This window comes from Equus caballus, chromosome 1, assembly GCF_041296265.1.
Source record: "Equus caballus isolate H_3958 breed thoroughbred chromosome 1, TB-T2T, whole genome shotgun sequence".
Classification (NCBI taxonomy): domain Eukaryota; kingdom Metazoa; phylum Chordata; class Mammalia; order Perissodactyla; family Equidae; genus Equus; species Equus caballus.
This window is the reverse complement of record NC_091684.1, coordinates 169642610-169786788: the sequence shown is the minus strand read 5'-3', so window position 1 is coordinate 169786788 and position 144179 is coordinate 169642610. Positions and strand designations below refer to the sequence as shown.

The window sequence follows — 144179 nt, the reverse complement described above, 5'->3', positions numbered from 1 at the left end:
GTGAAATATTTTTCTACATTGATAAGGACCTGGTATAATGTGATCACTGGACTCTGCTGCCAAATGGAAGAAGTTCTTGGTAGATGCCATCATTTGAACATATTCAGACTCTTTATGGAAGTGTTTTCAAACTTTAAAAATTACCTACGAAACCCTGCTTTTCAAATGAACATTTGGACAAAAATGTCAAAGCAAAATTGACAAGAGGCTGGAATAAGCTTCTTCTCTCCCTGTGTATTCCCTGTCATTATTTTGCCTGGTGATTTTTGGATACATGTACTCAGATTGAAAAATAGAGGAAAAACAGCCATGGAAGTCTAATTCACGTGAACTTCTTTGCATGTACTCTCAGACTTCAGTGAAATCCACCAAGCAATCTGATAGTCTTCCAGTTTACATGCTTCTGTTATGATGATCAATTTGTAAAGGTCACAGGACTTTTTTGTTGTGAATTATTTTTAGTCCTATTGGTCATACCTGTGAGGTAAATAGGTACAACTTACGCTGGAGTTAAAAGGACAAACATCCAAATGAGATTGAATTTGTGACTTGGATCATGGGTTAACATAATATTTCTGTAAGGTTGCTAGTATAATTTAAGTGACATTTTTATCTTTTTTAAAAAAATTTACCCTGGGCTAACACCTGTTACCAGCCTTCCTCTTTATTTTTCCTCCCCAGAGCCCTAGTACATGGTTGTATAACCTAGTTGTAAGTTTTTCTGGTTCTTCTATGTGAGCTGCTGCCACAGCACAGCAACTGACAGACAGATAATGTGGTTCCGTGACCAGGAAGTGACCTCAGGTGGCCGAAGTGGTGAGTGCTGAACTTTAACCACTAGGCCATCAGGGCTGGCTCCATTTTATCTTTTTTTCTGATTTTTTTGTTAAATAAATGAATAAACAAATAAATCCCAACATCTAGCAGGTGCTAAAATATCATGGCTGCACTTTTACTTTTTACTTTGATAATTTACACTGCTGATATAAGGAGAAGATGTATACCGATTTACATTTAACTCTCTTTCTAAAATTTACTTTTTTATTAAAGAAAGCATCTAGGCCAGGAGGCTCCAGGTTTTTTCCCCAGTAGCCTTTTCATGACTACTAATTGCAAGCCTGTTGTTAATTTGCCTAACTTTATTTTTTTGTCTTGTAACTCTGCTGGAACTCTGAAACCATCAATAAAACCTAGATTTCCCCCTTTTTTATCACTCACCGCCCCCCAAAGGAAATTTAAAGGAGAAAGTATATTTTAGACTGAGACTAGAAATAGCACTTAAATTCAGAATTTTTTACTTAATTATGTATCTATCTCTAATAATTTTTCTCTTGTCAGAGTATAAGTATATTGGTTGGCCTTCAGTGAAGAAAACAGAAACTACTGGTTGCATTAAACAGGTTTAACACAGTGCATTAGATGCTTACAAAATCACTGGAAGAGCAGGAGGAGTAGGAGGAGGCTGCTACTGGAGTTGTTGGGTTCCAGAATAGACTCCAGTAGTGAGATCTTAAGGTTAAAGAACCTCCATGATACTGACACTGCCTCGCTACCTTCAACACCCTTGTAGCTGGTGCATAGTCACTGGAGTACAGATCTGGCTGCCACAATCACTTCTCCCTCACATCTCATCCTCTTGCTCATTAGCAGTGATTACATCAGTACATGCCCTCTGCCACTCCCCCGTCTTCTAAAGCTCATGTTGGTGCACCTAATTGGTGGAACCTAATTTGCATAGGGAACCTTGACTAAAAAGAAGCAATTGTTAGATTTCAAGGTTTTTTTCTGCAATGGAAAACATCCTAAAGGAGGGTGGATTGGAGGCCGAATTGATCAATAATATCCATCATATTACTATTCATTTTTAATAGCCATAACCCTTTTATTGTAGAGTAAAACTAAGATAAAAAAATACGCAAAATGTATAGCTTAATGAAATATCATAAAGCAAACAACATTACAACCATATCTCAGGTTACGAAATAGAACTTTGCGAGTCATCTTTGAAGCCCTTGCATTTGTCCATCTCAATTACAACTCTCTTCCAAAATTAACTACTACCCTGACTTTATAGTAAGAAATTCTTTGCACTTTTTTACAATTTTATGTATGCATGTATACCCAAGTATACATCCTGAGACACTCAAATTTCATCTTGTCCACTTTATTCCCTTTTCTTTTAACCTACAAGTCTCCCTCTCACCATCCCTTCCATTTCTGTACAATTTATGTTTTGAGGAACTTGAGCTGTTTATCCTGCAGGATCTCCCACAGTTTGGAATATGCTGATTGCATGCATACAATATAATTCAACATGTACATCTTTCCTCTATATTTTCTGCAAATAAGTGATCCAGAGACTTGATCATATTTGGTTTAATACTTTTTGCAGGATAGGCTATAGATGGTGTTATGTTCTTTCATCTAGAGGAATTTGATAACTTGCTGTCTTTCTTTTTGGAGTGATAGTAACTATTGTTCAATATCACAGCCTGTAGTCAATGTCTTTAGTCGTTTTTGTTGTCTGAAACTTGTTTCCTCAGGAAGTCTTCTTGAGGACCACATTCCCTGAATTCTGGCATGTTGACAACAGTCTTTCTGGTTCTTTAAACCTGAAAGTCAGTTTTGCTGGAAATTCTTTGGCTATCTTTTTATTTCTTTGAGTATCTTAAATTTAAGTTATGGCTCTTTTCGTAAGCACTCTATCTGAAGCTTCAAAATCCTGTACTTTTCTTTCTTTCTTTTACTTTTGAGGATATTAGGCCTGAGCTAGCATCTGTGCCCATCTGCCCCTATTTTATATGTGGGACACCTGCCACAGCATGGCTTGATAAGCAGTGCATAGGTCCACACTTGGGATCCAAACCAGCACAGACCTGAACCCGTGAACCCCAGACCACAGAAGCAGAGTGCACGAACTTAATGTCTATGCCACAGGCCAGCTCCTGTACTTATCTTTATTCTGCCTAGAGCATTACAAATTAGGAGTTTGGGACTGATCTTTCAATTTTGGAAGGGAGACATGAAGACACTGTCCTGGTATTTATAATAGTCGTCTCTCAACCAGTTAAATAGGATTCCATTAAATCTGAGAGATTTCTGAGACATTTACATTTCCAAATTTTCTTTAAAATTCTTAAATCTACCTAAATTAAAATGTCCCTCAGGAGTAACATGTAATTATTTCGATTATCATCAATATACCTATTTAAGTTTTTAAAATTGTTTCAAGAAAGGTATAGCTCTTGTAACTGTACTGCTTTCTTATCAAATAGAGTCCTTATTTGGATTCTGGGGTCCTATTGGTGCATGATCCCCAGCTCTCATTTCACACAGAGTTTCACACATGGAGAAAAAGGAGTCTGTACCGAAACAATCAAAACAGTTATGGTACAAAGAGATTACCTAACTTTTTCTTACTTTAAAGGAACAGAAAGGAAATATGCTAATATATTGTGAACTAGCTCAAATAAGGCAGATAGAGGCTAGCTTTTCTGTGTGTCTGTATTGCCTGAATCTCATTAGTAAAGCACACACCCAAGAAGAAAGGGAGAAAAACCCAATTACAGAGACTCAGGGCTTTCCCTGAACCAGATCATTGGCCCATTGTCTGTCATCTAGGGGATGGCTGTTTCTGACTAATGAGATAAGGAAATGTGCTTACATCACACACTTTGCCTTTTGGGCTATTGGTTCATTTCCTAGTTTATTTGCAGTGAAAATATTTCACAATGAGATAAACTTTCAAACATTGAATCAGGTTAATGTTCTAACCTGATCGATCCTCTTTCCTAACCATACCTGCTTTAAGAGAAAAAAGATTACCTTCTTCCTTTTCTAGTCAACACTTTCAGTTCACACAGCAATACCTCCACCTTTTCTATAAATTTATTCCCGCTAACACCTGCCAACAACCCCAATACAATGATGGTAACATAAACATTAATAAAAGTGCCTACTTTTTCCCTTTTTCTTAATTTCTGATGACTATGTAGATTCTCCCAGCCCAAGTAGCTATTTAACACACTTTCTCAATTACTTACAGATTTGCTAGGATTCATCTGAGGAACACTGCTGTTTCCAGGAACTCATGTAACATTTACAAAAACATGATTAATCTTTAGGCCATAAAGTCTCCATAAATGCTAAATAATTACACAATGCATTATCTAATTACAATGCAATACAAATATGAAATGATAAATAGTCCTTCCTTACCCAAGTCCCCTCCAAAAAAAATTGAACCCTGAACCTTTTTAAATAAGAAAAAAAGCTTTATAAGTAAGCGATGAGTTAAAAAAAAAAGAAAATTTGTAATGGCAATGACAAAAGCATGTGGAACTGAGTAATACAAAGAGACTACATATCAAAACTTAAGAACATTTCTAGTCATAACATGTTGAAATACAAGAAAGAAACAGTAAGCTTGATGTTCTATATAAGAAATTAGAGAAAAACTGAAAGATAAAGGGGTAGAAGGATAAAAATTATAAGTATAGGAGCAGAAAATAATGAAATTTTCTCCAGCTCTCTCCATGATTCTACATTAAGGTTAATACTCAAACTCAATGAGGATACTAGCTTTTTGGATTTGAAGATTAAAGTTTTTCATCAATTTTGGAAAATTTTCATGTATTATATCATCACATGTTTTTCTGTCCCTTTCTTTGTAGCTTCTCTTTCTGGGCCTCCCCTTACATTTGGCATGTTGGTATACTTTGATTATGTCCCACAGGTCTGAAGCTCTGTTCCTTTTTCTTCATTCCTTTTTTTTTTCTCCTGTTCTTCAGATTGGATAATTTCTATTCATCTATCTTCAACTTTGCTGATTCTTTCTTCAGCCCCTTCTAATTTGCTATTGAATTCCTCTAGTGAATTTCTCATTTTACTTACTATATTTTTCAACTCTAAGATTTCCGTTGTTTCTTATTTATAATTTCCGTCTCTTCACTGTTGTTCTCTATTTGGTGAACCATTGTCATTATGATTCCCTTTAATTTTTAAACATGGTTTTCTTTAGTTCTTTCAAAATATTTTAGTGTCAGCTTTGAAAGCTTTGTTTGTTTCTTCCTATTTTTTCTTGTATGTCTGAGTCACACTTTCTTTTCTTTTCATTTTTTTGTATGTCTCTTTTTTGTGTGTTTGAAAGTGGACATTTAGATAATATATTGTAGCAACTTTTGACTCTTATCCCCTCCCTCCAAGGAATTATTATTGTTGTTATTACATCATTTTTGTTATTTTTATTTGTTTAGCAACTTACCTGGACTAGTTCTGTATAGTCTGTTTTCCTGAAGTATATTGCTACTGATATCTCTGATCAGGTTTGTTGTTGTTAATTCTTGTTTTTATTTTTAATCCTGATGTAATAAAGGTCACTTCTTGATCAGAGTTTGTGGTTCATCATCTTGAGCCAGTAAGTCTTTCATCTTTTGTTAATGGCAGACAGTTTACAAGTCATCCTGGATTTACTTCCTGCCAAGTCTCCTCATGTCACCTCTGCCTGTGTGCTAGAGCTCGCATTCATCTAGGGGCAAGTAGATACTTATGGCCCTCTCTGGCCTTTCTGGAGCATGCATGCAGTCTTGTGCACATGAATAGTGGTTCTAATCTCTAGGGATATGTGATAGCTTATCAAGGCCCCATGTAACTCTTTGATTTATCAGATTTCACTCTTAAATTTCTGGCCAGTCTGCCAGTTTCTTGCTTGTACTTTCCAATATATCAACATAGACTACCTACAATATTGGACTTTCCTGATATTTTATCAGCAAGATCATTACTATTTTAGGCAACATTCCTGAGCACTGGATTTTCTGTTTTCAGCTCCAAGTTAAGCCAACAACCTTGGACAATAAAGCTGGTCATTTCCACAATGTGCCCCAGTCTCGTAGAATTATATGCTGAAGGAGATGGTGGGGGTTGTGATAATGTAAGAAGTCTAAGGCTAAAATATCACAGATTTCTAGTGTTCTTATCTAATGTTCAGAGTCTTTCACAAATAAATGCTTCTCAGTTTCTTGCCTGATTTGATTCACTATCCACAAGTCTGAAATAGTTGTTTCTGACAATTTTGTTCAGTTTTATTGCTACTTTTGGGGAATTTGTTGAGCTCTTTATTCATCCATTTGATAAGTAGGAATTGCCTTTCTGTAATTGATTTTGTATATTCCACCTGGAGAAAAGCTTCTAAAATACAAAGCTGATCATGTTACTCCCTTTAATAATGCAACTGCTTTTTATTGTTCTTAGAGAAATTTAGAACTATGTAATATTTCTTATTTAGATAAATCATATATACTCTAGATTTCGGCAATATTACATATCTTTTAGTTCTTCAATTTTACACCTTCACCAAAAGTTTACCTCTTGACATACAGACACTGGCTGTTTTTTCTGCTTAAAAACATCCCCATCTAGAAACATAAGGATCCATAACCTGGCCAACTCTGACTCATCCTTTATGTACCAACTGAAACCTTCCACAAATTTTTTTAGATAAGATTAACAGCTTCCATAATGTACTCATACCACTCTCTACTTCTCCTATGGTAAAACAGGCACAAGTTTACTTTGATTACTTGTCAGGTGATCTACTTTCTGGCTTAAAATATAAAATCTGTGAAGTCAGTTATATTATCATATACCGCAATGTATTCCCAACTCCTAGTTTAGTAACTGGGAAAAATTAGTATTCAATGACCATTTGATGAAGGAATACAGTAATATGTTGCTATGAAATTATTTCAAGGTAACCAGCCATTCGATTAGAGAAGCATGTGATAGGATAAAACAATAAGCTATATAATATGGAGAAAGTATATAGTTAAAGACAGAAGTCATTTTTTAACTTCTTAATGTTTGGATATTTAAAAAAAATACAAAAGATGAGAAAATGTCCATATGCTCCCCTCTTTGCAGTTATTGCCCAACTTCAACACTTATCAACATATGCCTAATCATGGGCATTTTTCCCTATTCTTCTAAGTAAAATTGCCAAGTACAACTTGTATATATTGTATATATATTGTATATATAATTTTCAATTGTATATATAATTTTCTAGACACTGCTAAATGCACTTCTATAATGGTTGCTGCATTTTCATTCCTGCTTGCTGTATGTGAGAGGGACTCATGGTCTTGCAAAGAGAGTATGTTGTTAATTTTTTGATTTTTTACCAATATGATAAATGAGAGATGATATTTCAGTGAAGTTCTACTTTTAAAACAGGAGTTCTTGAAAAAAAACCAAATAATCTAGTGCAGTTATCACTGAAATCAAAATATAGTTCTTAGAGAGGCAAAAAAAAGAAAAAGGAAAGAAGAAAGGACCAGCATTGATTAAAATTAAAGAGAGACTATACAAGTAATCTTTGGAGATTAGAAAAATGGCCCTAAATTTATATATTGAGGAGATTAAACAATTAAAGAATGTTATGTAAAATCAGATAGCAAAAGATTCATCCAGATGAATTTGTTAATTCCCTAAGAAAGCATAAGTTGCCAAATTTACTTAAGGAGAGGAAGAAAACTGAAGTTTGCCAATAACTATGGAATACATTGAAAAAGATGTTAAAGATGTAACCCTTAGAAGACACAAGATGTATTCAAGTTTATGTACAAAGTTTTTCAGACCTTCAAAGAACAGATATTAGAGTAGAAAAATACTTTTATGAATACTCCAACTCATTTTACTAGTCTATCATTGTCTCAATACCAAAATTGTATGTGGATAACACAACTTCAAAATACTTGCAAAATACTCGTAAGCCAACTTCACTTGTAAACCTATATGCAAAAATATTACATAAAAAATTAGCACATGGCCCAGTTTATGATATTCTCATATATCACATCATAATTAAGTAGGATTTACGCTAAGAATGCAAATATATTCACATTGGATGCTCTATTAGTGATATTTAACAGTAAAGATTAAAAGAGGAATTCATTATACATTCCCATTGTGGGGGAATCAGATGTTCTCTGCTAAGGTGGGAAATACCACTAAAGATTCAATTCAATTGTTCTTGAAGTATTTCAGAAATCAGTACACGTCAAAATTTCCCTAAATCTATTAGAAACATAGCACAAGTAAGCAATAGTAGTTGAGACACAGAGAAGAAACTCTGGAAGTTGAGAGGAAGTTGAGAGGAAGTTGAAAGTGGTTTGGATCTCTGGACTTCAGCTATTTTCCCTATTCAACAAGCCAGCAAACATCTAATGACAAAGAATCACTGTGGGACACATTTATCTTCCCATAGTCCCAGTTCCATCCTCAGTCCTGAATGAAATGGAAAAATGATCAAAGGGAAACAGGTGAAATAGAGAGCTGAGAAGAGGAGGCAATTGGCCTAAGTCAATATTTATTATAGTTACGATATCTCAGCTCAAAAACATGTACACATCAGATGCAGCTCTCTTAAAGGAACATTTAATTTGGGAGAAGCCAAAACTTGTTTCAACTTTTTTCAGCTCTGTAAATAATTGAATCAGTTATGTTTATTTTATGTCAACCACTTGATCCATTTGCTTTGGATTTTTTTCTCTGGAAAATGTTAAGGGACCTTTAGAGAAAGAAACTTGGAGCAATGGCTCATGATGTTTTAACTTACAGTTTTGTTGAGATTCCTTTGCCTCAACCACAAAATATTTGCATATGTTAGTCTGGTGCATAAAATTTGACTTTGGGTATGACATAAAATGGTTTAAGAATCAATTTCTATAATATTTGGGCTGAAATTTTTTGGTTCTAAAGTTTTTCTTCTGAAATAGTGAGTAGAGGAGACTCTACAAAAGCACACAGACATCATTTCATATTTATTGCCGTTCTTCCCAGCCCAGTCCACATCTAGACAAAAACAGCATTCGTTAGACTCATAGCATCATTTCTAAGTAACTGGAGGAAACCAAAAAAGGTTTTCCAAGTGGACAAATTAGTGAAAGAAGGAAAATGATTATATTAAATTATTTCAATTGTTTGGCATTTTTGGATATTCTAATTGAAAAATTATTGATGAGTAATTTACAAACATTGTGCACTGTGCCATTGTTATTTAGAGGGAACTATAGAGATTATTTCAGGCTCTATACTTTCAGAGATCTTATGTTATTTGTGTACAGGCTTCAGTGACTCAGCTTATTGGTGAGTAAAGTATTTATAATTTAGTGCTCAGAAAGAGTCACATACATAAAAATTTCAATCTAACTTATTTTCATCAGGAAAAGTTTGAAAATCCATCTTCTTTTGTACACACCTTTCAGCGTGCATCTTATGAAGTTTTCTTCTGTTCTGTTTGTTTGTTTCTTTTACCTTTAATTTACCTTATAATAACTTTGGGACAGAAGGACACATCCATATGTTTTCCCTTAAGATTCCTATTAGGTTTATAGGGTGCAGAGTTTACAGAATTACTCAACATTAAATAACCAAAGGCAGAGATTTAGATTCAGATTAGGTCTGGTTCCTAGTTCTACACCCTAAGCATTGTGTGGGGTTTCTTTTTAGGAATAATAGGACTGAGTGGTCCAAGAAGTCTGTTTGTACTGAAAGATTATTTGTTCCTTTACATTTATGAAATTTCACTCAGTAATATGCAATAGTTTTTGTGGTATTCAAAGCTCTCTATTTCAAATCAGTGAATTGTTTTTGTTTTTGCTTTTTTTAAGTTTAAATAAATTGAATTAAAATAAATAAGTAAAATGGATTCTTAAATAAACAGCTCTGGGTCTAGCTCTAGAGATTTTTAGTGTCTCCATTTTTGTATTTATTTTTACATTATTTGCCAGCAGCAAAATAGTAAGACTATTCTGATGAATGCTAAGATAAACGCATCAAATTGAGTTTTATTTTAGAGCTTGGATGTGTTCATTAATGTTCTGCAAATTATCAGAATTATATAAGAAATAGAATCAGTCTGAAAATGCTCTTGCTCCCTCTTTTCTTTCTTTCTCTCTTTCATCCTTCAGTGAAGTCATGGTTTCAAGATGACAGAATGTGGATTGTACTTAAAATGTTTTTTCATTTTTTGATGTTCAAAAATTCTAATTAATTACATATGACTGAATTACCTCTGTGGGTTTGTTTTTCTATAAATGACAGAATGACAATATAATAGTTTATAATCAGTAATTATTCTGCCTTCTAAAACTTTACTGTGCTCATTCATTCATGCATATAGTTATTTATGTGATCATTCTTTAATATGTTTACTAATTTGGCAAATATTTTTGTACCTTTTATAAACAAACTTAACTGTGATGAGGACAAAAGGCTTGATTCCCTCTCTCACGGAGTTTACAATCAAATTCAATCACTTGAAAGATTGTAATTCTAATTTTCTTATCTTAAATAGCAGCTAAATGAAGAGTAAAACAAATTTTTAGTAAATTAAGCTAATATTTATTTTGAATCAGTTGGGATTTGGTTGTCCCTTGGCTAATAAATAAGAATGTCTTAGATTGCCCTCTGATCAATGGAAACTCTGGGAATTTTATCTTTCTCTCAATAGTAAGGCTAGGCTTATTTTAAGAGATTAAAACTAGGTATAATATATTTCCAATTATAAACAACTTGCAAAAGAGATTAGCTTATTTATAAGATTCTTTAGCCTGGTATTAGGAAAAGACATCAGCTATATGAGATAAAAATGTTATGGAGTTATTTAAGAAGCATGCAGAAAATCCTCATCCCTTATCTTCTTTCGACCTTTTAGTGATAGTTGTAATTTTCATGAGAAATTTCATTTTCTTTAGCATAAAGCTTTGATTTACATAGAAATGCAAACTTTCACAACCGCTCCCACACAACACTGGCACCCTCCTTTGCCCAATAAAGGTGGCACTTGAAGATGAGACCGCTCAAACTTTCACTCCTAAGTACTCATTAATATACCTTTTCCACAGCCATCAATGTTTAAAAAGTTTTCTTTAAATATTGAATTTATTAATTGATAGCACTTTTTGCTACATTTTTGAAATAATGAATATACCTGTACAAAATTTTTTTAAGCAAAAGTACAAAGGCAGAAACCATTTGAGAAAAATTATAGGTCTTAATTAATTTAAACATTTTTAGCAATTTTATTGAAAATATAAACAAAATTAAAAGAAAAAGAGCAAAGTAAATTTTTGTGGTATATTCACAACAAAGATATCTTAATCTGAAAAGTGTCTTCATATGTATACATTAAAAAGATGAAGAACTCAATAGAAAAATGAGCAAAAGACATGGACAGGCAATTGTGAAGTAAAAAAATACAAATGACTAATTCATGAATAAGTAGTCAACTTCACTAATAAACATTAAATGTGTTAAAAATCAATAAGATTCATTTTCATGTAGCAAATGAGTAAAAATAAAAACTATAATAAACAGTCTTATGAAGAAAGGGAGAGGTAAAGAATGGACATTCTCATGTATCATTTTAGTGAGATAAGTTTTGGTGTTATTAATTAAACATTTCTGACATACCCCAAATAAATAATTATGTCTAACCATAAAGTTTTAACTAAACAAAAGCAAGGTTATTGTATGTTAATAATAGTGAAAATTGAGAACATTCATATAATAAAATACCACAAATACATAAAAAAGCTGGTATAAAATTACTATAGTGACATAGGAAATATTTTTTATATGTTGTTGAGTGGTAGGTTATAAAATAATATGCGCTGTGTTTAAAGTGATATATATTTTTTATTGTTATTATGTTTGTGTTATCATTAAAGATAATTTTTATTTCATCTCATTACTTATTTGGTTTTTCTAAATTAGAAAATAGAAACATCAATTAAAAAGAGCTTTACCGGGCTGGCTCAGTGGTGCAGCAGTTAAGTTCACACATTCCACTTCAGCAGCCCGAGGTTCTTTGGTCCGGATCCCAGGTGCAGACCTACGCACTGCTTGTCAGGCCATCCCAAATACAAAGTAGAGGAAGATGGGCACGGATGTTAGCTCAGGGCCAGTCTTTCTCAGCAAAAAGAGGAGGATTGGCAGCAGATGTTAGCTCAGGGCTAATCTTCCTCAAAAAAAAAGAAAAAGAGCTTTACTGTTTTTCTCATTAAAAAGATTATGTACACTCATTGCAGAGCAAAAAACCCAGTGAATACAGAACTGTGTAATAAATAAATTTATTGCATTCTCTTACCCACCGATAACCACTGTTAACACTTTGGGGTAGGTCTTCATAAGCTTTTCTATGTATATAACAATAATAGGAGATTCTCATACAGGTGATTTTAGCAAATGAGTTGTGGACCCTTCTAGTACTTTTCCTTAATTCTAGATAAAGTAACAGAGATTTGGACAGTTAAGAATATTACTTCGTCTGACTACAGGTTTCACTAGGTGTCTGCAGAAAGGAACATGATTACCTCGGGTTCTTAAGACGGAAGAGTTAAAAGGGGAGAGAGCCACTGAACTGGTGAACAAAGGAAAATAGAGACAGAAGAACTATAGTTGATTATTTTGTCCAAGGTGGGAAAACACCTTTCTGCCCTACAAAGACTTTTTGGCTTCTCTTCCTGAAATGGAGTGCTACATGCTATGAGTTAGCTGCCTACATTCCCCAAGACAGGCTTTTTTGGAAATTTCTCTTTAGGAAAAGAGCCATTCATTTTTTTTTTTCATTTTGTTTTGTTTTTATTTTTTTTCATTTTGGTTTTTTTATTGAGGTCACATTGCTTTATAACATTATATAAATTTCAGGTGACTTCAGTATATTTCAGCTTCTGTATACACTGCATCGTGTTCATCACTAAAAGTCTAGTTTCCGTCATCGTCATGTGCACCTTTACCCCTTTTACTCTATCCCCATCCCTGCCCCTCTGGTAACTACAAATCTTTCTGCATATTATATGTGTTTGTTTTCTTGTTTCATTGTCTATAGATGCATGGAATCATATGGTATTTGCCTTTCTCTGTTTGACTTATTTCACTTAGTGTAATACCCACTACGTCCACCCATGTTGTTGTGAATGGCACAATTTCATCTTTTTGTGACTGAATAGTATTCCACTGTGTATATATACCACATCTTTATCCATTCACCCATTGATGGACACAGATTGCTTCTAAGTCTTGGCTATTGTGAATATTGCTATGGTGAACATAGGGATGAGCATATCTTTATGATATAATGTTTTTATTTCTTTGGATAAATACCCAGAAATGGAATAGCTGGATCATATGATATCTCTATTTTTAGTTTTTTGAGAAATCTCCATACTGTTTTCCATAGTGGCTGCACCAGTTTGCATTCCCACCAGCAGTGTATGAGTCTTCCCTTTTCTACACATCCTCTCCAACATTTATTTCTTTCCATGAGAGCCATTCTGACGAGTGTGAGGTGATATCTCATTGTATTTTTAATTTGCATTTCCCTAATAACTAGTGATGTTGAACATCTTTTCATGTGCCTATTGGCCATCTGTATATCTTATTTGGAAAAATGTCTATTTGTATCCTCTGCTCATTTTTTGATCAGGGTATTTGATTTTTCTTTTGAGGCATATGAGTTCTTCATATATTTTAGATATTAACCCCTTATTGAATACATGATTTGCAAATATTTTCTTCCAGTTGATACCTATTTTTCTTAATCAGTAGAATCCAAAGTAGGGCATACACACCCAAGCAGATAAGCTGCTTGAGTGTGAGAAAAATATTTAGAGTTCTCTTTCCATTTATGAGATATGATTCTTTCTTAAATTTCAATTTTACTTTGTATTGCATGTAACATATTAGTGTAGTGACATATGTGCATAATTTACAGGTAAAATCTTTCTGTTGTTAGAAGAGTACAATGAAAAATATTTGGACATCACCTTTCTAAAGGTATGGTTCCTTATGTGGTTGCAGTTAGGCATTCTTTATTACACATCCTGTTTACTTTCTTCATAATTATCTTTAATAAATGAATTTTCATACTAAATTCAAACTTTACAATTTTTCAAAATAGAACTGTCTATTTCTCAGAGAAAATAATCAGAGACTCTTAAGAAGCAGGGTTTTTTTTTTAGAGTTCTCAGCAAAATACACAGGGGTAATTAGCCTGTAAAATAAAGACAATTCTCTTTTAGCTGACATAAAACTGAAAATTGTATTTTTTGTATATTTGGATCAACAAATCTTGGACACTACCTATGAGTAATGCACTACGAAAAAAATCATAGAATGACTATGATTTCTTCCTTCAGAATCTTAAAATGTGTTTACATACATTGATAGGGAAGATAGATTGATAATATTAGCAAATATGGTATCCTTTTTTGTACTTGATAATTAATGAAAAGCACAAAAATTAAATTTATTAAATTCAGACAAATTCAGAGTCACTGGTGAAGAAAAGCCATTACGCATTTATAAAGAGTCTAAATTAGGAACTGTCAAATTAGAAAGATGAAAATGTGATAGTAATTGTTAACTCAAATATTACAGATGCCATTAAAGCACATGAAATAGCCATTCTCTTAAGTAGGATAAGTATATATTTTGATATTTTAAATACTATGTTAATTTACACATGCAAATATTTTCATCGTAGGTGGAAAAAAGGCATAGTACCTAACATCCATTGAATATCTATTATGGGCCAGGTACTGTTCCAAACATTTCACCTATTATAACTCTTTTAATCCTTACAAAAATCCTGTGGGCCACATACTATTATTTCCCCCAATTCACGGATGTAAAAATGAAAGCACAGAGAGTCTAATTAACTTGCTCAAGGTCATATCACTAAGAATTACGAGAGATAGCATTTGAAACCTGTCAGTATGACTCTAGAGCTCAAATTTCCTATTTATCAGGAAATTTAAAGTTGTGGGAATGATGCAGAAACTTGTATTTTTGGAATCTAGCTATCATGCTGGGATGCAGAGATGAAAGTCAAGGTTATAGAGTCATTGCAAAATAAATGACTGCGTGCAATGTGTATTTTGTATGCTAATGAGGATCTAATGTACATAAGTATGTTGAGTGGAATTTGATACTAGGCTTGGCTTTGCTCATTTACTCTCACAATCCTATGATGTTATTTCCACATCACTTTACAGGAACATTGCTGATCTCATTTCAGAAATTTGAAATCATGGACCAAGGAAATAATTCAAGAGTGACTGAATTTGTATTGCGCAATCTCTCAAGTTCTCACACTACCACTTTACTAGTTTGCATTTTTTACATTTTTCTATTTATCCGTTGTCCTGGGGAACCTCCTCATTGTGCTTATGGTCATCTCTGAGCTTGCTCTACATACACCCATGTACTCCTCCTCAGTAACCTCTCCTGCATTGATGTGTGTCTATCCACCTTTGCCACACCCAAAATGATTGTTGACTTCCTTAGGGACAATAAAATCATCTCTTTTGAGGGCCGCATGGCCCAGATATTCTTTCTGCATGTCTTTGCTGGTGAGGAAATGATGCTCCTTGTGGCTCTGGCATATGATAGATATGTAGCCATATGTAGACCTTTGCATTATACAACGATCATGAGTGTGAGCAAGTGCACAAGCCTCGTGGTGGGCTCCTGGCTCATTGGAGTTGTGCATTCAGTAATTCAGTTGGTCTTCACAGTAAGCCTTCCATTCTGTGGTCCCAATAAAATTGAAAGTTTTTTCTGTGACCCTCCCCTGGTTATCAAACTTGCCTGCATGGATACCGTTACTTTTGAGGTACTGATGCTTTCAAAGTGGTCTATTGGCCATGAGCTCCTTTGTGCTCTTGCTGACCTCCTACATGGTCATCTGGGTCACTGTGCAACAGCATTCCTCAGGGAGTATGGCCAAACCAAGGGCCACATTGACTGCCCACATCACTGTGGTGACCCTCTTCTTTGGGCCCTGCATCTTCATTTATGCCTGGACTTTTAGTGACCTCCTAGTGGATAATGTTCTTTCAATATTTTATACTCTTTTCACACCTCGCTTAAACCCCTTGATCTATACCTTAAGAAATAAGGAGGTAATATCAGCAATGCAAAAACTAAGGAGTCGACAAGTGAGTTCCTGACAGTCTCCCAGATCTCCCTTATGATAAATAACAGCCCTTCCTTTTTATAGTATTTGCTTTTATAACAGCAAGCAACCCAACTTAGATAACAGGAGAATTGTCCTCTTTGTCATTTGCTTGTGAAATAATTCTTATTTGATTCAGACTAAAGTTATTTATAGTAATACAAATCTTTTCTTTTCCTATAAAATATGTCTATCAAATTCATACTTATTCCAATCAACTTCATAAATGTACAAAATACAAAAGTAATGTGAGATATTTAAATATTTTAAATTTTAGAATAGTGATTAATTTGCAGTTATTTTCCAGTCATCATCTTATCTGGTATCACAAACTAGAGGTGGATATTGTCATAAATTTTACCATTTTATTACCAGTTTTAGTTAACAGAATAAGTCTTCTGATTATAGACCTCATTCTCTCTGTCTCTCACACTCTCTAAATATATACAAACACACACTTATATTCCTTGCTATTCAAATTATTTCTCTCTGAACTAAGGAACTAAGTAAATTGAGATTTTTTTAGATTATAGGGATGATATTTCTTCCAAGTTAAACTCTTGCTACAAACTATACAAAAGTAGGGACCAAGAAGCAAGTAGATTATGTTGCTGAACTCATTATCTGAACTCAGAAACCACATAGATTAATATATTTACATTAACCATACAGCAAATGCTAAAACTTGAGCCCACAATTAAGGTTTCTTTATATCTGTGTATTAAATTAAAGTTCAGAATTGACACTCAAAGTTAGTGGTTCAATGACTACATACAAAAGTGGATATCTCTCCATTATATATGTAGATGGTTTTCACCAACAGTACTAAACATGTGTTTTTTCCCTATGTATTTATTATCTTGCCAACCGCCAGGTCATGCTCTCTAATCTACACCAACCAATAAAAACATAATTCAGAGCACATTTTTTCAAAGCTTTCTAAAAGTATAAAATTATTGTTTTGACTTTCAGAAGAAGAAGGATACATTTTCACACTTAAGTTTAATATTTAATTCTTACTCATAGTCTAACTCCTCTTTCACCAATTAGAAAACTGAGAGCCATGTCGTAGAACTTAGTGAGTTGAGCACATTCATAATCAGGAAGTAGAAGAAATAATACAACTAACTTCAACTTCTGACTTCTAGTGTTGGAAAGAAAAACCACTCATCGAAAGCAAGTTATGTTTTTGAAATAGTGTGGAAGAAATGGTAGTATGGAATAGAAATTTAATATCAATTATGTTTCCAACAATTTTTGAGTCAATTTTTCTTTCATTACCATTTTGCAAGACTCTGTTGATTCTTTTCTAAAATATAGAATTAAAAGAAAACTATTACAGGACTGTGTTATATGATGATGGTGATGATAAAGCCAAACAGATATTCAATAATCATACTGTAACATAAATTGTATCATTATATATTATCTCATTTGATCCCTGCAAAATATCTGTGGACTAGAAAAATAAGATTATACCTCTATTGCTGAAAATACTGAAATTTACGTAATCTAAAACCTTTTGTATAAAACTACTTATGAATTCTGGATATGTTCTCTGAAATAAACAAATGACCTCATGGTGTCTGAAGTAGTGGAACTCTTGGGAGAGGAAAGTCTATGGGAAGTGATTGCAAGTCATGAATGAAAATGATGGGAAGAGCTTGGTCATTGGGGAATCTGTGAAAAAGTATGAGGCAGGGTTGGATCTCTTGGATCTGGGACTCTAAGTAAAGACATGGACTAGAAGAGGGTACTGAAGAGCATAAGAAAGAGGCCAAAATATCCTCACTGGCCTAGCATATGAATAGAAAAATTGCTTCATCTTGGAAATTAAAATCATGGGATTGCCCACATGTGGGTTTGGAGTTTGACTTTATACTCTCTGCATGGTCAGAAGAGTTTTAACCTGAAAAAATCAAAATAAGCTATCAGGAACCCAAGCTATTGAAATTTGGAAAAGCAAGAACAGAACCTGTCTGAAGGGTCACATCCTTAATCTGGCTACACAGGATTTAGACACGTGAAGTTCTGTTGAACCTGAGTTCATAATCAAACTCGTGAAACACATGAGGAGCTTATCCAAAATGAATGAAAGTCAGCAGACAAAATAAACAGTAGGCTAACTTCCCTCTCCCCTCTTGAATCAGCAATAAATCTATTGGAAATGTATTGTAGATCAAATATGTTCCAAATAACTAAATATACTAAGCAAATAAAAATGGATAAAATATTACTATCGTAAAAGAAAAGCAAGTGACTTCTGCTCCTGAGAAGAGTAGACTAATTTTCTGTATTCTTCCTGCCACATATAATTACAACCATTGTACATTATATGTATATAGAAAAAAACATTATAACACTCTGAGAGTTGGAGAGAAGAAGGTAGACTGGATGGGGACCCAAGGAATGACACAACATGACTGACTGAAGAAGCCAACAACTCAGAAACAGTAATGAGAGCAGACAAGAAAAAGCCCCAACAAAGACCTGTTCTTTCTAGCCAAAGGAACAGGAAAAGGGAAGTCTGGCAAGACAGAAAACTTTTAGAAAATGTCTCTACTTCAACCAAACACCACAAAAAAATTCTTTGGTCCCACCTCACTAATACCAACAAAGGCCAAGTGGATAGCTGAGACATCTATCTCCAGACAAGTTGTAACAAGTACCCCACTGCCCCGACACTCCTGAGTTAGTGTCAGAGAAGGTCAAGTAGGGAGCCAGAGCTTCCATGTTTGTGAGACCATAATCAGCACCTCCTCCCATGGTGTAAGTGGGTAGCAGTAACAAGGTTCTCCTACCCCATCCAGTCAGGGAAATATCAACAGAGGCCTAGTGAGCAGCCAGACCTCTCACTCCCACCCAACAGTACTAAAAGCCTCCTTACCTATTGTTGGGTGTTGACAGAAGCAGAGCTGGGAAACTGGACTTCTACTTCTGCCTGGCAGTGACAAGGCAGTGTTTCCTCTGTCTTCATTTGTCAGAACAATGTGAAAAAAAAGCCAGCTAAATACAAAGTTTAAATAAGATTCAGTCTTAAAATAGGATGCCTCAGGCTGGCCTGGTAGCGTAGTGGTTAACTTTACGCACTCTGTTTTGGCAGCCCTGGGTTTACAATTTCAGATCTGGGACGTGAACCTACACACCACTCATCAAGCCATGTTGTGGCAGCATCCCACATACCAAATAGAGGAAGATTGGCACAGATGTTAGTTCAGTGACAATCTTTCTCACCAAAAAAAAAAAAAAAAAAAGGATGCTTCTGATAAACCATTGCTTATAGTTTGTAAATCGAGTAACTATGTGTTTATGAGGCACAGCTCCCTAAGCATGGGGTATAAAATAGAGCTATTTCATAAAATAAATACCCTACTGCTGTGTCAGGTAATTTTGCAAAACTTCATTTGGTGACCTCATTTGTTATCCTAGGCCAAAGAGAGGCTGTGAGATGTGGAAGGAAAGACCTAAGAATCTGTTTGTGACGTTCTAGGCCTCTCCCTGCTTTGTCTGTGCCTCTCGATGGCCCATGTTTTTGAAAGTATTGGTAAAGAATGATACTGGGTAAGTTCTTGGATTCATGGTAGTTAGACTTGACAACACAGTCTTTTGTGTTAGCTCAGCTGCGAGGGGAGGGATGGTGTTAAAGAGCCCTAAGGCCTTGTATTTTTTTGGCGGGGGGATAAAGATATTGATTAATTTTGCCTTATGTTATGTATGCATTTTAAAACTGTGAGGGCAGCCACATTTTAAAATAAAAATAGAATATATGATTTCCAAACTAGCAAAGAAAATAAAAGTGAGACAAAACTCAGTCCATTTAATAGAAGACGAGAATGAGGAAGAAAAGAAACATAGTAAAAGCAAAGCATAAGATAGTAAAAATAAATACAAGTAAGAGAGAGAGAAAGAGACAGTGAGGAGGGGAGAATTGAAGAGTGAGATTTAATTCACCAGGTTTTATTTTTGAAGATAAACTTTTATTTTTTAATCATACTAAATCATCTGGTAATAGAAAGTTGAAAAAAAAGAGAGAGAAAAATATACCAGAAAATCACTAACAAAAGACAGCTGATGTAGGCACATCAGGCTTACTAATATCAACCAAAGGTATTTTAGTGCAGAATATATTATTAGGAAAAAATTTAATGAGAATATATTGCTAAAGGAAATGTGCTCCAGGATTATATTACCCTCCCAAACTTGTATAAACTCAATGACATAGCCTCAAAATGTATAAAGTGAATTACAAGGAAAAAGTGGGAAATCCCCCAATCATCATCAGAGATTTAAAAAATAATGTCAAGCAGCAAAATTTGCTAAATCTATGGAACAATTGAAACACAATAAAGTGGATCTAATGAACATGTGGAGAAAGATGTTGCATAATCAATTTAGACACGTTACAATTTATTTCCTGTAGATGGGTATACTCCTGACTGAACAGAGTTGACCTGCATTCTGAGAACAAGGAAGACCATTATTAACAGTTTATGACACTGTTAAAAACAGGTATTCCACAGAAGAAATTTAAGTGTGTAATAACTTATGAGAGGAGTTACAAGAGTATACCTTTGAGCATGTGCTTAGTTGGTAGAAGTCAGTGTATTTTATGTCATCAAGTGTTGACAAGCGTGTAGAACAACTGGAGCTTTTATACACAGTTGGTAGAAGTGCGTAGCCATCTGAGTTCAGTTGTAAGACAGACCCCACAAAACAGGTTTAAAAGTTTAGTATAAAGACATATTAACTAAAATAAAAGAGTAACTAAGATATAAGGAAACTCTATATGATGCCCTATGGCAGAGGGAGAATACCCAAGGAAGGACGATCTTGAAATGGATTCAAATTCACTAGAGGAGTTCGGTTCACCTCACAGGTGAATGATTTGGCCAGGCTGGAACTGGTCTTAAATTGCTGGACAAGCAATAGGCCACCCTTTGTGTTGGCCAGGGAGCAGGTGATCAGCAACTGATGGAGTAAGTGTGCAAAGGGAGTTTAGGTGCTGGCATGGGCAGAAATGCTTCAGAATGTAGGGTCCCTGGTTTCTGTGGGGAGAGGACTGTGGAAAGTTATCACCACCTGTGATTACAAGGTCTCATGTTGGACCATGTTTTGGGTCCATGTCTGGGGCAGGTTCCATTGGATGTCCTCACATCCACACTGCTGACCCCAGCCCACGCCTGAACCACTAGGAGAGTCTCTCCCTCCCGCTGTGTGCCTCTAGTGAAAACTTAACGTTGTGTTCCCCTTAAAGGAGATATCCTTAAAGGAATTTCATTGTTCATTGCTGAACACAATGAAGGCTGCACTTAAAGCTGAGAAGCAATAAATTGATAACCGAAACTAAGTGCAAACTTGTTAAACCATTTTGTGGAATAATTTAGAAATATCTAGTAGTGTTGAAGATTTGTGTTCCTTATGACTAAGCAATTACTCTCCTAGGAATACATTCTGGAGAACTTTTAGTACTTACTTTATTGTTGTTTAATTTTTGTTTTTATAGCAGTAACATTGGATTATAACGATATATAACTTTCATATGCATATCATAATATATTTCAAATCCTGTGTAGATTACATCATGTTCACCACCCAAAGGCTAATTATAATCCATCACCACACATGTGTGCCTAATCACCCCTTTTGCCCTCTTCCCTCCCCCCTTCCCCTCTGGCAACCACCAATCCAATCTCTCTTGCTGTGTGTTTGTTTGTCGTTGTTTTTGTCTTCTACTTATGAGTGAGGTCATATGGTATTTGACTTCCTCTGACTTATCTCATTTAGCATAATCCCCTCAAGGTCCATCACATTGTCACAAATGTCTGAATTTCATCATTTCTTATGGCTGAGCAGTATTCCATTGTGCATATATCTCACATCTTCTTTATCCATTCATCCCTTGATGGGCTCCTAGGTTGCTTCCAAGTCTTGGCTATTGTGAATAAGGCTGCGAAGAACATAGCGGTGCATGTATCTTTATGCATTTGAGTTTTCTACTTCTTTGGATAAATACCCAGCAGTGGAATAGCTGGATCATATGGTAGATCTATTCTTAATTTTCTGAGGAAACTCCATACTGTTTTCCATAGTGGCTGCACAAGTTTACATTCCCACCAGCAGTGTACAAGGGTTCCCTTCTCCCCACATCCTCTCCAACACTTGTTGTTTCCTGTCTTGTTAATTATAGCCATTCTGACCAGAGTGAGGTGACATCTCATTGTAGTTTTGATTTGCATTTCCTTGATAATTAATGACGTTGAACATGTTTTTATGTACCTGTTGGCCATCCATGTATCTTCTTTGGAGAACTTATTTTTTAATTGGGTTGTTGGTTTTTTTGTTGTTGAGACATATGAGTTCTTTGTATATTTTGGATATTAGCCTCTTATCTGATATATGGTTTGCAAATATATTCTCTTGATTGTTAGGTTGTCTTTTCATTTTGTTGTTGATTTCCTTTGCTATGCAGAAGCTTTTTAGTTTGATGTAGTCTCATTTGTTTATTTTTTCTTTTGTTTCCTTTGCCCAGTCAGACATGGTACTTAAAAATATGCTGTTGAGACAGATGTCAAAGAGCATGCTGCCTATGTTTTCTTGTAGAAGTTTCATGGTTTCAGGTCTTACATTCAAGTCTTTAATCCATTTTGAGTTAATTTTTGTCTAGCACATATTTATTCACACAGATGTTCATTTTAACATTGTTTATAATAGCAAGAATAGGAAACAACCTGTGTGTCTATTTATGAAAAATGGACAAATAAGCAATACATTCATACAATGAAAGAACTACAGCATTAAAATGAAAGAACTAACACTATGTATGTCACTATCTATAACTGTCCCAAATTATTGAGTGGAAAATAACAACTTGCAAAAGGATTAAATAAACTTGCAAATTCAGACTGTATACTTCTCTGTGGATATATCCCTATATAGTAATGCTATTTAAAAAAATCATGGGAATGTTAAATACCAAACTCAGATTATTGAGTTAAATCTGAAAAACTGGTTTGTGCTGTTATATAAGATGCTTCAACTAACAATTGTAGGAGAGGAAAAAATCTTTTTTACCTTTACCCATCTTAGGCCTGTTGGCTGGTTTCCTGTGAATTAAACTAACCAGACAGATTAACAAGAGAAAAACAAACAGAAGTTTATGATGATGTGCATCACTCATACACAAGGGAGCCTCCAGAGATGAGTAACTCAAAGGAGTGATTAGAATTTGGGCTTATATTGAATCTTAGCAAAAGAACAATACATTTTTAGAGAAGTGACAAGACAAAGGAAAATGACGGAGTTTCCAGGACTGCAAGCTGTGTGAAGGTAGGTATAGGGGAGACCTAACAGAAGATAAAGGTTAGTTAGAAAAGTTGGTTATATGGATTCGTTGGTGCCATCTCTGGCCTGATAAGGATCTAGAGTTGTCTCAGGTAATTAGCTTCTGTCCTTTGTGGTAGAGAGGGAATGGGTGAGGTGACACCTTTACAAAAATTTGTGTCTTCTTTTAGACAGATTGAGGGAGAGTAGACAGCTCTTCTTGGATCCACGCCTCAATTGCCTTCAGTTCAAAATGATCCTTATGCCAAAGTGGCTTATTTGGGGGTGGCATATTCTGCTACCCTTCACAATGTTTTATTCTTAATAAAAATAAAAATTAAAAATAAAAAAATTACAAATTTGGCAAAGTTGAATATTGTATACAAAGATATTGATTTAACAGTTTTTGTTTTCAGTGTACTTGATGTATTAAAAATTATTTTACACAAGGGTAAACTGAGGCTCAGAGATTTAAGTGATTTATCCAATAATGTATTAGTTATTGATGGAACTGAGAACAAGAATCCATGTCCTCTAAGTTCCTCCAAATCACCAGGTGCTCAAGTAGCAAGGACACAGCATGTCCTTCCATTCCCAAGTGAAAGCATTTCGCATTTAAGTCAGAGAATGTACTTTTCCACACATTTTCCCTGGAGTAGCAGGTTCAGTTGTGTAGAACTCACAGAAGATACTTTACTTCATCTACTGCCCAAGAGCTGAATAACCCTCCCTCTTTCTCCTATGGTCCCATGGTCCTCAGTGTAATTGTCAACAATATGGGATGTTATTTACTTTTTTCCAATGGGATTATGTAGTGAAAGGTATTAATAATCCCCATTGGAAGATGAACTTTGGCTATCTATTACTAAATCTCCAAAGCTTCAATTGGTCACTTAGATAAAACAATGCTACTACTCCAATTTGACAAAAGAAAAGGGCATCTATAAATATCACTATTTGGAAGAGAATAACCCCACAATAGAAATTTGAAGAATTCAGTTTATGTCTCTGATATGCATTATATCAGGTAGGTTATATCTGAAAAAGATGTACATTAAAAATATATTGTATCCAGTTATGTATTCAATTACTATCTTGTGCCTTAAAGAGAATCCACAAACGGGGAAAATGTATTAGAAGTAAATGAAAGTGAGTCAAGATGAGGATGTTCATGTGTTTTAGCATGATTGGGAGAATTTGTGAGAAATTGTGTAAGAAGATGAAGTATTGTTGGGGAGATTATGACAAACTAATTGTACTTAGAAAAATCTATGTGACACTCTTACATATCCTCTAAAGAAATTAAATAAACATGCAAATCAAGGATATATATTTCTTTGTGGATGCATGCCTATGTAGTAAATATATAAAGAAAATCCTAGGAATGTTTAATACAAAACTCAGGTTATAAGTTTGTAGTTGTATATCTTTGCATTAATGATTTATTTTACTTACTCTGTTTTTAAAGCGGATCAGACAGGATTTATTTAATTCTATAGAAGTACAGAGTGTAAATTTCTTTTTTAAGACTCTCATTATTTATATCACTTTTTTAAAACTTAGCAAACACAATATAATTTATTTCCAATATAACATAAAAACAATTTTTTCTATGCTCAATTCAAAAGGGTTATTTTATTCACTTTCCATTTGCTGGTTTGATTATTGGTACCAGTTTTAATGACTTAAGTATGAGCTTGTACTACCAATGAGAAGAAATATTCTATTCCATGTAGAAATGAAGTTTATGTAGTGGTTTATGGTTTGCAGAGCTCAAGGCCATTCGCTGGTAAGCCCTCTGCACAAGAAGATTAGAAGGCAGAAATATTGAGTAAATGACAGATATAAGGTGAAATGTATCTAATTTGCACTAAAGCACATTTGTGGAGAATCTATTGCATGCACATCTCCATACCAAATCCCAGGAATGATACATGAGAAACACAAGAATTCAAGGAGCTCTCAATGTGGTAAGGAAATAATATGCGCACAAAAACTCTTGCCTTCGAGAGCATATAATACTTGTGTAAGCAAAGAGCTACAGCAACATTCGGAAAAAGAGAAATTTCAACTTAAGCCTCTGAGAAGGCTTTTGGAGGAGATGGCAATTGCCATGGAATAGATCATCTGTGAAGAGCGTGAGAAAATGACTAGGAAGTGTTTACCAGCTTAATAAATTTTGAATAGTCTGGTTTGGGCCAGAGAATAGTGTATGGTATAGGTAAAACCAGAACATATATTCTTGGCTGTCATGCTGAGGACTTTAAATTTAATACCTAATTTTTACTTCAAGGAGTGATGGGGTGTTACAAGTGGGAGAGTGAGGTCCAGGAAAAAGTAAGGTTTACAACCTGGAAGAATAATAGTGACAGTTATATAATAAAGTTTAAAGGAAAAAAGAGCAGAATTGAGGAGAAAAATTGTGAACTGAGGTCTGGAACGGCTATGCAATATTCACATCCATAAAACTGTCAGAAACATGACAGTTTCTGGAATACTGGAGTGTGGTGAGAAATGGTGTTGGAAAATTAGAGATGATCAGACATAGGTGATAATAATGCCAGAGAGGTGAATGGCATGCCAAAGGAAGAGGGAGAACAAGGAGGAGAGAAGAAGAGAGACTAATAAGGGTGTAGAGTAGGAGATAAAAAAAAAAAAAGTACAATATGTGCAGAAGGAGATGAAACAAATTTGCAAATCTAGAGGCTAGGTCCTAAGTGGAAATCTACTTGTGAGGGGCAGTGTATGGATGAAGAGAGACAATATTAAAAAATCCGAGAGGAAAACCAGGAATTGTTTCACTTAAGAGTATGACAAAATTAGCTATCAGAAGCAGATCTTCGAGGAAATTTGCTAAAAAACTTTCCCTGACCGTGGGAGCAAAAGGCATATTCGAGTGTGTTAAGGTCCGAATAGGTGGAAGAAAAAAGAAAAGGGGAAACATATAGGTATCCTTCAGGAAGTTTCCTGTAAGAGAAAGGAGAATTTAAGAAAAAAGCACAACTAAAGAGGGTAGAAAAAATTTGGAGAGTTTCGTTTATTTGTTTTATCTGTCTTATTTTTCTGATGAGTGAGAGTGAGTACTTTGTCAATAGATGAAACGGTAACATGAAAGAGGGAGAGACTGAAAATGCCAGCTAAAGAGGGCTTTACTCAGTGTTTCTCAACCTTAGGTGATTCTGCCCCCGACTCCACTGGACATTTGGCAATGTCTAGAAACATTTCAGTTGTCCCAATTGGGACACAATTGGAAAGTGCTACTGGCTTCTAGTGGGTAAGGCCAGGGATGCTACTAAACATCTTACAGTACCCAGGACAGTCCTCCCGAACAAAGAATTATCCAATGCCAAGGTTCAATAGTGCCAAGGTTGAGAAACCTTGGCTTAACTGAATCACCCATCTTTCCCAGTAGGTGGAAAGAATAGAATCAAGGACATATATTGAGGAGCTTTCCAATTGTAGCATCATGCAAATGGTATGGGTTTCAGATCATTCACATGTAAAACTGTATAATGTAGTGTTTGAGAGAGAGCTCTGGAAGCAAAGGTCTGGGTACAATTCTAGCATATTGACTTTCTATTGACTTGCTAGTTATGTAACTCTAAGAAAGTTACTTAGCATCTCTGTGACTCTGATTTCTTCTTGTAAAATGGAATTTATAAGTATGTTTACCATGTAATATTATGGGAAGTTTCAATTAGTATACATAAAGTGTTTAGAACAGTGCCTGGCACTTTGCTGGTGCTTAGTAAATGTTAAATATGATTTTTATTATCTGATTTCAAATCCCCACTAAGATTTTACAACTGTTACTAGCTGTCTGACTGTCTGGAGATTAATAAACTGTCTGATCCTTGGTTTTCTCCTCTGCAGCTCAGAAATAATAATGCCTCCCCCAGAGATCTGTTGTAAAGATCATTTGACACAACATATACACAAACATCTAACATGATAGGTACTATCTAGCAAGATCCCATCAAATCAAAGCTTTCTTTTCTATTCTTTTCCAGATTTTAAAATTATTATTCATCATTCACTAGAAATCTACCTCATCTTTTTAGTTTATACACATTACTTTCATATACTAAACATTTCATTAGTTAGAATTCATCATTTTACATAACAATCCATAAACTTGATTAAGAACAACTTTATTTTAGAAATGAGGAAACAGAAAGAAGGTAAGTCACACGTGGGATAGGGCAATAAACAAAAAAATAAAAATTAAAAATATTTAAATCAATAATTTACAATATATTTAAGAATCTTCTCAATTATTTCTCTTAGAAATTATTATAAACATTGTTACTAATGTATTTGTTTAATTTTTATGGATCATCTTAATTTTTTGCTCTGACTTTAGAGTTCTCAATAATGTATATCCAAAATGTATATCAGTCAAATGCTTCTCTGAACATTCTTTCGATAAGAGTACTAAATGATTCTCCACTTGAGAACTTACCTGTGTGGACGGCAATTGCATCCATCTAAATGAGAGGTTTGAAAACAGGATTAATCAAAGGGTACAAATTTTCAGATATGCAGGGTGAATAAGTTCTGGAGATCTAATGTATAGCAGGGTGACTACAGTTAATAATAATGTATTATACACTTGGAATTTGCTAAGAGAGTAGATCTTAATTATTTTCACCCTCCGCAAAAAGGTAACTATGTGAGGTGATGTATGTTTTAATTAGCTTGATTGTGGTAATCATTTCACAATGTATACGTGTATGAAAACATCAATTTGTACATCTTAAATATTTACAACTTTTATTTGTCAATTACAACTCATTAAAGCTGCAGAAAAAAATGATGGGCTAGAGTTGTATTCTAGGCACATAGAAATACTTTGGCTTCTTGAATGAAATAAATCTGCACTGGAAGAGGTTTGTGTTCTTATATGGAGCTAGGATTCCATTGCAATCTTAGATTCTATGACTGTGACCAACAGTTAATTGTCAGAACTAATAACTTTTCTAAAACAGAACTTCTTCGAAGTTTTCGGAAATTAGATTTATATAACAGGGGTGTATCTTTATAGGAAAAAAAATTGAGATTGTAAATTTGAACTAAATATTAGGGTTATTCTGATTCCAAGCAAAATATATTTTTAGGAGCATGGGGCATTTATAGTTTAATCATTTTTTATCTCTGTGCCAACAAAAATAAATTTCTAAAATAACTACTATTTTATTAATTATAAAGACATATTAATAAGGTCATGGAGAACACTAAACACAAGAAATATAATTTAGCCTAAATCTAATATTGTTAGACAAATAAAATGGAGAACTTAGGTACTGCTCTCAAATAATCAAAGAAGATGAGTTTGAGATAATTAAGATAAAGTTATAATATGAATTTTAAGGAATTATACAGAAGAATAATTGACAACCTAGTTTGCAACTATAGATCTAAATAATGTATATTCAACAGTATCTCCTTAGTAAGATTGCCTAAATTGTGTATGATTCCTGCAATAGCAGTAAGGTAAATTTTTGTTTCTATGGGGATATTTAACACATTAAGAACACCTATTGTATTACAATTACTTTGATAGAAGAATGCCACCAGTTATCATATTGAAGCTGTAAAACTTTCTGTAAAGTAGGTATTTTTAACACCTCTCATCTTTTTTAGATGTGGAATTAAAGCTCAGAAAAAATAATTAGCCTGAAGTCAGAGAATCAGTATGCCTTTACATCACACAGTAAGCATCAAGCCGTGACCTCTCCTGTAGAGTAAAAGACAATGTTATATTTAAAGATTCATCAAAATTAAGACTGATAAAATGACCACAAGACCAACAGATCTAAATTATTTTTGCCAATCTAGGAGGCCTCTGGAGGTGGCTTTAAGTCACCCCTCTAGTCTTGTGATCACAAGTCAGCTCATGGGTGAGCTATTTACTACTGTGTAACAGGTTATTAAGACTATCCACAAACTCAAGAGGTTATAATGAGAATGATCGAATTTATTAGACATTCTCATAAGCTCTTTCCTACTTTCCAGATATACTCTCATGATAACTTCAAAATTTTTATACTCAGAAAATACATATCACATCTGAGATCTCAGAATCCTTCATGTTAAAATTATTCTTAGTTGGTTATTCTGATGCCTCCCTATTTCCCTTCCTTTAGGATTGTTTCAGAGCAAATCTTCAGCCTGCATCCATGGGTAAGGCCAATTCTTCAGTGGTGTCTGAATTTGTGTTGCTGGGACTCTCTAGTTCTCAGGAACTCCAGCTTTTCTTCTTTGTTTTCTTCTCTACGTTGTATGTGGTCATTGTGCTGGGAAACCTTCTCATTATTATCACCGTCACTTCTGATAACAGCCTGCGCTCCCCAATGTACTTCCTCCTGGGAAACCTTTCCTTTGTGGACATCTGTCAGGCTTCCTTTGCTACCCCCAAGATGATTGCAGATTTTCTGAGTGAACACAAGACTATCTCCTTCAGTGGCTGCATAGCCCAGATTTTCTTCATTCACCTTTCCACTGGAGGGGAGATGGTGCTACTTGTCTCCATGGCCTATGACAGATATGTAGCCATATGCAAACCCCTACACTATGTAGTCATCATGAACCAAAGGACGTGCACTGTCCTGGTAATGATCTCCTGGACTGTGGGCTTGATACACACAGTAAGTCAGTTATCGTTTACTGTGAACCTGCCTTTTTGTGGCCCCAATATAGTAGACAGCTTTTTTTGTGACCTTCCTCGAGTGACCAAACTTGCTTGCCTGGACTCTTACACCATTGAGATACTAATTGTAGTCAATAGTGGGATTCTTTCCCTAAGCACGTTCTCTCTTTTGGTCAGCTCTTACATCATTATTTTTGTCACTGTCTGGTTTAAGTCTTCTGCTACAATGGCCAAGGCATTTTCTACACTGGCAGCCCATATTACCGTAGTGATATTATTCTTTGGACCTTGCATCTTCATCTATGTGTGGCCTTTTACCATCTACCCTGTGGATAAAGTTCTTGCCATATTTTACACCATTTTCACCCCCATTCTAAACCCTATTATTTACACACTAAGGAACAGAGATATGAAGGCTGCCATGATGAAAATTGTGACCCACTACCTGAGGCCCAAGAAAATTTCTGAAACGCCACTAGCAGTGAGGAGTTCTTTTTATTAAGACGTAATTCCTTCAAATTCCTCAAATCAATACTCTATAAATAATTTCAATGTGTTCTTGTGGCATATTAAACTGTGATAAAAATAATGAAGAAGCTGATATAGAGAGTATTTAATGAATATTAAATCTTTTTCCAAATAACAAAGTCTTTTTCCAGATATCACCTAAGCAAAAACTAAATATCAAAAAATATAAAAATCATATGATTACTGGTTCTGGAAATAAAATGTGGATAGTATTGATGCATCCACTGCTGCTAAAGCAATAGCTAAGGCAGGTAAACATGAATATGATGGAAAAACAGGACGGGCACCTGATTCTTTGTTGGGCATAAATTTAGACATTTTATCTTATGAGTTTCCTAATTTTTCAAGCAGGAGATTTCATGGCTGAAAAATCTGTATAGGTGAATATTATTTAAGAATCTGAAACTGAATTTTCCCAACCAGGGGATAGCCACTCCACTAACTTAAGATAAGTGTATAGACCTAAGTGGAGATTCTTATGTTATGGGATCCCTCCCTCAACATCAATTACACCTATGCCATATTATTTTCCAAAATCTAACAGTGCTTTAAAGTGTGAAATGATATGTAATTAAGAGCTTGCATTTCAAATTTTTCATTTAATGGCCTTTCTTTGATCAGTTAAGATAATTCCAGTTTCCTCTGAAATTATGAGTCATAAAAGAGAGAGGGAAATCTTTAAAACTGAATTATTTCAACACCAACTTTTTAGTCTGTGCTCCAAGTAGCTGTGCAACACTCTGCATTTGAACCAAACGTGAAGTTCTTAGTTATGATGAATCAACGTTAAAGGCATGTCCAGTTGGCAACCAGGACCCCGCAGCTGGAACTCTACTCTGGACTCCGGGGACCATTAGGGGATGTATTCATGTTAATTAAAGTTTTTAAGTTTGCTTTCCCAAATCCCTCAATTATTAAAAGGCAAATACATAAACATTGGTCTCTCCTTTATGACAAGAATGGAAACACCGGTTTTGCACTTTGTTGTTTGTCTTCTTATTTTCCCAAGTCCAGGAAATCTTTTCTGAATCCATCCCTAGTAGAACCATCAAAACCATATGTTAAAGAACATATTTTAGAAACCTTGGGAATTTCCTCTTTTTCCACCCCAGACCACCCAAATTTTGCTTCTCTCCATAGCATTCTAGTTCTTCTCAGACCTGGTCTGTTTTGCTCTTTTCTACTCTCTCAAAATATACCTTCCAGTAAGGTTAGCAGAACAGTAATTTACATCTTAGCATAAATTTAAATTCATTAGTTAGCTCTCCCAGAAACGTGTACATGTTCATTTCTTTCTAATTTTAGAAAACAATTCCATCAATAGAGAGAGGAGACTTGGCAGATGAGATCTAGAACAGGGCAGGAATAAGAGACCTTACCAATGTCCCCTGACTTTATACCATGCAGACTGCTCGTATTCCATTCATGGAATGAGACCTGGTCATACAATTGTTCTTTTTATTGAATAAGGGTCTGTACTGTATGATTTTCTTCTAATTAGCCTAGAGTACCAAAGCATTAGGGAAGTACGATTCATTAAAAAGCTTGTGAATGTCTCCCTTTTTTCAGTGCTGGGTTAATTAATTGCTCTAATTTGAGATTGAGCCTTCTGTCTAGGCATTTTATAAAAAGGTTACATCAAAACTAGCAAACAATGAAAATCAATGTGCTAAAAAATTCAGAAATTATGTAATCTGGTAACTGTACTCATTATGAGCTACTTAGGGACTCCTAACATTCAAACAAACAAAAAAATAAAGCCAAGAGTTCATAGACTTTAACAAAGTTTGTTCTCCCATGAAATATTTCAAATTCCTCTAGTTCTAATAAAAACAAAGAAAGACATTCATAATACTAATACCAACGCATTTTCTTTTTTTTCATGGTGAGGAAGATTAGCCCTGTTTCCAATCTTCCTCTTTTTGCTTGAGAAAGAATGTCCTTGAGCTAACATCTGTGCCAGTCTTCCTCTATTTTGTATGTGGGATGCTGCCTCAGCATGGCTTGATGAACGGTGTCTAGGTCTGCACCTGGGATCCAAACCCGTGAACCTCAGGCTGCCAAAGTGGAGCGTGTGAACTTAACAACTACACCACCAGGGGAGCCAAAACACCGATGCATTTTTAAATTAATTTCTCTCTAAGGGAAACTATTCAAGGCGAATAACATTGTATTTCAGTTAGAGCTGAAACATGATGCAAGGTAGAATCCCATGCTATAATTTGTCTAAAATAAAAAATATATATACAATTTGGTAATAAACATTTTTTATACGCACACTGCAAAGTGATAGGATAATACGAAAATTCCTCTTTTCTTCTCTCTGTTTCACAGATTTCTACAGGTTTTTCCTGCATCACTGAGAAACTGACAGAAAAATTAATTGTATAAAAATGGTGAAATAAGTGAACATTTTAGTAAATGTGAAATAACTTTAGTTAATTGAAAACTATATAAAGGAAAGTATCTTGAACTGCTTGTCAAAAAACTTAGTAAGTGGATGAAGAGTACTTCAGACAAGGAACAAAAACAATGCATAACTCAGAGGCTATTTAGAGGAGCTGATGTCATGTAACAGACTCTGGAGAGAAGATGACATGGCCAGTGGAAAGCGTACCTCAAGACACTAGCTTAGGATAAAAAGTGAAGAAGCCTTACTTCCACTAAGTTTAAACAACTGGCAATAATATGATTCAAGTTAGTCACAGGATGAAGAGGAAAGCATCAGGGGTACAATTTCCGGGAATGCAGAGTAGCAGAGACATGCAGGAGAAACAGAGTAGGTGATTGCAAAGGCACTTCAAGATTGTCTTTAGAGGATCAAAAGGAGGCAGTGGTAGAATCTCAGAGAAGAGTCAAGATCCAGTATTTCACCAAGGGTGTTTCGCTGTTTTTACAAAATTTATGTTTCGTCACTATTTTCTTTGGAGAATGTCTTTGCCACATAATATGCTGTATTGTCAATATCTTGAAATTCTGATATATTTTATCTTGGGATCAAATACATGAAAGATACCACAAAGGAACTGAAGTGCCAACAAATAGTTTAAGAAAACCTCTCAACTCTATCTTGTGATAGAATTTTCACAATTAAAAAAATTACTTCAGTCATTCCCTAACCTCCTGAAACATTTAGAATTTGCCCATTTCTATGTTAACTCTCCTGCTCTCTGTCACAATATAGTCTGTGAGGAATTTAACGTTAACGATAATTGATAGTCTATTATGCTAGTCCACTACATTGAAAGCATACAGGGATTGGACCTGTGAGCTGAAAATGACATAAAAGAGGGTAACTGATATCCCTGTAAACTTTTGAGGGATCTGCAAAATCATTCAGGTTTTAAAGGGTATAATACTCTGGGATGTGCTACATAATCCCCTCATAACATAAAACACATGTGACTTTGTTTCGTACTTCTTACTGCTAAGAAAGACACACAGTGCTTGCAGACTCTTCCAATTTTGGAGGCAGCATAAAGCTGTCTCGTAAACACTGCTTTGGCTCAATTTTAGGTTGACTCACAGAATTTCCAGTTTTTAGTGAGTCATTGTACAAATTCCAGTCTTCAGTGTAAGCTGCCCTGACACTCAGTCTATTGGAATCAGGAAAATGAATGAAACCAAGATATCAATGATAAATAAGGACATTGTGTAGATATTTCTGGCAAAGTCAATTAGCTAAGTAGCAATGCTAACTCCTAGGATTTTGGAAAAAAAGCTCTTCATTCTGCAGCAGAGAACCACCTGCTGATTGAAAAGCAAATCCTAGGATGTTATGGGGCTTTATCAGAGACTGAGTTCCTGACCATGGGTTACCAAGTAACAATGTGACTAGCACTGCTCACCATGAACTAAGTATTATTTAACAAGTCATGATTTCTAGATTGCACAGCAACAAGCCATCATATATTGGAATTGGTACATTTGGGAGCAAGCTGAAGCAGATTTAAAGGCACAGGAAATGAGCTCAAACGGGTTGACCAGAACCCCATATTACTTACTTCTGTTGCATCAATACCTTTATTTCAGTTCAATTTTGTGGCCTCATAGAAGGGTTTCTATGGAAAGCTCGATTCTAGGTCTTGGTGCAAGCCAAAAAAATGGACTATTGCTGCATTACAGCCCATTCAGATGACCCTAATGGCCACTGGTGAGGGAAAATTATATTATTGAGAAGAACCATAAACATTTCACTTAGTTATAAAATTTGGATGGAGACTTGATCATAAGTAAAAATAAATATGAATTCCTGGATAGTGAAAAAAGGCTTTGTTGGTGTGTTAGGGGTCTTGAAAGATCAAAATTGGAAAATCAGAGAAAAGTAGTCTGGTAGAGAAGAATAAGGATGGACATACGTAAGTGGGCACAAAGTATGTAGACTTTTGTATCTCACATCATTGCCCATCTGATAACAAAAGCATGGACTCCTTTTTATCAAGGTTAGTCTCATAACTGCTGTTACAGCTCCTTGATGCTTGATCAGCAGAAGGGACTGATGCTGAGAACTTGATACGGCGCCATTCCCCAGAGAGGCCACATCCATTCAATGGCAAGTCAGTTACATCTCACCCCCTCCTCCATGCAGTGGGTAGATATTTGTCTCTATTGGAATTGGCTCCTACTCCGGATATGGGTTTTCCTTCCTGACCTGCAGTCCCTCTTCCAAGACACTATCCTAGGGCTTACGGAGTATTTGATTTACGGATATAGGATTCCACAAAGATTGCCTCTGGAATTACAGATAAACATATTTAGTGAAAAAAGGATAATTTATTGGATTTACAGTGAAAAGGTGTCACAACAGGAACACCATCATGAGATCCACTTTTCTGAGAAGCTTCCAGTCACAAAGAACAATGAAATGGCCTCTTAAAGGCTCAGATAAGAGACTAGCATTGGGATTACATGCAACCTGGTTGAGATGGAGAACTCCAAGATGTAAAATACGCATTGAACCAAGAGTTAATTTGTAATTCTGTGTTACAAATACTCATATCCAGGAAAGAAAGAATAGAAGATTAACACCTCTCTGCGTAATTCCCATTGACCTACTTTTGGATTTTGTGCTTCCTGCTCCAGCAGTTCTAGGCTGTACCATGATCCTGCATTTATTTTGCTAGTGGTGTATAGAGCTTTTTGATTCTATCCCTTGACATCTACTTCAGTTTTAGAAAACTCTCTGCCAGTATCTCTTCAACTATTGCTTTAGCTTTCTTCTGTGTTTTTCTGTGACTTCAATTATACATTTACTAATCCTTTTCAATGTCTGAATATGCATGACTTTTCTTTACCATCTTTGCTAATTTAACTGGCAATAAAAACCTTGTTTTTCAATTTTATCTTTTTTGTTTATTTTTTATTTCTTTAAATAATAATGAAAAGTTTTTTTTGACCGAGCATTTTATGTCTTCTCTTTTGAGCTAAGAATATCGTGGGTTTTTTACTTTAAATATATTCAGCAAAATATGAAATTATGTTTCTAATTAGACTCTCATTGACAATGAATAAAAGTACATTTCCCTCCAAATTCCCTCTAATTATTTTGAAGCTTTTCCAATCCGTAAGGGAAAAAGGTCTCATTTTTGTTGCAGAGTTGTTATAGAGTATTTCTGCTCTTTTGAACTGCTTGTGTGTACCTTTGCTTATTTTTTTACTTGGTTACTGATATTTATTTTCATTTCTAACAGTATTTTGATTTATAAGGAATTAGTCTATTGTTGATCAGATTTGTTGCATATATTTTTTAGTTTGCCGTTTTTATTTAATGTTTATTGTGCTTTTTCTTTGATATACCAAAGCTAAAAAGGATTATGCTATAAAGCAACAAATCCTTTTTCCAATATGGCTTAAATGTCATGCTTAGAAAAGACTTGCAAACTCGAAGATTATAAAAAATATTTCCCCCATTTTTTTCTAGTTCTCTTATATAATTTTAATTTAATCAAAATTAATTGACTTTTTAAATTTTGAAATAGAAAGAAACTTTATGTTTTATCTTTTTGTTGTTTTTATTGTGGATGGAACCATTTCATTATATTTTCTTTGTAATTTTATGAAGTTTTTATCATTAAAATGTATTGTTTCTAATTTTCTGAAAATTACTTTTAACACCAAATATTCAAGATATAAAAGCATAGAGAATAAAATTTTAAAATAATTTTCCTAACTGTATCATTATGTATATAGTAAATATTTATATTTGGCCCTTTAGACTTTTAAAAATATTTGCAATATTATTGATTCTGTTTAAGTGTCTTTTATACAGCTCTTGATCCCTTTCCTTATATTTCCTTCTCACAGTTTAGAATTTGTATTACTCCTATGGATATTTTTAAACTTTCCTTTCATAAATATGTCCATATTTTGTTGGTATGTAAAAACGTGCACATATTAATTTCACCAAGGTTACTCTTTTCAACATTATGTTATTAAATTTTATACATATTCATCTACAAAAATAATTTAATAATTTTAATCATTGAATGTATTCTGTTGTACCAAAATACTATATTTCTTAACTCTCAGCTTTATAGATACTTAGGTGTTATCCAGTATCTGTCTCTTTCAGTCAATACTGTAATATGTGCCATTGTACATACATCCTTAAATATGTGAACATTTTACACACACACACACACACACACACACACACAGTTAACATGTGACAGGTAATCATGTTTTCAATTTCCTTCTTTCAAGGTGACCATTTGAAACTTACATCTACATCACAACTTTTGTAAATCTAGAAAACTTACAGAAAATATAGTTTAAAATACTGTTGATATATTTTCAGGGAGAAATAGATTTGTCGTGGAGAAGAAGTAAGAACACCTTCAAATATCTGAAGAACCATCATGCTGAAGTTGCAATAGATTTTTTCTATAAAACTACAGGTGGTAGAACCATTTGAACACTCTAATCATAGATTAAACTGTCTTGGGCAGTAGTGGGCAACTTGTGATGGGAGGAAACCAATTACATCATTTGTGAGTTTGTGTGACTGTTCTTTTGGAAGAAATTTAGGGGTTGAAAAATCACTTTGTTGACTGGAAATCAGTGAAAATCAAATAATCTTTTGTTTTCCTACATATCAACCAGTTGGGAAAAAAAAACTTTTTTCTTTTCTTTTCCATTCCTGGAAATATTACTTTGTAAAACATAATTATTTCTACTGAGGGTGACATCAGATCTCTAAAGGGTGATTTCTCACTTCCCCAGTGAAATCAGTGTCCTGGAATGAGGATGAAAGGCTTTATATTGCCTCACCTGAGGATATAGTAATATGGTTGAGGGCAAGAGGAGCAGAGCCCTCACTACCTCAAGGCAAGACCTGAGGGGCTCACTTTTGCACAACTTAATGCAGGGAACAAGTCAAAAATGCATCAATTCAAGAGTATATTGCAAATTTTTTGGCATGAAGACTCATAGCAGAGGGTAGGAAGCTTAGAAACAAGCTGTGAGGCACCAAATTTGGAGAAAATAAGGAAGAACTCAAAGACTGGCAGATATTATTAAAAGTGTAAGTATTATACATGCATTTGAACATATTGTTTGGACTATACAAATACTTAGTAAACTGTCTTGTAGATGCAAAATCAGCAACTAGAAGATAGCAAAAGGGACGTTACTGTTACCTCAGTCAAATTGGAAACTCCATCTGGAAGAGGCAAATTCCTGCTCTCCACTCTTCTTTAGACTTGACTCTCCCACTGCATTGGTTTAAGGCAGCCCTGATAATATTAGGATCAGTATCTGATGAACAAAAGGAAGTCCACTCTAACCGTTATTTGTCCCTTCTCTGACCCTTTTTATGCTTTCCATTCAGAGAATATTTAGCCATTTGTTAAACAAATATTTACTGACTCTCAAAATTTGCCTGGAATGAAGCAGTAGCTACACAAAATGGAGTAATGGTCAATAAGGGTATCTTTTATTCTTTTTGCTGCTGAGCTTAAAGGTAATCAACTATTATAAGACAAAATTATGAAAAGAAAAATTAAGCATGTTTATGGCTTTGGAGTTTTATTGACCTTTTAGAGACGGATATTACTGTAAGATCAACTTTTCTGTATCAAACTTAGTCTTACTCTGGGATTGGACAATTCCCTTAAAAAGTATTTTGTGATCTGAAAATATTTCTATCTCTGAAGTACATTCGAGATGAAAAACTGAGTGATTCATTAATGAAGAAGCTTCTGAATGCTCTGTGCATAGTCCAAGGAATTCTGAGTGACTTTTATAAACTCCACGTTTCCATAATGTAATTGCCTCTGCACTTAGAACTTTAGAGATGAAAATAGCCTTGGACATAATCTAGTTCTGTCTTCTAAGGTCAGTCCCACAGCTAGTTAACGGCAAATGTTATTTATCTGTATTGAGGACTACCTATCTTAATTATTAAGAAGAAAATGAGGGGCTGGCCCCGTGGCCGAGTGGTTAAGTTCGCGCGCTCCACTGCAGGCGGCCCAGTGTTTCATCGGTTTGAATCCTGGGCGCGGACATGGCACTGCTCGTCAGACCACGCTGAGGCAGCATCCCACATGCCACAACTAGAGGAACCCACAACAAAGAATACACAACTACGTACCGGGGGGCTTTGGGGAGAAAAAGGAAAAAAAAATAAATAAATAAAATCTTTAAAAAAAAAAAAAAAAAGAAGAAAATGAGATATAATGTTGAACCTTGTGTGTTCTACTTAAGTTAAGAAAGCATAAAAAATCTGTGTGGAGAGGATTTTTTTGGTTGTGTCCTATATTTTGAAAAGTGAAGACTGACTAAACTTATTTATTAGATATTGGAAAAATGGAATTTATAGGAAATTTGGATTTGTTTTCAAACATAAGATGATCTTTAAAAATTGTGTTAATACCACTAACTTTATTTAACATGTTAACCATTGTGCTTTTCCCCTCTCCGCCTCCTCCTCCTTTCTCTCTCTCTCTCTCTCTCCTTCTCTCTTTAATGCTATCCTACTAAATTACCATAATGTTTGACAAACTTACACAATGGAGTGAATGCTATAAGAAGTCTCTCGTGGCATCAAATTTTATCTTTTTAAAATTAATAGGTCTAGCTCTTTAGCATCTTTTTTAGTCTGAGAAGTCAGAATCTCTTTCTTTTTCAATGTTTGTTTGCCTGCTTCTCTCCCCTGCCCATGTGAATACATGATCAGACAGACATGCCAGCATTGACCCAAATCTTCCACATGGAGATGAGAATCCCATGATGGAAGTTCCTACTGAGGTCAGTTCAGACCTCACTGATCTGTTTATATTCTTGAGTAACTTAAGTTTCTGCTTTCTTCATAAATCTAGATATCATAACTCAAATGCAAAGATGGAAGCCCTTGAAAGGGTATGATTTAGTGCTTCAACAACTGGGTTAAAATTACATAATGAAAGCCTGTAACAATTTAAACATTTTTTAATTGGTTAATTTATGGTTACCTCTACAATTTTACATTACAGTTTTAAATATTTATTATATTAGTTATATCTACCACTGAAGACTACAAGGCACAGAACTTTAATTAGTATAATTATAAATAAATACTTATTGAGTATTGTTGACTACACAGGACCGCAGCCAAAAATGTTTCTTGAACTGCTGGAGGTTATGTGGGATTTTCCTCTGGGATGAAGTGGCCACATAGTGCCCAATGTGTAAAGCAAAAAGTCAAAAAACATTCAAGAGGGGATTTATACCCTACTTAACTTTTCCTTTTTGAAAATATATTGTGTGTCCAAAATGCCCCACATATTGTCATATAGAAAATTTCTGAAAGGATGGTTTCTGAAAGGTGTTACAGATTATGATAAGTCCAGGTATGTCAGGTGTATTTAGGAAAAGAAAAAAAGGCAGAATCAGAAGAGACTGAAAACACAGTGGTAGCTCATTCATAATTGGTCTTTATGTGACAGAAAGGGAATTCTGATTAACTGTTATTAAAAGGATGAAAGAAACATTCATTCTTGATTTTTATAGACACTTTCACAGTTCTACCATTGCCTCCTCTTTCCATATTATAGCAAATTGCTTCTATCAAGCTTCTTAAACACTGTCAAGCACTTTATGATTCTCAGTTCAAGAACATTGATCTAGTCCGCTTAGTCTTGCATTTAAGGCTAATGGCATCCACAATTTGCTCCTAATCTACCGTTCCCAACTTCATTTTCATTGTTCCTTAGCACGCCCTCCTCCAGTCAGGCCACTCAACTAACAGCTTCCTGAATATGTCTTTCATATTTTCACCTTTGTATCTGTATTCCTGTTATTCTCCCTCTCTGAAATAGTCTTTTCCTTCAGTTTTGGCTAGCAAATTCCAAGCTTTTAAAAAATTTTAGTTTAAATAACACTTGCTTAGTATAATTATAAATAAATACTTATTGAGTAATGTTGGCTACACAGGACCGCAGCCAAAAATGTTTCTTGAAACTGTTTGTTTCTGACTTTATAATTTATTTTTAACATGTGTGTCCTATGTTCCTAATTATGACAGGATTCATATCTAATTCTCTTATTTCATACTTCTCCCACTTTTTGCAGCAGTCATGGGAGTTAAATATTAGTCAATTGGTTATTTATGTAGTTTCATTAGATTAAATGGACTTTTAATTGAAAGCTTATCGTATTTCTTTTGTAAATATACTAGATATGGTGCCAATCCTTGTGATATTGTCCTGATTTTCTTTTACTTAGGTGGCAGTAGGTTGGATACATGGCTCACACAAATGAATCGGTGGTATCTGAGTTTGTGCTTCTGGGACTCTCTAATTCTAGGGAACTTCAGCTTTTCTTTTTTGCCCTCTTCTCTATAGTGTATGTGACATCAGTGTTGGGCAACATTATGATTATTGTGATCATTTCCTCCGATTCCCATTTGAACTCTCCCATGTACTTCCTGCTCAGCAACCTTTCTTTCATTGATATCTGCCAATCTAACTTTGCCACGCCCAAGATGCTTGTGGACTTCTTTATTGAGCACAAGACTATCTCTTTTGATGGTTGCATGGCCCAGATATTCCTTCTTCATAGTTTTGTTGGGAGTGAGATGATATTGCTCGTAGCTATGGCATATGACAGGTTTATAGCCATCTGTAAGCCCCTGCATTACAGCACAATTATGAATCGGAGACTGTGCATAATTTTTGTGTTGATTTCCTGGGCTGTGGGTATTCTTCATTCTGTGAGTCACTTGGCTTTTACAGTGGACCTGCCTTTCTGTGGCCCCAATGAGGTAGACAGCTTCTTTTGTGACCTTCCCCTGGTGATAGAGCTGGCTTGCATGGATACTTATGAAATGGAAATCATGACCCTAACTAACAGTGGCTTGATATCATTGAGCTGTTTTCTGGCTTTAATTATTTCCTACGCCATCATTTTGATCACTGTGCGACGCCGGTCTTCCAGTGGGTCGGTTAAGGCACTTTCTACATTAACTGCCCACATCACGGTGGTGATTCTTTTCTTTGGGCCTTGCATTTATTTCTATATATGGCCTTTTAGCAGACTTTCTGTGGATAAGTTCCTTTCTGTGTTCTACACTGTTTGTACACCCCTGTTGAACCCCATCATCTACTCTCTGAGGAATGAAGATGTTAAATCAGCCATGCAAAAGTTGAGAAACCGTCATGTGAACTCCTGGAAAATCTAGGGATCACCTTGAGGGAACATAATCCTGAATGGGAATGAAGAGTCTTCACTGGATCATAGCATCATGCCAATTATTTTTGGTAATGATATGGTTTATTGAGTTATCGAACTGGATTTTTGTCCTAAGTGCAAGGGAATTGCATAAAATTAGTTCCTGGTTTAGTATTGAAATATAATGTTAACTAATTTTTCATTGTTTACAATTCTAAAATACAAGTTCTTTTGAAAATATTTAGTACTCCTCAAATATTTTATAAAGAATTTAGAGATTCTTATCTTTTCCTTGTGTATTGCATATTTTGATTATTCACAATTTGGTTGTTATATATTTGATTATTTATGATTTTTCTCTGTCTACTTCTATGTTACAATAGTTTTTTATGTTTTCTTTTAGATTATTTGATGTGCAATCACAAATTACAAAACTTTTTCTAGATATTTAGTGCTATCAGCAGCATAAATATCAATATTCCAGGTCTACTTATTTTTAAGTAAGATGAATTGGTTATAATGAATTCTACCTTATCCATAGAAAATTGCAAATGTCTCTGAAATTGTTTGCAAATATGGCAGGTGATAAATATTTAAATTCAGAGAAAATTTAATTCCGTGTGTACCTAAAGCATACAAATGCACAATGTAACAAAAATTATGTGCAGCTGAGGACCAAATCTGAGACCAATGCCTTCATACTTTTTGGAAAACAGAAGAGGCAAAGTAAAATTCAAGTAATCTAACAATAAAATTAAAAAATCTATTAACTACTGTTTCATTTGCTAGCCAAAATGAGAAAAAGAATTGTTTAACAGAAAACAGAAAGCCTGCAACTGTCATCACTTTGGATTCAGCATTTTAATTATACTGTAAGACATAAGTTCGTGGCTATTTGCATAGATATTAATTCTGCATGCTAAGTCTTAATGTAAGTTAAGTTTTGGATATAGACACATAGTCTTTTTGCAGCATGATACTACTCAACTAAGGTTTCTTGAAACTTCAAACTTTTAGTCAATTTCATTTGTACAATGTCAAATGTGATAATGATCTTTTAAACTTGACTATGTATTATATATTTTCATATGTTGCCAAAAATATTTTAAATATACCACAAACATTAATGCAGTCATGATATTGTTGGTAGTATTTTTTCCTTTTAACTCTGCCTTGCTGGTGAAAATAGAGAGGTGTTGAAAGTACCCTTGAAAACCCAAGTCATTTTGGTGCCTTAATCCTCAGTAGTTTCACACTGAGAGATAGGCGGGGTAAAAGGAGGAAGGGGGAAATGGAGGGAGAGGTAGGGAAAGTAGCGGAAGGAGGAGGAGGCAAATTAGAATTTAAAAGTGACTGTTTGATTTGGTCAATTCTTTATAGTGCCAGTGATACATTTTTCCACTTTTTAATTCATACTTCACCGTTGTGTCTATTTGGGTTTTTAGTGACCAGGCATGGCCATAACCTATCACATTAAGTTTGACAAAAAAATCCAAAAGTCACAAAATTAAAAAAAAAGGTGAAAAATCTGACTACATAATTTTCCACAGAGTTCTTGTTTTTTTTTTTTTTATAAGCCAATCACAAATAAAGACGAAAGAAAAATTAGATGAAAATTAGTATTATCTGTAGGGGTAATATCTTACATTTGTAAAGAGCTCTTACAAGTCAATAAGTATATGCCAAACAAGTTGGTAGAAAAATTAGCAAAGTATATGAACAGGCAGTTTATTATTAATGTAATGCAAGTCACCCTTGAATATATGAATAAATGCTAAAACGATCATATAAGAAAGCACAAGTATAAGTGAATTTCCTTTGCTCACCTACATGATTGACAAGGATCTAAAAGTTTGATAGTAAATGTGTTTATCAAATAAGACTTTGAGAAAACAGAAAACCTCAAACATTGTTATTAAATCTCTAATTTGGTAGACTATAAGGAGGCGAATTTTCAATATCTATTAAAATTTTAAACTTTGAATTGATGATTGTGCTTCCAGTATTTTATCTTACAGAGAAACCCTCACACATGTAAAACAACATATGTACATAATATTTATTGCAAGCATTGATTTGAAGAACAAAATATTGACCAAAAATCTAAATATAGGAAGTGTCCATCAATATAGACTCCTGAAATATTTATAATATATATTTTATATAACATAATATATTATATGTTATATATAATATATAATATAATAACTATTATTACATACATAACAAAGAATGCTATACAGCTATAAAAAAACAACTAGGGATCATTTGATGCTTTGATAAATTTACAAGGAAGAGAAGCATCCCAGATGAAGGGAGGGCTAGAGAGCACTTTATCATGGAAGGATTGTTAGAATCTAATCCAGACTCCTCACCAAGGCCAGACCCCTTCTCTAGTGAATTCTACCAAACATTCAAAGAAGATTTAATACCTATCCTTATCAAACACTTCCAAAAAACTGAAGAAGTTGGGATGCTTTCTGCCTCATTTTATGAGGCCAAAATTGCCCTTATAGAAAAACCAGGACAACACAAAAAATGAAAAACACAGACCAATGTTGCTGATGAAAATAGATGTAAAATTCCTCAACAAAATGTTAGCAAATTAAATACAGCTATACATTAATAGGATCATATACCACAAGCAAGTGGGATTTATTCCAAAGATGCAGGCATGATTCAACATCCACAAATTAATCAATGTGATAAACCACATTAACAAAATGAAGACTAAAAGTCACATGATCACCTCAATAGATGTAGGGAAAGCATTTTACATGATCCAACATCCAGCTATGATAAAAACTCTGAATAAAACTGGTATAGAAGGAAAGTATCTCAACATAATAAAGGCCATATATGACAAACCCACAGCCAACATTATACTCAACGGTGAAAAACTGAAAGTCATTCCTCTAAGAACAGGAACAAGACAAGGCCCACTCCCATCACTCTTATTCAACATACTACTGGAAGTTTTAGCCAGAGAAATTAACCAAGAAAAAGAAGTAAAAGCCATCCAAATTGGAAAAGAAGAAGTAAAATTGTTACAATTTGTGGATGACATGATTCTATATGTAGAAAAACCTAAGAAATCCACCAAAAACTATTACAAATAATTAATGAATACAGTAAAGTTGCAGGATACAAAATCAGCATAAAAAAATCAGGTGCATTTCTATACACTAATAATGAACTAGCAGAAAGAGAAATCAAAAGTACAATCTCATTTACAAGTGCAACAAGCAGCATAAAATACGTAGGAATGAAGGGGCTGGCCCAGTGGCATAGTGGTTAAGTTCGCACATTCCACTTTGGCGGCCCAGGGTTCACTGGTTCAGATCCTGGGTGCTGACCTATGCACTGCTTGTCAAGCCATGCTGTGGTAGGCATCCCACATTAAAGTAGAGGAAAATGGGCAAAGATGTTAGCTCAGGGCCAGTCATCCTCAGCAAAAAAGAGGAGGATTGGTGGCAGATGTTAGCTCAGCGCTAATCTTCCTCAAAGAAAAAAAATATGTAGGAATAAATTTAACCAAGGAGGTGAAAGACCTGTACACTGAAAACTATAAGACATTATTGAAGTAAATTGAAAAAGACATAAAGAAATAGAAAGATAGTTCATGCTCCTGGGTTAGAAGAATAAGCATAGTTAAAATGTCCATATTAGCCAAAGCAAACTACATATTCAATGCAATCCCAATCAGAATCCCAAGGAAACTCTTCACAGAAATAAAACAAAGAATCCAAAAATTTATATGGATCAAGTAAAGATCCTGAATACCCAAAGCAATTCTGAGAAAAAAAAACAAAGCTGGAGGTATCACACTCCCTGAATTCAAAGGATACTACAAAGCTATAGGAATCAAAACAGCATGGTACTGGCACAAGAAATAGACATGCAGATTCATGGAACAGAAATGAAAGCCTGAAAGTAAAAATACATGTCTGTGGACAGCTAATCTACAACAAAGGAGACAAGAATGTACAATGGAGGAAGGAAAGTATTTTCAATACATAGTGTTGGGAAACCTGGACAGCCATATGCATAAGAATGAAAGTAGACCATTATCTTATACCATACACAGAATTAAATAAAAATGGATTGAAGACTTAAATGTAAGATCTGAAATCATAAAACTCCTTGAAGAAAACATAGGCAGTATGCTCTTGACATAGGTCTTAGAAATATGTGTTTGAATACCATGTCTCATCAGGCAAGGAAAACAAAAAACAAACAAATGTGACTGCATCAAACTAAAAAGATTCTTCACGGCAAAGGAAACCATCCACAAAATGAAAAGACAACGTAACAACTGGGATAAAATATTTGCAAATCATATATCTGACAAGGAGTTAATTTCCAAAATATGTAAAGAACTCATACAACTCAACAACAAAAAGCCAAACAACCCAATCAAAGAATGGGAAGGGGATATGAATAGACATTTTCTAAAGAAGGTATACAGACAACCAACAGGAACGTGAAAAAGTGTTCAAAATCACTAATTATTAGGGGAATGCAAATCAAAACTACAATGAGAGAGAGGTGATGTCAGCTACATGGCAGAGTGAGAAGTTTTCTTTGTCTCTCCCCCTTCAAACTAGAACTAAATGGACATTGACTGATCAATGGAGGATACTCCACAGCACCTCAGGACACCTGAGAGACTCGTGCTGCTATACATCAGAATGTGAATGAACTACCACCGGGGAGGAAGTGAAGGTAGGTGAGAACTCTCCAGCACCCATGCAGCCCAGTAGCCATGAGTGACTCTCTCCTGGCTGAAGCTCTCATAGTACCACTGTGGCCCCAAGGGTGGGCAAGTGCCTCGGTGTGACTATGGAAATAGCTGTGAGCCCCCCATGATTGCTCTTTGGACAGTGGGAAAATCCACAGTCCTTCTGCAGCCCCAGGACATGACTTGCGCTCAGACCTGGTAGGAAGGCCCCATCCGCCAAGCACAAAGGCTGGTGCGACTTGAGAGCTGATGTGGCACAGCTGGCTGAGCAAATTGCCAGCTGCTTTAAATGCCCATAGCTCTGCTGCAGCCCTGATGGGGAAAGTGAGATCCAGTGGGACCATGGGAGTGGGTGGGGACAACCTTGAGCCCTAGCTTGATCAGTCCTAGGTCCAGTGGGAAACTCTACAGTCCCACCATGGCCTCAGGGAGAGAATTGGGCTCCATCCCATTGGGGAGGCCATGTCCACCAAGCTCAAAGGCTGGTGCAACCTAGGAACAGATGGTGGTGTATCTCCAGGCCGGGTGAACGTGCCCCTGGCTACCGCAAATGTCCACCATAGCAAAGCAGCCCCAAAGGGGCAATACAACTGGTGGGACTGTGGAAACAAGTGACAGCAGCCCTGAGCCCTTGGGTGATCTCTCTCTTCACTAGTGGGAGAGCCCACAACCCCACCACAGTCCCAGGGAGTGGCACAGGCTCAGACTCATTGGAGAGACCACAATCAACAAGCACAACATCTGGTACAACCTAGTACCAGATGGCAGCAGAGCTGTGAGTCTGGGCAAACAAGCTCCTGGCTGCCTCAAAAGCCCATAACACTGCTAAGACACCTAATCATGTCTTGGTGGGTCTGTGGGAGCAGGCAGCAGCAACCCAGAGCCCCTATGTGATTGTTCCCACAATTGATGGGAGTCCCAACAGGACAACTGTGATCCCAAGGAGTGGCCCAGGCTCAGTCAGGAAGAGCCAATGGCAGGGATTCTGGTGGGCACAGATTACACAGCTCCTTCTCCCTCCCACCAGTGGCAGCAAGTAGAAGTGGTAACTAAATTCTATCTCTACACACACACACACACAATGGAATACTACTCAGCCATAAAAAATGACAAAATCGTCCCATTCACAACAACATGGATGGACCTTGTGGGTATTATATTAAGCTAAATAAGCCAGGTAGAGAAAGACAAACACTGTTTGATTCCCCTCATATGTGGAAGATAAATAAACACAGGGACAAAGAGAAGTATTTAGTTGTTATCAGGGGGAAAAGGGTAGGGGGTGGACACAAAGGGTGAAGGGGCACACCTATAAGATGACTGACTAATAATAATGTACCACTGAAATTTCACAATGTTGTTAACTATCATAACCTCAATAAAAAAACTACTTAATAGAAAAAAAAATACAATGAGATATCACCTCACACCCATCAGAACGACTATCATTAAGAAGACAAGAAATATGATGTAGAGAAAAGGGGACCCTTATACCCTGCTGGTGTAAATGGCAGCTGATACGGCCACTTTGGTAAAGAGTATAGAGATTTCTCAAAAAATTAAAAACAGAAATACCATACTTCTCAGTATTTCTCCAAGAACATAAAAACACTAATTTGAAAAGATACATGCATCCCTATGTTCACTGCAGCATTGTTCACAATAGCCAAGACTTGAAAGCAGTCTAAGTGCCCATCAACAGATTAATGGATAAAGAAGATATGGTACATATATGCAATGGAAAACTACTCAGCCGTAAAAAAGACAAAATCATGCCATTTGTGACAATAGGTACAGACCTGGAGGGTATTGTGCTAAGGAAAATAAGTCAGACAGAGAAAGACAAATACCATATAATAGCTTCATATGTGAGGATGAACAAACAAACACAGAAATAAGAAGAATAGATTGGTGGTTACCGGAGGAGAAACAGGTAGGGGTTGGGCGAAAGGGAAAAACGGGCACATATACACGGTGAACAGATGGAAACTAGAGTTTTGGTAGTGAACACAATGTAGTCTGTAAAGAATCTGAAATATAATAATGTGCACCTGAAATTTACACATGTTATAAACCAGTATGACCTCAATAAAATAATCTTATAAAAAGGCAACTCTAAAATAAAAATGTTCTGTAAAGGAAGTTAGCTCCTATTTTGCCATGAGGTTCTAGACGTATGGCTAGAGCTGGCTTATTCCAGCCCTTAGGAGCCAAATATTAAATTATTAGGGAGTTTGTAAGGTGGTTGCTAGACTGTTGGTGGCTTAAAACCAACCACAGTAGGAGCATTTACACCACAGACACTGGGAAAAACTGTAAGTCAAGCTTTCTCTGTGCCTCCCTACCCCTACCCAGAATCAGTTCTTTAATATTTGCAGCACACTATTGCTTCTTATTCCCAGCAAACTAGCATGGGCTCATTCACATGGCGGCCTCAGGATTTCAATAGTGGCAAGAAAGGGTATCTCCAATGTGAAACATTTTTGTGCTGTTATCCAGTTGGACAAAACAAGACACATGGCTAAGTCCAGAGGCAGTGTAGAATATGACTCAGCAATAAAAAAGAACCAACTATTGATTTATGCAGTAACTTGAGATGAATCTCATAATTATGTTGGGTAAAAAAAGACAATGTAAAGTAAAAACATATTGTATAGTCCAATTTATATAACATTCTCAAATAGACAAAGCTTTATAACATTTCTTAAAAGTAGAAAATAACCCCTTCGTGGTCACTTATACAATCAACTATTGACTGAATCAATACTATCATTTGAGTACATACCATTTGCTAGATTCTGTACCAATTACTGGGGATACAATAATGATGCTGAGAGACTCAATCATTGCACCGATGGAGCCTACAGTCTTGGGATGGAGAGGAGGAAAGAAGAAACAAGCACCAATATGTAAACAAACAAATAAATAAAAAATTTAAAACGTAATAAGTCTTATGGAGCAAATAATGTCATGAGATGAAAAAAATAAAAATTAGGAGTACAGGGAAAGGGTAAGTTGCCCAGAAAAAGCTTCTCTGTGTAATGACCTTGCATCTGATATCTGAGAAATGAGAAGGGTATGGCATGTGAAGAGCCAAAGTAAAAAATATTTGATAGAATAAAGAGAAGGAAAAACTCCCTGAAGTGGAAAGCAGTGGAGTGTTCCAGGAAAAGAAAGCGGGAGTTCAGTCCCTGAGAAAACAGTAAGAAGAGATGAAGTTGAAGGTTAGTGGGTAAAATGTAACCTGACAAGGACTCAGCAAGGTGACTGGATTTTACTTCTAGAGCAATGGAACATGTTCACCATTTTAAAGTTGTTTGATTCACAGTGATTTTATTTTACTTTTAAAGATCACTCTGGAGGAATAGATTGGAAAAATTCAATGGTTCAAGGAGAGACCTTTGAAACACTTAAGAAGAAAGATAATGAACACTTAGGAGAGTTAAATGGATATAACTTGATAAATTGGGAATATTTGGAGGAAAACAAAGCAGGATTTGGAAAGGGAGTGGGGAAAAGGAAGGAGCTAAGTTTCTGGCTGAAAATGCTGGGTCAATGGAAAAGCCATTAGCTGGAGTGAGGCAGAGTAAAGTAAACACCGGTTTGGAAACAGAAGAATTGAAATGTCTGTGAAATGTTAAAGAGAAGATGTCTATCTCTCTTTTGTCTATTAGAAGAGAATGCAGAGAAGCCTGGTCTCTTTGATTAGGCTCCCCAAACGTTCTGGGTGCTCTCTCTGTGTCTCAGCATTAACTGCTTTCTCTCTGTCACCTGCTCTTCTCCGTAGACCTTACTCCTTCTGCTACTCTGAGATGTCTTTTCACAACAGCCAAAAGAAAGCTATGTGTATATCTAAGCGGTGTTACCCACTTAACTCCAGCTAAGCTTTTTTTCTGATTCTAATTTATGGTCAGGTACCAAGCATGACAATTAGAATACTGGATTTTTTAGTAGCATATTATGTGGTATGGAGTTTGAAAAGCTTAATAATAAATATTTTCATGAAAAGGAAGAAGGATTAGAGAAAGCAAAATTATAATTCTCTTAGGCCTGCTGCCAGATTTACATTTCTTCTGATATGATTTCCTTCAGGCTTTGAGCATCTGGGCATATGCTTATGGGCATAGTCACTTTAAGTAATGGAAAGGAAGGCACATGTATGGAAACAAATCGTTAAATAAGAGTAAATGTAGCTGCAAGCTTCTGCATCTACATTCACCCCTTGTCATGTATGCCTCACTTGCAATTAAAGGAAAATGATTTAAAAGTTCTTACCATCTTGTTTTTGGGAAAAGCAACCAAAATTGCGTTAATAACTCCCACAGCAAGATTATCTCACCTCACAAAGGAAGTTCTTTAATTGGCTGTTGCAATCCACAGGATTGGTTATCTGAGATTTTTGGGCTTGTGGTTTGGTATTTAAATATTTGTTTTACGAGCTCCTGTGACTCACTCTTTTAAAAATAAAAACAAACAATGGATTTTAGGGGTTTCTCTTCTTCAGCCTGTTATTGCTCCCCTGGAATTTCTCTCAAAAGTGGTATGCAGAATATAATCACATTATGCAAAAAATTAAATATAGATGTTATCATTCAGAGAGTTAAAGGGATTCTGGGCTAAAAGTATTACTAGAATTAAGGTGACTTGGGTTCTCGGGCATGAGAACTTGGATTTCATACGTGAGATTCTAAAGTCTGACAAAATATCACGCCGTGTCTGATTATTGTCACTGCTAACACAGCTGATAGAGTGAGAAACCCAAGTAAAGGTGAGCGTATTGATGTATAGTTTTGAAAAAACAGAGATGATGGTAGAGAATAGAATGGGGCAAAATTGTCACTTTAATGACTAGATAGACTTCCACAGATACAGGTTCACAGTGATCGGGTCTTTAATTAAGCGGTATATGGTGGTTAAGTACATGTTTTTTGAATATGCAAAACCCTGTTGAATAACAGTGTGTCCTGTGACACTGACTTTACTACTAAGATTTGACTTCTTCTACTACTAATAATAGTATTCCTTTGCAGCACTGTTGTAAGCATAAATGAGTTAATGGATGGAGTGTTCAGCACAGTGCTTTGTATGAAGCTGACTAACAAAACACCAACTGTTATGATTGGCAGAAACTCTTTCTTCCCAGCATTTTACATAGAATGCTATAATTTAATTTTTTTTCTTATTGAAGACCTTTTCTAGCTTCTCTTCTTTTACACTCTCTTGCATCAGAGTTACATATATATTTATGTAATCAGTAGTCACATATCAACACAAGGCAGATAAATCAAGTCATTCATGACAAAAACCTTTTATCCAGTTTAATTATGTACACAGAGGCGAGAAACCAATTTACTCATATAAATATAGTTATCTTTATTGACAAGATATCTTCTTTCTCTTTCATGTTTTTGATTGATACTTTTCATGTCTCACATCTCCGTTACCATCACAAAAACCTTTAAACTATTATGTTTCTGAATCTGATCTGAGTAATCTAGAGTTTGACTTAAAGGAGAGGCTTCTGCAATTTGACCTCTTGCCTTGTAAAGTTTACTTCTCTCTTTAATCTTGACTGGAATGCTTTTAGTTGACCCACCTGGCTCAGAAAAATCAATTTCTGAATCCAGAAAGTATTATATATGAATTTCCCTTTTCTGTTTAAGTGGAAGGCTGGTTTCACATTCAGTTTATCTCTATTTTAGGTAGAGACCAACAGTTGCTTGCTTTTCAAAGTCTGTGACCAAGGAAAGATTATGCCTGGGATACCCTGATGTCCAAGACAGGGCACTGCTTAAGTCTATATTCTAAATCTGAAGTAGATTTCATAATGAAATATCAAAGAATGTTCTCTTCTCTTTCATAGTGATAACCATTGGGAACATAAATCTAGCTCTGGTTTACCATACTTTCTTCCCTTAACAGGTTAGAGATAAAGAACTCCAAAGACCGGAAATAGCTACAGGTGAAAACACAGAGAACTGAAAGAATCCTGTCTGACTTCTTTTTGGTATCTGCTTTACTTTTTGTCATATTTCCATTTCCTTGTTTCAATAAATTATAGAAAAAATATTTCAAACATATTTTATTTTAATCTTATTTTTGGTGTTTTAAAGTTTCACAGATTGCTAATTTGGTAAGAAGCAGATATTTTCCCATTCAGATTGGCTTTATCTGAATGGAAGTAAAACTTTACTATGTGATTTTTAATTATAATGATATGCTAACACAACTGATATTTATTTATAATTTTATAGTTTACACAGCTGTTTCAAATGTATGCTATATCAAACAAGGAATCAAAAGTTCAGAGAGTCAAGGTGAGTTGCATGAGGACACGAATTCTCCTTTTTTGTGTGTGTGTGAGGAAAATTGGCCTTAAGCTGACATCCATTGCCAATCTTCCTGCTTTTGCTTGAAGAAGATTGTCGCTGAGCTAGCATCTGTGTGTTGGGATAACATCTGTGACAGTCTTTTTCTATTCTATGTGGGATGCTGCCACAGCATGGCTCGATGAGCATCGGTAGGTTCACATCCAGGATCTGAGCCTCTGAACCCCCGACCCCTGAAGCAGAGCATGCCAAGTTAACCACTACACCACTGGGCCAGCCCAGAATTCTACCTGTTTTAATCATTGTATTCCCAGGTCTACAGAATGCTGGGCACATAATCATAGTAGATGCTCAATAATTTGGAATAAATGAACAAATGTTATCCCAAAGAGTAAGTAGTAAAGCCAGGAGTGAAACCCAGATCTGTTCTCAAATTATGTGTTCTTTATATTATGGCGTCTTCTGGAAATTTTCGCTCTTTGCCTTTCTGTGAAGACTGGCTGGTGACACAGCTGTGACTGAGGAATATGATTACCTCTTAATATGGAAAAAATACTTTTAACATGGTTTTAGAGAAATTCTGCCTGTGCTTGTAGAATAAAACTAAGTCAATTCAATAAAACTAATTTTAGACAAAGTGGAATGTTTTAAGATTAGAAACTTTAATATATTTATCATTGTGTAAACTCTTGTCAAGCCTTACACATGCATATCTACAGTATGGGAAGATGATGTTTTAAGAAGCATAAAATTCTGTGGAATAATACAAAAAAAGTAATCGGCAATTTTTATGTTTTTTAAATGGTCTCAATAAGGGAGAATCTTGCCACAAATAAATAGTATATCTCAACTCTCACAAATGTGACTACAGACACACACGGAGCTCTTCCCAGCTTCTGAGATCTGCCCATGACGTTCATTTTAAAGGATTCTTCCTGGAAATCACAGATCATTTCAGTTTTATTTTAAATGATAAAATTAGCACCATGCATTTATATGAAAATATATAAAATTGCTTTTCAAATTCTATATATACAGATATATAGGGAAATACATAATTTAGAAATAAGTTTATATCCACATTTCATTCTAGAAAATAAAAAAGCTAGTTTTTAATATGTACCCTTATTTTAAGACTGAATTTATAGTTCTCTAAAACTGTTGAAGTATTTAAGCCTGTGAAGTAGAATACTGTTCAGAAAAGCCAACTGTGCATGTGTTAATTTCATAATAAGGTTAAAAGCTAACATTCCATTCATTTAATTATAATAAACCTGCTAAAACTGTACTGATATTTCCCAAGATAATGCTTATCTCACCTAAATAAGTTATTTTACGTACTTTCTATTCCCTTTATTTGAAGAAGATTTCCTCAAGGCTTGCTCTTAATTTCCCTCAGTCTTTGCTGAAATGTCTCCTGTCTAGTGTGGCCTTTTCTGACCATCTGGTTAGTCTGTATCCTTTTGCTCTGCTTTATTTCCTCCATAGCACTTATAACTAGCTGGCATAATATATATGTTTACTTATATATTTTTAATTTCCTCTGCCAGCCCCTCCACCCTCTTAGGATGTAAGCTACACAAAGGTGGGATTTTTTTCCTTTTTTTTTTTTTCAATCATTGCTTTGTCTCCAGAGCCCATAAAAGTTCATGGTGTAGAGTAAACAATCTATCTTATTTGTTGAATGAATCAATTACATCAAATATTCAAGAGCTCTATTCAATGGGCTTTTGAAAAACACTTCTGTTATTGTGATATTAGCCTCATTAGAGAAAGAAGAGGTTAAGAAATCATCATCAAAAATAAGTAGTGCAAATATAAATTTAATTTAGAAATATATCATGCTAATTGAAATTGTGTTCAGTCCCTATTTTTGAAGAACAGGTAGCTGGTCATATTAAATAACATCTAAGTCAACTGCTGTAAATGGCAAACCATACTGGGAAGAGTAAAGAGAGGAAGAGAATCATTTTTGACTAAAAAGAATGTATGCTTCTGAGTTTTTAGGAAGACACTTCTTCATTGCCACATCATGTAACTCCCTGCTATACAACTTGATTGTTTTAATATAGAAAAGTGAATGCAATCTGTTGTTCACACTAGTTTAACTTGTTGAAAATTAAATTCTCTCTTTTTATTACTGCAGATAACTACATGGCCACATCTCACTCATTTCTCTGATGTCTTTTACCAACGTGACTGGGCTGATTTCCATCTCTTTACACTTGTCCTAAATTTCTTCTCCCTTCAAGATTCTGTAAAAGGCACCAGGCTCATTTTCTGCTATCTGTAATTCGAATGTGTAAGTACAGTATATATGACTTTCAAAGTACTATTGAGATCTTGCACACTTCTTTTTTTTTTTTTGAGGAAGATTACCCCTGAGCTAACTACCGCCAGTCCTCCTCTTTTTGCTGAGGAAGCCTGGCCCTGAGCTAACATCCGTGCCCCTCTTCCTCCACTTTATATGTGGGACGCCTACCACAGCATGGCGTGCCAAGTGGTGCCATGTCTGCACCAGGGATCCAAACTGGTGAACCCCCGGGCTGCTGAGAAGCGGAATGTGTGAACTTAACCGCTGCACTACTGGGCCAGCCCAAGATCTTGCACACTTCTACACAAACATGATAGACTACAATGGCAAACACTCAACTTCTTGCTTCTTTCCGTATTGACATCTGTTAGTTAGATAAATCTAGCTTTCTATCGATCTATTATCGACCATGCCAAGCCAAATGCAAAAGTAAAGAACAATTTATATAATTATGTAAGTAATCGCAAGGAAAATATCAGTTCCTAATAATAATGTAAATAATCAGTGTCTTGTAGCCTTGTCACATTATTTTTATAGTTATCAGAACTCAAGCATTTATTTCATTATCAAAATGGTAAAGGACTTTTCCTTATCTATTTTCATTATTTTTCTCCCCTCTAGATAATTTTAGCAGCCCAGATTCAGTTAATGGATGGAGCAATACGTCAGTCGTTACTGACTTCATTTTATTGGGTCTCTCTAGCTCTCGAGAACTCCAACTCTCCCTTTTCTTTATCTTCTCTGTGTTTTATGGAGCTGCAATGTTGGGAAACATCTTTATCATCCTTGTAGTAATTACAGACTCTTGCTTGCATTCTCCAATGTACTTTCTTCTTAGCAATCTCTCCTTCTTTGATATGTGTCAGGCTACGTTTGCCACTCCCAAGATGATTGCAGACTTCCTCAGTGAACACAAGACCATCACCTTTCAGGGATGCATGTCACAAATCTTTTTCTTGCATGTTTTTGGGGGTAGTGAGATGGTGCTTCTTGTTGCCATGGCCTATGATAGATACATTGCTGTATGCAAACCTCTGCACTACATGACCATCATGAGCCGAAGAGTGTGTACTGTTCTGGTGGTGGCCTCCTGGACCATTGGCATCCTGCACTCACCCAGTCACCTGGCATTCACAGTCAATCTTCCTTTCTGTGGACCCAACAAGGTAGACAACTTTTTCTGTGACCTTCCCCTTGTGATCAAACTTGCATGTTTAGACACATATGTTTTAGAGATCCTGGTGCTCGTCAACAGTGGTCTGCTCTCACTCATCTGTTTCCTCTTTTTGCTTATTTCTTACACCATCATCCTTGTTACTGTCCATCACCAAGCTTCTGGTGGGACGTCCAAGGCACTTTCCACCCTGTCTGCCCATATCACTGTTGTGGTTCTCTTCTTTGGTCCATTAATCTTCATCTATATTTGGCCCTTTGAAAGCTTCCCAATTGATAAATTTATCTCTGTGTGTTTTACTGTCTTCACTCCTTTCCTCAATCCCATGATTTACACACTGAGGAATAAAGATGTAAAGGAAGCCATGAAGAAACTAAGGAATCGACATGTGGGTTCCAAGCAAGTCTTTCAGACAATGTGACGAAGTAGCACAAATCCTTACTGCTTGTTCTTTGAAATTCAGATGTATGATTGGTACTAGTGTGTTTCTATCACAATTTCTTTCACTATTAGAACACCTGAATCTGGTGATCTAAAGTTGATAAATGCAATGTAGATTCTCAGATTATGATACCAGTTCCAATATGCTGTGTCTCACTTCACCTTCCCTGAAATAGAAATTACATACATTAAAATTCCTAAGTAGTGTTTTTCCCTTATATAGGCATTGTTAAAAAAAAAGTATCTTGGGGGCTGGCCCTATGGCCTAGTAGTTAAGTTTGGCACACTCCACTTCAGTGGCCTGACTTCAGTTCCGGGGAGTATACCTACACTACTCATCAGTAGTCATGCTGTGGTGGCAACCTACATACAAAATAGAGGAAGATTGGCAGAGATGTTAGCTCAGGATGGATCTTCCTCAGCAAAAAAAAAAAAAAAAAAAGTATCTTGTAGCATTTTAAAATCAGCTCCATATTGAAGCAGATTGGCTAACACGTCTGTCTTGACTGGGGTAGCATAGAGAACAATTTAGCATTCTCTGAGTTAAAAAGAGAATCTGCTTTGACATGACAGGCTGAATGAAGACTATGTTGATGAGTTATAGTTCATAATTATTTCAACTAATAGCTTATTTCCTATAAATAGGCTGTAAAAATTCCACCTTCATAAATAAGGCATTAATGTTTACAAAATCTACTTTTATTACATTTATATTTTACCCTAAATTTTGAATACCTAGAATTGTGTAGTATAAATTATAGCACTGAATTTTGTTGAATTGGCTTTGAAACAAACAACACATCAATAAATATCACCAAGTCCATAGTTCAAATTATGAGAGTATTCTTCTACCCTCTGGGAGAAATATCATAGCGCTTACATATAGACTGTCTTTACACTTCTGATAATAAACCTACCATCAGTTGAAAATGACGCAGAATATCTGAATAGTCAGATATTTTGTTTAATTTCATTTGAGCGTTTAAATTTCAAAGTGGTCACAGAAAGCACAGATATTTGTAATTGGAAAATATACTCCATACTTATTTTTCTCAAACTTTAAGTGAAATTTCAGAAGCATTCTACCAAATCATGGAACAAATAGGAGAAGGAAAGTGAACAGAATTGATTCAGTCCCTTATCAGTCACAGATCTGTCACTGTCATCACTGCATCTCTGAATTCATGCCAGGAGGAGTATATTCTGTTTGTTCTAGCTTTCAATTCAAACTTGTGGTCTTTAAACTGAAGACATAATTGTGTTTTTGTTTTTATTACTTCTAATAGACCACAAGTCCTTAAGGCAATTATTGTTCTATCTCTGACCATATTTGTCAATGTAACAAAAATTTAACTTGTAGGCACGTGCAGTAAGTGCTTACCACCATAGTAAGTACTTGCTAAGTACCATAACGATGATATAATATCCCAAGCATTGATTTCCAGGAAAGTTCAATTGTTGTTTCATACAAATGAGACATTTGGAGAGATGGATTAGCAAGCCAGTGGAAACTTAAATTATCTATATTTTTGTGTGTGTGAGGAAGATTTGCCCTGAGCTAACAACCAGTGCAAATCTTCCTTTTTTTTCTTTTCTTTTTTTTGGCTTGAGGAAGATTAGCCTTGAGCTAATATCTGATAATTCAGCTATCAATTGAAGATAAGTCACTTCCAAAATCAATGAATCAAACAAATCATTCTTGAGTGGCCAAATTGTTGTTGCTGGGACTCCCTAATTCCCAGGAACTCTAATCTTTCTTATTTGTCATATTTTCACTACTTTACCTAGCAATACTGCTGGGCAACTTTCTCATCATCCTCACTGTGACTTCAGATTCCCGCCTTCACGCCCCCATGTACTTTCTGCTCACAAAACTCTCTTTTATGGATATGTGTGTTGCCCCTTTTGCTACTCCAAAGATGATTGCAGACTTTCTGGTTGGGTGCAAGGCAATTTCTTTTGATGCCTTCCTGGCCTATATCTTCTTTGTTCACCTTTTCACTGTCAGTGAAATGGTGTCCCTTGTGTTCCATGTCTTATGACCGTTATGTTGCTATATGCAAACAGCTCCACTATATGACAATCATGAGCTGCCGTGTATGTATTGTTCTCATCCTCATTTCCTGGTTAGTAGGCTACGTTCACACTACTAGCCAGTTGGCATTTACTGTTAGCTTGCCTTTATGTGGTCTGAATTAGGTAGACAGTTTTTTCTGTGATATCCCTCTAGTGACCAAGTTGGCCTAAATAGACATTTACCTTTTCAGCCTACAAATAGTTGCAGACAGTGGCTTTCTTTCTATGAGTTCCTTCCTCCTCTTGGTTCTCTCCTATACCATTATACTTATCACAGTTAGGAATCGCTCATCTGCTAGCATGGCAAAGGCCCGCTCCACATTGACATCACACACCGCTCACATCACAGTGGTCACACTATTCTTTGGACCATGCATCCTCATCTATGTGTGGCCCTTCAGCAGTTATTCAATTGACAAAGTCCTTGCTGTGTTCTACACCATCTTTACTCACATTTTAAACCCAGTTGTCTATACCCTAAGGAACAAAGAAGTGAAGGCAGCCATGTCAAAACTGAAGTGTCAATCTCTGAAGCCTGGCCACATTTCTGCAGTCGTAAGAAATATACTTTTTCTGGAAACAAGCTAAACTTACAGTATTGTTAACACTGAAGCTTTGTTTCTAGATATTTATCTATGGAATCTCTGTGATGTTAAAGCGAATCATTTTAACCAGTGGGAAGGATTGAGTAACATGAATTAAGGGTTAATGGTGATAATGAAAAGCATAATGAATTTTAGCAATTTTAATCTTCTCTTCCTTCCATTGTGTTTTAGTTGTCCTTTTGGCTTCCTTTCCTCCTTAATTCTTAAAATTTAAACTTATTTTAGGATAAAGGGTTATTGGCTTTGAAGCCAGTAGCACAATGTGATTTACTTATAAAATGTAAATACATTAGACCTTCTGTGGGTGGAAAAATGTATTGTTCACACTCCAACCAATAGAATGCTTTTTACTGTATGTGTAAAAGACAATACATTTTCTTAAAAAAAATTTTAAATTGGAAGAATAGTCAGGTGTACTTACTGTTTGGCCCAGTTTTATGTTCACTTCCCTTCTATCACAAGAGAATACTGTGAATTTTATTCTGACTAGTTGTTTGGTGACTCCCAGGATTGCTAGTTTTCCTGAACCAAGTCCATTCTTCAGTGCAAACTTCCCTGCCACTAGGGTTTTATGAACAAGGAAATCCAATTAAATGGAGGTATTCATGAGAAGTAAGTTACATTACGTGGATTCTCTAGCAAGGCCAAATAGATGAGTGCAATGCTAACTCTTAGGGTTCTGAAGGAAAATTCTGCATTCTCCAGCAGAGCATTCCTGACTGCCTGAAAAGCAGTTCCTAGGATGCTATTGGGCCCCCTTATTCAGAACTGAGTTCCTGATCATGGGTTAACAAATGACTATGTTACTAAGACTTCCCATAATTTAACAAATCACAATTTTTATCAATCAGCGCACCAAAGCATCATAAGTTGTAACTGGTGCATCTGAGATTAGGCTGAAGCAGGTCTAAAGGCACCAGAAATCTGTATGAGCAATTATTCCTGGCTCCCACATCATCTACTTCTGCCACATACACAATTTTCCTACAGCTCAAGTTTAGGGGCTCCTACTAGGTTTGCTGTGACCAGTTGACAGAAGAAGAAAGTTCAGTTTTGGCTCGCAGATTGTACCTTACTACATTTTGATGTATGGCAACAAATGGGCTACTGCTACATTATAGACCCATTCAAGGTGACCAAATATAACACTGGTGAGGAGAGATCCTTTTAGTGGGAATAGCCTTGAACATTTACTTGATTATCAACTTTGGATGGGGAATTGGCCTTAGGTAAAAATAAACATGAATTCCTGGATGGTGGAAAATGGTTTGATTGGCTTATTAGGGGCCATAGCAGAACAACATTGGAAAAACAGAGAAAGGAGGTATCAAGGAAAAAAAATGAGAACAGACCTAGGTGAATGAGCACAAAATTTATGGATCTTAGTTCTTACATCAATGCCCACCGAGCACCATCCTCCACAGAGAAGGCAATCAAGATCTGGGGAAAGGCCAGCCAATTTTTGCTCTGTATCAATGCCATGCTTATGTAATGGACACATGCATGAAACAGTTACGGAACTGGAATTTAGACTATGCATGTGCCCAAGCATTGGACTCCCTTTCATTAGGTTTTTCTCACTACTGCCACAACTACTTTTAAAACTTTACCTGTGAGCAGAAGAGATTGATGTTGAAAACTTGCCATTCAGGGGTAAGTAATTACATCAGATAAATTCCGTCACAGAAGTGGCAGTGATTTGTCTTTATTGAATTGACTTCTACTCTAGATATGAGTTTTCTTTCTCTGCTTGCAATCTTTCTGCCAGGGTCACTATCCTAGGACTTAGAAAGTGTACAGTTTATGGATATAGGATTCCACAAAGATTGCCTCTGGCATGGAAGACATTTTACAGTGAAAAGATTGTGGCAGTAGGCACAGGACCATGAGATCCAATTTTACTGAATGATTCCAGCCTCAAAGAACAATTGAATGCCTAACTAAAGGCTCACAAAAGAGGCTAGCATTGTGATTACACATTGCCTGGAGATAATGAACTCCAAGATGTTTCGTATTTATTGTACAGTTAATACGTTTTGGTGTGTTATCAGTATCTAAAATATGCATTCTAGGAAATAAACAGTAGACTTAAGATTGTCCTTCCTTTCCATCCTTCTTGGTGATCTGCTTGTGATGTTTTTGCTTCCTGTCACTGCAATTACAGGCTTTCCTTGATTCAAGATCCATTGCTGGAGGAATAACATTTTCATTAGGAAATACAATATGATTTCCGCTGAACAAAGTCTTTGACCACCACCTGGTCACACTGGAATCTTCATGCTGATTGACTAGAAACCAAAAAAAAGAGTCACTTTATTGGCAAGACTGAAGACATGATTAATATGAACAGCTAAAGTTGATGCTATATAACACAGTCTGCAAAGAATATAACCAAAATTTAAGGATTCACTGGGGTGTCTCTTGGTGCTTCTCTGTCCAGTGAAACAGTAAACAATCAGTTTCAAGAAGCTTACTGACCGTGCCTCAATGACAAAGATTTAAATCATCCGATCAGGCATTTAACCAGGACCAGCTGAAGTAACGATCAAGGGTGAAAGTAATCTAGCATGGACAGTAAAGGAAGGAAGGGATGGATTTAAATTACGTAACTCATTACAGTTACAGTATTGTACCCTAATTTATTCCAGCAACCCACCTGTGGTCTTTTTTTTTCTTAATGTATTATCGATCATCTCCTTGAAGAGTCAATGACAGAGTGAATTTATTGTGAGGCACAAGCAGATCTTAGCAATGCAAGAAGTAGCAAAGAGTTTTCACATGCAGAATCACAACCTTTTGCTCCACATGATTCCAACACAGTGGAGAGTTTTACTCATATAACTAGTGTTCCACATCAAGTATATCATGCAGAATAGCTCTGCTTTGCTATGTCTGGGATAACTCTAAAGCTAGGGACGTATGCTCACCTGCATAGGCATAGCCAGAACTGGGAGGCAGTTAACACACTGGAGGCAACCCTCAACCTGTGGGATCGGGAGTCAGTGGGTAAATATCTAGGCTACTATGAGGCACATTGAATGTGGTTCATCTGAGGCTTCTAGAAACATTGAAGCTCAGTTCCTCTAATGGTAACTAGTTCATTAATAAACTTCTTATAGGTTTTCTTCATTCATGTTTTACTTTTACAGCTCCCTCACTCCTCCTTAGAGGGATGACATCCCAAATATATTACCTTTGCCCAAGACTATGTCGTAGGTGATTCTGCTTTTGGAGAAACACAATCTAAGGTGTGTATTTTCTAATATAAGCCTGAATATTAATTTGTTTTTGCTATTTCTCACAATTTTGATGGGTGGTATTTTTATTATTTATATTAAAATGTTTCCTAATTTCCACTTGTAAGTTTTTTTTCCTTTGGCCTTTAACGTGTACTTCTTATTTTTCCTTATGTATAAGCATTTTCCAGTTATATTACTTTTTTACTTTTAGTGTAAATGTATTGTGGTCACAGAACAACGTTCTTTGATTATTTTTTTATTTTCTGGAACGACAAAATGCTCTAGGCTCATCTTGTATTTCCTGCCCCAGTTCGAGAATCAGACATTTCTCCAAGGAGCAGCTCTGGCTCCTTTTACTGAAGAATGGTATTTAGAAACCAAGATCTGGGCACTGTATGTGCTCCTGGCTACTGGGATGTCTTTGCTTCTATACCCTCTAAGCAGACAGAACTAGGTAACATATGTATGTATACTAATCCATGTATACACACTTATCTATCATTGTTTCTGTATCAACCTGTATGTATATTAAGATAAACATTAATTCGTGTTAATGTCTCTGACTCTAATTTAGTACCACAAGTTTCACTCTAGCCTTCCTTCCTTTCTTGTTTATCTGTAATTTACCTAATTGACTCCCACTATTTGCTACCATTAATTAATTTTTTCCAGCTTTATTTATTATTATTTTTTTAAAGATTTTATTTTTTCCTTTTTCTCCCTAAAGCCCCCCAGTACATAGTTGTATATTCTTAGTTGTGGATCCTTCTAGTTGTGGCATGTGGGACGCTGCCTCAGCATGGCTTGATGAGCGGTGCCATGTCTGCGCCCAGGATCTGAATCAATGAAACACTGGGCAGCCTGCAGCAGAGTGCCTGAACTTAACCACTCAGCCACGGGGCTGGCCCCTCCAGCTTTATTGAGGTATAATTTACAAATAAAAATTGTATATATCTACAGTGTACAACATAATGTTTTGCTGTACATATTCATTGTGAAATGATTATCACAATCAAGCTAATCAACATTTCCATCATCTCACATAGTTATCTTCTTTTTTTAATGGTTAAAACAATTAAGATGTATTCTCTCAGAAAATTTCAGGTGTACAGTATAACATTATTAACCATAGTCACACTGCTGTACATTAAATATTTAGAATTTATAAATATCAGTTGGGTTCATTAATTAGCAGATAAAATAATGAATGTGATAGAGTTGTCAAAGAATGAATTAATGAAAAGTCCCCATTAGGAGCTAGATGACTAAGTTTTCATAGAACCTACATGCCTCTCTGCTGTGACACACACCAGTAATGCTTGGCAGATTGAAATCAATTGAAAAGAGCTGTAACCATTAGGATAATGACCACTGAGAAGTGGAATCTCAGGTGAAACAGAAGAGTACAAAGGGATAAAAGGTTTCTAGGCATCGGATATACCGAACAGGTGGCCAAGCTACCGTCAATAACAGTCCAGAAAGAAAAGCACATAAGATCAAAAAAATAAAAATAAAAAAAAGAGGCCAACAATTGGGAAAGTTGAGAATGAAGATGTGTAGTCATAAAATAAACTCTGAGTCTTCTCTGATATTCTTCTACAGCTTTATTTTCATTCTTTGAGGGTTACACGTGCACTTTCCCCTACTCAGACCCTCAACTGTCCATACACAAGGACTCTCCTGCACGGGCCTGATTTCTGTTCTATCCTCTGTCTCTACTGCTAGCACAACTTGCCATATAGAAGGCTGACATCACAGGGAGTTATGGAAAACTTAATTTTTGCATTCCTAGAACATAGAAACCTTGGTTTGCTGATTTGCTCACTATAGATTTTATTTCTGTCCCTACCACCAACCTGTTTTGCCAAGGGAACTAATAGAACAGCATCATCAAAGATTCAGATAGATGTAGTTCCCCCAAAATCAGCTGTATCCTATGGAGGATCATTATAGATACACAAATAGCTGTATAAAACAGTCAGAGTGGCAGCTAATTACAGCCCCAGGGGGTAGTGACCAAGTGATGCTGCGGAGATGTGGGATTGCCAAATAAATCACTTGACCTGGGGAATTATCACCTGTGGTTGTTTTAGTCTTCAGTCTTTCCAGTGTAGCCAAGCTGAGAAGCTGTTAATAAGGAGAAATGAGAGACATTTTGTTTTCTTATGACAAAGAGGCCTTTTGCCATTTTTTAGAGCTACATTAAATCTTTACTTTATGATGATTAAAGGTGAATTCCAGAGCAATATTAAAAAATTTTCCTTTAAAATTTTTAGTCATTTAATCATTTCTATACTGATTACCACAATAATATTCAATTTAAACATAGAATATATTAAAAACTGTGAAGAATAATACATGGAGATAAAACCACACAACATTCCATGAAAAAAGTAGAGAGACTGTATAAGGAAATGTATTTAAATTGACTTTAAAAATATAACACTTTTATACATATTCTATTGAATCCTTGCAACCACACTGTGAAGTAGGTAGTGTTATTGCCACATAATCTCAGACAAATTATTTTTCAACTAAAATTACACAGATATTAAAATGTTGGACTGTATATGAATTTAGAACTTTCTGAAAATTTTCTTCTCTTTCTCCTACAGTTAACTTGCTTAAATTACAGAAAAATCAATATTACCCAACATTTTTTTTTTTGAGGAAGATTATCACTGAGCTAACTACTGCCAGTCCTCCTCCTTTTGCTGAGGAAGCCTGGCCCTGAGCTAACATCTGTGCCCATCTCCATGTACTTTATATGTGGCATGTCTACCATAGTAAGGCTTGACAAGCTGTGCCATGTCTGCACCCGGGATCCGAACCAGCGAATCCTGGGGCGCCAAAGCAGAACGTGCGCACTTAAGCACTGCGCCACCGGCCGGACCCTTCCTCTCTCTTCTTTATACCAGGAGAGGAAATATAAATGTGATTTCCATCCTTCAAAAGAGCAGGAAATACATCTACAATTCCAAACCACAACACATGAAGAAAAAGTTACGTGCAATAAACATTGAAACAGGACAAGAGTGAACACCAAGATAAAATAAACGCCTCTAAAGATCTCAAGCTAGTCAGGAAGCACAGCAGTCTCAAAAAGAGGTGGAGAAGCTAAGAGTAAAACCGGTGATCTTGACCTGGAGCAGGAATATTAGAGTCTGTGAACCTCACTCCACAGAGTGACAGGGGAAAGGTGCTTAGAAAGAGTTTGGTATAACGGCTTTGGAATAATTAGGGCATGTGTGTGGTGTAATGGAAGAAAAAATCAAGGCAAGAAGAGGGGGAAAGCAGCCAGACAACTGACAATTCCCATTATATAGTGAGAGGAAAAGGATAAATCACAAGACGCATGACAAAACTTAACAAATATGACTGTGCTCTGAGCCAGTGGTTAGCGGAGAAGCCCAGGAGAGAGTCACCCCAACAAGAGAGATGCTTTAGAGACAACATTCCAAAACCCAGCTGCCTTCTATCATACCTCACTGTCACCTCTAGCTCCTCCTCCGTGATATCCTTTCAAATACCTAGTATATTCAAAGATTAATAATATTATATATTCAAATAATTTTTGCTATTAATAAAGCAGGTGATGACCTACACGAAAATACTTCAAGAAGAATGAAAAGAGAAAAGGAAATAACATATATAGCTACACATAACAGCAAGCAATGCCATGAAATAGTGAAAAGTATGAGCAAATTTGCTACAAATTTTTAAATATATACCTTCTTTCTAAAATGACACTTAGAAGAAATGAGTGAAAGGAATAAATAATAAGAAAAAATAAAGTGATGAAAAGTAAATTGGAGAAATTCAAGAGGTAAATTAAAAAAAGCATGATAGAAGTGAAGATTACTAAAATCAGGAAAAAAGCGGGGACTTAAATATCCTGAACAAAATGAAATAGCAAACGAAAGAGTTTAAAAAATTTGGAGAAAAAATATAGACTAAAATAAGATCCAACAAATGAAAAATTAGTGTTCCTTAAGAAGATTTCACAATATTTGTAAGGAGAATAATTCAAGATAAAATAAAAGAAAACTTTTCTAAAATGAAAGAAGAATTGAACCCACAGACTAAAGGGCTTATCGTGACCTAGGGGGGTAAAAACGTTATAGCATAGGCCACATCAGGGCAGATCCAACTGAAGTTACCAGACTCTGCATGCACAAAATAAACAGTCTATCCTCCCCAAAATAAATAAGCTTAGGAAATATAGTTCCCATGAGGGCTTACTGAAACAAACTATTAGAAAATAAACTATACTAGTCAAAAAGTGAATAGAGAGAACATAGTAATAGTGAATTACGAGGCTTAGTATTAAATAATTCTGGGGATTGTGGTTAAAGAGCAGAATACAAATGTTAGAAACCGTGACAGTATAAAAAAAACCAATTATCTTAGTTAAAAAAAGGAAAAGGAAAAGAAATAGTTCCACTGAAAAATTCTTGTTTCCTCATCTTTCAAGGTGGGAGAGAATCGACAGATCATTTTAAGAGTGATTAACTAAGTAGTATTTTAAAGTACAAGGGTAATCATTAGAAGAACTAGGAATAGTAAAATCAAATAAAATTCAGTGATGAAAGGGGGAAAGGGAAGTGAGGGAAAGGGTTAAAGGGAAGTATACTAATTTCTTTCTATTTCATATCGTTGAGTCAACGGATACTGTCTTTGATGGTAACACAAATTTAAAGAATTAACTACATTGTATACAATGAATAACTAAAATCAACTATAAATCTTCAAAAGTGTTAAAAGAAAATATACATACACAAAAGTAAAACATCATAAGAGAGAAATCTTAATACAATAAAGGGATTAAAGCAGATGCATAAACTAATTAATTCATTCAGTCTACTAATATTTATTGAGCACCCCTCCCTATGCCAGGATTGTGCTGAATTCATGCCAGCGATGTATAGTTCCTGCATCCTGGAGTTTTACAGACAAGTGGGAGAAGGCAGATATTAATTAAACAATCATACAAACAAATGTAAAATTGCAACACTCTGCAATAAAGTGAAAATTATTATAATAGAAGAATATGATGTAAGCAGGGAAATCAGGGGAAGTTTCCCTGAAGAAGTGACACAGGATCTAAGATCTAAAGGATAGATAGAAGTTAATTAAGAGTGGAGGACAAAGGAGTGCCTGCAAAGGGAACAATTGTGCTCTCCCTTGAGACTGGAGGGGCATGGGCATTGAGCCTTAGACCACATTGTGAGAAAATGAGGGGAATATTATACAAGATAAGGCTGAAATAAGTAGTGGGAGACTGTTTCTGAGAATGAAAAGTCAAGGAAGATTTTTAAGCAGAAAGATGATTTGACCAGATGACATTTATGAATATCAGTCTGGCTACAGTGTACGGAGCGGATTTGAAGGAGTTCAGACTGGATGCAAGTGAGCCAGTTAGAAAGCAACATACTTGTTAAGGTAAGAAATTTGGATGCCAAACTAGGTATGAGAGTTTAGGAAGTAAATAGATTTGCAATATATTTAGGAGAGACAATCAACAGTACTCGATGATGGATTTAAGGATTGAATTACTGTTCCAGTCACTCCATCTAATGTTTCAAATCTAAGAATTAGTCAGCTCCAGTAAGACCTTCAATGCAATGATCCTACCATATTTTTCCTGTCCCTCCCTCCCGATGTCCTTCCTCTCTTCCTTCCTTTCCTAGCTTAAATTCCATGGTTAATTACCCTGCCCCTTTTAATTTGTTGTACCCATTTAGACAAACAACAAACCAGGTAAAACACAACAGTGACTGCTATGTTTCTACTATTTCCTTCTTTCTGAAAAAAATTCTCTATCATTGTTACCCTATACATATCTTGACATTGTTTGTAATGTGTGGGGACAGGGAGCTAATAACTTATCTTAAAATCAAGAAGAATCATACTCAAACAACAGTGTCTAAGGAACCATACCTGGAAACATCATCCAAACTTAATTTAAACAGCAAGATCTTGGATTTTGAGCTGATACTATAAGGAGATGAGATTTGGGGAATTTGGAGAATAGGTGAATGTATTTTGTACAAGGGAAGAGCTTAAATTGGAGCCAGGGAGCAGATTGTGGCAGCTTTTCTATAACAGGAGTGCTGTTACATTCTCCATTGTATGTCCTTGGCTCCTTTGTCAAAGTTTAGCAGTCCATAAATGTGTGGTTTTATCTCTGGGCTCTCAATTCTATTTCATTCATCTGTTTCATTGTGTGTCTGTTTTTCTGCCAGTACCATGCTGTTTTGAGCACTATGGCTTTGCAGTATATTTTGAATTCAGAGAGTGTGATACCTCCAGCTTTTTTTCTTTTTTCTCAGGCTACTCAGGGTCTTCTATTGTTCCATCTAAATTTTAAGATTCTTTTTTCTATTTCTGTGAAGAATATCATTGGGATTCTGATGGGGATTGCACTGGATTTGTAGATTACTTCAGGTAATAGGGACATTTAACTGTGTTTATTCTTCCAATCCAGGAGCACAGAATATCTTTCCATTTCTTCATGTCTTTTTCAATTTCTTTCAATGTCTTATAGTTTTCAGTGTGTAGATCTTTCACCTCCTCGGTGAAATTTATTCCTAGATATTTTATTCTTTTTGTTGTGATTGTATGTCAGATTTTTTTCTTGGTTTCTTTTTCTGTCACTTCATTGTTAGTGTATAGAAATGCAAATGATTTGGGTATGTTGATTTTGTATCCTGAACCTTTACTGTATTTGGTAATTATTTCTAATAGTTTTTTGGTAGATTCTTTAGGATTTTTATGTATAGAATTATGTCATCCAAGAATAGTGACAGTTTTACTTCTCCCTTTCCAATTTGGGTGCCTTTTATTTCTTTTTCTTGACTAATTGCTCAGGCTAAAACTTCTGCTACTATGTTGAATAAGAGTGGTGAGAGTGGGCATCCTTGTCTTGTTCCTGTTTACAGAGGAATGGCTTTCAGTTTTTCGCCATTGAGTATGACGTGGGTTTCTCATATATATGGCCTTTATTATGTTGACGTACTTTCATTCTATATGCATTTTTATTAAGAATTTTTATCATAAATAGATATTGGATCTTGTCAAATGCTTCCTTTGCACCTATTGAGATGGCCATATCATTTTCATTCTTTATTTTGTTAACATAGTATATCGCATTGATTGGTTTGCAGACATTGAACCATCCCTGCATCCTTGAAATCATTCCCACTCGATCGTGGTATACCATCCTTTTAATGTATTGTTGTATTTGATTTGTTAATATTTTGTTGAGGATTTTTGCATCTATGTTCATCAGTAATATTTGCCTGTAATTTTCCCTTTTTGTATTGTCCTTATCTGGTTTCAGTATCAGGGTAATGTTGGCCTCATAAAATAAGTTAAGAAGGCTCTTGTGCTGTTTAATTTTTCAGAATAGTTTGAGAAGGATAGATATTAATTTTTCTTTGAATGTTTGGTAGAATTCACCAGAGAATCTGTCTGGTCCTAGACTTTTGTTTTTTGGGAGCGTTTTTGTTCCTGTTTCAATCTCTTTACTTATGATTGGTCTATTCACATTCTCTATTTCTTGTTGATTCAGTTTTGGAAAGTTGAATGATTCTGAGAATTTATCTAATTTTTCTAGGTTATCCAATGTGTTGATGTATAGTTTTTCATAATATTCTCTTATAATCCTTTATATTTCTGTGATATCTGTTGTTATTTATCCTTTCATTTTTGATTTTATTTATTTGAGCTTTCTCTTTTTGTTTCTTAGTGAGTCTGGCTAAAGGTTTGTCAATTTTGTTTACTTTTTCAAAGAATCAGCTCCTAATTTCATTAATTCTTTCTATTATTTTTTTGTCTCTATTTCCTTTATTTCTGCTCTGATTTTTATTATTTGCTTTTTGCCATTGGTCTTAGCAGTATCTTTTTGAATACAATGTCTCCTAAGGCAAGAGAAACAAAAGAAAAAATAAATGGGACTGTGTCCAACTAAAAAGCTTCTGCATGGTAAAAAAAAACCATCAATGAAATGAAAAGACATCCACTCACTGGGAGAAAATATTTGAAAATCAAAGGGGTTTTATCCCAAATATAAAAAAAGAACTCATACAACTCAACAACAAAAAAACAAATAGCCCAATCAAAAGATGGGCAGGATATGTGAATAGACATTTGTCCAAAGAAGATACACAGAAGGCCAATAGGCTCATGAAAAGTTGTTCAACATCACTACTTATTAGAGAAATGAAAATGAAAACTACAATGAGATGTCACCCTACACCTGTCAGAAATGCTATTATTAAAAAGACAAGAAATAGCAACTGTTGGAGAGGATATGGAGAAAAGGAAACTCTCATATGCTGCTGTGGGAATGTAAATTGGTGCAGCCACTACGGAAAACAGTATGGAGATTTCTCAAAAAATTAAAAATAGAAATACCATATGATACAGCCAGCCATTCCACTGCTGAGTATTTATCCAAGGAACATAAAAACACTAATTCAAAAAGGTGTATGCACCACTATTTTCATCACAGCATTGTTCATGATAGCCAAGAATTGGAAGCAACCCAAGTGCCCATCAACTGATGAATGGATAAAGAAGATGTGAGATAGATAGATAGATATACATACATACACATACACATATCTATGTATATGTACACACCATGGAATACTACACAGCCGTAAAATAAAATCATCCCATTTGCAATAACATGGATGGACCTTGAGAGTGTTATGCTAAATGAAATAAGTTAGACAGAGAAAAACAAGTACCATATGATTTCACTCATATGTGCATGATAAACAAACAAACAAACACATAATTAAGGAGAACAGATTGGTAGTTACCAGCCGGAAAGTGGGTAGGGGAGGGCAAAAAGAATAAAGGGCCGTATATGTATGATGACAGATGGAAATTAGAGTTTTGGTAGTGAGCATGATGCAGTCTATACTGAAATATAATAATGTATATCTGGAACTTACACAATGTTATAAACCAATATGATCTCAATTAAATAATTTTTTAAAAAAAGAAAGAAACTGCCAATTGGTTTTGCAAAGTGGCTGTACTATTTTGCATTACCATTGATAATGTATGACAGTTCTAGATGCTCTCAATCTCAAGAGCCCTTGAAATTACCTGGTTTTCTTTTTTTCTTATTTATTCATTTATTGCATTAATAACTAACAGTGCTAAGAATCTTTCCATGTGTTTGTTATCCATATATCTTTTTTGTTAAAGTATCTGTTCAAATCTTTTGCTAATGTAAATTCAGTCCTTTTTCTTATTTTTGAGAGTTCTTTATGGGTTCAAAATACAAGTCATTTCTCAAATATATGATGGACAAATATTTTTCTCCCATTATGTGGCTTGCCACTTCATTATCAGAGGAGAAATTTTTAATTTTGCTGAAGTGCCATTTATGAAATTTTTATGTGTAATGTTTTTGGTGTCATATCTTAGAAATCTTTACTAACCTAAGATCACAAAATGTTCTCCAATATTTTATTCTGGAATCCTCATAGTTTTAGATTTTACGTTTAGTTCAATGAACCATTTTAAGTTAATTTTTGTGTAAGACGTGAGATATAGGTTGAGGTTCAATTATTGCATATAAATGTTTGTTTCAGCACAATTTGTGAAAAGACATTGAATTGTGTTTGCACATATTTGTATGGGTCTATTTCTTGATTCTTTTTTATGTTACATTGATCTATGTGTACATCTTGAAATTCAACTTTGTTCTTATTTTTAAAATTGTTTTTGGCTATTCTAGCTCTTTTGCATTTCCGTACAAATTTTAGAATAAGTTTGTTGATATCTTTAAAATTTTGATGGTATTTCTAATGTGATTTTGTTGAATCTATGGATCAATTTGGCAAGAATTGACATTTTAACAATACTGAGTGCTCCAATGTATGATTTATTTATATCTTTGATTTATTGCATCATGTTTTGTAATTACTACTATACATATTCTGTTATATTTTTACTTAGGTTTCATGTTTATAAATGCTATCATAAATGGGATCTTTAAAAATTTATTTTTGGTCTCCAACTGTTCATTTCCAGTATACAGAAATAAAGTCGAATTTTGTCTATTGACTTGAAGCCTGTGACCTTGCTGAACTCACTTATTAGTTTTTGGACCTTTTCTTAGAGATTCCTTAGTATTTTCTATACAGAAAGTCATGTCTTTGGCATATGGAGACAGTTTTATTTTTTCCTTTGGAAACTGTATTTCTCTTCTTTCTCTTGCCGTTTTGCACTGGATGGGGCTTTTAGTGTGATGGTAAATAGGAGTGGTAAGGATGCACATCTTTGTCTTCTTCCAATCTTAGAATGAAAGCATTGTCTTTCACCGTTGAGTATGATGTTAGCTGTAGGTTTTTGTTGATGCTTTAATCAGATTAAGGAAATTCCCTTCCAGTCCTTTTTTGCTGAGGTTTTTTTTTTTTTTTTTTTTTTTTATCATGAATCATGTTTGATTTTGTCAAATGTTTTTTCTGCATCTATTAAGACAATCATATGATTACTTCTTTAGTCTTTCAAGTGAGATATAAGCGTTGAGCTAGCCTCTTATTCCTAGGATAAATCCACTTAGTTATGATATATCTATCCTTTATATACATGTCTGATTTTGATTTTCTATTTTATTAAGCATTTTTGTATCCATGTTTATCGTAGATATTAGTCTGTAGTTTCTTTTCTTGTAAGATCTTTGTACAGTTTTGATATCAGAGTAATGATGAACTCATATATTGAGTTGGAACGTGTTCCTTTCTTTACTATTTTCCAAAAAATATTGTGAAAAATTGATATTATTTCTTCTCTAAATGTTTGATAGAATATGCCAGTTAAATCATCTGGACCTAGAGTTTTCTTTGTTGGAAGGTTTCTTAACGAAGAATTCACTTTTCTTAACTAAAATAAGATCATTCAAGTTATTTATTTCTTCTTGAGTCAGGCCAGGTGTTTTCTGTCTTTCAAGAATTAGAGCATTTCATTTTAATTGTTAAAGTTGTGGGTATAAGTTACTTGTAGTATCTCATTATTATCTTCTTGATATGCACAAAGTATATAGTGAGGTCACATCTTTCATTTCTGATAATGATTATTTAGTCTTCTGTTTTTTCTCTTTGTTAGTCTGGTCAGAAGTTTTTCAATTTATTGATATTTTCCAAAAGTCTTCTTTTGGTTTCCATGTTATTACTTTATAGATTATTCTATTTTCAAGTTTTTTTCTATTACTATTATTATTGTTTCCTTTTCTCTGTTTATCTGTATTTAATTTGCTCATTTTTCTTAATTTCTTAAGGTAGAATATTGGTTTAATAACTTCCTTATTTTCTAATATTAGCATTTAATGGTGTAAACTTTTCTCTAAGCATTGCTCTAGTTGCATTCCATTAATTTTGATATTTTATTTTCTTTTTCATTCAGTTAGAATATTCTCTAATTTCCCTTATGATTTCCTTTTCCGACCCATGTATTATTTTAAGTGTGTTGTTCAATTTCCAAATATTTAGAGATTTTCCAGATGCCATTTTATTTATTTTTAACATGTAAAAATAAATTGTTAATTATGTTATTGTTAGAGAATTATTTTGTATGATTTCAATTATTTTAACTTTGGTAAGGTTTGCCTTGTGGTCCAGAATATGATATTTCTTTGTGAATATTCTGGTGCACTTGAAAAAAGTGTATATTCTGCTGTTGTTTGGTAGATGGTGCTACAAATGATGATTGGATCAAATTGTTTGATACGGTTATATAGGTCTTCTGTGTCCTGATTTTTCTGTATACCTTTATCAATTACTGAGAATTCTCTAAGTCTCCAAGAATAACTGTGGATTTATCTACTTCTCTTTTCAATTCTATCAGTTTTTATCTCATCTATTTTGCAACTCTGTAATTAAGGGCATGTATATTTATGATTTTTATGCCTTCTTGGTGAGTTGATCATTTTATAGTTATTTAATGTCTATATTAATCCCTAGTAACTTTCTTTGTTCTGAAGTCTAATTTGTTAGTTATTAATTTAACTATTCCCATTTTCTTTTGATTACTATTTACATGGCGTATTTCCTATCCTTTTACTTTTAACATATACGTGTCTTTATATTTAAAGTGGGTTTCTCGTAGATATATTTATTTTTTCGTAATCTGATAATGCTTGTCTTTAATTAGTATATAGGCCTCTATATTTAATGAAATTATTAATATGATCATTTCGATCTACTGTTTTATCATTTATTTTCTGTTTGTCCCCTCTTTTTCTGTTCTTCTCTTTAGTGTTTCTGTCTCTTTTTGGATTATTTCAATATTTTTTATCATTTGACTTAAATTTTTATACTGACTTTTTGGCTATATCTCTTTGTTGGTGTGGGTGGTGTAGCTGTTTAGTGGTTCTCTAGAGATTACAATACACATATCTAACCTTTCATAGTCTACTTAATCTTGATATTTTACCAGTTCAAGCAAAATGTAAAGGACCTACCATCATTCTCAAGACCCTTCCTCTTTTATATTATGGCTGTCACATGAGTTACATCTACAAATTCTGTGATGTGAGTATCCCACATCTGAAAATCTCACGATTCAATGTTATAATGTTCACCTTTAACATTCATACATATTTTAGAGTCCTTAAGAGGAGAAAAATAATCTCTATTTACCAGGAGAGGTACAATTCCTGTTCTTCCTGAAGTTCCATTGCTTTCTGACCTTTATGTTTTTTTCTGAGTAAACTGCCAATATTTATATCATTACCTTCTATGTAATGTCTTTTTTTCCAGACTGCTTTTAGAATTTTTATTTGTCTGTAGTTTTATAAAGTTTTATTACAGTGATTCTGGGCATGGTTTTCTTTGAGTATATCCTGCTTGATTTTGCTGAGCTTTTTGAGTCAGTAAATTTATGTCTTTCAATTCGTTTGGAAAGTTTGCAACCATTATTTCTTCAAGCATTTTTTTTCAATACTAATCTCTGTCTCTTCTCTTTCTAGGACTCCATGGAAGGAATATTAGATCTTTTCATATTATATTTGGGTCTCTGAGAATCTGTTCATTTCTTTTAAAATATTTTTAATCTCTGTTCTTGAAAGTGGATTTTTGTGTGTGTGTGTGTGTGTGAGGAAGATTAGCCCTCAGCTAACATCCATTGCCAATCTTCCTCTTTTTACTTGAGGAAGATTGTTTCTGAGCTAACATTTGTTTCAATCTTCCTCTATTTTGTATGTGGGATGCCACCACAGCATGGCTTGATGAGTAGTTTATAGGTCTGTACCCAGTCTGAACCTGTGAACCCCAGGCTGCCGAAGTGGAATGCACACATTTAATCATTATGCCACTGGGCCAGTGCTTTGAGAATGGATATGTTTAATCTATGTTCTTCAGAATGGACCATTTCTATTGATTATCTTCAAGTTCACTGTCTCTTTCTTTCATCATCTCTATCTGCTATTGATCTCATCCTATAAATTTTCATTTCAAATATTATATTTTAAAGTCCTAAAATTTCCATATTATTCTTATTTATAGTTTCTATATTTATGCTGAGAATGTTTATATTTCTCTTTGTTTAAGACTTCTTTACCTTTCCTCATAAATCGTAGTAATAATAGTTGATTGAAAGTACTTGTCTGAAAATTCAGCATCTCAATAATCTTGTGCTTGGTGTCTGTTGATTATCATTTCCCTTGGGAATTGATCATATTTTCCTGATTCTTGTATGTCAAATAATTTTAGATTTTATCTCAGATATTTTGAATATTATGTTGTGAGACTCTGGTTGAAATCCTCTGGAGAATTTTTTATTGAACCTTCTGCTGGTGGTCATTCCAATGTCAGTTCTGCTTTCAAAGTTTTTGCTATGCTGCTTTCAGCCTGCCACACTCATGTCACACTCATGGGTTAGCCTGATATTTTGGTAAAAAATTATACCATAGATAAGTTCACAAAGATCTTGTTATGCTGCTTTTGGTCTTTCTCATGCATGCGCAGCTCAAGAACCAGCCTTGGATGTCTGCAGGTGCATACACTGATTTAGGTGATCTCTTTCTCCAGATGTCTCATCTCAAAGAATTTTCACACACTCTTTGATTTGTGAGACTCTTTTTGATCACCATCTGACCAGAAACATGGAATTTGTCTTGAAGTTTTAACTGGCTGAATTCTGCTGAGCCGCAGCTCCATAACTAGGTTCTGTCTTTAGGATTATATGGCAAGAAAAAAGAGGCAGAAAAAAATTATGAGAATTTCCTTCACATTTTTCATACCAGAGGGGCCTTCTCTTAGTTCCTTTGTCCAAAAGGATGGGGTATCTCGCAGAGTTTTAGCTTCCTGCTCCACTGCCATAGCTCTGAAACAAAGGCTGCTCTAGGATAGGTCAAAGAGAGAAAAGAGAGGACAAAAAATATTTTCCCCACCCTCTCCAGCTTGCAGAGACGACCTTTCCTGGTTCCCTGGCCAGATGGCTTGGTTTTCTCTTAGAGTTTTTTCTGCCCGTATCATGGCAACAATAGCCCTGCATTGTTCTTTTGGGGTCTGTTCTCAGGTAAAAGCAATGAGAGAAAAGGTTTAAAAAAAAAAAAAAAAACTCACCCACTTGTGGGTTGCTTCTTCAAGTTTTGATTCTTCTCTGCAATATTTCAGCTTTTCCTTACTTTTGTTTTTCTTGCCTCTGGCTGTTTTTGTTTTTTTTTTTTTTTGTATTTTTTCTGGATTGTTTAGATGTAATTAATGGGAAAAATAGGCTATCCTGAGTTTATGATATTTGGCCAGCACTGGAAATCTCACACTAGATTTTTACAAAGTGCTACAAAATCTTCTATAAGTTATGTTATATTTATTAGATTCATATCTCTCTCCAATTATTACTCTTCTAGGCCATACACTGTGAGGTGTTTCCATGTTTTCCTAGAAACAATTCCAGATAAACCGTAAGCACAACTCTATACATATGATAAACAAAAAAATAATTTTAAGGGGCAGAAGAATGAATGAATAAATTACTGGTTCATGAACATGCATATGCATGTGAATGAAAGGAAACCACTGGGTGTCATTAGTTTAACCTTTTCAAAATTCTCCCCATAAGGGTTATTATTACCAATAGAAAAAATATTGAGTGACCATGATGAAATTATCTAAGAGAAAGAATAGTGAGAAAAAGGTCAGGAAGTCTGAACACAATGAAGCATGAGAGATTAGTACTTCTCTGGTCTGAAGTCAGACTGTTTTTAACTATTGGAAGAAAAATCCAAACAGAAAACTTCTCTGCTGACTATGTTCTCCAAATCATAAAAAGAAAATTGATGGCTTTAAAATAAGCCTGAAGAACTTGGACGAGCTATCAATGTTTTGCAACTCTTTAAAGGAATAAGAAAAAGAGCCATTATAGGTAAAAGTGGAGATTATCAACGGCAAAGTGAACAATTAGCACCTTGGTTACCTTAAGAGGTAGATTGTAAGAAAATACATGGATAAATTAAAGAAAATAATAAGCTGATAATCTTGAGAGAAAAAAAGCAATGAAACCAGCTATAAAGGAATAACTATAATTAGCACATATATATATATGCCACATCATATGAATCAACATAAGTTTTGAATTAAGATTTTGTCCAAATCTTCATTGTTCTTAGGGAAGATGAGCATCCTTTAGGAGTGTGGTAACACCAAATCAATTGCTGATGCACTAAAGAAGCCAGTTCTAAAATTCTGGATACAGGTTACATAATGATCAGGATAAAGACCTCATAACATTATTTATGAAATCTTTCTAAAAATCATTAATGGTCTGAAAAAATCTCTTCATTGCTGCCTTCATCTCTTTATTCCTGAATGTGTAGATAACTGGATTCAGAAAAGGAGTGAGAACGGTATCGGAAAGAGCAAGAAATTTGTCCATTTGAGAACTTGGATGTGGCCATGTAGAGATAAACATGGTTAGACCAAAAAAAAATAATACTACAGTGATGTGAACTGTTAAAGTGGAGAGGGCCTTGGGTGAACCACCTGAGGAATGCCTCCAAAGAGAAAACAGGATAAAGATGTAGGAGATGAGGAGTGTTAAGAAAGAGCTAATACAAAGGAACCCACTGTTGAGAGTGACCATGAACTGCAATCTGTAGGTATCTGTACAGGCCAGTCTAAGGAGCTGAGGAAGTTTACAGTAAAAGCTGTCCAATACATTAGGACCACAGAAGGATAAATTAACAATAAATGCTAGTTGGAAAAGTGAATGATTAATGCCAAGGGCCCTGTCTGCAGCCGGGAACAAAAGGCACATTCGTGAGCTCATAATGGTCATGTAGTGGAGAGGCTTACATATGCAACATATCTGTCAAAGGCTATGGCTATGAGCAGCACCATCTCCACACCACCAATGACATGGATGAAGAATATCTGAGTGATTCAACCTCCAAAGGAGATGACTTTGCACTTTCTGAAAAGGTCATAAATCATCTGCGGGGAAGAAGTAGAGCAGGCACCCACGTCAGTGAAGGAGAGACTGGCCAGTAGGAAGTATGTAGGGGAATGTAAATGAGGATCAGTGGTCACAGAAAACTCAATGAGGATGTTTTCCGTCATGCTTGCCACATAGAGCACAGAGAAGAACACCAAGAGGCGAAGCTGGATCTCCCATGAGTGGGTGAGTCCCAGAAACACAAACTCAGAAACAACAGAGTGATTCCCTCCATCCATTGATCCAACCAACTGAGCTGTGGCTGAAATTATGAGAACTAAGAAAATGAAAAAGAAATTGAGATTATTAAGGCTGGCCCCATGGCCAAGTGGTTAAGTTCACATGCTCCACTTCTGGGGCCCAGGGTTTCGCTGGTTCGGATCCTGGGTGCAGACCTAGCACCTCTCATCAGACTATGCTGAGACGGCGTCCCACATAGCACAACCAGAAGGATGTAAACTAGAATATGAAACTATGTACTAGGGGGCTTTGAGGAGGAGAAGAAGAAGAAAAGATTGGCAACAGATGTTAGCTTAGGGTCAATCCAAAAAAAAAAAAAAAACTATGATTATTAGGGATAATAGTAGTATTAATTATTTATGTTGCACTGTTGACATTACAAATGGGAACTACCTGGTTATTCAATTCTTCACTCTTGCGAAATGATGATGATGATGATGACGATGGTGGTGATGTAGGCACAACTTAAGAGATCAAATCATGATTGGAACTATCAGCAAAGGCCCTAAGATCCTAAAATTAATAGGATAAATAGACAAGAAGAAAACCTTCACAGATACCAGCAGCAAGAAACAGAATATACAGCAAGATAGAACACTTACTCGCAAACGGAGAGAGACTGTAAGTGGAAATACATTTATTTAATTACCCTTAAAGGGAAACTAGACAGGTAAACATATTATATGTTACCCTAATTTCTCATGTCAACACATTTCATCTCCCTTTTAGGGTCATGTTCATATTCTTCTCTCCATACAATTTATACTCAGAGAGAAGGGTTATGGGAAAACTTTGATGGCTCACCATCTAAGAGTGAGAGTTTTTGGAAACATGAGATTGAACTGAATTAAGAAGAAACAAACTGTAGAATAGTATGCAGAGTGACATTAAGATAAATAAAAATGAGGACTATGAAACATCAGAACCAGGCAAGAGTAGTAAAAGAGGGAGAATATGGGCTTTATCAAGGATAGAATTTCATTCTTTTTCATCATGTCAGATCAAATTCACTGCTCTTCTAAATCTTCCCATTTTTTATTGAGGTAAAAAATGCACAATGTGAAATTTATCATATTAACCCTTTTTAAGAGTGCAGTTCAGTAGTGCTATTAAGTATATTCAGATTGTTGTGAAACAGAATTCCAGAACTTTTTCATCTTGCAGATCTGAAACTCTATAGCCATTAAACAACTTCTTTCCCCCCTCCCCCCAGCCCCTGGTAACCACTATTATACCTTTTGTTTCTATTAGGTTGACTACTTTAGATACTTCATATAAGTGGAATCATATAGTCTTTTGTGATTGGCTTATTTCACTTACCATAATATCCTCAAAGTTCATACACTGAATATTCCTAGTTTTTAAGAGTTTTATCAAAATTTTACAGAAATATCTACTGACTACATTATTCAATAAAGTTCCCGCTGGAGCCTTCACTTGGCCTGCAAGACTTTTATCCAGGCCTAATATATGTACAAATATTTGGGATTTCATCTCACTTTCTGCTAAAGCATATGCTATATCACCACAAAGGATGTGGCATACACCTGCAAATAGCTTCTCCTTGTCTGAACATATTAAGGTGCTTATGGCCAGCACTTGGAAACATTGAAATACTAAGTTTTTCTTCATCAGTGCCTCAGCCTCACTCACATACTCCCTTTTTCTGCTCAGTGGTATCTCCATTCTTTTAAAGTACTCAGTGCTTTCCTTTATTATAATCTGCTCTGAATTGGATATCATCATGCTTATGGTGTCTGAAATCCATTCAGGTATGTTGTGTTTTCAAGATTTTTAAATTTTAAATGTAAGAGATATCATGTCACCTCGCTGCTCAGAATCCATGAATGGTCCTTCCTTCCTCAGAGTAAAAGCCAAATTCTTTACAGTGGTCTACAGGATCCTACATGATCTGGCATCCCTTTACCTCCTTGAATATTCTCCTACAGTTCTCCCACTTTTTTACAGTAACAAAGTCGCACTGGCCTTCTTGCTGTTTCTGGAGTACACCACTGGCTATATCCTCTGCCTTCTCCCCTGATTTCTGCATTGCTGACTCACTCACCTATATCAAACCTTTGCTCAATGACACTTTGCCAATGGTGCCTACTTTGACTACCCTAATTAGAAGTGCAACCTATTCCCCCAACTCTGGAGTTTCAGATTCATCTTAACTTACTCTATTACATTGTTATTGCACTCATTTCTTTTTAACGTACTTTAAAACTTGCTTGTTTATTTTGCTTATAATTTATTATCTGGATAGCTCTACCAGAATATAAGCTCTACAATGGTAGAAATTATTTCTTTTTTATATTTTGTTTACTGGTGTATCCCAAAAGCCTACACAATGCCTAACACATATTAGGCACTTGATATTTGCTGCATGAATAAAAAATTGAGAGAGAGGGAAAAGGGTGAGGAGGAATTGATGAGAGAGAATCACTCTTGGGTATCTTGTTTTCATGACTGGATAGATGATATTGGACAGGACAGAGTTTTCAGTGATGATCGTGAGGACTGTTTTGAACCTATTCAGTCAAAGGATGTACAAGGCAGCCAAGAGGAGGTGTCAGAACATCTATTACGTATGATTCTGGATCTCAGAAGAGACAAAATCCATATTTTATGTAACCATGTAGTATAAACATGTTAAAAATCAGAAGGGAAATGATTGTTCACTAAATGGTGCAGAGAAAATTAATAAGCAAATTTGAAAAATTTAGACCCTCTCCTATTTTTTACAGCAAAAATAATTTTCAGGGAGATAAACTGTTTTAGAAATACACGTTCATGAATATTCATTAGGTATTGCAATGGAAAAAGGCCTCGTAAGAATAAAACTATGAAGTCACAATTAAACAGCTTCATGGACTTGGAGTCACAAAACCACAGCTTTAGTATTGCAGAATATGATAGCTAAAATTAAAAGGAAAAATTGGGGGCAACATTTGAATACAAATATGTTGATAAAGGAGTTAGTGTCAATGAGCATATATGTGGGACTGGTAAGTTCATATGACAAAACTGATATTCTACTTATGGGGTTGGGGAGTAAGAACTCTTCAGCAAAAGAAATTTATTTCTATTTCAAATAAGAAAAAACATATGTGACAAAGTTTTTGCCTGCCTTGAATCATTTTTCCCCTTGCACTGATGGCTGTACACTACCTCCCCTATTTGGGAAATGCTCCTCCTCAAATTCATTTAGTTTTTTGGAGCTGTCAACAGGTAACCTTGGTCCCTGCCCATTGGCATGGGTATGTGATCCAGACCAGGCCTATGAGAAACCTGTCATGGAGCTAAAGCAATGCCAGTTAGGATCCTTTCATTGTGTTAAAAAAGATGCTGGGAAAGAAAATCTTTCTATTTTCTATGAGATTGCTCTGCTGGAGTGATTTAAACTTGGAGTTATTTGAAGCATCTCTCCTCTCCCCATACCGTACATAAAGAAATCCATGTGCAAAAAAAGAAAATCAGACTACTGTAACCAGAGTTAAAATATAAAGAGGGAGGAGAAAAAGAAAAGGAGAAAAAAATCAAGAGAAAAGGAGTGAATGAGAGAGTAAAATCTAAAAATGTGAAATTGAGTGCATTACTGGAGTCCATGAGCTGGCTCCACTATTGGACATCTCAATAACCTGGATCAATAGGTTCTTTTTAAATATATACATATTAATTTTTAATTGTAGTAAAAAAACACATAGGAATATTTACCACTTTAACCATTTTTAACTGTACAGTTCAGTAGTGTTAATTATATTCATATCACTATATAACAGATCTCTAGATCTTTTTCTCTTGAAAAACTGAAAATTTATTTTTGTTTTATTTATTTTAAGCTCGTTTTGATTGGATTCCTAAGACACATAATTCAAAGAGTTCATATTAATAACATTTGAAGAGGTAAAATCCTACAAAAATTGAAGAAATTTAAAACAAGATTCTATCTTTTTTTTCCTTTTAAAGTGACAAGCATTTTTAATAAGTGATCATATTTGGTGCTTTGGGACAGGTACTGTATTGGAATGCTTCTCAGCAGGTACAAAACTTTGGGGAGTAAGTACAATACAAATAAAGGGTTTAAATTGTTATTACACCCTATTAATCCCAAATATACCAATCTATAAGGGAAGTAATCTGAAAGGTAGAAAGAGGTATATGCAAGAATTTTCAAGGAGGAGTAAAAAATTGAGGACAATCTAATAGTCATTGAAGACAATTAGACAATCTAGTCTATTTTTGGGTAGAAGAATAGGCAACCATAGGCAGAAACACAATTTCTCAGCTAAGATTTTTAAAAGAACCATGATGTTTTAGTGTGGGACACCTAAATATTAGTAAGGTGCTTGGAAACTCCTGATATTGAAATAATAGAAACTTAACGTTACTGCAAGTCAGTAAGGAAACTTCATACTACTTTTGCCATTTACGAAATCCTTCTGTAAATAATAAGTTGATTACATACTTCTTCATTGCCACTTTCATTTCTTTGTTCCTGAATGTATAGATGACTGAATTCAAAAAGGGAGTGAGAACTGCATCGAAAACAGCAAGGAATTTGTCTAGGTGTGATGTGGAGTGAGGCCAGATATAAACAAAGATGCAAGGACCAAAGAACAAAATCACCACCATGACATGAGTTGACAAAGTGGAGCGGGCCTTGGATGAGGCACCTGAAGACTGTTTTCGAATACTGATCAGGATAAAAATGTAGGAGATAAGCAATATGAAGAATGATCCCAGAGATATAAAGCCACTGTTGGCTGTGACCATGAACTCTAAACTGTAGGTATCTGCACAGGCAAGTTTGATGAACCTAGGAAAGTCACAGTAAAAGCTGTCTAACATATTAGGGCCACAGAATGGCAATTTTATAACAAAAACCAGTTGAATCACAGAATGCATCAAGCCAATTATCCATGCAGCAACCAGAAACAAAATACACATTTTCTGGTTCATAATAGTCAAATAGTGAAGAGGCTTACATATGGCAACATATCTGTCAAAGGCCATGGCTGTGAGCAGCACCATTTCCACACCACCAATGACGTGAAGGAAGAAGATCTGAGTAATGCAACCACCAAAGGAGATGACCTTACGCTTCCTGAAAAGGTCATAAATCATCTTGGGAGTGATGACAGAAGAAACTCCCAGGTCAATGAAGGAGAGATTGGCCAATAGGAAGTACATAGGGGAGTGTAAGTGAGGGTCAGAGGTCACAGTGAGCATAATGAGGGAGTTTCCCATCATGCTTGCCACATAAAATGTGGAGGAGAACACGAAGAGGAGAAGTTGGATCTCCCAGGAATTGGTGAGTCCCAGGAACACAAACTCCGACACCACAGAGTGATTCGCTCCATCCATTGATTTATCAGCTGGAATGTTTCCAGATAAAAAAAATAAAAAATAAACTAAAATAGGAATGTTAATAATGTTCTATATCATAAATATTAATTATTCAAGGTCATTCACACTATGAAGATTATATATCCTCTCAGTTCATTCTCAGAGCCATATAATCACTGAGTAAGCATTTTGCCTGTGGTATCTAAAGCAGTTGAATCACTTCCACATGCAATATTCCTATCACCATGGCCTCCAGGATTATTCATCTATAAATAAGAGAACGGAACAAATATGAAAACATCATAGATGTGAATGGCAAGCATTGGCAGCGGCAGGGAACATGGCACAGTGCAACACAAAGAAAAAAGAAAGAAGAGGTGGAGATGGCATTTGCCAGAACTCACTGATTCTATTTTTAAATTATTCATAGAACGATTCTTCAGCCAATGAAGCTGTCTCATTTCTTAACCTGACTTCACCTCAGGCACGTAACATACCTTTTGTAATTATTTCACACCATTACCTATAATGACATTAGCAATTCACACAAATCTTACAGAGTAGCTGTGACCATTAAAGAACCTGGCAAAGGGCATAGAAGTGACTCATTAGTATGATAGGGCCAAAGCAAGTGTAGAACAGATATCAATGGCATGGTGTATTTTCATGGTCCTCCAGAATTATGAGAGTACCTAGAAGAAAGGTTAGCAGCCAGGACATGGCCAAAATGTGCAAGGGATGGGGATGGGAGGCTATAGGGAATCAAAAAAATTAAGGAAGCCAATTTGATTTATCTGTCCAGATTCTTCACAAACTCTGACATTTCTGAGCCCTGCTTATAGCTATTGGAGTCCCAATCATTTAGAGTTTGCTGGGGATGAAGAAATGCACATTAATGTCATAGTTGTTCCTCATCTCCCCTAGCTTTTTAATCCCTCTTATCTCATCTTTCTAGTTCAAACCTCCCAAGTGTCCAAGATCCAATGCCAAGTCTGACTGAATCTGGGCTACCACATGAGTTTATCTACTTCTTACTCATTTTTGCAGGGAATAGACTATTACCACATGGCAGATATACTTTTTTGCCTGTGGATTAAATAATTCTGTGTCTCAAAGCCTTCTGCTCTCATAATACTTAGATATGCTACCAAAGTTGGAGTTGAGAAAAGAGAACAATTGGAGCAGAAACAGTATCGGGCTTGTAAAATAAAGGTATATGAATGCACAAAAAGACTCAAACCTGGAATTGAAAGAGCAAGAGACACACAGCAATAGAAAAAAATGAATCCCAAAGCTTTGCCTTTTATTATGTGTGTTTATAAACGCACACATACACACGTCTCAGTTGTACAGGATGAGTGAAATTGGTCATAAAACTACTATCCCACAAATCTTATTAGTGATTATCTAGTCCAAGTTAATCATTTACAAATGCGAAAATAGGAGTTCAATGAGGGACAAACAACTAGTCATAGACAGATAATCTAGGTTTTCTAGCCAACATATGGCTTCAGATGTTACATACTAGAAAAATAATAAAGTGAGAAGAGAGAAGCCAAACTCTAAATCTACTCGGTCCAAAACAGTAGCCACTAGTTACACGTGGTTGTTAAACGAAATTAAAAATCTGTTTTCTCATTGGTATTAGCCACATTTTGAGTGGTCAATAGCAATATTATCTAGTAGTTACCGATTAGAGAGTGCAATACAGAAGATTTCCAATCACTAGTAATCCTTGCAATGCAAACCAAAATCCCATTTCCACCATTTTACATTAATTTCTCCCCTCTCTTATTCCTAGAAGTCAGAAAACTTAAATTTGAACTGAAAAATAATAATTTCCCACATAAAAATAAGCCACAATATATTGCACCATAGGAGAAGATCTATGGCCCAAAAGGCCACATAAGAGTCCCCTGGGAACTTCAGAGATGACTTTATGAAAGAGAAAGCACTTGATGTGAGTTTTTGAAAACTTGGTAGGAGTTTAATAAGTGAAGAGGAGAGGGGAAGGTATTCTGAGAAGGTGTTTATTTAGAGCAAAGCCTTTGCTCCTCATCATAATTCTTCAATTGTTTTAATTTTATAGATTCTCTCTCCTCAAATATATTGTAAGTTTAAGGAGGGTAAGAACTATTTCTTCTTGCTCTTGTGTTTCCTAAAATACAAAATGAAATAAGTAGCAAAGATTTCTTGATCGTTTAGTTAATAACACTTCTCTGATATAACCATTTCGTCAGGTCCATAATTTTCCACAGTTCATGTTTTTCTAGTCTGCCATCTTTTTCCATTATGTCCAGCATGCATAGGAAATTTCCAAATTTAAAACTGAACATTAGCATATTTCCCAGTCACTCCCAAGAGAATGCCTGATATTCTTGCTATAAATTTCCAACTGGGAAGTAGGAAAATGTCACCTCAAGGCTTATCATGATCCATAGTTTAACTTCATAAAGATTTAGAAAACAAGAAGCATGTAAAAAGGAGAAGAGAAAGAGGAAAGAGAGAGAGAGACAGAAAAAGAGAGAGAGAGGAGCAATAGATTCAATAGCGGCCACCATAGCAATGAACCTTAGACAGTTTTTATCTTCCAGGCTTCATGGTACAATTTGTACCCATCTTCCATGCTGTTCTTAAAGGCAGTGAAGACAATAAAGATATTTTTTCACCAGGTTTTAAAAGCTTCTGAAATAATGATAGAATTTTAGAACTGGAAAAAACACATTATTTGTGTGGTACATATTTACTAAGTTCTTTCACATATTTGATCTTTATAGTTACCTGTTAGATAAATATGTCCAACAGTGGAATTATTTTCATTTATGGATGAGTAATCTCAAGTTCAGAAAGGTTAATAAGTTACCCAAATACATACAAATACTGAGTTTGGAACCAAAAATCAGGACTTCGGATTTCAAATACAGTGCTGTTTTGACTCTATCATGCAAATATGGTTATTTGTTCATGATCTAAAACAATTATTTCTAATAAAAACTTTCAAAAAAGAATTCCAAAAAATGTACATCTTCAACTTACACTGTTATATATCAATTGTATCTCAAAACTGTAAAAGTAAAAAAAATTTAAAAAATTCTATTTTACTCAGAAGAATAGTCCACATAAACATTTAACACCTACAGAATTTAACTTACCCAAGATTTCATAGCTACTAGTGGCAGAGACAAGACTTAAATCCTCATATTTTTACTACAAGTTAAGGGGACCGGGAAAGGAAGTTGCTGATTAGAATGGAAAAAAACCAAAATACACCAAGGTTTTTATGCCAGTAGAAGATTCAGCAAAATCAGGGGGCTATTTATTCATAAAAAGCTGTAATAATTGACAGGTAGGAAAGATCACAAAACAAAAATTTGTAAGTGATCCCAAATTTGAAGTCATGAGAAATATTTACTTAAAGGATAACATATAAAAAACAAAGGAAGGTTAATAGAGGAACCATACATGGCCAAAGAAAGCAAATACATAGTATTTGTCATCATCCTTATTATATTACTATTACTAATATTTTTACATATTATCTGCCTTTAAAAAGCCCTGTTTTTGTGCAAATAACAAGAAACAAGGGAGCAAGGAATATCAAAGAAGTAAGTAATAGCTGCCACTTTCATATGCTACAGAATGATCAAACAGGAAAAAACTAAGAAAGGCATGGATTTAGGACTGAGATTTCATTGGTACCATTAAAGCGAGCAGGTGAAATCAAACAGTAGACAGAGAATCAAGGTCTTAGGGAGGCAAGCAATGGTGACAAAATGCAGAAAGCAAAATTACAAATGACAATTTCAGCGATATAAAGAAAGACGTTTTGGGGAAAAAGTGGGAAAAGAAGGAAATATAATATGTGTAGAAAATTTGTAGAATGGCAGAAATCTATACACAGTTTCCAATCAACTGTGAGAATCTTGGAGAAGATGGGCATTGTGAACTTGGACGAAACCTAGCTGAAATATCTTTGCAACAGCCATTCAGGAATGCCCAGGAACTTAATGCTCAGAACTTTAGAGTAGTATATTTGTTTGGCATAGTAAGCAGAATGAAGTATTGAAAGAGACAGAGATCCATAAGGGCTAACCGTCACATTGAAATTGTCTGACCAAATTACGTACTGGCTAATACAACGAGTGAAACCAAAGATGAGTTGATGTATGGAGAAAATAGAATACGGATGAGAGATCTTAAAAGCAGGGGCAGTAATTGTAAACTTATGGTAACTATCGTTCTCCCATATATTAATTCTCAAATCTGGATTCCCATTAAAAATCAACTTCACTTTCTTTCATGTGCTTTTCTCTATACAATTGCCCCTTCCTTCCTTCCTGCACAATTTCTGCTCCACATTGTCACGTTCTTCCTCTATAGAAGCATGGGAACGTGAGAAGGAAATTCTTCTTGTAGTAGAGGATAGTCCACCAACCCCTCTACCCCTCTTTACCGTCACCACCTACCTAATCTAGCAAAAGATCAAGATGGCAGCATGGTCGGACAGTCAGAGAAGTTCCACAAGCTAAATTTTCTCCTGTGCATAAGCTTTGTCCACATCCTCCCATCACCCTCTCTGGGAAAAGAATCTGTGTAAAACACTGCCCTTTTGAGAGAGGTTACTAATTAGCTATAATAAAAGGTGGTGACCAAGTAATGCAGTAGAGTTCTGGGATTCTCAGACTGAGATCATCAGGCCAAGGGAATTGTCTCATAGGATTATAAGGAGGGAGAAAATAAGTATATAATTTTCTTATAAAAAGTAAAGATTTATTATTTTATTTCTTAGGTACTTTTAATCTTTATTTTATGATATGATCCAGGGGATATTTAATGGACAAAATGTATTTTCTAATTTTTAAATGGAGAAAAGTCCAAAACCTACCTGAAAAAACAGTTGTAGAACTTAGAAATCTTGACACACTTTGTCAACTAAGTCTGTGTATTCAAAGATACGAACGACAATTAAGATTAGCAAGCATGAGTAAATATGAAAGACATAGAAGAATGAAGAAGGATGTGAACACCTGGAGTAGAAACAGATTAGGAGAAGAGAGACAGGGTGGAAACAGAGATGGAGATGGAGAGATGTGTGCACAAACCCTTTGCTTCCTGGAGAAACAATAGGAAATCAACCAAAAGAATTGTCAGAGTATAGCAAATTTGAAAAATATAATTCACCAAAAAACTATTAATACAAGGACACACAATTAAGAAGCACAATAAGATAATTTAATTCCAAATAAGTCCCCAAATACAATTTTCCTGGATTTTAAATATATTAAAGGTAAAACATTAAAATAAAATACATTTTAAATAATAGAGTATAATTTAATAATTGCTGACATATACCTTCTTCTACTCTAGTAATTCAAATATAGTAGAATCAGTAGAAAGCCAAAAGTTGAATGAATTGACAGTTCATAAAGGAAGAAGATTAAAAGGTCAATAAGTATGTAAAAAGTGCAAAATTGAGGCAAATGTTTGGGGTATATTCTTTCAACATTATAGGAAGGCAAAGCCTACTCAAGGAGAGTATATTTAATTCACCTCAGTGTTAAATATTGATTAAAGAATATACTGAAGTTTTCTTGTTTTGCTCATAGATTTTTTCCCAGAATAGACATACATAATTTCTATTCAGTGAAACAGATAACCCAGCTATTGATGGCCTGTTGAACATTAACCAGTTTAATATCTAATTCACCAATTATGCTAAAATTTCTTTGGAAAAAGTACCTATAAATACCCCACATTTTTCAAGCTTTATTGAGATATCATTGCCATAAAATACTGTGTAAGTTTAAAGTGTTCTCATGATGATTTGATATATATATATACATTGTGAATTGATTATTACATTAGGTTAGTTAACATCTCCATAACCTCAGTAATTACCATTTTGTGTGTGTGGTGATAACCTTTAAGATCTACTCTCTTAATAACTTTCACATATATAATACAGAACTATTAACATTGTCACCATGCTATACCTTAGGTCCCCAGAACTTATTTTTTTTATAGACATAACGTTGATTTATAACATTACATAAATTTCAGGAGTACGTTATTATATTTTGACTTCTGTAAAGACTACATCATGTTCACCACCAAGTCTAGTTACCATCTGTCACCACATAAATGTGCCCTTTTACCCTTTTTGCCCTCCCCTCAGCCCTCTTCCTCTCTGGTAACCACTCATCTGTTCTCTGTATCTATGTGTCTGTTTATTTGTTTATCTTCCACATATGAGTGAAATCATATGATATTTTTCTTTCTCCATCTGACTTATTTTGCTTAGTATAATAAGTTTCATCCATGCTGTCACAAATGGCACAATTTTGTCTTTTTTTATGACTGAGTAGTATTCCATTGCATACCTTCTTTAACATTCACCCAACAATGGGCACTTAGATAATTTCCAAGTCTTGGCTATTGTAAATAATGCTGCAATGAACATAGGGATGCATATATCTTTTCAAATTAGTTTTTTTGTGTTCTTTGGATAAGTACCCAGAAGTGGAATTGCTGGATCATATGGTACCTCTATTTTTAATTTTTTGAGTACTCTCCATACTGTTTTCCAGAGTGGCTACACCAATTTATATTCTAACCAACAGTGTATGAGGATTCCCTTTTCTTCACATCCTCTCCAAGAACTTACTCATCTTATAGCTGGAAGTTTGTACTCTTTGACCAACATCTCCTAATTTATCCCACCCCCAGCCCCTGGCATGCATCTTTTTACTCGTTGTTTCTGAGTTTGGCCTTCTTAGGTTCCACATATAAGGAAAAATGTATGGTATTTGTCTTCTCTGTCTGGCTTATTTTGCTTAGCATAATGCCCTCAAGGTCCATCCACATCGTTGCCATTGTAGGATTTCCTTCTATTTTATGGTTGAAAAGTATTCCATTGTATATATACATATATATATACATACACAATGGAATGCTTTATATATGTGGTTTTTTTTATTTTTCAAAAATGAAGATTAAATAATGTCACATTCTATTCCTTTGTTCCAAAGATGCTCTTTCCACCTTTATCTCCCTTTACCTAGGTAATTTTATTCATGTTTCAAATTTCAACTCAAGCCACATCCAGGTTCTCCCATGAGTCCTCTTGTACTATGAAGACTGGGACAGAGTTTCCCACTCCCTTGCTATAGGATGGTATTAGAGCTTTATGTACCTTTCCTTTATAATATCTATTGAATTTTTAATTTAATCTTTGTTTATCTGGCTACTTTAATTATGATTTAGGGTTCATACTAGATTGTAACCTCTACAAGAGTATGCAGGTCCAGTTTAGCTCACCACTGTATTCTCGATGAATAGCACATATCCTTGCACATAGCACGTGCTCAGCAAATGCATGTTGAATAAATGAATACATAAAAGTAATAAAGGAGTTTCCCAATTTGCATTTACAATATTTTCTGTTTTGTCTTAAGTATCGAGTACTGGTGAGAATATTTAGAAATCAGGATCCATGCACTTAGGGCGAGAAGCAAATTGCTTCAAACACATTTCCTAACAATCTGGCATTATCTAGAGAATTTGAAGATGGTCATGCTCTTTGACCCAGAAATTCCATTTCTTGATATATATCAGAGAAAAAAATCTCACATATGTGTAAATGGAAATACAGTATAGCAATGTTAATTACAGTAGCAGCATTAATAAAACCCAAACTAAAAAAAAGTAACAAAATCAGTAACAACAAAACTACAACAAAAGTAACTGAAGAAAGTCTGAAGAGTCAATGAAGAAATCGATTAATAAATTGTAGTATAGTCACAAGATGAAAATAAAGTAGTTAAAATAACTGAATACAGACTGAATGTATAAACATAGCTATATTTCAAAAAATAGTTGAGGAAAGTCAACTATATAACAGATATTTTTATATTCATTTGTAATATTGCAATACATATCTACATAAATTAGCCATATAAAGTGTTATTTTGTCTGTTTTTTGTTCTTTATATAATGATTTGATAAATCATATTTTACTACAGTAGCAATTTTGTGGCTAATAGAACTTAATCCACACATTCAGTATTAATTAAAAAATAATAATCAATGCTCTTTAGGAGATAACTTCATAGAGATACTATTTAGCTGGCAGAATCTCAGTAGAAATGAACATAAATCAGCCATTGTCTACCTCTTACCCCGACTGTGTGAGAGAAACATTCATTTACAATAATTTCTCTCAATTCTGACTTTTTCCTATCGATGTGGGTTGATTTGAAATATTACTAAGGCTTTCATATTCAGGAACTTGTCCCCTCTGACATGTTTTGTTTTTAAGATTTTATTTTTTTCCTTTTTCTCCCCAAAGCCCCCAGGTACATAGTTGTATATTCTTCGTTGTGGGTCCTTCTAGTTGTGGCATGTGGGATGCCAGCTCAGCGTGACTCGATGAGCGGTGCCATGTCTACGCCCAGGATTCGAACCAACAAAACACTGGGCCTCTGCAGCAGAGCATGCGAACTTAACCACTCGGCCATGGGGCCGGCCCTCCTCTGACATTTTTTTAAAATTATTTTATTGAGGTCATATTGCTTTACAACATTGTGTAATTTCAGGGGTACATTTTTAGTTTTTATCTGTCATCATACATATGTGCCCTTTTACCCCTTTCACCCACCCCCTCATCCCCTTCCCCTCTGGTAACCTCTAATCTGTTCTCCTTATCCATGTGTTTATCTTCCACATATTTCTCTTTCTGGCCTATTTCGCTTAAAATAATACCCTCGAGGTCCTGTAACATTTTAAATAGGTCATGACTAGACCCTTGCTACTTGAAGTGTAATCTATGGACCAGCAGCAGCAGTGTCACCTGGGAACTTCTCAGAAATGCAGAATCTCGTGTCCTACTGTATACCTACTAATGCAGAATCTGCATTTTTAAAAAGGGTCACAGGTGATTGAAATGCATATTAAAGTTTGAGAAATATTAGTTTAGACATCTGTTAATTCCAGGACAAGATGAAAAATCAAAAATTAACTAGATTTTGAGTTGGAATTGTAGAGTAACATGTATTTTTCAACTTTTACACCTTTACTCTTGCTCATAAATGGCTCCAACTGATCCTAAGAAACCTTGTTTCCAGGCTGTAACAGAAGTTTTCAAACTCAATTAATGGGGAATCACAAGAACGTAAAATTCATATCTACTCTGGTGTAAGATAAGGTTGGCTAATGAAGGTGATGGAAGATCTGGAAATCTGAGTTACTAGATTTTTTATACCTAAAAGAAAACATCTGTATGATTATTAATGTTATTTCTCTGCAGAAACATGAAAGAAAACAGTTTCAGCAGAGCAGAGGAAGTGGGAAATCATATCACATGGGGTTGGGGGTGCATGAGAAATGAAGTGGAAGTTGATTGTAGACTTATTTTTCATGTCATCTAGCTATGGAGGAAAAATGTGGACACCTAAAGGTGAGTCAATTCCAGGGAGATAATTTCCCTTCTCAGTCCCTCTCTCAGTCCTTGGGTCCTTCCCTGTCTCTTCTGTTTGGATAAGGAGACTTTGGAAAGGTAAAGGTTTAAGGTTCATGATTCTGGAGAAAGATAAAGTAACTATTAGAATGTCCAAAGATATATGAGAGAATGGTCTCAAGGGAATAGTGGAGAGACTGCCTATGAAAAGGAAGACAAATACATAATTTGCTAAGATGGAAGTAGTGTAAGTGTGGCAGTAGGAACATTCATGTGTTCTGATCGTGAGAGGCATAATTGAGAAAAATCACAGTTAATATTTGTCTTAGTTTAGGTTCCCAAATCAGAACTTCAGATAAAGACTCAGGGGTGTGGTTTATTTGGGGTTACCTAGGAAGGAGGAGCAGAGAGCAGTGAGAGTGAGACTTGGAAACAGGAAGAGCTAATGCGAGATTATTTAAGGTCTCTGATGTAGGCAACTGGGGCATCAGGGACTTGATTCTGACAGCATGTCTAAGAAGCTGGGCATTTATCCACTGGCCACTCTGCCCACTAGGTTGATGATCATTTCTGGAGTACTACTGTCCTTATAGTTGCATTTCCTCTTTAGCTGACTGGACCCCACAGGCTTTGGAGAAGGCTCCAGGTCAGAAAGTGAAAATACATGTGGAACTCTTGAGGTTAACACTATCACTATGAGTCCAAGCTTTCAATTGACCAGGCAGCTGTAACTGAAAATAAAGTTGGGCTGAATAGATGTAATTCAAAACACCAAAAGCTTTTGCTATAGTCCCCAACTCAAGCTATTCAGATCCATTTGTTTCCTGTATTATGTCCATTCTATTTCTGTGTCTTCAAGGTACTGGTAGCCTGAAATCTACAAAAATGACTTCATGCAGAATGGCTAATGAATAACCATCACGGATATTCATCTTCTCCCTCCTTTACCACCCATTGTAGATGTCCTTCATCGTTGATGAAGAATTCAGATGCTCTAAGTTGCTTGCCTGCTGCAATCACTGAGATCTTTATCTCTAAGGATTCTGAGCCCTTGGTTGTTTTGCCCTTGTCAGGCTGTATATGTTGTGTTTTCTTGTTCAAAGATATCACTGGGCATGAAAGCACCAAAAGAAGCTCCAGTGAATGCTTTCAATTCCAAACATACTCCCCTCATCTATTATGTAGTAGCAACTATGGACAATTCTAATTGATTCCACTGACCACTATAATGAATCCCTTCTTTGTCTGTTGGTACACCAATAAGAGAGATCCAAATAGAAGCAGTCAGAACTTCAGGTTTAATTGGAACTCTTACTTTGTCCCCTCATAGAAGCTTCCCCTCCTTGAATCCTGGTAACCATAATTTACATGGTAGAACTTAAATTTGCAGAGGCAGCAAGAAGAAATTCTGCAAGCAACTCACTGGAAATTATGAGTCAAACTTTCTTTTCTTAGTTCACAGACTGTTGTAATTTTAGTGGCTGGGGGTGAAACCCCTTTTATTGGCCATTGATTATATATGCATAAAACTTTCTAGAGGACAGAGTCTCAAACTTGCACTGCAGCCTCAAACTGATATATTTACTTACCCCAGTGGTTCTCAAATGGGGTGGTTCCTCCCACCCACCATGGGATATTTGACACTGTCTGGAGACATTGTTGGTTGTCACACTTGTCATACCAGTAGCAGTAGGGGCTGTTACTGATATCTAGCGGGTGGATACCAGGAATGCTGCTACATAGTCTACACTGCACAGGACAGCTGCCCATGATAAAGAATTATTCAGCCCATAATGTATATAATACAGTGTGAAGGAAGTCAGAGCAGCCTGACATGTCCTGGATGTCTCATTCCTTCTACCTGGCTGTTGAATGCCTCCACTGTGGAGGATCCTCTCTGAGGGGCATTGATTTGAGACACAAAAATCTGCGTACTTTTTGCTCATTCTCATAGGTCCATCCATATTCTGCCTCTTCAAACTTCTTTGGCTCTGATTTTTCTATGTGGTTCCTCTTGGGCCCTTGGCCAATCAGTGAAACTTTTTGCAACAGTCATTAGTCTGTGGATATCCTTATCTTGTATTGCAGGCCATTTCTCCCACCATACAAAACTAGATAACTAAGTGGATTTCCTCCAGCTCTTTGCTTTGTAAGTGTTTCCTCTACACTCTGTGGTCACCCCTGAGAGAGGATGTAATGAAGCAGTATGACATTTTATCCTTGCACTAGTTTATATTCAGATAATCCATCTGTGAACCAAGCCTGAGATTCTTTTCCTCCCTTGTCAGCTGGTTTATGAAACCTCACTTCCCACAATGAAGTCATAGGTATGAATTAAGGAATAGATGTTGGTACAAATAAAGGTAGATCTGTGTCTTAAAGAAATGCTTCATAACGTACCAAATAATTTGCAAGTCTATCAAGTGGCAGCAAACTTAGCATGAGGTAGAATTTAAGACGAGTGAGAAAAATTTGGCTAGTAATTAAAGACAGTACAAATATAGGCACTGTATACCTTCATAACAATCAGTACAATATTGTATTAAGAATCACTAGTTCTTACCCCTTTTTCTTATATAGTTAAGAAAGATGAATGGAACTGGCATGTACATCCCTCAAACTCCACAGATGAAAATCAGTGTTAACATTATCAGCAGTTTGAACCTACCTTTGGAATTAGTTTGGATGAAGTTCTAAATTGTTTATATTTTCTTCCAATATAAAACATTTTTCAGGCAATTGTTCAACTATTTAATTTGTTTCTTATGTGAAGCAGAATAAAGACAACCACTTCTTTTCCAAAACTCATGTTTGAAAAAAATGGCAAGAGAACAAAATAAAAGTCATAATTAAAACAACAATGTTAAGTAAATATTTCATAGAAATAGTTTTAAGGATACTTATGGCAGTATTAAAATAAGTCGCACAGTACTAACACTAAACTACTTATGGTATCAGAAGCTGTTGTGTAAACTGGATTTACCCTACAGTGAGTTATGACCTGAGTAATGCCTTGGTCTTTATGTTATGCCCTTATCTTTCCTATATTGCAGGGAACTAATACTCTTAAAATTCCTAATCCTTGTCTTGTGAACTCTGAAAAATCACTAACATCCAGCTAAGGCCATTCGTCTGTTTTCTTAAAGTAAAGACAGATGCTACACTCTGGCAAGGAGACTTCCTTCAAACCTGAATCTTCTTTATGAGTCAGTATGTCCCAGTAGAAAATTACTGGCTTACAGTGTTAATCCTCAAAGCAATCTATAATCTGTCGTATGTGTACTAATTGCTTCAACTCAGTATACAAAGTAGACTTCTGTCTTCTTGTTAGAAATTCAGTTACATTTAGAGGGATTAATGGGCTTAGGTACATAAAATTTCACTCACTTGATAATAACTTCACAATAAAGTTTAATTCACTTGTTAAAACATATTGTTCTTAAATAAGACTACTGCATCTTGTGCTGAGTGGTGTTTAAGACAATAGTGGGTCCTTGTTATAGTAGTTTCTTAATATAACAATGAATTTGTAGACAAATATATAACTCATGTCTTATTAAGGTAACTTGCATTTGAGAGATGGACTTTGGCTCTCATTTATATTTTATGAACACATTGTTCACTCCTGAACATTCTCCTCAGAGCAGGCTTCATCTCCTTGTTCCTGAGGCTACATATTAGAGGACTGCATAGAGGTGTTCTCACAGAATAAAATAAGGTGATGAATTTCTGCATTTTCTCTGGGTGTCCTGATATAGGACTAACATATATTACCAAAACGGAGCCATAAAACAAAGTGACAAATGCCAGATGAGAAGCACAAGTGGAGAAAGTTTTGTGTTTGCCAGCCTCTGAGGGCATCCATAGCACAGCCAGAATCACCAGAGCATAGGAGCAGAGGATGAAGAGAAAGGTGCCAATCATGAAAATAGCTTTGAAAGTAGAGTAAGTGAGCTGAGTGATGGTGTCTTCAGAACAGGACAGCATCATCAATGGCACAGGATCACACACAAAATGTTTGATGATATTTGGACCACAATAGGGCAACTGTGAAATGAGAACAAGTGGGGTTAGGAAGAGGATGAACCCACATGACCATCCAAAGATGACAAGGCCAGTGTACAGCTGTTTAGTCATGATGCATGGGTAATGCAGAGGATGGCAGATGGCAAATTGCCTGTCAAAGGCCATGATGCAAAGGAAGAAGCCTTCATCACATCCAAAAGAGAAGAAGAAGTAGAACCGTGCAAAACAACACGCAAAGGACAAGGACTTACTGGTGGACAGGAAGTGGGCCAACATGTTAGGGGTGGTTGTGAACATAACATATTTTCAGGAAAAAGAAATTCACCAGAGGATGTACATGGGGGTGTGAAGGTCCCACCTCGCAGCACAGACAATGGCTGTGTTCTGCATCAGGATCAGGATATAGGCTCCTGAGAAGAGCCTGAAGTAGAGGAGCTGCATTTTGGGGCTTGAGGGAAAGCCCATGTAGATAAAGTGGCCAATGGAGCTGGTGGTTTCTCTGCCAGACACATTCGTTAGTCTGGCAGACGTGGAGATGACATTGGTTATTGCATTTCAATGGAATATGCTGATTCTTCTTGAAAACACCAAAGTTTAAAAACTTTTATTTCATAAAGTAGTAAATAGACATTGTGACTTTCATAATTCAGCCCCTGAGCATATAGTATTTTATAAACTCACAAGGATAGAAAAGAGGGAAAATATAAAATAGAGACAAATTTTTACCTTTCTAAGAACACTACACTAGATACTAAGAATGCAAGCTTTTGTGATCCTGATAAAAACCCATGTAGTCTACTCTTTCACCTGTTTACCTGCACTAAATTGATACTACATTTCTGTTTATGTGAACTTATTTCAGCAGTACTATGAATACCTGATTCTGCATTATTTATAATTGATACAATAATAAAAAACTAACTCATGATATTTTAAAAGACTGTCTCAATGTAGTGCCATGACAGGACATAAATTAATGTTCATTTTAACTTTCAGTTCCTCCAGCTTACTCATGGTGTTTTAAAATGATAACAAAAATTACCTCTATGATTCCAGGATATATGGTCTTTTATGCTACTTCATGTATCCATACCAATAATTAGTATGAAAAAATGCTTCCTTTCCTTTTTAGGCTACTAGATGCACTACACACTGAGAGAAAGAGTCCTATTCCTTGGCCTTTAAATCTCTGGCTAAATATTTTGCTGCACTTCCATGTGCATACGAGCTAGATATGCCCATTATGGCAACTGACCTAAGGGAGAGAAGCTGGTCTGAATGACTGTGGCCGGGTTCGATATACCCGTACTTCGTGCCTATGGTCACGTTGGCTGCAAGAAAAATGGGAAGATAGCTAGGTTTTATATTTTTGTGAGGATTTACATACTCCTTTATTCACAGCCCTTATCCACATGCTCCTTTTTCCCCATTTTAGACAGACCTTTGGTATATTTTTTCATCTCACTAAGCTCCATCCAGGCCTTTCCTATTTGAACAAATCTGAAACAAGAAACTTTTCACTTCTCTCCCTCTCTGGCTACTTCCATCCTAAGTAGTTGTTATTCGATCAAAACTCAATTCTTCTGTTTCCTCAGGACCTTACTCTGATCTATTATATTAAACAGAGTAATTGATTTGATAATATTTATTAAACTTCTTCATTGTGTCAAGTGGCCTTGTACGTGTTGGAGAAACAGCTGTAGATATGAAAGATCCTGTGCTCACGGAGCTTATAATCAAGAGGTTAACAGTAAAATTTTAATACATTTTTGCTGAATTTTGATTTGTTTTTCACTCCTGGAGATAATTTGCATTTTTAAGGAATATTTAGTAAATTAAGTGATGCTGGGTCGGTGAGCTGAGGAGTCAAAAGAAAAATTTCTTAGACTCTTAAGATCTGGCAGTAGTGCTCTTTTATTTAGAGAATAGTATAGAATAGCATGGGGACAGGACCCATGGGCAGTCAGGCTGCTGCGTGGGGACAGGGCCCAGGGGCAGGAGGAGCCGCTGCTGCTGCTTCTGCTGCCAAGTTGGGTGGAGAGTAAGGCTAAATTTAAGGCGTAGGTATGTGAGTTATCTCTTTACAAGACAAAAGAAAGTTAAAATGGTACCAGTGCTGGTAGGGTCCGGCCATTGGGCGGTCCCACAACTTTTAGATAAGAATCAAACCGGATTGAGTAAATGGCAGAAGTCACCGCTTAAATATTATCCTCAGCTAAAGACAAAAGAGGATTTGGGGGGGAGGGTCAGTTACATGAGGTTGCCAGACAGTAAACAAGTTAAGTCCTTGCCTTCCCCATTAAGAGTTTCCAGAGATAAGGCCATCCCCCTTTCCTCCTGGGGCAGAGAGGGAGGCATGGAGATTTCCTTCACAAATGAAACTGTCTCTGATCAAAGGGCAAGCAAATTCCACTCCTTGGAGCCTGCTTCTCATCTGAAGTTTTAAAATTAACCAGCCTAAAATCCTCATCATTAAGGAAGCATTTTCAAGGTGGGAATCCAAGACTCTGAGTCAGGGGTGGACCTTGACATATTTTTGGATAGGGAGATAATATCAGGTCCTAGGTCAGACCACATGGATGGCTCACTCTTTTATTTGATGACTGAGATGACATCTAAATTGGAAGAAATACTATTTATAGATTCTCATTGCCCCTGAAAATTTATAAATATGGATGTAATAAATTAGGCCATCTAAACTCTTGGCCCTATGCATTATCTAAAATAGTTAATGATTTTAAAGAAAAAATTCACTCATTCACACAGGACTTTTGAAGGATCGTGTCCCCTAATACCTTGTTTGAAACATATTTTTATGTTACAGTGGATTGTCTCTTTGCCTGTTAGACATTCCTGTGTCCTAGTTACTCAGGACCCTAGTCTCAGCCATCTCAGTTAATTTATTTTACTTAAGGAAAGGTCATCAACAAAGTATTTGTTCCAAATCATTATTGATTGATACTTACCCTCCTTGTTTTGGAATATTACCTGGGGATAGTAATTGTGCAACACCAGAATTTAGAGTAAACCCTTTATGTACAACAAAAATAGAAACAAAATCTCTTATATGCTGAATCTTTTTCTTACTTCAAAAAGAGTTAATCCACGTTAAACTAGGGCTCATGAATCTACTGGAACTGAAAAGCAATATATGGGCTTGGGAAGGAAGATATCTCTTGAAAGAGAGATTTGCCATATTGCATCTACTCAAAAAGCAACAAAAATCATCAAAATAAATCCTTCTTCAGCAATTTGTCAATTAATAGACATCCTCACTTGAAATCCTAAACCTCTTTGTATATATCTCTTTATATATATCCTTTTAGAGGGATATATGAACTAAGTAAAAAATATCTTCCAAAACTCAAGGAAACAAGAAGGAAATTCATATTTTTAGGCTTTATTTTTAGCCGGCATGTCATTCTAATGAAATATTTTCAGTTTTCTCAAAGATAAGAAGAAAACACTTCCTATTAAATTGTTTTTGCAAAAAATTGGAGTACAAGAGGCTCATATGTTATACAGTTTACACTCAGTCCTTGGATGAATGCTAAGAAGAAGGTCAGGGATGGGGAGATAAAATATTACTCCATGGAGCAAAAGGAATGTGAAATACTTCCAGGAAATAGGGCGATCCAGTTTGTAACCTCTCATGGATTGCAAAGAGTGAACCTACGAGATATTTTTTTCTCCAGCTTCAAAGCACATGTTTATGGTCAAAATGAAAGCCAGATGAAAGGACTATATGGGTCTATTTCCTTGCATCAGGACCATTTGGGATTTGGGGCTTTCTCTCTTGATGATTTGATAGTGTGGGGGCCTGGAATTGGCCACCCCAAGATATGTCTCTTTGGCATGATGATTATTTGAGGCTAGTTACTTTGCAGACAAGAAAGCAACTGAAAAGTAGAATTTACTTACCCTTTGTAAGAGACATTTACATTGTAAAGGAACTCTCCATCTGTAAAGATATCTCCCTCTCTACCAGGAAGAAGGGGAGATGACCTTACCTCTAGAAACTTTTAATCAATGGGGAAGGCAAGGACTTAAATCTGCATTTGTTTATTGTGCTTGTCTGATAACCTCCTGTAACTGACTCCCCCCACCTCCAACATCCTCTTTTGACTCTTAGCTGGATATGATGTTTGGGGTGGTGGTTTTGGGCATTTTGGCGAGTTGCTCAGCTTGCCTGAGCCTCTCCCATCTATACATTGACAAATAGAAATGGCAAGCAATGGGATGTGTTGGAGTACATGAGGAAGCCATTTGGTGTAAACCTAATTCAGCCTGACTGAGGCCTTTGAGCATGCATTGTATATCTTCTTTAGATGTTCCCTATGGCAAGAACAAAGGCCCTTGAGATAAAGGTGCAACTTCTCTCCCCCTCCCAACCTTGGCATTTCTTTAAGGATTAAGCATCTTTCCTTAGGCTAGAAACTGATTGCTGCGCTCACCTGTGACCACCCAGCTCAAGACAATAGACTTGCCTCCTGCTACGCCCTCCGAGATAGCAGACCCACTACCTGCTGTGTCCATCAAGTGCTGTGCTGACAGGGCAATCTTGTGACTATTGTGGGAGGGACATTTCAATCACATGTGAAACATCCTGTTTGGGGTATATAACCCCTCTGTGCACCCCACTTCTTCAGTGCCCTTTTTTCCTTCGGGAAGAAAGGCCCCGGGCCATGGTCCTCATAAAGCTTTGTTTAATTTTCTCCTGCTATTCTGTCTCATGTGAATTAAATTCATTCTCTAGCCAGACAAACCCAGAAAAGGTAGAGGAAATGTCTTCCTCCCCTACAATAGTATTTGCCCAAAAGAGGAGATAATTTCTGAATTTTCACTTATAATCAAACATCAAGTCTTAGTATTCCCCAAAGAATAGTGAAGATGTAGAAGTTGATTTTACCTTTTCCTTCTTCTTTAGTACCCGTGCATTATCATAGGTTCCTGGGGAATAATAAGTAATAATAGTGATTGCCATAATAGCTACAATAAGAAATTCTACCATTGAATTCCCTATGTGTATTTGGAAGAACAGGAAATCATTCTTTGCTCATGAAACATTTATATGTGCATAGTTTGTTAGAGATATTTGAGTTGCATTTTATGTAAAGCAGCTCAAACTCATAGAAATAGAGAGTATAATTGTGATTGCCAGGATCTGGGGGATGAAGTAAATGGGGAGATGTTGGTCAAAGGGTACAAACTCTCAGCTATAAGATGGATAATTAATGCATAGCATGGTGACTGTAGTTGACAATACTGTATTACGTACTCTAAAGTTGCTAAGGATGTAGATCTTAAATGCTCCCACAACAAAAAGAATTAAGTAATTATGTGAGGTGATGGAGGTGTTAACTACCCTTAATGTGGTAATCATTTCACAATACATATGTGTATCAAATCATCATGTTATGCACATTAACCTTATGTAGCGGAGGAAGACATTTCCTCTACCTTCTCTGGGTTCATCTGGCCAGAGAATGAATTAAATTCACATGAGACAGAATAGCAGGAGAAAATTAAACAAAGCTTTATAACATGTATACATGGGAGAGGTCAGCTAAGCTGAGCAACTCGCCAAAATGGCTGAAGTCCCCACTTAAATATCTAAAGACAAAGGAGGATATTGGGGGTGGGGAGAGTCAGTTATAGGAGGTTACCAGAAATAGGAATAAGATTATTATGCAGATTTAAGTCTTTGCCTTCCCCATTGATTAAGAGTTTCTAGAGAGATGGTCATCCCCTTTCTTCTTCCTGGTACAGAGAAGGAGGCACCTTTACAGATAGAGATTTACCTTACAAATGTAAATGTCTCCTAACAAAGGGCAAGCAAGTTCCACCCCCTCAGAGCCTCCTTCCCTGTCCCAGTTTATCAAAAGCAATCAGCCCAATAATCCTCATGCCAAAGAGACATATCTTGGCGTGGCCAAGGCAAGTCCCCCACACTTACATAAGGTTTTATGTCAATTATATCTAAATAAAGCTGGAAAAAATAATTGGCAGTTCAAGAAATTTAATTGGCATTCAGTTATTGCACAAATATTTATTGAATACCTATCATGTGCCAATGACTATTTTTGATCCCATGGATATTGTAGAAAACAACCCCAAAGTCCTGTCTTCACAGTATCTACATTCTGTTGCAGGGAGAGGAACATAAATAACATAAATAAGACAATTATATAGTATGCTAGATGATAATGTGGAGAAAAAATAAATCAGGGAGTGGGCAGAGAGTAATAGAATGGAGGACTATGATTTAAAAAAGAGTGGTAAGGAAACCTTCACAGAGAAGATGACATTTAAACAATGTCTTGAAGGGAGAAAACAAAATTTATGAATATCTGGGGGAATTGAACCCAGGCAAAAAAAAAAATAGCCAGTCAGGAACCAGAGGCAGAAGGAAGCAAAACATGCTGCAGAAACAGCAAGGAAGCCAGTGTGACTATAACAGTGTAAGCAATGGGTAAAGTAGTAGGACACTACAGCAGAGAGAGAACAGGGGAAGGCAGATCATTTAGGGCCTTGTAGGCTATTGTAAAGACTTTGGCTTTCACTGTAAGAAAGGATCAGGGGAGGTGTTTAAGTTGAGAATAGAATGATCTAGCTTAAAGTTTTTTGTTTTGTGTTGATTTTAATTTTAAAACATTGTACCTAAAAGTATGCATATTATAATTATAAAGCTCACTGAATTGTTAAAGTGTAGACACACATTTAACCATCACCTGAATAAAAGAAATAGATCATTACCTAGCATCCCAGAAGGTTCACTGTGCCTTTTCCTTTTACTACTTCTCTCTCCAAAGTTACCTCTATCTTTAATACCATCAATTTTCCTGTTTCTGAAATATACATAAATGAAATCATAACAGCATCTATTTTGTGTTTGGAATTTTTCGTTCATAATTAAATTTGTGAGGTTTATCTGTGGTCTTTCATAAACTGTAGTTCATTTATTTTCATTGCTATATAAGATACCTTTGAATGAATATAAGTCTCCACCCTACTGTTGTTTGGACATTGGAGTTGTTTCAAGTTTGGGGTTGTTATGAAAAATGTTGCAGTGAATAGTATTCTGCAGATCTCTTGGTGTATGCTTGCAAGAATATATGTTGTATATGTGTGAAATTACTGGAACCTAGGCAATGTATATGTTCAACGTTAACAGATAACATCAAAGAGTATTCCAAAATGGTTGCCCAAATGTACATTCTCATGAGTACTATATAATAATCCATATTATTCTGTATTTTTTGCTAGTCTTGTTTATGTCAGTTTGAAAAAAACCCCAAATATTTAGGAAAACATATCCTGTGTTATATTTGGATATGCTCTTCTTTTGAAAAGATGTCTAAAGCATCTTGTCCATTTTTCTAATGGGAATTTATTACTTTAAAGACTTACAAAAGATATTCTGAAAGTAAGCCTTTTATCAGTTATATGTATTCATATATTTCATGTATTCATATATGTATATGTATTTTCTTCGATTTATGTGGCTTATTTTTCCAGTCTCAATATTTTTTAATGAACAGAAGTTCTTAATTTTAATGTGTTCAATTTATCAATCAAGTCTCATTATAGTTAGTTCTTTTTCTCTTATGTCAAAATCATGAAAACATTCTATTTAATTTTTAGCAGGTTTAATATCTTTCCTTTCACATTTGAGATCTTTAATCATCTTGGGCTTAATTTTGCTTTTTTTTTTTTTTTGGTAAAATAATCCTTCATTCAACCCCTGCTATGTAGTCCTACTTTTATCATAAATCGTGTCCATATATGCATTGATTTGTTTCTGGATTCTCTATTTAATTCCCTCTCTCTGTACATAGTGTACCAGTAGCACATTCTTTTAACTAGCATAGCTTTATAATAAGTCTTGATATCTAGTAAGGTAAATCCTCCCAATTTATTTCTCTCCAAACTTTTTTTGGTAGTCATGGCCCATTGCATTACAATGTAAATTTAGAATCCAACTGTCAATTTGCACAAAAATGACTGTTGGAATTTTTATTGGAATGGCTTGAATGGGGAATTTATTGTCATCTACACAATAATTACTTTTACAATCCACAGACTTGGCATATCTCTCCATTAATTTGTCTTCCTGAATTTCTCTCAAGAAAGTTTTATAGTTTTCTGTATGGAAGGTTTGCCAATTTTTTCTTTTTTTTCATTTCCGCTGATGCCCTTCCTCATTGTTTTCCAATGTTATAGTATTGAGGGACAATGGCAGCGGGTTGTAACATGGAAATCTGTAGCCAATTGAAGGACATTTGTAGAGTTTGTGAATTGGCTTGTCGACCTTATTACAAACATGGCCAGTTAGAATTGAATCTCTCTCCACCTCCTCCTTTATTCCAGTTGAGGATCCTTTTAATAGACGAAGCAGTAAAATCAGAACAGTGGGCAGGTCTAAGCTTCTTCCAAGGCTGGTGGGCTGGTCGGCTGATCTCCATATCCTAAGTCCTCAGAGTTTCTGGGTCCTTTAATCACTCTTCTGGTTCCTCACTGTTTGCCTGGGTTCCCTTCACTCCATTTAAAATTTTTTTCTAGTTTTATTGAGAAATAATTGATATACATCACTGTATACATTTAAGATGTACAGCATGATGGTTTGATTTATATATGTTGTGAAGTAATTACCACAATAGGTTTAGTTATCATCTCCTATGCATACGATAACAAGAAAAAACTTCTTCTTGTGATTAGAACTCTTAGGGATCTACTCTCTTAACAGCTTTCCTATGTATCACACAACAATGTTAACTATAGTCGTCATGTTGAACATTACGTCCCCAGTGTTTGTTTATCTTATAACTGGAAGTTTGTGCCTTTTGAGCACCTTCCTCCAATTCCCCTGACCCTGATCTCCTGCCTCTGGTAACTCCAAATCTGATTTATTTTTCTCTCAGTTTGTTTTTCTTGTTCGTTTGTTTTAGATTCCACATATAAGTGAGATCATGCAGTATTTGTCTTTCTTTGTCTGACTTATTTCACTTAGCCTAACGCCTTCAAGGTCTATCATGTTGCAAATGGTAGAATTCATTGTGCCTAAGATCTTATAGACACTCTCAGGTACATTGTGTTATGGAATGAGATGAGATTCGAGAGGAAAATCAGGTGAGATTCTTGGATATACAGATAGGGAGGCCTGGAAGGATATGGAGAAAGCTAAAGACACAACTATTGAGGAAATAAAGCTTGTTCAAATGCTCAAATCAGGTCACTTTCCCACACACAGTGCTGATATTTAGAGCCCTGAGAAGAAGACCATCTCAGGGAGACCACTTCAAAGGCCTGAGACCCAGTAGCCTAAATGTCCCCCAAAATACCTCTTCTAGTGCACTTTCATCCCCAAAATAACACTATTAACACCTTTTGCACTTATACAAGGGTTCTAATCATTTCAAGATCATATCACTGTAGGACATTTGCTCTTTGACTTGTCACTAGGCTTTTACACTGTCAGAAAATTATACATAATTAGACTATTTCAGAAAATAAAACTAAGAAAAACTGACAAATATGGAAAAGTACAGAGAAATTATTAATGGCACTACCAGTCTGTCTAAATAAAATTGTTATCAATAGCTAGCTTCATTTTTTCCATTCCTAATCTATTTCTAATCATACTCTAACAATTTTGAATCTTATTTTTCTCAATACCATATCTTAAGTCTTTACACACATTTTGGGACAATCTTTGAAATTATTTTAATATTGGTAAAACATTCTATCATGTACACATACAACAGTGGCCTTAACAATTTATTGATTGATATATGTGGGGTTTGTTTACAGTTTCAGATTATTCTCCTGGGCAGATTATTTATGAGGAAGCTTGAGGAGTTGAGATAGATAAGAGGAAATTCTGATGATATAAAGGAGAACTGGTTTGAAGAAAGAGCACAAAACTAACAAGTGAGAATTCCTGTCTCACTTAATCTGCTTATGTGATGAATTTATACTTCTGGTGCTATTGGGAGGACACTGATGAAGTCCTCAAACCAACACACACTGCACCAACACAGAACCTTGTGTCCTAAATGAGCTCAGGGCAACAAGTAAATTTTCCGAGAACATTTATAGGAAATACAAGACACGACAATTTTATTTGTGTATTTGTATATTTTATGTATGTGGTATTTTGTCCTTGAAGTATTAGGTATGCATTCAGTATATTGATTCTGAACCAATTTTAGTTTTGGGGCTAGGATCTATCACCCAAATTCTTTCCAGATTTTGCTGATGAAGGTTCTTCAGCGGCTGCTTCAGCCAGCAGCATGTTGACTCCAGAACAAAGTCCCACCATGTTCACTCAGCTTCAGTTCCTGAGGCAACACCCCCGATTTCACTCTGAAGGAAGCATTAGAAATAAAAAATAAGCCTTTTTAACACTGTTGACTTGAGCTTTGGATTTAACGTTTTTCTATTTTGGTAAGAAAAAATAAGCTTATCATAGTAATTTATAAAACACATTAAGAATCAGAACAAAATCACCATAATTTTATTAAAATATTACAACTGTCATATTTTTAAATATATTTCTTTCCTGTATTTTCTTAATTACAAAATAAGTTTAGAAACAATTATGAAAGTCTTTTCTATCTTGGAAAAAGAGAAATTAAACTTAGCAGTATATTCTTAGGATTTTCCCAACTCATCAAATGTATTTCAAAACATGATTTTTGGGGTCATCCCCATGGCCGAGTGGTTAAGTTTGCATGCTCCGCTTTGGTGGCCCAGGGTTTTGCCAGTTTGGATCCTGGGTGTGGACATGGCACCACTCATCAAATCATGCTAAGGCAGTGTCCCAAATAGCACTACCAGAAGGATCTACAACTATGTACTGGGGGGCTTTTGGGAAAAGTAGAAGAAGAAGAAAAAAAAGAAGATTGGCGACAGATGTTAGCTCAGCTGCCAATCTTAAAAAACAAACAAAAAAAAGCATGATTTTTAATATCTGTAGGATATTGTATAATTTGGATGTATGATAATTCAATAAATCTTAATCTCCAATTACTGAATATTTGAATAGGTATGATTTTTGGTGTTATCATTATTTTATTTTCATTAAATTATAAATTAATTTGGGATGAAATGATAAATTTACAACATTTACTAAATACATCCAGAAACATGGTAGATATCTCCATTTCTTCATAAGTTTTTTTAGTGTTTTTAGGTATTTGAAGTTTTCTTCCTATGCACTTCACTATTTTTATGTTTTATATATTTACTTTGCATCTGCCTACCATTTTACAGTTTCTTATTGATTTTAATCACTCTTTGAAATTATTTTTATGAAAATTCACATCAAATATCTATCAGTGTTTGGTAAAGAAAATAGGCAGAAAAATAAGTACTAGGGTGAGAGCAAATTTCTGAGTTTCAATTCAAGAGATAATTGATGAGTGCTGATGTGCCATCTTTTAATCCCTACCTTATTCTCCCTGTTTGTTTTAGGAGAATTGGAGGGTTAAACACTTGCCTTCCTCTTTCATTCAATACTTCCAATGATAGAATGTGAGGAAGGCTGCATGTGACTCCCTTTTTCCCTGCCATACCAAGGGATATTGTATAAGGTTCTGCAGGTTGTTCCTGGAGTAAAAGAGCTTGTCCAAGAGAGGGAGTGGTAACTGTCAACCAGCTTGTGACATGGAGCAGAAATGTGCACCATGATGTGTGTGCAGGTCCTTCCTGAGGAAGGGGGTGTATAAAAGCACTTCTGATCAAGACCCACAGCTGAGGGGCTGCTTTATGATCTTGTGATCTATGCAAAGGGCTTCATAGACTAGCCTTGGCCCTGCATGCAAGCTTTAAACTAAAGTCACACTGTCACCCAACATCGAGCCTGGCTTTCACCTGCCTTGCATAACTAAAATGAAGATACACAAGCAAATCTGATTTTTTTTGTGTTCCTATGGATCTGGGCACAATTTCCCTATAGATGAGATTGTGCCCGCTCAGAGTAAGATTTGTTTACTAAGATGCAATATGATAATTCCAGGAGAGTCTGAAAATTAACTGGAGAGTGATAGACTTCATTTCAGATGTTGGCCATACTATCTTATTTCCATCCTCAGACTCACACACACTATCCTTTCTGTATGGTTAGGGTTCATTGTAACACATACACGGAGAAAACTACTTTAAAAAGCATGAAGCACTTAAAATATGAATTATTGTTGTTTCATTAAGTTTTTCCAGAGTAATCTTGTTTCCAGGTCTCACCTCTGTTCTGTTTCAGTGCATTTATTCTTTTGCCTTGAGTGCTCCTGGGTGGTACTAAGATAAAGAAGGAATATATCAAGTTGCAAGAACCTAAAACAACTCAAAAAGTAACCAGCTGGAGAAAACTATTTTCTCAACATCCTGTTCAAGAATTAACTTTTCTGAGAAGAAATTTTTTGGCAAGCCCGCTTGAGGAAGAATCTCAAAGCACAAAGGGCCTACACATGGACAAAATTATTCTGAATAAGAATGAGAAAGGTGTTCTGGTCACTCTTGTGGGTGGTGGGAGGAAGATGAAGAAGGAAGAGAAAGATGCAGCACCAGGTATAATAAGAGAGATTGATTGGGTGTCCAGCACGGTGACGCTTCCTCTGATTCTCCCTAACTCCAGCATGTAGTCAGGTTAATAAACCTACACTAAGCTTGAATGAGTTTGGTTTTGGATAAAATATTGAAGGAGATGAGTCTCACATCCAGGTTGATGTAAACAAAACAAGACAGCAGGTGGATTCGGAGTGGGAGGAGAGAGGCATGCAGGAACATGTTTGTATGGTCTGTGAGTTATAGGGAGATAACAGTGGGGACTCCAGACATCTAATCACTACAAAATTGGGGGTCAGAGACAAATTTACCTAAATCTGAAAAAGATAGAGACTGATCAGTTGACATCTGGGTTGCATGTTTTTTTCTTCAAAAATGCCTGAGAATGTCTGGCATTTTCTTGTTTCCATGCATATATACAGGGATATTAATATAACAAAGCCTGAGCAGAAATGATTTATGCAAGTTCCTGTAAGATCTTATTTGCTATTTGCTTCATTGAAATGCATCCTTAAAAATATTTGAGAATATATATTTGTCTCTAAAACTTACTTAAGATCATTAACCTCCTATAATTTTATATCACTATGTGTCCTACATGTCTATGGATTCTAGTTCTTCAGAGGCTGTCTTGACCAATTTTTAATCCTAAACAGCTTTCTCAAGGCCTCTTTCATCTCCTTATTCTGGAGGCTGTAGATCAAGGGATTGAAAAGTGGAGTCATCACAGAATGAAATAAAGTTACAATTTTCTGAACTCCTGCTGGATTGCCTGCTGTTTGTCTCACATACATCAGCATGATGGAGCCAAAGAACAGGGACATTATGGCCACGTGAGTGCCACATGTGGAGAAAGCCTTCTGCTGGCCTTCTGCTGAGGGGACCCTCAACATGGCTCTCATCACCAAGATTTAGGTGCTGGTAATGAAGAGGAAAGTAGAGGAAATTAGGACTAAGTTAAAGATGGCACTGATGATCTCAGTGGCTGGCACACAGGAAAACTTCATAAGGGATCCTGGGTCATATAAAAATTGATTAATAGTATTGGGACCACAAAAAGGAAGCTGAGAGATGAGATAAACTGGGAGGAGAATACAGGAAAAGCCACACACCAAGCAGCAAACTCCCATTCTGATGCAGCGTTGAACTGTCATGACAGAGGGGTAGTGCAGGGGCCTGCAGATAGCAAGGTACCTGTCAAAGGCCATGGCAGACAAGAGTAAGGTCTCACTGGTGCCCATGGAGAAGAAGAAGTAAAACTGGAGGAAGCAGCCAGAGAAGGAAATGGAGTTGGCTTCAGAGAGAAAATTGGCAGCATGTTTGGGACAGTAGAAGTGACATACCAGATCTCTAGGAAGGAAAAATTGGCCAGCAGGATGTACATGGGGATGTGGAGATGGTGGTCCCACCACACTGCACAGATAATGCACAGGTTTCCCATTACCGTCAGGACATAGATCACAGAGAAGAGTGAGAAGAGGAGGATCTGAGTCTCCCAGGTACAAGGGAATCCGAGAAGAATGAATTCAGTCACAGGGTCAGAGTGATTATTCCCTCCTGGGCTTTTCATTTCTTCTTTCCTGAAACTGCAATAACAAGACATTTTCATGTTACAAATGACTCTACAGAAGTTATCTCATTAAGATATTCTCTGAATTTACTTACAATTCAATTAACAGCATAGTTTTAGATTAAAGATTTTCGGCATTATCACTAAATGACACGTCCATTTACTCATTTGTTCAGGACGTAAACTTTGGCCACACCTTACCACCCCTCTCAATACTTTACATCCAAACCATCAACAAAGCCTCCAGGCATTAAGTTCCAAATATTCAGTATTCCCATCAGCTTTCACCCTAGTCAATGGTACTGTGAAATTCTCACTTAACTACAGAAGGCTCTTAAATTGCCTGTTTCCATTTTTAAATGTTAGAGACATTTGTTACCCACATAGTAGCTAAAGTCTCATCATATCATCTACCTACTCTCAATCTTTTAAACACGCTTAACATAAACCCCAAATTCCTTACCACAACTTATATGACCAATGAGGCCTTCTTACATGCCCTCATTTCCTACTACTCTTCGCTCTACTGATGCCACACAAACCACGCTGATAGAGTAGTCCTGCCTTATCCATGATTTCGCCTTTGTGATTTCAATTATCCATGGTGAACTGCAACCTGAAAATATTAAATAGAAAATTCCAGAAATAAACAATTCATAAATTTTAAATTGTATGCTGTTCTAAGTAGTGTGATGAAATCTTACGCTGTCCTGCTCTGTCCCACCTGAGACATGAATCTTCCCTTTGTCCAACAAATCCATGCTGTACATGCTACTTGCATTTTAGTCACTCAGTAGCCCTCTCAGTTATCAGATTGACTCGTGGGTTATCATGGTGCATATGTTGAAAAAACCCTTATTTTACTTAATAATGTCCCCAAAGCACAAGAGAAGTGATGCTGGCAATTTGGATATGCTGAAGAGAAGTCATAAAGTGCTTCCTTTAAGTGAAGAGGTGGAAGTTCTCGACTTAATAAAGAAAGAAAAAAATTGTATGCTGAGGTTGCTAAGATATACATTAACTTTTATTATAGTATATTATTAATATTTGCCCTATTTTATTATTATTGTTGTTAATCTCTTACCGTACCTAATCTATAAATTAAACTTTATAGTAGATATATATATATACATATATATAGAAAAAACCATAGCACATACAGTGTTCAGTATTATTTGCAGTTTCAGGCATCCACTGGGGGTCTTGGAAGTTATTCCCCCAAGCTAATGGGGGAACTAGATTATGCCACATGTGACCCGTGTCAAGGCCTGGGATGTCTGTCTCTTTCCCTCGCAAATATTCCCGTACCTTAATTTGTCGCTTCATTCAGATTTCTGGTAAAAATCAGAGACTTAGAGAGGCCTTCCTTAATTTACCCAGTCTTTGCGACTCTGTTTCCCAATTCTGCCTCAGTTTTCTTTGAAGCACATGTCACTACCTGGCATTGTATTATAAACTTAGTACATATTTTCTGTCTAAATCACCTGAATACAAGAGGAGGATGTTATTTTGCTCACTGATGTGTTCCCGCATCTAGGATGGTGTCCAGTGTATTATAGGTGCACATTAAATATTTGTTGTTTCAATCAACAGACATGCCCTAAGAGTAACCGATTAGGAAACAATTGCTTGTAGTCAAGGAAAAAAGTGAAAAAAGAATGAAAAGATTGCAATTTCTAGTTTGCTAAAAACAAAAGCAAGACAACAAGGATTTATTTGTTATGGGGATACACTCTCTGTGCAAGTAAATAGGAGGATCTCCATGACAGGAGCCTCCCCAAGACAGCTCCATCAAAGCTGCCTCGCTTTGAATTGCTTCATCTTTCTTTACGCCCTCTTCGTCTACTCTGCTTTGTGCCCTGTGCTTTCCTATTGCTCCTAAGTTACAATCATGCTCTAAGTGTGTGTATGTGTGGACACACGCTGATTTTACTGTTTCTCTCTCAGTCTGTTTCTGTATCTAATTCTCCATAGCCTTAAATGATTTTTTGAATGTCTTTTGTAATCTTTTCATCTTATTTTTAAAGAGGTAAGTGAACTGCTTTAGATTTCTCCCTCTTAAAGAAAATGTGTTCATAGTCTGTAACTGATATTTTTTCCCTATGTGGTAGTCAGTATGCTTTAATTGAAAAATGTTCTTCTCTTACTGCCTAATATTTTCTTCTGCTCCATATTCAGGGTGAGGAAATCTCGTATATGTGACTTTGAATACGTAATAAGGTATAGAATAAAGTTGTCATTTCACAATTTGTTCCTGGCCCATATGGTTTGTGGCTCAGCTAACACCTCAATTTCAGTAAAATATTGTTATTTTTATTAAATAAATTTACTTACATATTTATAAATAAAATATATTTAACCTAACATTTATTTAGACCAGTTCTCATGCTGGAGGCTATGCTATATAGTCGAGAATCAGACCCATTTCCATTATGAGGAAGCTATTCTCATTTAAATTTTCTTTTGGAGAAAATACAACATAGGGTTAGATGAGTGAAATGGAAGTAAAGATGACATCACAAGAAATCTGAGCTGAACTTTACCTGAAGCTGTTGTGTGAGAATTACAGAATCTGGTGGAGGGCAGACATCCGAATTTAGGTTTCTCTCTCCTGGAGTATGCAGTCAGCCTCAACTCTTTGTTCTCTCATTTCAGCAGGAGAAAGTGTGCAGCAAAGCCAAACACAGTGATGCTCACCTCCAAGTTTCTCAGAAGGCCTCTAAAAGGGGGAGAGAGTTGGAAGGTAATCTTATCAAGTATAGCCTTTATTTGAAGCCCCGACAATGGGTATATTGCTTAAACAGCTTGAAAGGTGGTTACCTGCAGTTGTAAAGGACACTATGGTCTTTCCTGATTTGAGAAGGATCAATTATACTCCTGTCTCTAAAGGAGAGTATATAGCAAACACATTCTGAGCCGTGGCCATTGTCCTCAACAGCCCATCTTGCAGCGGGTGATCCAGAGCACTCCATGTGTGCACTCGGGCCTTACCACTGGGCTACAGTCCCCTGTACACTTTTTAATAAATGTACCAAGGTTTCTTTCTGACCCTCCCATGTTGCCCAGCTTTTCCCAGTGGCCTCATCTAGGGATAACAATGAGAAAGCTTTGGCCAGATCTCAGAAAGTATTTCTTTAACTGAGGTCTAAATTGGTCCAACCTCTAGGGGAAAAGGGAAAGATGATGGGACCTGGGTCTAAGCTGAAGAATAAGTTGGGCTTAAGCTGTGGATCAGAATATTAAATACAGGCATACCTTGGAGATATTGTGGATTTGGTTCCAGACCCCTGCAATAAAGCAAATATTGCAATAAAGCGAGTCACACAAATTTTTTGGTTTCCCAGTTCATATGTAAGTTATGTTTACACTACATTGTAGTCTATTAAGTGTGCAACAGCATTATGTCTAAAAAAACAATTCACAGGCCTTAATTACAAAATGCTTTATTACTAAAAATGCTAACCATCATCTGAGCCTTCAACAAGTCATAATCTTTTGACTGGTGGAGGGTCTTGCCTCGATGTTGATGGCTGCTGACTGATCAGAGTGGCGGTTGCTGAACGTCGGGGTGGCGTGACAATTTATTCAAATAAGACAATAGTGAGGTTTGCTTGCATCTATTGACTCTTCCTTTCGTGACCGATTTCTCTGTGGCATGCGATACTGTTTAATGGTGTTTTACCCACAGCAGAATTTCTTTCAAAATTGGAGTCAATCCTCTCAAACCCTCCTGCTGCTCCTTTATCAACTAAGTTTATGCAATATTCTAAATCCTTTGTTGTCATCTCCATAGTCTTCACAGCATTTTCACCAGGAGTAGTTTCCATCTCAAGAAACCACTTTCTTTGCTCATTCATAAGAAGCCAACCCTCATCTGTTGGAGTTTTATCATAAGATTGCAGCAATTCAGTCACATCTTTAGGCTCCACTTCTAATTCTACTTCTCTTGCTATTTCTACCACATCTGTAATTACTTCCTCCACTGAAGTATTGACCCCTCAAAGTCATCCATGAGGGTTGGAATCAACTTCTTCTAAACTCCTGTTAATGTTCATATTTTGACCTCTGCCCCTGAATCACTAATGCTCTTAATGGCATCTAGAATGATGAATACTTTCCAGAAGGTTTTCAATTTACTTTGCCCAGATCCATCAGAGAAATCGCTATCTATGGCAGACATAGCCTTACAAAATATATTTCTTAAATGGTAAGACTTGAAAGTCAAAATTACTCCCTGACCCATGGGCTGCAGAACGGATGTTGTGTCAGCAGGCATGAAAAGATTAACCTCATATATCTCCATCAGAGTTCTTGGGTGACCAAGGGCATTGTCAATGAGCAGTAATACTTTGAAAGGAATCTTTTTTGGGGGGGCAGTAAGTTTCAACAGTGGGCTGAAAATATTCAGTAAAACATGTGGTAAACGGATGTGCTGTCATCCAGGCTTTGCTGTTCCATTTATAGAGCACAGGCAGAGTAGATTTAGCATAATTTTTAAGGGCTCTAGGATTTTCAAAACGGTAAATGAGCATTGGCTTCAACTTAAAGTCACCAGTTGCATTAGGCCCCAATAAAAGAGTCAGACTGTCCTTTGAAGCTTTGAAGCCAGGCATTGACTTCTCTCTAGCTATGAATATATAAATGGAGGTTATGATGGAATCTTCTTTGATTCTACAGAGATCAGATATAGAGCTCTTCAAAAGTTCTGGATCACATAATTTAAGATGTACATGGGTAAACTGTGGTGAATTTGGAGGAAAGCAACTTAAGGGGTTTAGAAGTATGGAAAATGAGTAACAGTGGATGGAGCTGGGATACTGAAATTGAATAACAAAAGACTCTATCGGATAAAAGGAAGGGTAACCATTTAACAGAGCAAGTCAATTTGTTCCATTTCATCATGTAATTGGAGGAAGAATACAATTTTGGTGGTTTGGGGCGAGAAGACTGGGGGACTAATTATAACATAATACGTTGTTCTTTTAAAATCATTTCTGGGTCATTTTCAATTCAAGATTCTGTGATTCCCATAGCATGAGGGATGCTTGCAGCCAATAAAATCTTCACAGATCTGCCAGACTCTATTTTAATGTACACATAACTGGAACCTATTTAGTGGACTCCACTGTTAGTGGGGAAGGTAGGCTGGGTTCTGGTACCTGCATGAAGAATTTCCATTTCCTGTAATCTTTCTCTTTTCTGCTTTGAAAGTCATTTGTCTAGGGACTCAGTAAACTTCTGAGACCACATATCTATCTTTCATAGAGGGGAGTTGAAAGCAGACAGGAGAAGAGCCTAACATTTTTTTAGAGTCCCTGTGTAGCAGGTTCACTGATGTTGAAGGACATTAGGCATTTAGCCTTTTTTTGCAGCATATCCTGGCCTGTATAGTGCGTTTTCAATGTTAAGTTGGAGTCGTGAGAGCCCATTGATTGTTAATGTATAAAAACAGGCACAAAAGAAGAATTTTGCTATATGTAAACGTCCTTGATGGATTCTACACACGATTAAGTCTATAAATCTAGTAGCAACTCAGAGGAAGGAAACTTTATCACGATCAATTAACAACAATTGTTACTAACAATGATTAGGCGTTTTTGACCAGGGTTGTTTTGCTGATCTCCTTGAAATTTCCTTTTAGGAGCAAGCATCTGCTGGACAATGTAACAGCTGAACCCTTGGATTAAATGTTAAGAATGTTTGGTTTTTTTACCGGTGGAACTTATTTCAGTGTCATATTTCCCCTTTCCTTTACTGTCACATCTAATTCATCAGTTATTTGCTAGTTTGTTTCCAAAATAAGTCTCATGTCCTCTCATTTTCTAGGTCAAGCTGTCATCTTTTCTCTCCTGAACCACTGTGATGCTGTCCTAACTGGTTCCTCTTTCCAACCTGGACTCTGCAGCCTGTTATCCATGCAACTGCCGGGGAGACTCTTTAAAAAAGAAAATCAGATCAGTTCCTTCCCTTGCACACAGACTTCAATTAGCTTCCCAATACACTTAGAACAGAATAAAATCTCCAAACTAGGGTCTTTGATTTAACCTTTCTTAACATCTCCAACCTCATCTCATGATTCTATTAATCAAATACACACAGTCCTTCTGTCACAAACACACACATACACACACAAACATACACTCTGTGTTGCAAAGGAGGCACATACACTCCACTAACATAAGCACTGCAAATATAAAATACAGTTTGACAAGCAATGGGTAGCAAGGTGTACACCACCCCCTGTGCTCTGCTGATCCCACTGGGAGCTTTGTGTATTTGGACTATACCAACACTAGCCAATATTTCAGTAGAGAGGGACTTGCTTCTGTAATGCTCTGTATCAGAGGTCAGCAAGCTTCTTCTTAAATATAATTTTATGTTTTCAGGGCATATAGTCTCTGTCACAACTACCCACCTCTGCTATTGTGTGAAAGCAGCCATAGACAACACCTAAATGAATGTGCATAGCTGTATTCCAATAAAACTTCATGTCCACTGAAACTTAAATTTCACATAACTTTCACGTGTCACAGAATATGATTCTTATATGGATTTTTAACATATACTTAAAATGTAAAAATTCTTGGCTTGCTGGCCATAAAAACCAGGCAGTAGGCCAGATTTGGACCATTGGCCATAGTTTGCTAAATCTAGCTCTATGCATTTACAGGGAGAGAAAAGCAAGGACCATCCATTTGACTGTGGAACGATGGAAGCTTCTTGGTCCTGCAAGTGACCTTGTTACAAAGGAGAGGGCCTCTAGAAGTTAGCAGCTGGAATTGGCCTCTTCTTCTACTGAACTAACTGATTTGTTAGGCCAGCTTTCAGATAAATTACAAAATGAGTGTTCAAAGCCATCAAGATTTGCCTCTCTCTCTGTCTACTCTCACAGACACACACACACAAACACACACCCACTGACCCACGCATGCACACCTTTCCTTCTCCACACAACAGTTCAGTAATATAACACTGGCCTTCTTTTAGTTTCTAGAAATGGCCAAGTACTTTCCTGATTCAGAGTCTATGCTCTTGTTGTCCTTCATGTTCACTCTATTCCCAGTACCCAGCACAGTGTGAGGCAGATACTAGGCATTTTGTAAATATTTGTCAAAGAAATGATTGTCTATACTGTTACAAACATGAAAGATATAGAGAGATGATAGACAGATAGATGTGTACCAATTACTTCATTTGAACTTCAGAAAACCTATGAGATGAAATTTTTGGCAATAAAATATACAAGGCTCCAAATGACCTGAGGGTACTGGAGTGTTGGGCCAGACTTGAGAGGAATTCCACTCAAAAGAAGTAATGAGAGGTTGAATGTTCTGGGTGATAGATCATCTTCCAACCCAGCTGGTTTCCTCTCTGTCTATTAAAGATAAATGTGGCCCCAAAGATCTGAATGTTGAAGTAGGAGAGAGAGTTGGATGGAAATTCTAGATTCAACCTTGCGAAAAAGTTGCTTAGTGGATCTAGCGGAGTCTTTTAACCTCTATTAGCTTTGTTTTCTTTATATCAAAAGAGAGTAGGACTATATGTTTTGTAACTACTTTTCATTTTAAAATGCTTACTTCTATTCTACGTATACCCCAAGTACACATGATATCAAAACTTTATAGATATAGGGTTGATATTTTAGTTACATCTATCTCTCAGATGGAAACAACAGTTGGATAGTTTCTTAATTATACACGAAGCCAAAAGATCCAGGCCACCTCTCTCTCAGGATAATTCTCCAACTTCAAGATCTGACAAGGCTGTCCTAGAAAACAAGATGAGTGTGAAAAATGATTCTCTGTGTGCCATCACCATTTCATGTTTGACCTATTTTAACAGTAGGTGAGAAAAAAGAGATTTCTAACAAGACCATGTTACTCACCTTTTATGCCTTGGCTCCTCTGTGCCGAAAGCTGCAGTGATGTTCACCTGGCACAAGGCTAAGCTGGAGCTGTCCAAAGTAGCAGGAAGATTCTCCTGAATCAGTTGCAGAAAGCTCTGTGGCAGAGAGAGTATGAATACGGATACAATGGTGTCAAGGCTGTGTTAGGTTTACAGGATGCTTAGACTTGGTTAATTAACAAACCCAAACAAAGTAAACTACACCCCCACCTCCATTATATCTTGGAAATTTTGGAAGAGACCCAATCTAGGTTAGCCAGCTACAAAGCACAAGATGAGAGAAGGACATTTCTCTGATATTTTACTTTTTCCTCAAGGCTAGTCCAAGAAGGTACAATGGTGTGGAAGTATTATTGGCCTGGTTCCACTGGAGCACATCCATCTGATCTATTTTAACTGAATATTAGATTGTCACACCTGTCCCATTTCTGCAAAGCTCTTGAAAATAAGAACAACTTTCCCATTTATGAGAAGTTGTAGACAACTAAGGAATAGTAGAAAAACAAAGGATTTGGAGTAAGGAACCTAGGTTTGAATTCTAACTCATACCTTACCACCAGTTGTGAAAACTTTGTCAGGTCAATTATATAAACTATTTCCCAGTTGCTTCAACTGCAAAATGGGCACCTTAATACTTTTACCAAAGGATAGAGAACTCTGAATGAGATAACACATGTGGAAGTGCTTATGTAGGTCCTGGCACACAGTAATGCTTAGGATTGTTAGCCATATAATATATTGTTTCAGCAAAGAAAAGGGAGCCTTATTTAGAGGATAGGCATTTTTCTAGCTCTTTAATGTTTATTTTCTCCTCTAAGAATTATATCATCTCCTTTCATGGACAAGAGGGGAATCCAAACCTGAAGTTTCTGTGACAGAATCTGATCTTCCTGGAGAGGAGAGGTGGTCTCCTCTACAATAATCATCGAGGAGTGAAGGACTAGATACAGAATGAAGATTTCTCGGTGTTTGCTTGAGGATGGAAGGATTATAAGAAGAGTCTCCAGGGAGTGAGCTCTGCTCCATGAGGATCGATTTACCACCTCTAGAAGGAGAAGAGCGTCAGGAGACTGTTTTGTGTTACTTCTTCCCTTTCCCTGGGGCCTGCCTATTCTGGAGACCCAGATGCCTACTGCCTTTGTTTTCAGTAGAGTAGAAAAATATTAGCTTTCCCAAATTTCTCAGGGGCAGCACGAGATTTAATCATTCTTCAAGCCCACTCAGGGTGCCTACCAGGAGTCCAAGGAAAAGCTTATTAAAGTAACACAGGGTGTGGCGGCTGTGATGCAGAAAGCTACTCACTGGACCTCTAGTGAGTGGAGTCAATTATGAGCTGTTGTGCTTTTTTTGAGGAAAATTAGCCCTGAGCTAACCTCCACTGCCAATCGTCCTCTTTTTGCTGAGGAAGATTGGCCCTGAGCTAACATCTGTGTTCATCTTCCTCTGTTTTATATGTGGGACACCTGCCATAGCGTGGCTTGCTAAGTGGTGCATAGGTCCATGCTTGGGATCTGAACTCGAGATCCCCGGGCCACTGAAGCAGAGTGCACAAACCCAACCACTATGCCATGTGGCTGGCTCCACTTAGGGGTTTTTGGAACAGAACCTTCTCTGATTTTCCAGAACTAGAGATGGGGTGGAGATGTGATGAGACCTCAGGCACAGAGGGCTGTACAGCTACAGAAGGAACCAATCTTTCTTTTCTCAGGAAATTTCAGATTGGCTGGTTAAATGCCACATATCTGAGGGAAGTTAAAACTGTAATTAGGTTAGGTAATACGGATTGGTTTGCTACCCCAAAGCCTAAAACAAGTGAATCTATTTTTGGCCCATTGTCTCCCTGTTATCACCGTTATAGTTTTCATGCCTTTTTTAAATGAATTAATTAGTGTTCTTTCCATATGTTTGAGTGTTTCTTTATGTTATGCGTTTATATTTTTTTACTTATTTTCCTGCTGAGATGTTGCTTTATCTTACTGTTTACAGAGCTTTATGTATATTAGGGAAACAAACATTGTTTAACTGGTAAATACTTGAGAAGTCCTACATCACTGATGGGCCAATAATTGAGAAGTCTTAAGGATAGAAATATAGGATTAGTTAGTAAATAAAAAGCAACGTGGGCTAGTTAAAAAGGTGATAGATAGCAATTTTTTTTTTTACCATTAAAGTTACTATTCTTGGAAAATCACTCCTGATTCCCAATCCTCATTTTCTTCATCTGCAGAATCCAGTAGTTGAAATGGTAAATACACTTCAATAATAGGATGACCTTTCATTCAGGACCAAGGAGGGAGTTCAAGGAGAACTAGCCCAAGGCACTAAAACAAATGCTGAGTAAGTTCACTCATCTACAACTTCTGAATGTCTCCCATTAAAAATTATATAGATATGGCCTAAATCTATTCTCTGTGGTCCTGGTTTTACTTCTTATTTTACTGAAAGCAATCCCCACACCCCCACCTCACTTGGAAAGGTGGAATCCTCAGAAATCTGGAGCTGTTTGCAATGAAAAGAAAATCAGGTCTACATCTCAGACTTGTGTTTATATGAGTCCCTGTATCCACTTGTCTCTGATTTATGGGTTTTTGCATGGTTATGGCAGCAGATAATCTACTGAAAGTGAAGGAAAAAGTGAGAATGTATGGAATTCAGATATAATGGAAAGAATTTCTGGTATGGTCATAACTGAGCAGCTTGTCTTACACTAAGTCTTCCATCAAAAGTAAGTGTAAAATCTGGACAAAATAGATAAAGCAACCATTTGAAGGCACTAGAGACTAATTAACACAGGCAAGACTCTAGGGGCTACAATTCCAAGAAGGGAGAGTGAAGGAGATGAAGTCCACATTCATGTTGGGTGTTTTTCCCTGAAGACATTTGACAATTCACTGGGTCTAGGGAGTATGGGCATATGGAGGCATGCAGAAAAGAATGGGGGAAGGCAAAATAAAGTCTTAGCAGAAACCACTATTTTCACTGAACTGTGGAAATAAAGGATTTGGTGTTTGAGGCTCTCAAAACTACTGGATTTTGAGAACCAATTCTTGCAGAGAGGAGGACCACAGAGATATGAGGCTCAAAATATGAGGTAATATCTGTTCAAGGCATTTTTGGGGTTTCTAAGCCATTCATGTGCAAGAAGAGATTTCAAGAAATCTAGCAGAATACAGAAATTGGGCATCTGAAGAGCTGAGCAGAGGTTTCAGGATTCATGGGGTTCAAGGAGTACAGAAATAGGAAGTCAGGTTGATTAAGGTGGAGGGGTCCTGAAGCAGTCCAGGCTTACAGGATCTCTGAAAGGCCATGTTCCTGATGTTATAACACAAAATTGAGGTTCTTTTGCCCAATGCACATACAAAAAATCCCCCAATTTGTTATGGCATCAGCTCTTGGGAAAAGACATCAGCTTTACTCTGTGAGATTAATCTGCAAGGAGATGGGTGCATGTGGCTTCAGACCTCTCACCTCAATTCAGGCTTTGGGATGAAATTCAAGAGGTTGGGAGAACAAACTGGCATGTGGAAATGCTGGAATAAAAGGTTTTGATTGGTGAGGTTGAAGAATTTATGGTAAGGTTCTGAACATTTATGACGAGGTTCTAAACATTTATGGTCAGGTGGAGAAGGAATTTTAACACCAAATCTTCCTGATTAACAGACCCCTCACTTCTGATAAGGATCCAAATTTTAAGCTCAGGTCGTGTCCTGGTCATTTGGTTCTGTGGGTAGAGAATGTTTGGCTCTGTGATCGTTTCAGGTCAAGATTTCTTCTTCTGTGCATGCTCTGGCTAGTGACTTTCAAATTTTTTGAAGACAATATCTTAGTTACTCAATTGATAAGATGGCATCAATTGAACTTGCCCTGGAGGGCCTGCATTTACAAATCTCCCATTTTTGTTGTTCATTCATCAATCTTGAGGGATATAATGCCATGACTGCTCTAGCTTCTTCCTCCTGATAAAGCGAATAGGTTGTTCCATCTCTTTGAATCAATCTCTTAGTAAGACAGTGATGCAGGTGGGCTCCCAAAGTTAGGCCTATATTGTGTAAGCAACTAACCAGGTATGTAATAAGAGGCATTTTTAGAGAAATGGAAAGAAAAAACAAAGTTAATGGTTGGAGCAAATTATAAACTAGTTTCTGAGACCAGGGGGATGTCAGTTAAAAAAGATTTCTAGATGTCAGGGTCAAATAATATTTTTCAGTTTGAAATGTTTCTGATGATATCATCTAGTATTCAGGTATCTTTCTGAGTGGTTTATAGAGCAGTGCACATGAATCTCTCTTAAGTTTATAGCAAGCTTTCCAGCTTCAATTTTCAGGGCTTCAGGAAAAAGGTTGGTTTCTGTTCTCAATGATTCCAAATGAAAATGATGGAAAAAATTGAAAACATTAGTTTGGAGATTTGTAGACAGATATTTCAGGAGAATAGAAGAATTCAGGATCCAGTTCAGCCTGCAGATAGAAAACAAAAACCTTAAAGAATTAGCAGAACTAGAATCTAATATCCATGAATGTGTACTATAGTTTTAATTGAAACATATTTTTTCTCCCTGAATCACCCTCATTTTTACCAAAGATAGCTAAATTAAGACTTATTGGTTTGCAAAATGTCTAGTTTCAATAAACTTGGCTCAATTACTTATATGAATACATCAAGAATAGTAATTGATCATATAGGCTCTTTCAAATCTGCCTTGTTGGAAATTTTTATGAGGAATCTCAGATTGAACTTTAAAGTCCTCCTACAGCCAGGAAATATCAGCTAAGGATTAGACTTTGACTACAATACCTATAGATTTGGGTGGATTCCTCTCTTCTCTTGAGGTTCCCCAAATATATCCTGTGGTTGTTTGTACCTTCCAGGAAGTGACTTTCTTTACACACTTGGTAAGGTTTCTAGGAGCCCTGTAAGCAAGGTACCAGGCCAATATTTCCAAGCGGTTTTATTCCATAAAGTCCCATGTTTGTTCCTCAAAGCTGTCTGGTCATCTGAGTCTACGCATGTTTCTCTCAAATATGACACTCCTGTCAAAGCCTTGGTAATATGATCAATATTTCCTATCGTGCCCTGCTATAAGGAGATAAGGTTCTTATTAAGCTTATACAAGTAACTATATTGTCATGAAAATTATAAGACTTACTCACAAAGTGTTTCCAAATTCTGGAGGTATCAGGTAGGAAGAAAAAGATAAATGCTTCAATTCTGCTTTCAAAGGTATAATTTACCAAGTTGCTATAAGTCGGTTTGCTTAAGAGAAAAACCTTTCCTTAAATCTAGAAAAATAAAATATTAAAAATGAGCAATATTTCAAATGAGAAGTCATAAAAAGTATGATCATCCTCATAAGTTCATTCAGTTTCATGTAACCAACTCTTGATCTTTTCTTAGCAGTTTAATGAAGTCATCAGTTTCTATATTACTGTTCTTTAACTTCTTACCCAGTTTGGTTTTATGATCTGAAAATTTATCAGAAACCTGTATTCTAGAATGTTAGAGTCCTCTCCATGAATCTCTCTGATGATGAAATACATCTTCAAAACATCAGAGTAAAATAACAGCTATCTGCAAATGACGGAAGACTTGAAAAAGGCAATTGACAAAGAAACTTCTATTTCTGTGACATATAATACTTCAAAATGATAACTAGAATTCTGGCTGGTAACAAGGAAAGATCAGAATTTTAAGAAAGTTATATAATTTTAAAACACTTACATCAATAACATTTGCTCACATAGTATATCTTAAGAAGGTTAAGGGGGCCAGCCTGGTGGCACAGTGGTTAAGTTCACACGTTCCACTTCTTGGCAGCCTGGGGTTTTCTGGTTTGGATCCCAGGTGCAGACATGGCACCACTTGGCAAAAGCCATGCTATGGTAAGCGTCTCATGTATAAAGTGGAGGAAGATGGGCATGGATGTTAGCTCAAGGCCAGGCTTCCTCAGCAAAAAGAGGAGGATTGGCAGTTAGCTCAGGGTTAATCTTCCTCAAAAAAAAAAAAAAAAGAGAAGGTTTATCATCTTTGTTTGACAGTGCTTCTCATATAATTTAACATATTAAAGATGCCTAATTAGTTTAATATCTCTCTCTTTATAGAAAGAGGGAATAAATTCTTTGAGAAGTCCCAGGGCCCCTTTGGAAATTCTCAAAGTTTGACTTTTGGGGAAATTTGTCAAAAGTATCAAAAGATTTTAAAACATTTGGTCAAATAGGAAACAGTGCTTACTGTGAAATAATGCTTGTTTATCCATTTAACCAAAATGACAACAGAAGATGTTAAAGGCAAACTTATAGAGCTAATAAATTGAAAAAAACAAACAAATTTCATTCTCTTAATAGAGAGATTTCAGCCTTTTAGCACATAAGAGATTTTGACAAAATGCAGGATATCTTTCTTTCAGGTAGACTTACTGAAAAATAAAGAAAAATCTAGTATAATCTCTTAATCAAAAGCAAACTAAAAGGTTAAGGAAATTATGCTTTTAAGAGGGAGAAAATCAAATTTAATTTTGCACCTTTTTAATTTAATTGTTCAGCTTACTTTTGCTATTAAAATTCATTTACTTACTTAAATTCATTGTAAACTTAGCCAACTTGACCATGCATGAAATTCTTTCCTCAGGGTTCCTCTTCCACAAACTTTCTATAATTTTCTTTTTATATTCAGAATTTGTCCCATGCCTTCTTTCCTTATTAGGAAAATTTTATTTTTTTTAATAAAACAAAAAATATTTCCATCTTTTATACCTTCTTACTGAAAGCATACATCTTACTTTCCTTGAATACAAAGATGTTTCCTTATTAATTTTTAGTAGCTTTAATTACATACATAAATTAAAACTCTTAACCCTTACAGTCCTTCATTTTTAGTGAAAACTAAGAGGAGGCAATTATTAACTGTTTTTTTACATTATCATTCTTTGGCTTGGCAAGTTTATAAATACACACACCATAACACATAATTATTGTTACTAAGTTCATTCAAATTTTTTATCTTTTTCACATCAATTTAGGTTACTTGTTCCCAATAATTATTTAGATTCCCTATAAAACTTTGTGAGACATTAGACAAAATGAGCTATAATTTTGTTATTATTTTTGTTAATCAGTTCTGTAACAGATAACATCAGCTTATTTGGCTAATAAACATAGAATAAAGGCTGCATGTCTGCATCATATCCAGTGCTGATGTCTTTGAGGACACGTCCATTTTAGTCAAATCAGCAATCTTTAATAAGCTTTCCTTTACCAAAGATTAATTTGTGTCATGTTAACTAGAAGGACATTTGGGTTAGTTTCTATTACACTTAGAAATATTTACATAAGTGCTTATTTTAAGCAAATTGAATAGACCTCTTTATAAATTATACCATCTAGAGGTAATATATCACACACACATATACTTAGAGATACACACACACACACACACTCTACAGCTATTGTTTTAAAATCACTGCCATGAATCAGGTACAGTAATACAAGGCTCCCTATTTATGAATCCAAATTATGTGTTAAACTGTTTTACTAATGTCAGTGGAGAAGTCACTCAAGATGATAGGTTTTGGGTGAAAGCACTTTTATGGTCATTTTTCTTTCCTTTTCTCCTTTTTTTTTCCCTTCAGTCTTAGAAATTGGTGATGGGCTAGATGGTTCCTGGAGAATTCATGAACTTTGGAAGGTAAGGGAAATGAGTAGAATCTGAACTGCCTCTATAGCTGCTTTTCCAGTCTTGCAAGGATTTTTTTTAAGGACAAGTGCCCTTAATTTCTCAGAAGTTGGGTTATAACTTAAAAGACATTATAGGTTGATCTACTTGTTCAACTACATTATCCCTAATCTGCTTCTTTCTCTCTCGGTGCTTACTTTTATTGTAACTCAGGGAAGAAGACCTGCAAAGAAAATTCCTATCGGGCTCTGAATATCAGCTTCCAGTTTACCCAAATTTCTGTTCAGAAACTGCTAAATCCTTTCAAACGTCTTGTCATATTTCAGCTGGGACAAACAGTAACTATATGTGGCAGTATTGAACAGCAGTCTCCCAGTCTCTCAGAGTCTCATTAACTCTGGAAGTAGAGTACATAGGTTTGTAAAGCCATGGCCTAATATGTTTTTCTTTTGTGTACCTTTTATAACTTAATTTTCTATTAGCTTTTTCCAACAAAGCTTTCAATAAAGTTACTTTGGGATTTTGAAGTCTTTACTTTTAAGTGCACTTTTAAATGATGTTATCTTATTGGGAAGTTCCTTCTAATGGCCAAAGTAATTCCCCTGAGGCTGATGGCAGTTCGGTGTGACCCTTAGCTGCAAAAAGGATTTCAAACTGCATTTCCATCCAATCATCTCTTACTGCAAAATGGGATGCAACTGCATTTTTGTCCAACAGTATTTTTGGGACCTCCAAGCTGACAATTATTAAGCCAAGCCCTCAGGAAACTAAGCAAGTTTGATAAGATTCTGCAGTTCTTTGTAAACACTTATAGCTTCTGGAAACTTTAGGTCAGAAGGTGGAGTACTTGACTCTATAAATAATCTTTGTTTCTCAGTTCAGCATCTCAAAAGGAGCCTGAAGTGGGCACTGTAGTTTTAGCATATCCTGGGGTATCGTTCCAGTTGTTTACAGTTATTCCTATTTCATGAGGCTCTTTCCAAGGTGTCCACAACAAACAAGACAATTTCTAAAGAGAGTTATAGTCACTGAGAAACTTGTCCCCAAACAGCCGATTTCAATTTAGACAATCATTAACACACAATACAATTCTACACATAACACAGACCCGAATACCAGCTAGTTTCCAAGGAGTTGCTCAGAACCAGTGCCAGGAGTTACCTAGATCCCAGAAGCAACTTCATGAGTGAACCTTTTATCCTGCCTCTAATTAAGTTGCAGAGTTCAGGCCAGAGGCTCAGGACTTAGCCTACCAGGATTTCCCAGTATACAAGCTAAACTTATATTTCTAGAAATCAAACCAGAGATACAAGGTAAAAGACAGTTGCTTTCTTAAAGTTACTCACCTAGAGCCCAGAGACATCTTGATCCAGAAGCTTTTTCTTCTCCCAAAAGAAAAATAAAACACCTTACAGCCTGGAGCACCACAGAGGAAAACAGGAATCCAATCAGCTAAGCCTCTGGCTAGAACTGTCTAGGCAGCCTACTTAGGGTCTATGAAAAAACCCTGCACCTTGCTGGGGGTTCCAAATCTTCAGGCAGGTGGTCACAGGACTTTGTCCCTTCATGGTCACCAAAATTTTTTACCACCCAAAATTGGGGTTCTCTTACTCGATGCACATAAAAAAATTGATTATGGCATCAGCTTTTGGAAAAGTAACCAGGTTTATTCTGTGAGATGAATCTGCAGGGAGACAGGGTGTGTGCCCTCAACTCTGTCTCCCCAATTCAAGATTTGGGGTGGCATTTAAGAGGTTAGGGATAACAGGTTGGCACATGGACAGGTTTTGATTGGAGGGCTTGAAGCATTTATGGTAAGATTCTAAAACTTTATGGTATGATGGGGAAGGAATTTTAAGACCAAATCTTCCTGAATAATGGATTGCTCATTTCTGTTGAGTCCAACTTTTAAGTTAGGGTCATGACCCAGTCCTTTGGTTCTGTGAGGGGGAGAATCTTTGATTTTGTGGTCAATTCAGGTCGAGACTTCTTCTTCTGTGTGTGCTCTGGCGGGTGACTTTGCGAATTTTCTGAAGGAAAATTTCTAATTACTCTCTTGATAAGATAGGGTCAGTTGAACTGGTCCTGGAGGGTCAATAGTTACACTGGAGTAAGGGGCATCTTCCAGAAATAAGCATAAGACTGACATAGACTACTTTTACAAGATCTAAAAATAGTCCTCACATGAGTTCAAAGTGGTCTACTTCTATCTATTGCTAGAAGAAAACTTTACATTTGTTGAGTTACTAAAGCCGTTTTCTTCAGGATTCTTAAAATATAATGTTCAGCCTTCAATTAAAAAAATTGAGGCACGGTGGGAAAAAGGATAGATAATCAAGAACCAAGAGAAGAAATAAATAACAGACACATACTCACAGGTGATTGAGATTTTAGTCAATACTAGGATGAACAATTATCTTAATAAAACCAATTTGTTCTAACCAGAAAATAAATTAAATACAATTTTTGTAAATGTTTGTAAGTAAGTTAAATACAATTGTGGGCTCTAATTGCCCAGAGCCTTTTTTTCTTTATGAGGAAGATTGGCTCTCAACTAACATCTGTTGCCAATCTTCCGCTTTTTGCTTGAGGAAGATTTTTGTTGAGCTAACATCTGTGGCAATCTTCCTCTATTTTATATGTGGGATGCTGCCACAACATAGCTTGATGAGCCATGTGTAGGTCTGCACCCAGGATGCGAACCCATGAAGTCCAGGCCGCTGAAGCAGAGCATTTGAACTCAACCACTATGCCACCAGGTCAGCCCCTGAAGAGCCTTTTTGGTCAACACTTTTCATATCCCCAGAAATTTCTCCAGGGCCTTTTTCATCTCTTTGTTCCTAAGACTATATATCACAGGGTTAAGGAGTGGGGTCACAACAGAATAAAACAGAGTCACAATCTTCTGTGTTCCAGCTTCATGCTCAGTTGTTGGGCTCCCATACATGACCAGTACTGAGCCATAGAACAGTGAAACCACAGCCAGATGAGACCCACAGGTGGAGAAAGCCTTTCTTCTCCCAGCTGCTGAAGGGACTTTCAATACAGCTCGGAGGACCAGAGCATAGGAACACATGATACAGAGGAAGGGAATGATGAGGGGCAGAGGACTTAACATGGAGAAGACAAGCTCTACCATAGGAGCTTTCCTGCAAGTGAGTGACATTAGAGGACCTGGGTCACAAAGGAAGTGGTCAATAATCCTAGATCCACAGAAGGACATCTGGGAGGTGATGATGATGGGAATCAAGAACCAGAGGAAACCAAGTACCCAGCAGCTGACCACAAGATTGGTGCAGAGACGTCCAGTCATCAGAGTGGGGTAATGTAGAGGCCAGCAGATGGCAAGGTATCGATCAAATGCCATAATAGCCAAGAAAAAGCATTCTGTAGAACCCAAGGAGAAGAAAAAGTAGAACTGCAGAAAGCATCCAGAGAAGGAGATGACCTTGGCATCAGAGAGGAAGTTAGCCAACATGTTGGGGACAGTGGAGGTGACGTAGCAGATCTCCAGGAAGGAGAAGTTGGCGAGCAGGGTGTACATGGGGGTGTGGAGTCTCTGATCCCAGCGCACAGCACAGATGATGGAACCATTGCCCATGAGGGTCAGGAGGTAGACAACAGAGAAGAGCAGAAAGAGGAGGATCTGCCCCTCCCTGGGGCAAGGGAAGCCCAGGAGGATGAAGCCAGTGATAGTGCTGGAGTTGCTGAGACTGTTGGAGATTTTCATGTGTCTGTGAGCTGTGTAAGGGCCAGCAAATATCATATGGCTCTGTATAAACAGATGGAGAACAAGATTTATATTTAAACCATCTTAAGATAGAAAATAAAGACATATCAATAGCTAGTTTTTTCTTTAAAACTGAAATATTGACCTGGATTGCTTCTTTATTCTCAATTACAGTTTCATTACGACTCAAATAACTTTTGACGGGAAGTGATAAGTTCTTGAAGGAGTGTTGTAGAGGTGTTTGAAGATTATATTAGACTTCACAATTAATAGAGTATCTATTTATCAACTATCTCTGTACCTATCTATCCATTCTCACAAAAATGGTATTTCTACCATTTTCAGAAGAGGTGACATCACTGCAGTTGTGGCAGAAACTGAGTCAAACTAAGTAGCTATGTAACAAGAGCTCAGAGAACTTTTTGAATTCCTTCTTTTACATGACTTTTGAAACTGGCCTTATTTCAAACTCAATGATTAACTTACCAATTTAATAATATTATATACCAATTTCATGTATAAAACACTCAAATCAACAGGAAGAAGTTAGGCTTAGTTTCTGTTGTCTAAAAATAGCAATCCTAGGTATCCACAGTAGACCAAGGTGAAAGAATTATTAATAGGCCATGCTAAAACAGGTCTGTGCTTACCTGGAAAAGAGGCATGAATTTGCCCAGTCTATAGTTATAGATATAATTCTATTCCAATAATACACACCATGCGGATTATTGACAACATAGAGTTATTAAATAACAGTGGACTTGTAGGGAATAGAAAACTAAAACTTTACTCCATTCCCCAGTAACTACTTGGGAGAATCATAAGGCCCAGTGGCTTTTAAAGATTGAACATCTGCATGATGCATCTCTTTTGTTCTAAATAAGTTAGACTACGTTTGTTAAACTATGCACTCAGGCCATGGAATCATTAGAACCCTCTGTAAATAACTGTAAAATGAGCAACATAAAGAGAGTCTGTGTCCCCCCACACATACCCTGGCTTCTATGTTACCCGTATTTGCCTTTGAAATTTGGTGTGGGGACCCAGGGAGTCTAAGAATTTCTTACTAGTAATATTCAAGTTCTGAGAAACCTGTAGGAGCAAGACAAAAAGATTGCAGCAGTAAGCTGACACCACTTCTCAAGTATAGGTGAGAGTGCTTAGAATGTTGTGTTGGGGGAGGAATACAATTTTGTTCATGTGGCAGGGGGATGAGGTTAGGGGAGTAACTATGACACAATTCATATTCCCCCCAAACCCTTTCTGGTCATTTTAAATTCAAGATTCCCTGATTCACAAGGCATGAGGGATTCTTGGGGCCAATCAAACTTCACAGATCTCTCAGACTCTCTTAATGTACATAACTGGAATAGGGTTTAATGGACTCCTCTGTTGATGGGGTGGTGGTGGGTTGGGTTCTGGTACCTGCACTATGAACTTCCATTTCCTATAAATCTTTTTCTTTTCTGCTTTTAAAGAAGTCATTTGTCAAGGGGCCCAATAAATTTCTGAAACCACATATTTATCTTTCAGAAAGAGGAGTAGAAAGCAGACAGCAGAATAGTCTAACATTTTTTTAAGGTCCCTGTGTAGAAGCTTCACTCATGATCAAAGACAATAGGTGTTTAGCCTTTTTTGCAGCATGTCCTGGCCTTTGTGGTGTGTTTTCAATGTTATGTTGAAGTCATGTGAGCCCATTGATTGCTAATGTATAAAAATAGGGACACAAAAGAAGAATTTTGCTAGATGTAAATGTCCTTGATGGATTCTACAAAAGATTAAGACTATAAATCTAGTACCAACTCACAGGAAGGAAACTTTATGATGGTAAATTAACAACAATTGTTACTAATAATGATTAGATATTTTTGACCAGGGTTCTTTTGCTGGCGTTCTTGAAATTTCCTTTTAGGAGTAAGGCGAATCTGCTTGACAATCTAGTATTTGGATTAAGCGTCAAGAATTTTCTTTCTTTATTTTTTCTGGTGAAACTTATTTCAGTGTCATAGTTTCTCTCTTTTCTTTACCCTCACATCTAATTCATCAGAAATTTCTGTTAGTTTGTCTCCAAAATAAGTCTCATGTCCACTCACTTCTCTCTAGTTCAAGCCATCATCTTTTCTTCCCCGGACCACTGTGATGCTGTCCTAACTGGTTCCTGTTTCCACCATGGCCTCTCTACAACCTGTTATGCATGCCACAGCTAGAGAGACTGTTTGAAAAAGAAAGCCAGATCAGTTCCTTCCCTTGCACACAGACTTCAATTAGCTTCCCAATGCACCGAGAACAGAATAAAATCTCCAAACTTGGGTCTTTGATTTGACTCCTCTTAACACCTCCAACCTCATCTCATAATTCTATTAATCAAATATACACATTCTCACTCACTGTCTCACACACACACAAACACACACTGTTGTGCAAAGGAGGCACACATACTCCACTAACTCAAACACTGCCAATATAAAATAAATTTTGAGAAGCAGAGGGGTAGGAGAGTGTACACCATCCATGTGCTCTCCTGATCCCACTGGGAGGTGTGTGTATTTGGACTATACCGACACTAGCAAGCATTTCATTAGAGAGGAACCTGCTTCTGTAATCCTCTACACCAGAGGGCAGCAAACATTTTTGAAAATATTTTATGTTTGCAGGCCATCTAGTCTCTGTCACAGCTACTCACCTCTGCTGTTTTGTGAAAGCAAAGACAAGACCTAAATGAATGTGCATAGCTGTATTCCAATAAATCTTTATGTCCACTGAAATTTGAATTTCATGTAACTTTCATGTGTCACAGAATGTGATTCTTCTATTGATTTTTAATTTAAATTAAAAATGTAAAAATTCTTGTCTCACTGGCCCTCCAAAGCAGTTAGTAGACCAGATTTGGCCCATTGGCCATACTTTGCTGAACCCAGCTCTATGCAATTATAGGGCAGGGAAAGGAAGGACCATCCATTTGACTGTGGAACAATGGGGGCTTCTTGGTCCAGCAAGTGACCTTATTAGAAAGGAAGGGGACCTCCAGAAGTCAGCACCTGGAATCAGCCTGTTTTTCTGCTTAGCTAACTGATTTGTTGGATAAGCTTTCAGCCAAATTACAAAAATGAGCATCCACAACAATCAGGATTTGCCTCTCTCTCTCTGTCTTAACGCACACAAACACACACACAGACACTCATGCATGCACACCTTCCCTTCTCCACACAACAGTTCAGTAATACAACATTAGACTTCTGTTAGTTTCTAGAAATGGCTAGGTACTTTCCTGGTTCAGGGTCTGTGCTTTTGTTGTCCTTCCTGTTCACTCTTTATCCCCAGTGCCCAGTGCAGCCTGATGCAGATTGTAGGTATTTTGTAAATATTTGTGAAAGAAATGGTTGTCTACACTGTTAGAGATAATATAGATTGATACTAGATAGATGTTTACCAATTACTTCACTTAAACTTTAAAAAACCTGTAAGATGAAATTTTAGGAAAGGAAATATACAGGAAAGGCTCCAAATGACCTGAAGCTACCAGAGCGTTGGCCCAGACATGAGAGGAATTCCATTCAAAGGAAGTGATGGGAGATTGAAAGTTGTAGGTGGCAGAACATGTCCCACCCAAGATGGTTTCCTCTCTGACTACTAAAGATAACTATGGTCCCACACCTCTGGATATTGAAGTAGGAGAGAATGCAGGATGGAAATTCTAGATTCAGCATTGCAACAAAGGTGCTTAGTGGCTCTAGAGGAGACTTTTAATCTCTATAGTCTTTGTTTTCTTTGTATGAAAAGGGAGTAGGATTTTATGATTTGTAATCACTTTAAGTAGCAAATGCTTCCTCTTATTCCAACTATCCCACAAGTACACGTGATATCAAGGTTTTATAGATCTAGGGATGATATTTTATTTATTTTTTTTTTAATTTTTATTTTTTGAGCACTATTACCCCTGAGCTAACATCTGCTGACAATCCTCCTCTTTTTGATGAGGAAGACTGGCCCTGAGCTAACATCCATACCCGCCTTCCTCTATTTTATGTGGATGCCTGCCACAGCATGGCTTGACAGTGGTGTGTAGGTCCGCACCCAGGATCAGAACTGACGAACCCTGGGCTGCCAAAGTGGAGCATGTGAACTTAACCGCTGCACCACTGGGACAGCCCCAAAGGATGATATATTAGTTACATTTATCTTTCAGATGAGAACACTAGTGGGATAGTTTGTCACTTACACATGAAGCCCAAAGATCCAGGCCAACTCCCTCTCAAGGCAATTCTCCAACTTTGAGATGTCACAAAGTTGCCTTAGAAAACAAGAAGGGTGTGAAAAATTATTCTTGGTATGCCATCAGCATTTCTTGCTTGACCTAACTAAACTGACAATGGGTGAGAAAAGAGAGATTTCTAACAAGACCATATTGTTACTCACCTTTTATTACTTGGCTTAACTGTGCAGAGGGCAGCGGCAGTGTTCACCTGGCATAAGGCTAAGTGGAGCCGTCCAAAGTAGCAGGAAGATTCTCCTAAATCAGCTGCAGGAAGTGCTGTGGTAGAGGGAGTGTGAATATGGATACAATGGTGTCAAGGCTGTGTTACGTTTATAGGATGCTTGAACTGAGTTAATTATCAAGGCCAAACAAAATAAATTGCTTCCTGGCCCCTATTATGTCTTGGAAAGGTTAGGAAAACTCGAATCTTGGTTAGCCAGGTCTTGAGCTATAATATATTAGATAAGAGAAACAATTCTCTGATATTTATTTTTTCCCAAGTCCAAGAAGGCACAATGGTGTGGAAGGATTATTGGCCTGTTCTCACAGTAGCACAACCAGCTGCTTCATTAGATCTGGACAGAAAATTGTCATGCCTCCCACTTTTCTGCAAAGCCCTTGAAAGTAAGAACAACTTTCCCATTTATGAGAAGTGGTAGGCAGCTGAGGCCTTGTAGAAAAGCAAAGGATTTGGAGTAAGGAGCCTGAGGTTTGAATTATACCTCATACCTTACCAATTGCATAAAATTTGTCAAGTCAATTATATAAACTATTTCCCAGTTCCTTCAACTGTGAAATGGGCACATTAACACTTTCACCAAAGGGTAGAGGACTCTGAATGAGATGATATGTGTGGAAGTACTTGTGTAGGGCCTGGCCCACAGTAATGCTTATGAATTGTTAGCCATACAATATATAGCTGCAGCAAAGAAAAAGGAGCCTTATTTAGAGGGTAGTAGTTTGTGTAGCTCTTTAATGTTTATTTTCTCCTCTAAGCATTACATCATCTCCTTTCATGGACAAGAGGGGAATGCAAACCTGAAGTTTCCGTGACAGGGTCTGATCTTCCTGGAGAGGAGAGGTGGTCTCCTTTACAATAACCATCAAGGAGTGAAAGAGTACATATAGGGTGAGGATTTCTCCGTGTTTGCTGGAGGATGGAGGTATTATAACGAGAGCCCCAAGGGAGTGAGCCCTGCTCCGTGAGGATCAATTTACCACTTCTAGAAGGAGAACAGTGTCAGGAGACTGTTGTGTGTTAGTTCTTCCTTTTCCCTGTGGTCTGCCTATTCTGGAGACGCTGATGCCTACTGCCTTTGTTTTCAGTAGAGTAGAAAAATATTTGCTTTCCCAAATTTCTCAGGGGCAGCATGAGATCTAATCAATCTTCAAACCCACTCATAGCATCTCCCAGGTATCCAAGGGAAATTCTATTAAAGTAATACAGATGTGGTGGTTGCCATACAGGAAGCTACTCACTGGACCTCTAGTGAGTGGGGTCAATTATAAGTTTTGGGACAGAACCTTCTCTGATTTTTCCAGAGGTAGAGATGCGTTGGAGGTTTGATGAGACTTCAGGCATAGAGGGCTGTACAGTTACAGCAGGAATCAATATCCTTCCAGGACAATCCTGGCTTTATTATAGATTTTTCCTTTCTTGTTTGTGGTGGCCCTGTGAGTCTCAAGCAGCTGCCTCTCAGGCCGCACTTCCCAGGTCCAAGAGAGGCCAGAGCAGAGCATTTCATCACTCCACTCCAGCAGTTGCATCTGGGTGTTGGGCTCTAAGCCTTCCTCATCCCTGATGGAGGTGCAGGTCTTTAGCACAACTCATTTTCTGTCTGTCTGTCCCCAAGTGTGGAGGGAGTGTCATCTCAAAGACTTATCAGCTCATTTCACTTCCCTATTTGTATAGCTTTGATGTTTCCCTCTCTCCACAACATAAAATTCAAAACTGGCAAAAAAGATCCCTGCAATTCAGTCCGAACCTGTTATTATCATTACTTTTGTTGTTGTTGTTTTACTTTTTCCCCACCATTTCTTGCAGATGTCCTTGCATCTCAGCCACATTATGTTACTTAGACACACAATGGAAGACCATATATTTCTGTTGAGTTAATAACTTTAACCTCTGAAAAATAGTCAAGAACGCTCTGCCTTGATGACTGTCAGTGGGAGAGTAAAGCCCTGTGGAATGAGGGATGTGGGAACTTAATTTACTCATGCGGATATAGAGAGCTAACTTATGAATCATCCTCTTTGTTTTCCTTTTCTTTCTTAGTTTCTCCTCTCATTGTTCCCCTCAGCCCAGATATGTTCTCACAAAATTCTTGGAGGTGTTGTCAGTACAGCATGAGAGAGGCCGTTGGTTCCCTGTCCATATCCCCTCCAATTTCCTCCTTCTTTCCACTTCAGGGCAAATGCAAGCATCTATATTTATTTCCCTAAGTTAATTTTTTGTAATTGGGAAATTTGCTTTGCCTGCCAGACCTTCATTCTTCCAGGCCAGAAGTGCTGGGAAATTAATGGCCTTCATGCTCCCCAGAAGCCCTCCCCTATAGAAAGATGGGAATTGAGAAATCAACATCACAGCTTCCTTGCCCTTATAGCAGGATGACTACCTTGAGGTTCTCCAGAGGGATTAGCTCCAGTTACCCATAGTGGTAGCTGGCTTGACGTTGTACCCCTTGTTGAAAGACTTCCTTTCCTTGTTTCTTTTTTCTCTGTCAATGTTCCCTTCATTATCCAAATGAACTACTTGCACTGGAATCTCATCAACAAAGACAAAGGGGCAGGTACATTGTGACCAAACCACCATTGGTAATTGTTTAGATGAGCACACTTGTTTCAAGTTTCCAACAATCTGTTAAACTTTTTTTTCCAGCTAAACTTTTTGACAAATGTTAATTTTGTCAGATGGGCGCTATTTGTTATAATGTTGTCTGTAAGAGAACTGTGGATTTTGTTTGGAAATATGAATTATGAAAGTTTGTGAACCAAAAACATCAATGACAATTTAACTCTTAAAAAAGTCTATAAATATTTCATCTGTACACATTATTCATATTTTCCACCCCATCACTTTTGAGGAGAAAGAACAAAACATTGCTGCTTTTCCTAATTCTGCTATCCTCTTTTCATTGTTCTCAATAGCTGGAAAAGATTAGATTGTGGGTGAGTTTTCTGTTTTTCTTTATGCTAATGAGGAAACTAAAGTAGTGCAGCTGCTCAGTTTAGTGTTCACAGTGAGCTCTGGTCAGCACCTGAGAATAAGCTGTTTCCTCAGAAAAACAAAGAAACAAATAAACAAATGGGAAGTTTGAGTAGACCCTGATGAGTACTCTACAGTTTGGATACAGAGTTTCCTCCTCTGTTCTGCAATTTATTTATTCTCCACAGCAGCCATTATTTTTAAAACAGAAGTTTACATTTTTGTAGAATTCTAATGATTTTACATGTTCTTCAAGGAGTGATTTGTCTTTTAGAAATCTACTTTAGCACATTGAGTTTGTCAATTTACTATCATACAAAAGCTATTCGGCATAAAAAATGATCAGAATATTTGTATTTATGAAGAGATTAAGATGCTTTCATTATTACTAATTCCAGATCACTTTTAGAATAAGCTCTTATTTTCTTGTTTTCTTTCTTTTTTCAATTCTTAACCTTTCATTTTGAAATAATTCCAGTTTAGGAAATCATTGAAATATCATTACAAAGAATTCTCATTTACCCTCCAGAGAGGGTAAACAACTTGTCCAAGTGAAACACCAGCTATCTGGCTTTAGAATCCAAGATCTTCATCCTTCATCTTGTTATGTTGCCTTTATTTAAAATTGTATGCAATTTTTTCTTTTTCTTTTTTTGGTGAGAATTATTGGCCCTGAACTAGCACCTGTTGCCAGTTCTCCTCTTTTTCTTGAGTAAGATTGGCCCTGAGCTAACATCTGTGCCAATCTTCCTTTATTTTGTATGTGGGTTGCCACCACAGCATTGGTTTGATGAATGGTGTAGGTCTGTGCTGGGATCTGAATCTGTGAACTGCAGGCCACTAAAGTGGAGCATGCCAAACTTAACCATTATGCCACCGGGCAGGCCCCTCTATGTAATTTTAAGGAAGGACAACATGTATGAACATAGACACAAAAACAGTTACATAGCACTCATATATATCAGTTTCTTTGCTTTCTCAAATAATTCTCCACAGTATGTATTTAAACACTCCAACTGAACTATCATTTGTGAAACTTCTATTTACCAACAAATGACTTGTACAAAGCATAAATACTTGAATAAGAGCCCTTAATGAGATCTAAAAGTTCTCTTCATGCTTTCTTTCATGATATGTTTCTTTACCTGGCACCTATTTCTATGCATTTACTCCAAAGGCCGTTTTAAAGAATAGAGACTTCAAAGAAGTCTAGTTCAAGATTTTTTCCCCAAAGTGTTTTCATGAGCAGTGAAATTGAAAATACATTATTACTGGTTTTAGCATTCTTTAACACCAAGTGGCTCTCAGATCTATTACTGTTCATTTAACAGAGAATGGAAGAAATTAAACTTCTATGGGTTTCCTCCCATAGATATAAAGGACATACATGTCCAAGAAATTTTGAACAAGAAAAGAGAAGATAGGCATTAGACGTTTAGATTCATTACTGAAAAAATGTGCGGAGGTTTTGTAGCTTAAACAATTACGCAATTTTAGAAAATTAAGATATGTAAGAGATGGTTATTAAAAACAATATTTGAAGTTTAAATATACCTTTTTAATAGTAGAGTTAGGAAATGCAGTTTAGAGTTTAAAATTCAAGTGGTATTATTTTACACATATTATCTTCTCATGTTAATATTCTCATAGGAAAAACCTCACAAAGTAATTTAAAAAAACCTGTCACTACTTCTCTTATGAAACATCATATGTCATCAAATCTAAAACACAATAAATTGTAAGACATAGCACTATTTTATACACCCCTAAGAAAGAAAAATATTTCTGCCAACGAAACTATGACACGTCATCAATTATAAGATGCTTCTAATTTTCAGAGATATTAAAAGGTGGAAAATGTGCTTTTTAGTCTCAGTGAAATAAATTATTCTACAGAGTTTCCAATAAGTCTGCAGGAACCTCCTGCCTAGTGCTCCTTTACACCTGTCTGATGACCTAAATTGTCACAACTATATCTTCCATTTCTTCCTCTCTTATACTTAACAAGCATAATTACATAGAAATCTAGGCATTTATTCTAAAAGGATGTTTGAAAACAGGAAAAGATAAGATAGACATTTGGATTCATTAGTGAAACAATATGTGGAGGTTTTATAGCTTAAAAATGATACAATCTTAGAAAAACGAAGACATGTAAGAGATGATTATTAAAAACAATCACGTTTAAATAGACCTTTTCAATAGTAGAATGAGGAAATGCATTTTAGAGATAAAACCTTAAGTGCTATTACTTCATACATTACCTTCTAGTGTTAATGTTCTTGTAGGAAAAATCTCACAAAGTAATAAACACACCAGCAGTACTTCTCTTATGAAGCATCATACGTCAACAAATCTAAAACAAAATCAGTTGTAAGACATAGCACTATTTTGTACATCTCTAAGAAGGAAAAATCTTTCTGCCAATGAAACTATGACACGTCTTTAATTATAAGATGTACCTAACGTTCAGAGATACTAAAAGGTGAAAAATATACTTTTTAGTCTCAATGAAACAAGTTATTCTAGAGAGTTTCCAATAAGTATACAGGAACCTGTATAGTGCTCCTTGTAATGTCTGATGACCCATATAGTCACAACTGTACCTTCCATTTCTTCCCCTCTTATTTTTAACAAGCATAATTACATAGAAATCTAGGCATTTATTCTAAAGGGATGTTTGATCTAAGTTTCTGGTAACTAACACTGATAAAAAGTGACAATGTTTAAGCATTTAAATCCTGATTAAAAAAAATAAGCTGCAGAATGTTAAAATGGCAATGTGGAAAGGTAAAGCTGAACAAAACCATTTTAATGTGGCAGAAGGGAAAGCTAGGGAAAATGGAAGTTGAGTACACAAATACGCATGTTCTGTTGTCACACCATTCCTAAGTATAAGGAGAGACCTCTAATATCACTGAGGTGGAGATTCAGGTCTCATGTTATCTCCTTCCATGATTCAGAGGAAGCATAGTCCTCTTGTGATGTCATCATATATACTCTATATACTCAAAGGGAATTGTTTTGTATTCAGTTCATTCCAAAATCATCTTTCTAGATGTAAAATCAACCTCCTAGACTTAACAGAAGCAATATGGAAAAATATATCCTGGATGGTTTCTTTCATAGCCATAAGGCTGTGACCTTGAGACATCTCCCTTCTGCACCAGGATTATTCACTGTGGAAGATGGAGCATGCACGAAGATATTCCAGGTAAAGGAATAATGGATTCATCTGACACATCATTGATTCTTTCTCTTAATTAGTTATCTGCAATAGTTTTCTTATAAGTACAGAACAATTTTCAGAAGATAATATACCTTCTGAGGATGCAGCTTGTTGAAACCCTCCACCAGGCAGCAGAATGCTGCTACCACTTCTCTTAGAAAGAGAATCACAAAGATTGCTCTGCTCTTCACACTTTCTACTACTACTCAGTGGCAGAGATATCTCAGATATACAGCCATTTTCTCGTAAAGAATGTGCAGGAGACACTACCTCATTTTGCAGCCAGGCTGATCTCTGGTGAGCTTTCAAGTCAGGTTGTTACAGACCCTCTTCCCAGAATGTCTATATCACTGGTTATCTCAAGACTATCAGTAACTGCAGAATGGTACCACCTATTTTTCATATTCCCTCTTGGTATTAGGCTCCTCCTCCTCATTTTCCGGTTGTAAATCCCATTATTGTAGGTTATTATTATTATTGTCTTCCATCTTCTTTTCTTTCTCCCTGCCTCCCTCCTTTACTCCCTCTTTCTCACTTTCTCTCTTTCCCCCTCTCTTTTCTCTCTCTTTCCCTTTCCTCCCTCCTTTCTTCCCTTCCTTCTTCCTCCTTCCTCTGGAGGGTAGCTTTTTAGCCTTCTTAGAGGAGTTTCTTGTAATTCTGGAAACATTCACATATTGAAACTTGCTTGGCATTTTCACCATTAATCATTTTAGATTCAGGATACAAAAGAATTTTATTATGAACCTCATCAGAACTTCTTACTGGCAAAATCACATTTTTAATTGAATTTTTCTCTGAGCCACTGAGATTTTCCCTAAATATGTCATTTTTAAAAACTGCTTTTTTAAGGTTTGATTGACATGCAAAAACTGTACATATTAAATGTATACAAATTGATGAATTGGAGTATAAGTGTAAACCCATGAAACCATCACCATCATCAAGTTCATAGACATGTTTATCACGTGGCAAAGTTTCTACCCTTTTTATTATTATTAATTTTTTTTTGTGGTAAGCATATTTAACATAAGATCTACCCTTTTAGGAAATTTTAAGTATTTAAGTATACAATACAATATTGTTACCTATAGCCACTATACTGATATCTAGAAGTTATTTATCTTGCATAACTAAAACTCTTACCCTTTTACCATTACTTCCCCACTTCCACCTCCCCCCAGCGCCTGGAAATCACCATTGTATTCTCTGTTTCTATGAGTTTGGCTATTTTATGTTCCACATATATGTGAAATTACATAATATTTGTTTTTCTGAGTCTAGCTTATTTCACTTAGCATAATGTCTCCCAGATTCATCCATGTTGTTGCAAAAGGGAAAATTTCCTTCTTTTTAAACACTCAATGGAATATATGTGTGGGTATCTATCTGTATCTATATCTATATACACATACATACACACATATATAGATATATATCACATTT

At 36.1% G+C, this 144179-nt stretch overlaps 4 protein-coding genes, 1 long non-coding RNA gene and 6 pseudogenes across 5 annotated transcripts; 6 read left to right on the top strand and 5 right to left on the bottom strand.

The window, feature by feature from the left end:
* Positions 15104–16016, top strand: OR4K72P (olfactory receptor family 4 subfamily K member 72, pseudogene; annotated as a pseudogene).
* OR4K5 (olfactory receptor family 4 subfamily K member 5) lies at positions 29521–30492 on the top strand. The gene is given in 1 exon segment (NM_001391069.1): positions 29521–30492. A coding segment is annotated over 1 exon segment (972 nt).
* A 10746-nt stretch (positions 30493–41238) lies between these two features.
* On the top strand, positions 41239–42174 carry OR4K1 (olfactory receptor family 4 subfamily K member 1). The gene is given in 1 exon segment (NM_001391608.1): positions 41239–42174. A coding segment is annotated over 1 exon segment (936 nt).
* A 4597-nt stretch (positions 42175–46771) lies between these two features.
* Positions 46772–63118, top strand: LOC138918353 (uncharacterized). The gene is made up of 6 exons (XR_011427690.1): positions 46772–46889; positions 52828–52912; positions 53160–53222; positions 54785–54819; positions 55381–55536; positions 62994–63118. It is a non-coding gene; the product is annotated as an uncharacterized lncRNA (long non-coding RNA).
* OR4K16P (olfactory receptor family 4 subfamily K member 16, pseudogene) lies at positions 55796–57143 on the top strand (annotated as a pseudogene).
* Positions 58810–59827, top strand: OR4K15EP (olfactory receptor family 4 subfamily K member 15E, pseudogene; annotated as a pseudogene).
* Positions 78839–79819, bottom strand: OR4F89P (olfactory receptor family 4 subfamily F member 89, pseudogene; annotated as a pseudogene).
* Positions 84208–85145, bottom strand: LOC100072429 (olfactory receptor 4F3/4F16/4F29). The gene is given in 2 exon segments (XM_067053890.2): positions 84208–84245; positions 84248–85145. Coding segments are annotated over 2 exon segments (936 nt in total).
* Positions 98179–99132, bottom strand: OR11K9P (olfactory receptor family 11 subfamily K member 9, pseudogene; annotated as a pseudogene).
* Positions 111796–112741, bottom strand: OR11G34P (olfactory receptor family 11 subfamily G member 34, pseudogene; annotated as a pseudogene).
* On the bottom strand, positions 131109–132044 carry OR11G2G (olfactory receptor family 11 subfamily G member 2G). The gene has a single exon (XM_005603378.3). It carries the CDS (start codon positions 132042–132044, stop codon positions 131109–131111), a length of 936 nt encoding a protein of 311 aa, XP_005603435.2.
* Positions 132045–144179: the final 12135 nt, after the last annotated feature.

What these genes read in the sequence shown, in the direction of transcription:
- OR11G2G (XM_005603378.3), bottom strand. Translation starts at nt 132,044, where the DNA reads ATGAAAATCTCCAACAGTCTCAGCAACTCCAGCACTATCACTGGCTTC.